A 104,384-nucleotide genomic window follows, 5' to 3' on the forward strand; every position below is an offset into this window, starting at 1 on the left:
CAATAGATTCGTATATCGTTCCTGATTTCGGTGCATGATACGGACTATATTATTGATAGGGTATTGTTTTTTCAAGTGCGGCCTCAAACATTTAGACAAGTTTATTTTTCAATTTTTTTAAATCTTTTAATTTATACAATTTTTTATCGTTTATTCTCTTTCCTTCTCTATCTAAATTTCTTTTTTCTTCGTGTTTTTTTATAGTTTTCTTCCCTTTTTAAATAAATCTATTCGAATTTCACTTTTGTATATCTCGGAAGTGGTAATTAACTCACTTCCCGACAACCAATCTGAAGCTGAGCTGAAACTCGGCCGATAGACTCGTTATCGATGACAAAGCATTCTCAACTTTTGGTGACAACCACGCATGCACTCACGGCCAAATACGCATTTGTTAAAAATTGAATGACATTACAGCGATTAATACATTTTGGTCCTTCTCATCGGGATTTGGCGCAGTTGTTTGACTCCCTTCCCTGGGAAGGAAACTCCAATCCCCAAGGATCTCTTTAGATGGCGCAACTAGGACGAACATTTAAAAAATGAGTTGATTTATTAAAGTTTTTTTACGGGTTGATTTTTTATCCACTGTCTTTATATCCCTTCATTTTTTTTTCTATTTTTTTAATGATAAACTAATGTTTATAAGACAAGGTTGTATGCATAGCATAAAGGATAACAAATAATTAAAGCAATAATTAGTCGCCTGGAATATCAATACAAATTGAAAATATCTCCCGAGTAAAAATAAATGCCGCTAACGAGAACTGAATCCGTACCGTCTGATGTCCGGTCAGGTGCTTGACTTGTCAAATATTATTATTTTTTAATGATAAACCAATGTTTATAACACAAGGTTTTATGATATAATAAGCAGTAATTGTTGACTGAGGTACTAGTACATATTGAATTAATTGGCGGGTTGGAAATAAGCCGACATAACTCAGTGTTTCAGAGCACCTGACCGACATCAAAAGGTGCGGGTTCAATTCTCGTTTGGGGCATTTATTTTTTCTCGGGAGATATTTTCAATTTGTATTGATATTTCAGGCGACTAAATATTGCTTATAATATGTTTATTTCTGTTTTCACTCCCATTTTCTATTTTTTTCTCCTTCCTTCTATTTTATCCTGTTTTCTATGCATTTCTTCTTCCTTCATCTCTGTCCCTGTATTCTCTTCTAGCATAAATATTTATTTTCATAAAACGTCTACATTCCTACCATACGAATTCCCCAATAAGGAATCCAGTATTAATGACTGTGGGCGTGAAACGTTTTGTTACTTATATTACCTTAGCCAAGAAATTTAGTGAAAAAAATGTTATTTTTAATGATAAAAAGGAAAAACAATTGAGTTTTCCCGACTGTTACAAGTTTTTGTTTAAATCTTCAGGAATTAATTTGAACAATAGTTGATATCCCCTGATATACGAACCATTATATTTCATATAACAGTAATACCAAAGTTTAGTCTTCTTAATAAAGAAGTTGTACGTGTACGTGTAATTTGAATAATATTCCAGCTACGCGTGTAATTTAATCAATTTGCAATTTATTTGCACAGAGCAGCGGAAAATCATAAGGTAAGTTATTACAGGCGAAACCATTTATTATCCGGGTAATTTGAAAAGTTTATTTTTATTTGATTAACAATTTAATAATAATATACATATTATTATTATTGAAATTGATTTTAAACCACGATTAAGAGTATCATCGTCGCATGATACACATTTCGGAATGTTTTTTGTGTGAATTTTTAGCAGAAAAACTCAGAAGGGAAGAAAATGAATTCGAAGTGAAGTTAGATCCAGAACTTAGATGTTCCAAGCTGCAGGGTGAAGATTGCCTCAATTGATAGTCAATCTCCGATAAAAAAATGCGCTTGAAAAAAAACACGTTAGCAATAGTAGCAAACGCACAGAAGATGAAATTTAAGAATTTCCACCAGAAAAAGTTCAATCGAGCTCCGGTAGTGAAGATTGATTTCATGGCAGCCAACCACCGATAGAAGAAAGACACAATAAGAAGAAATATTAATTTTTAACAGTTTCTTCTAATTCCAGATATTTACCAATCCTTCAGCAATGGCAGCATACGCCCAGAAGATGATATCGGAGGAAATACACCAAAAGAAGTTAGAACGAGCCGCGATCGTGAAGAAAGCTAGTCTATGCTCTAAGCTGGATGGGCGAGGCAAGAGATTCCTAATCATGTTTTTAGACACCAGCTCGATACATGGACTCAACCATTTCACAAAGAAAGGACGACATCCTGTAGAGATGTAAGTAATGCTAATTATTCGTAATTAATTTCACGAATTTATTCAAGTCCAAGTCCACAATGGAGTGCTGATACCAATACTGGTGTATATCAGTGAGGCAGGGAACTGGCAGAGGATGAAAGTAGCCTGAATGCTGTAGAAATAAGATCTCTATTTCGTATGCGTGGTAAAAATATGGATATCCCATCGTTCTTGGTATTATTCTTCTATGGTTTTATATTGGTAAACTTTTCCTGAATATTCTTTACTTAAATTGGAAAATATTTATGGCCTAATACAATTCTTAAAAGTGACAAATTAATGCAGGCAATAATGTTAAATGGTGTAAAAGGGGGTTGATGATTGGCGACACACGACGGGTCTTCTCCGGGAAGGGGGGGTTGCTCGAGGCTTACATTTTAATTAATCACTAAATCACTTTATAAAAATAATAAACACAAAACTTAACCAAATTGATTGGGATCATAAACTGAACCATTTGAATACTCAACCCGCAAGTGACGTCTTCTACAACATATTGAACAATATTAAAATAAATTATGTACCAACTAAACCGGCAAAAAATTGTAACTATCCACCATGGTATACATCATCTCTTATAAAAATAATTAAAGATAAAAATATATATAATTAAAATTTCAAAATCCACGTGACTACCAAACGTTTTCACTCTTAAGATCTAGACAAAACCGAATCGCACAACAACTCTACATTAATTATATAGGTACACACTGCTGAAAGTAACATGAATGGTAATCCTAAACTCTTCTGGAATCATTTCAATAACATAAAAAAAACACAACCGTCTCTTACAAGGACGATCCACCTAGATGATAAAAAAGCTGAAAATGGCCAAGACATATGTAATATATAAATTAAGAAAGGATTTAGACCAGGAGTATACTGCGTAATTTATCACTCCCCAAATGCCAGTAAAAGTGACTTTATAAATTATTTTGAAAACTGGTGTTCAAATTTTTTAAAAGAAACTGATCTCAATATAATTATTGGAGACTTCAATATAAACATGAAATGCGAAACAGATTTTTATACAAAGAAAATGAAAAGCACCATCAACATTACAGGAATGAAACAGTTGGTCAAAGAATACACTAGGATAACACAATCAACTTGTACACTCATAGAACTTTGTTTTATCAAATGATTGTGAACTAAATGTAAAAATATTAGATACACCTAAAATAACAGATCATAGCATCATTAATATAGTGATGGCAAAAAATAAAAACATCAAAAATATCGAAAAAGTTATTAAAAGAAGAAACCTGAAAAGATACGATAAGAGTAAAATGATTCAAGAATTATTGATTCAAGATTGGAAAGATGTAAATAACTTAGATTTTCACAAAAAAGGTGAAACTATAATAACCAATATGACTGATGCAATAAATAAAATAATGCCTGAACAACGTATAGTAATTAAAACCAATAATCAATGGTATTCCAAAAAACTAAGACAAATGCAATATGAACGAGATACTTATTATAAAATAGCAAAAATTACGAAGGATAACGAACATTGGAATAGATTTAAAACAATTCGAAACAAGTACTCAAAACTTATAAAGGATACAAAAAATGAACATTTCATCAACAAAATTCAACGGGAAAGGGGAGATCCAACGAAAATGTGGAAAACACTTAAGTCAATGATGAAAAATAAATGTGAAGATGTGGAAAAAGATATCATATTCCCAACCGAATTGGCTGGCGAAAACAACATGGCTGATAAGTTTCATAAATATTTTGTGACAAGTATAGAAGAAATTAACAAAAATATTCCAATCATAGAAGAAGAAGAAATTTTCAATTTTGAAGAAAAAAGTTGCGAATTAAAGTTTAAGAAAATAGACGGCCAGAAACTCCAAAGAATACTGTCCAAAATCAAATCAAAGCCCAGCCAAGATGGGATCACTATTCAAATATTAGAACATGCATTACCTGTAATAGGAGAAGAGTTTCTTAGTTTAATAAACGAATCGTTAGAAACAGGGAAGTTTCCTAAATCATGGAAAACGTCTATGGTGATACCGATTCCAAAGATTTCGAACACGAAAAAATGTGAAGACTTTCGACCTGTAAATATGTTACCAAAATATGAGCAAGTGATGGAATACATAATTAAATCTCAACTTGAAGAATACTTGGAAAATAATAGCATCCTTTGTGACGAACAATCTGGATTTAGGAACAATAATTCATTTGAAACAGCGTTAAATTTAGTAATTGATGATTGGAAGGAAGATATAGATAAAAACTTGCAAATTGTTGCGGTGTTTTTAGATTTTCAGAGAGCTTTTGAAACAATAGATAGAAAAAGAGTTATTAAAAAATTAAAAAAATATGGAATAAAAGGGAAAGAACTGGAATGGTTTAAAAACTACTTAAGCAACAGACAACAAACAACAAAGATAAGAAACAATATATCAAATCCGATTGAAAATAAGCTGGGTGTACCGCATGGATCTGTATTGGGTCCGATATTGTTTATACTCTACATAAATGATATGGTAAAAATATTAAAACATTGCAAAATAAGACTGTTTGCAGACGACGCACTAATTTATATTGCAGAAGATAATTATGAGAAAGCAATCAAAAAGATAAATAGTGACTTAGAAACATTGTCAAAATGGCTCAAACTAAATAAATTAAAACTAAATGTAAATAAGACAAAATACATGCATATAGGCAGAACAAATACGCATGAGGAACCAAAGGTTTCTATAAATGGAGAAATCATAAAAAAAGTGGGAGAAATTAAATATCAAGGTGTTATTATAGACTCAAAATTGAACTTCTCAAAAAATGCAGACTATACAATTAAAAAAATTGCAAAAAAATATCATTTCTTGGTAGAATCAGAAACAAAGTAAATAAAGAAACATGCCAGATAATATACAATACAATTATATCACCACACTTTAATTACTGTTCAAGTATTCTTTTTCTCTGCAATAAAGAGAAAATGAAAAAAATGCGAATACTGCAAAATAAAGCAATGCGAATAATACTTAAGCGCAACATATACACACGGATAAGAGACATGTTAAAGGAGCTGAATATTTTGACGGTGAAGCAAACTGTGTATTTGAATGTACTTATTTTTATACATAAAATTAACATAGGGATGATGTCTAAGGAACTGAAAAGAAAAATAAATTACAATAACGAGATACACGGACACGGAACGAGAAATTCTAAGCAAATTAGATTGCCAACAAGAAAAAAAACAAGCACCCAAAAATCTCTGATGTACCAGGCCGTTCAACTCTATAACAAAATCCCGAAGGAAATTGCTGTGATAGAAAATATTAATAAGTTCAAAAATGAATTAAGAAAATAAGTCTATCTCAATTATTCATGTTTCTTTTTTGTGACTTTATTGAAATATTTTAAGAAAGATTATGTTTGCCAAACAATGTACATGTTTATATGTTTATAAAACTATTAGCACACACGAAGATGTGAGCTAACTTAAGATTAATAAATAAATAAATATTTTTATGGAATATTTCCAATCAGTTTACATAAACGACAATAACCTACCTGCATTCCACTTACCAGAAAACACAAATAACAAAAATATAACCATGGTAAAATTCACACGAGAAAGAAGTAAAAGCTCTTGACACAAACACAAGCGCGGAGTGTGATGACATTCCATCATACTTTATAGCTAATTGCGCTGAAACTCGCGAAACCTCTCTCCATTATATATATAATAAATCAATGAACGAAGGCACGGTACCTGAAATATGGAAAAGAGCCTATGTAATACCAAACCACAAAAATCCAGCAGAAATCTTGCCTGAACAGACCATGCAACAATTAGAATAGCGTATTATCCAAGGTGGATATTTTCAATTGCAAACTTATCAAATACAAGAAGTTCATAAAAGAATATTTATCTGATAGTTTTTGAATAATTTTAGGTTAATAGATTATTGTGTTGTCTTAACTATTTGTCTTCTCCACAGAATACTATGGATTTTCATCGTAGCGCTTGCTTTATGGGGTGCTATTTATTTGAGCATCAGCACCTGGGTGCGCTACCAGGACTCACCCACCGTAGTATCCATGGATAGGGATATGTTTGCATGGAATACAACGTTTCCCTGCGTCACAGTTTGCCCACACAACAAGTTGGACATGAAGAAAATCAATAATTATATCATGTAAGTAGTAGGAATGAGAAATTACGTTTAAGGTTTTTTTAAACCTTCGGTTTACCAATTCGGTAAGGAATCAACATTCTCGTACACGGGTCGCTGCGGCGCGGGAGCGGTGTTGCATACTTCCAGTATACAGGTAATCGGTACGTGGTTTCAGTAGCATCACGATGATGCTTATAATGAGGAATAAATAATAAAACAATCTATGAAAAAAAAATAGTTAGTTAAAAAAGAGAAGAGTAAGATACCCAATACTGAGAGATATATGGTGTTGCAGTGAAAGGTGTACAAATGAGAAGGGGTAATTACGGATTTCTGGAAAGAACAGAGTGGTTTAATTGTAATATGTCATCAACACAAACCCTGAGGAAAATAATCTCCCTCAGAGCCTATGTCTTCTTTGGGGATGCTATGTGAAGAGTCTTTTTGATAGGAGGAAGTAGTAAACTTGGTTTTCGAAGAGACCCATGATGTAGGAGGGAAGAAACTTAGAGGCCGGCAAATCGTTCCACAACCGAGCTATAGCACTAAAGAACGAGTCGTAGAAACGATCCGTTCTCATGTCAATCATGTACGTATGTTGGTCGCACGTATGGCGTATTTCCCAACTGTGCACCGGTGCCGAAGGGATCAATAACGCTAGTTCTTATCTTCCATTGTAATACCGGTAGAAAAATGACAGCATACCTACCTGGCGCCTATTGAGTTACGAGCATAAAACATTTTAAGGGATGCGGTGGAACCACACACAACAACTAAATGGAAGATATCTTGGCTTGGAATCATGCTGACTTATAGTAAAGGTTAGGTATTAATACTTGTGGAAGTGGAAAAAGGGTATGGCGCCTCCGGCGCACAATTTTGAATATTTATTTTTATTTGTGTATTTATTTATATTATGTGCACGTTTTCATATTAATAATGTTTCGTGACCAATCTCTTTGATTCTATTATCTATGAAGTAGACAATTATTATTTTTTTTTATTTCAGGAGGATGAGAATCAAAGAGCCCGCGGATCAGGAGCAATTCATTAGTTTTGTAAAATCTCTGGCCATAGCAAATTACTCCAACTTCGAAAATTTAACTTCTTATCCTGGTATTGAGGGGAAAGACTATATGCAACTGTTGGTCAACTTATCCAAAGCTTTTGATCCAGGTAAAACCTTACTGTAGTCAATGTGTTGGCACCTAGCATCGTGTTATCTACACCTTTCCTTTTGATCTCCTTTATGAAATTATTGTTGCCCACCGACCCAACTCCTACCTCTCCTATGCCGACTTAGTTGAACTTTAGTTGAGTTGAAAAAATCGTCCTGTCAACAACGTTTGATTACGGAGCGCCCTTTAGCGACCGTGTCGAAACTAAAAAGCCATCGTGAGCTCGCGCATTGTGGTGAAATTTAGTGATTTGTGTATGAACCAGCGCAAAGGATAGAAAACCGTGGGAGAAAAGAAAAAGGTAAGTCGGCATATCTGAACTTTCCACTCCTATTGCATTCCGCGGTGCGACGGTGCTATTCCGTCCCCAACACAATACAATGTATGTATTTTTTCAATTCTGATTTTAAATTTTTTTAGTACAGTTGTGGGAAAAAATTCGGTTTATGGGAGTCACTCGAATAACCGAAATTGAACTTGATTTAGACTAATTTAGGGCTGTGGAATCCGAATCTGTAAGAATTAGGTGGGGGTCGGCACTATTAACTGAGTTATAGGGTTTTGAAATTTCGTACGCGATACATAGAAACCATGTATTATTTATCGACTATGACTTAAGAAAATCAAATTAATGACTTTTTAATATTTTGACATTTCAGAAGTGCCAACCAAAAAATAAAAAGTGTTACCATATAATAATATATCAATGCATGGAAAATTCAGAAAATTAAATATCATTTGCCAGATTTGTAGTTTATTATTTAAAATCTTGTAAATATTAAATTTATATATATATATATATATAACCTAACCTAACTGTGATTTTCTATAACAAAAAAATGACCCTTTAATAACGCCCACTCGCGTCCCCTTTAGAGTTTTATTCCAGTTTTCAAGTAGTTTGTGGGCTACGCTAGGTTTGTATAGACTGGTTTTTGATTTAATTCTAATACCTTTTTTCCATGTTATTTCCTGTTACAAAAAATTGCCCCTTTAATAACGCCTGCTCGCGTCCCCTTTAGAGTTATATCCCAGTTTTCAAATAGTTTGTGGGCTACGCTAGGTTTGTATAGACTGGTTTGTGATTTAATTCTAATACCTTTTTTCCATGTTATTTCCTGTTACAAAAAATTGCCCCTTTAATAACGCCTGCTCGCGTCCCCTTTAGAGTTATATCCCAGTTTTCAAATAGTTTGTGGGCTACGCTAGGTTTGTATAGACTGGTTTGTGATTTAATTCTAATACCTTTTTCCCATGTTCTTCTGCCTACTTACCTATTACCTACTTACCTTACCTATTTTGTAAAAAAATATTATTAGTATATGGCAACACTTTTCTTTTTTTAGTTGGCACTTCTGAAATGTCAAAATATTAAAAAGTCATTAATTTGATTTTCTTAAGTCATAGTCGATAAATAAAACATGGTTTCTATGTATCGCGTACGAAATTTCAAAACCCTATAACTCAGTTAATAGTGCCGACCCCCACCTAATTCTTACAGATTCGGATTCCCCAGCTCTAAATTAGTCTAAATCAAGTTCAATTTCGGTTATTCGAGTGACTCCCATAAACCGAATTTTACCCCAGTTGTGTAGTGTTGTGTTGATGTAAGCTTCTGTAAACAAAATGTGTAAATATAGAACAAGTGGGGATTTTTGTTTTTGTTTTGTGTAAAAACGTTTAGTTTTATAAGGACAAACTCCCTACCTGCAAGTGCTTTTCAAGTGATAAAATGTTTTCACTGTGGATGCCATCATAAATAGTGCCACTAGATCGATATCTTCCCTACTTTTTGTATGAAATAAATTGGTTCTCTATTTAACCATAGATATGCCAATATGCAGACAGCACAATTCTAATTCGGAGCCTACTTATTAGCATAAAATATTTTTAAATAAAATGTTTTAAATGTCAAAATATTACTTCATGACAGGAAAATGAAAACCTCGGTTAAATGTTTTTAAGTTTTTTCCACGGTTAAGTATTTTTATTTCAGTAAGACAATGCACATAATCAAATCTTTCATTTGTTAACCACATAACAGAAATCTCTAATAAGGGCTTAAAAATGTTGGTAAAGTGTATTAAATTGTTATATTTTGCCTATATAAGAAGTCATCATGAGTACAATTCTCCTGTCTGGAACCCACATTATAATATACATGTACAAGCTGTTGAAAGAATACAAAACAAATTCTTACGTTTTATAAATTTTAAAATGGGTATTCCAGCAATTATGTTGAACGACAATACTCTGTTAGATCATATGAATATGCTCAAATCGTCAGACAGAAGGATTTTCACTGACTTGGTATTTCTATATAAAATTCTAGATTATTTAGTTCATAGTCCGGTATTGCTAGAATTGATAAGCTTCCGGATTCCACTTACCTAACACTAATAGTCAGGATTTATTTCAGTGCAGAAATTCTGGGACTAACTACCATATGTATTCCTATTTGCCAAGAATACTAATGGAGGGAAACAATCATACCAAGTCAGTGGACATCTTCAATTTATCTTTCAACAAATATAAAATGTTGTTAATGAAGCAATTCAGTTATGTACAATTCTTAATATTCATATGTAAAAGCCCAGAAAAAGGGCGTTAATTAATCAATAAATAAATTATATATACACGTCCAATCATTAATGAATAAGGTGGAACGATGGAATTCTACCTAGAATGATATAATCACGATCCAGAACGGCCTCCAGTTTATTCCATAGACTTTCAAGAGTTTTTCAATGGTGGATGAAGTTAGGCAACAATATGACGTCACAATATTCACGGTTCAAATTTTCAATCGGAGTTATACCCCCCTAGATGTGATTGTCATTGACTCGGACAATTAAAAAAGTACTGTTCTACCCAATTGTTTGTTTTATTTAAATTCGATATTCAAAATTTGCCAAACTGATACTTGGAAGAATTCGAAAATTCATAAAAATTGACTTCTCCAATTGTGTTTGAATTTGAGATATTTCCAAAATTTACCCAAATGATAATCCACGGGAGGAATAGTGGAAACATGATAAAGGAAGCCGCTACAATCAGAAGAAGAGGCCAGAGTGCAATATATAGACATTATCGTGAAATTGAACTAAATTTACCAACAAAATGATTATGCTTTAGGTTTGCAGACATGCTGCCTTGTGGCAATCTTTGCGTCACTACTTTTTTGTTATTATTAAAGTAATAAAAAAGAAATAATAAAAAAATAATAAAAAATAAAAATAAAAAAAACATTTTTTATAATAAATGAATAATTCTTCCGTATCCAACCTTTTACAAATCTTTTACCAGTCTTTCAAGAAAACGAAAGACAGAAAATACACCTACCTGTGTCGAATGTTTTCAGACGATGATACGCAGAAAGTGAAGAACTTCTTCTTTGATTTTCACCCAACAATGTTTAATTAATTCATCTAAAATGATTATTACATTTTTCACAGCTGTTTGACTTATTTTAGGTTTAACAATCGGAACATCTGGGGTGAATTTGTTTCTGGAGCCAACAATAACAGAATTGGGATTGTGTTATTCTGTGAACTCGAAGATTGCTGTTTACAGCTCACCGGGGTAAGTAACTAAACTTTACACACTTTACCCTGTACCTACACACTGTTTTACCAATTAGTTTCTTATTTGTCGGTTCAGCGTTGGTATGATAAATCCATCCTAAAGACTAGGTTTTAGCCACACAAACCAAACGCCGTGGTAATAAGACAAGGTTTTTGAGACCTTTACTCGTCTAACCAACAACTCTGGCATATGTCACCTAAATGGTTCGTTACATTTAGTGACGTTGCAGCGGTGCCCGGGTTCATGGGGTGAGGGTTTGTTCAAGACATAATGAAGGATGCGCAGGACCATTTTAAGCCGTGAAGGTAGCCATGGGTACACTGAGTTTGGGGGCGGTTTTCGAAAGCCAAAAACCTGTAGAAATAAGCACCAAAATAATGATTTTATAAATTTATTGAATGAGCTTGAGCAAGACAGTGCTATGCCGCCCAATTGTGATTTGGAGATAATATGCGCATTTAAAAGTTTAAAATATTTACAAAAATTCAAAACACTGCTAGTAGGTATCATTTTTTATTGTGTATTACGCAATTTATGTTCGAAATTTTAGAAAGGTTAAATAAAAATTAATTAAACATTCTTTTAATAAAATAATAACTAGTTAAATATACGTATAGGTACCCCACTCATAAGTTCCAATTCCTAAATAAGGTTAGAGCCTGTCCAACGATGACAACCCCAGCTAGATAAATAAGGGATAAGAGTGAAGAGATTGGAAAAATTTTATAAACCTCAGATAAACACTAAGCGCCTTAGGCAATTTTTTTTTATGATATCTTTTTTTATATACATTAGAATGTTATTTAAACCCCATGGTAGGGATGTCCCTGTGTTATTATAATTGAAGAATGTATGAAATATGAGTCAAGGGAGTGGAATATGAATTAGTACATTCACAAAGACATGGAAAAAGCGCTAATGCCAAAAATATTCTTCTATGGAAAAATATTTTTGCGTGTGAAAAAACAAAGGAACTTCTAAAAAAGTTTTTGCACTTGAGTGATGTACACCTGAGTGCTATTTAACACCAGTGCTTTGGCTACCCCAATCGACATTAGTCGTCAATCGTCAGTCAAATACAAGCAGAAAGCGAAGAATTTACGTTCTATTTGATTTTACACATACTATAGCTATCCCAATCGTCATTCGTCATGAGGGTGGCTATAGCACTTGCAAGGGAGAGTTCGACCTTAAAGGGGGGAGGGGGGTTCGACCCTAGTGGATGTGCAATGGAGAAGGGGGAGGTAAGGTAAATTTTATTTGGAACCTCCTACAAGATCCTCTTTTTTCCTACGCAATACTGAGACCGATAATTTATTTGATTTATTTAGTTACAGGGAACAGAACAGAAGAGATATAGTAGAAGGAAACACAACCTTCTTTGTGCATCCGCTCGACGGGGAGATATTTGCTCAAGTTATCAACTTGTCTACAGGCTACGATGTGAGAAAGCTCCTTTAATTACAACTAATGTTTCCATTTTCTTAAAAAAATCTTTTCATTGAATTAAACATAAGTACTAATTTCAGTTCATGTCCTGTGCGAAATCTGGTTCAATGAACTCAAATTTGCTTTTTAATTTAAATGTCATTTTCAAAATTTGAAAATTTGAATTTGACTGTAAGAAGAATTCATTGTAAGTGATAAAGTAGGTACCTACCCATGACATAATATTTTAATCACGCTATGTTCAAAATTGGAACTGATTTGTAAAGAATTCAAACTATTTCATGTTTCTTATTATTAAGTGCTGGATCAAGGTTCGTAGAAGACGATACATTTTCTATGAACCTTGGTGCTGGATTATAAATTCTGTTTATAAATCACTAATTAAGTAGATACCTTTTTATGTATTTAACAGTGGTACCTACCTCAACTTCATAATGATACCAACCTCATTTTAATAATGGTACCTACCTCATTTTAATAGTGGTACCTACCTAAATTTCATAATGATACCAACCTCATTTTAATAATGGTACCTACCTTATTTCAATAGTGGTACCTACCTCAATTTCATAATGATACCAACCTCATTTTAATAATGGTACCTACCTCATTTTAATAGTGGTACCTACCTCAATTTCATAATGATATCAACCTCATTTTAATAATGGTACCTACCTTATTTTAATAGTGGTACCTACCTCAATTTCATAATGATACCAACCTCATTTTAATAATGGTACCTACCTTATTTTAATATTTTTACCTAGCTCATTTTAATAGTGGAACTTACCTTATTTTAATACTGGTACCTATCTCATTTTGTATTTACATAAAATATATATTTAGGTAGGAGTGTTTCACAGAAATTCAAATGTCACGTTGTCAACGAATGGCCAATCAGCGCCATTTTTGTTTGTAGACATTCGGAAGGTCCCCGTTAACGCAAATTCTAGGTCCATTTCAGCTTTCTATCAAATTTTGATCAGCTGACAAGCATAACAACATGACAGTTGTTTTTAAGTTGATCACAATTAGTTCAACAGCTGAAACAGGCTTAGGCTAGGCTTTTAACGGGGACTTTTCAAATAATGTTAAAAAAACAAATGGCTCTGATTGGCCATTATTTGATGACTGTATTAAATTTGAATTTACGTGAAACACCGCAATGTTTCTAATAAATACTTACACATAAATATATGTATGTATTGTCCTGTTAGAGCATTCCTGGTTAAATGTATTTAATTCAAGTTCTTCAGGATTACTTCAAGTTAATCAAATAACTTACCAACATCATCAATTTGTATCAGGTATTCTTGCATGGACCTCTCGAGACACCGGACATTGCCAGTCAAAGGCATTCATCTGAAGATGGATTCTACATGAAACTCTATGTGACAGCCCTTACCATTTACACGTCTCCAGAAGCTGCTAAGTAAGAAAAAGTACCATTTTATACCATTTATGCATGTCATATTATACTATCTGTACCATTTATACCAGCGTTTACCAACTATACAAACATTGGCCATTTATACAAAACTGATAGTTTGATGTCACGTGTAATAGTAATTACACAGCAGAACTTGTTTATAAAAACAGTTTTTTTTACAAATTAAATAAAAATATGAAATATTACACATCTGTTTTGATTATGGACACTTTAATCCTGTCAGAAACGTTGGCTAAATAAGAAAGTAGCGCAACCCGGCATAATACTCGTAGTCCAAAAATAAATCACTATAGAAAAATTATTATCAAAACTTCTTAAATACTTAAATTTAAAATGGAGTACAAACAATAAAAAAATGATTCCATTTATACCAGCTTTGCCATTTATACCAGATTTTGCCATTTATGCAATAATTATTGATACCATTTACACCAAGGCTGCCCAACCCCAGGCCCGCGGGCCACAATGTGGCCCGCGAACGAATTATAAGTGGCCCGCGTGAACCATTTTCAAAAAACCCGCCAATCCGCCAGTTTGAAAAAGTGTCGCGGGCCCGCGGTAAAACAAACAATGCAGCTTGCGCGCGGTCACCAGTGTTGCCAACGAAGGCGATTTATCGCTATTTAGGCTACTCAGAACGAGACTCAGCGACGAAAAAATCTAACCTGTTGAACTTACTTTTTAAACAAAAATACACCGGTTTTTGATATGCGTCAGAAATGGAGAATCTTGTAGCCACCCCCCCCCCCCCCCCCCATGGAATTCGAAAAATTGTTGTGGGGAATCACATATGATGTTTTTGGGTGCGCGGAATTTCTTCTCAGCGAAGTTCCGTAGTAACAACCCCCCCCCCATGGAAATAGGAACCGTCAGGTATTCAGTGGCCCGCCAGTGATTCAAAATCGTCAATTTCGCCCAACTGTTAAAAAGGTCTTTAACAGTTGAGTTTAACAGCCTTGATTTACACCAACCAAATAAAATAAAATAAAACCAAACATTTGCCACTTGCACCAACATTTGCCATTTATACAATTGATACCATTTACACCAACATTTGCCATTTGCCATTTATCAGCATTTGCAAGTCATTCCAGCATTCGTAATTTATGCCAGCATTTTCCCTCTCTACCAACATTTACCATTCATATCAACATCTGCACTTTTATGTGACACCTCACGAGCGCGCCCGCTCTGTAGAGTGGATAGTGGAAATCTGTAGAGTGGAAAGGCAGGGGAGCTATGTCCGCTACCCGGTTGAGCAGCTTTGTCAGGCGGTTTAAGGTGGGGGCTATAGGAAGGGATATATTAATGCCATTTCTACAATTGATTTCATTTATACAAGAATTTTCCATTTATATCGCAAATCCTATACATCATTTATACCATTTATTCAATTTATACCAACTTTCATGCATTCTTTAACAAATTTGATTTGATACTGATATGCAATCGGTAAAACTGTTCCATTAGATTAATTTTTTGTGTCAAACAGCCATCAAATAATTATCAAAAACATTGTTAACATTATCATTCTTGTCCCATTTGAGGTTAAACGCTTTAAGTGATATTATAGCACTTAGTGGGTTTATCCTGTAATGCAACAAAAAATATTTACTATGCAGACAAAAATTATTTGATATTAAACAGAAACGCTTGTAGATTGTATGTCACGCTGTGAAACATTGTGATAACTACCAATTTAAGATTTATATAGATTAGATTCATAACATGTTCAACTTGTTTACTTGTTAGCCTGTGAAATTATTTGATATCCATAAACTAACTGTGTACAGCAAATTGTATAAATTAATAATAATAATAATAATATTTTATTCCAGGATGTGGGGAGGTTTGTGCAATCCCACACGTCCCATATAGATATACATTTTTTTTTTGTACAATAGATATAATAAGTTATCAAATAAGGAAAACTATGCAGGGTGTGGTCTTGAGTGCGCTTGGGCCCAGCGCTCACTCAGGAGTGGCGCTTGGTGCTGGTAGGCTGCGGTCACCAACGTATTGGCGGAGGCCATTAGCCGCATCCTGGCTCCAGTGACCCGGTGTCTCATCAGGCCGGCAAATCCATTCAGTCCTAGTTCCGTGAACATTGTCGATGCGCTGCTGTATCTTCGGTATTCAAATATTATTCTACAGGCGTCATTATATTGAATTCGGAGTCGTTCCATCGAGCAAGTTCGGTAGTAACACCATGTCTCACACGTATACAGGCCAGTACAGAATGCGTTGAACAGTATTTTTTTAACGGTATTGCTGCATTTGCAAAATCTGCGGGCAATCATGTTAGAAACTATGCTAAGGCTTCTCCTTTGTCGTTCGATATCGCCATCGTCCGATAGGTTTTCATTAATAATGTGCCCCAAGTATTTCACGTTCGAACATGTATTTATTTTTGCCTCGTTAAGGTATACGGGGAGCATATTACTTGTATCTTGACTTTTTCCGTGGTGGAACGCAATCAATTCCGTCTTCTTCGGGTTGTACATCATATTATGCTGTTTTCCATATTCTTCACAAATGTTTAGGAGTAATCTTAATCCCTTGATCGACGGAGCTAGGAGGATCATGTCGTCCGCGTAGCTTATATGATTCATACATATACTGTTAACACGACAGCCCGTTCTGATGTCCAGGCGACTTGACAACTCGTCCTCGTCTTAATGTTTATTGTGGAATAATATTCAAAGGACATGCGATAGAGAGGTAAATCATGGTACATTTTAACATGTCTAAAGAAATTCACCTGATACAATCTTAATTGCAATAAAATTATATGGCGAAATCTAGTTTTGGGATATAAAATTTATTGATGCTTCTTTACATACTGGTACTGCCATTTGTGTCGGCTTTTGTCATTAATTCTGTCCACACCAATTACAAACATGTTTACAGCTCCAATTAACTTGCTTGTTTTTGTAAAATAGTGATGCACAACCTTTTTAACGGTAGTGCCAATTTATCAAAGGTTCACAAACTACAAAAGGGAGAAATTAGTATTAAAATAAATAGTGAATATAAATTATTTTTGTGAATACCTCATAAGAGCCACAAATGCTTGGAGTCATTGCAACCCCAGTAATGGGGTATTTTCATAATTTATGAATACCTTTAAAAATATGTGGAAGATTTCGTGTTTATTTTTCTAATTCTGATCACTGTACTGAAAATTAGTTATTTTAATGTTTTCATTTGAAATCAACTAAAACGACACATTCCGAAACGGTTCCAATTGGCATAGAAAACGCCAATGTCTGGTAAGACGGGTATCATCAATGTCGCCCTGTGTGATCTGTGATGTCAACATCGTCGATTTGCCTCCAAAACGAACATGTCGTTTTGGAGGCAAATCGACAATGGTACATTTTTCATCGTTACCGTCTAGAATAATGTAGAGGCTTTGGTTTAGAAGAAACAAAATTAGTTTAATGTATATGGTTGGCCAACCAGCTAAATATACTAAAGAGTCGAGTGCAATCCATCTCTGAAATACAACATAATGCACCTAATTTTTAGAGCGTAGAAAAACGGTTGAACTCTTTACCGTAGTGAATTATAACTGGTATAGAAAACACCAATGTCACACGGTATGACGTCAACACCGTCGAATTCAAGAATAAAAACGAACATGTCGTTTTGGCGGCAAATCGACAATATCAATAAAGAAAATTTATTCGACAACATAAAAATACCTTCATTATCGTAATTTTTTTAGAAAAGAAAAAACTACCCTATTATTAGAGCACATTTTGAGGCATAATTTGGGAAGATGGGGGTGGAAGGAGTTGTGGGAAGTAGCTATGGTCACTTAACAATGTTAAAGCCATTTCAAGTAACCTTTCTGTTCTAAAAGGTGGTCTTTCATTAAGGCAATATAATGCATCTGTAACATATTCAAATACACAATAAATATAAAAATTAAATGAAATACAATCATTATATACGTTAAACTAAAAAAGTTTTAGATCCGGATCAAATGATCTTAACCTCTCGACCACAGTGTTTAAAACACATTAAGCCTTGGCGGCACGTGAACAATTTCCAAATGAATAAATTCGCGACATGATAAAAAAGGTTGTGCATCACTGATGTAAAAGATGGCAAGTTTAGATAATGAATAATACCAGATTTAGAAGTCTTATTTATGAAACTTTTAATTAAGCCAACTTTCTTCATAAGTTATTGATAAAAATTATAGTTAAAACATAAGTTATTGCGACTGAATGTGTAATAAAGAATTTCGCCGGGTTTCGTTCTGTTAATTTATTTGCTTTATGTAGTTTATTCGGTCAATTATGTTCAGAGTAGTTATAATTATTATATTTCTTATTAGATTTTGGCAGATTCATTCGAATTATTCGTTTCGACTGATGACCACATGAAGTGAATGTATTCGTTTGATTCATTAAGAGATTTCTGATATAAATTCTCGTGTTTTATGAAACTTGAAGATCTTTCATAATTTAAAAGTAACATTTTTCCACCCATCAATTATGCATTATCATTACTTATTTTTAACCCTTACAATACGACCGACTACAATAGCAGAGTAGTAAAATTATGACTACTTTCCGGTCAATGGGTAGAGCTAGGCCTAAGAAGTTTTTAACGTATTTCAATACTGTTCACGGAAATTCCTAAGTAAAACGACATTGTCAATTATTTCAAATATAATTTTCAATGTTATATTTGGATTTGAGGTATTTACAAATTATTTCCCGTATTCTAAGGGTTTTATAATCTTTACAGTTGACTTTCAATTTGGGGCGCGCACAGTGGGCTGAAAATCGCCTTTCATAGACATAGAGACTTGAATTTTCAAGGGTATTTTTTTTGGCTAGAAATGGATTCTGCTGATCATAATATGCTATAAAATTTCGTACGAAGCAATTGCGTGTACAAATGAAGAAGTTATCATTTTTTAAGAAAAATTTGTATGGCTGACATTAAAAATGAGGCTATCTCTGGAATCATAAGGTTGGCCATTCTATCCTTACACACAGATATACTACTATTTATTTATATTTTTTTGACATACTTCGTATTGTGGCGCAACTTGCGATTTTTTTTTTAAATCCTTAAGTTGAAAAAAAAACTTTTTTATGTTTATGATTCATTTTAATAATAAATGCTTTAAATATGAGTATGCTTTGTCTAGTTTACAATATTTTATTTATACTGCAAGCCAAAACACTGTGCACAGTGGGCTGAAAATCGCCTTTCATAGACATAGAGACTTGAATTTTTAAGGGTATTTTTTTGGCTAGAAATGGATTCTGCTGATCATTACTATGCTATAAAATTTCGTACGAAGCAATTGCGTGTACAAATGAAGGAGTTATCATTTTTTTAAGAAAAATTTAAAAGCATAGATCAGCAGAATCCATTTCTAGCCAAAAAAAATACCCTTGAAAATTCATGTCTCTATGTCTATGAAAGGCGATTTTCAGCCCACTGTGGGGCGTGGGTATTGGTATGGCTGCCCTGTTAACCATTCATTGAATAACCAAAACCTCTGCTATGGGTCACCCCAAACGGTTCGCGGTGGCTTAGCAGGGTTACCTGGGTTCTTGGGGTGAGGTTTGTCCAGGTCCAGGTGGCGGATGCGTCTACACACCTCTGCGTGGCGGGCCGAATCGGGAGAGATCAGTTGAGGGAAACCGTTTGACTTTTCCAGCCGGACTCTCAGTACCCAACTGCAGTGCAAGGATGGATTATTGAAGGATTGTGATTATCGCCAATTTAAATGGGTTGTTGGCAGAATGATTCTGTGGTTCTCCAATCCGCAGAATCCAAGGTTGCGTGATTACTCTCGGTGTGTAAAAATGAGAATTCGAATATTTTCAATTTAGTTTTTTTTTTATTTAAACAAAACTCACGTTTCAATAATTTTATGAACAAAACAGATCGCGTACGTTAGAGGAGATTTAGGGGTAAGCCAGCAGCTAGACCACTGGAGAGAGAATGAAATATTTGCCGCGCGAGGTATCGCGCGCAGGTTCACAGTGATACTAGTCTCACATGAATGTGGGTAAAAGTAATGTTGTTATTATTTTCGGGAGATGTAAACTTTCTATAATTTACCCTACAGATTCATACATACGTCACTCCGGAATATACCGACCCCCAGATTCCTACAAACCTTATACAGGATGTATCGGCAAGTACCCGACAAACTTTAACCAGCTATTCCTTAGCACATTTGGAGTAAAAAATGTTATGGGCGCTTTGCTGTCCGGTAACATTTTTTTCCATTAAAAGCAAAAAATAAATAAAAAAAATCCACACTCCGTCACTGTCATTTGCATTGTTTCTCGTGTTCAACAGCTGTTATTAGCAAGTGTGTCAAAAAGTGTCCTCGCTCTTTCGTACACACTAAATAATAATAGATAAAAATGAGACGAATGGTGCCGTGCCATTTCGATTGTAAAAGCGCGCCAACGTAGGTACGTACGTACATTATTCAACGAAACTCGAACAAAATATTGCCAGACGGGTTTTCAAACTTTGACAAAGGATAAAACATTGGTGACATGTGGTGAAAATATGAATAATAAATTTTTTATTAAAAAAAATGTTACCGGACAGCAAAGTGCCCATAAGATTTTTTACTCCAAATATGCTAAGGAATAGCTGGTTAAAGTTTGTCGGGTACGTGCCGATACACCCTGTATATTTCTTCTTTCCAGAACTTCCTTTCCTAAAAAAATGAAAGGAAATTGACATGACTCATGTGTGGAGTTAATGTAATAAATACAAGTGTACAGTAAAAAATTGTAAATTTGTTTTAGACCACTTTAATTTTAATTACACTCTACCGGTTTCGGAGTCACCCATCCTTCCTTCAGGAGAATATTAAAACTGCTTTAAGTTTTAGAAACTACACATTTAAAAATCCATACGCATTCGAAAATCTCCCTAATGTTGCCTCGCTTCGAGTGTGCACTTCCATACACCGTAACTAAAGTTTGAAAAAAAAATGTGAAAGCTTAGAATTAGTTACGGAATATGTCTATCTTGGTGTTACAGTAGATTGCTATTTCAAATGGGACAAACATATTTAAAAAATCTGTAAAAAACTCAGATCAATTGCTGGCAGAATGTACACATTAAATTTTTTCCTATCAATTGAAACACTTAAAATAATTTATATGTCAATGGCAGAATCTATTATAAGATATGGATTAACAATATGGGGAAATACTACTATAACCAATCTGAAACAAGTCCAAGTTGCACAAAACGCAATTGTAAAATTACTAGTCGTCCCTAATATTTTTAAACAGAGACATAATACACCGTTGCTGTTTCAGAGTGCCAAAATTTTACCTGTTAAGGCTATTCTATGGCAAAAAATCATAATTCAGTATATATTTACCCCCCAGCATAAAGAAAAATTAGAACATAAATACAGTACTAGATTCACGCGCAATGACGGGTTAATAGTTCCGAAATTTAATAATAAATACGGACAGAGAACGTTTGAATACAACATACCGAAGATATTTAATTTATTACCTGACACTATAAAGCAATGTAAATCTATGAATAAGGTTAAATATATGGTGAAAAATTAATTATCGGAAAAAAAATATTTACTTTAATATGTATGAAAAATTGTATGAAAAAATTGTTGATTCTGTAGATATAAGATGTAAATTATAACTTATAAAAATGTATATGAAACTAAACTTTAAGCACCTGTTGACAAGCCAATTCAATTGGCTTAGCAGGACTTGTTTGTTGATATGTATTAACTATTTATTCAAAAAATAATAATAAAAATAAAAAAATTTAAAAATAACTTGATTGCGCATGAAATTACATTGTTTTCTAACATTTAATTTGTTTCAGGCTAAGTGTTTTGCAACGAAAGTGTAGATTTCTGAAAGAATCCAACCTTCTTCACAGTCCAGTGTACAGCTACAACCTCTGCAGGATAGACTGCCGCATATCACTTTGTGTAAAACTATGTGGTTGTGTTCCACATTTCTACAGACCGACAGGTACATTTTATACCATTCATTTTAGATAACACATAACTTTATATTACTGGAAATAGAGATGCGACATAAGACTCTAATAGCTGGGGTTTGCTCGACGCTTACATTTTTAATAATTTCTGATGAGCGTATTACTAAAATCAGTAAAATCTCAAATATTTCTAGAGGAATACCTACGGATGTAAGTTATTTATATTTAATGTTAATAAAAACAGGACCTTACCATTAAAATATCTTTTGTAAAATGGTTTGAAAATTATTAGTAAACATGTGAAAATTAAATTAAAATGGGAGTGAGTGCAAGAATTTTTTTAAGTACATATTTACTTGTTTAGTCGAAAATGTATGTAATTATTAATAAATAGAAACACAAAATTGTATCGAAATAAAATTTTCTTAGTTACATTTTACATACCCACTAAACAAAAAATCATTAAGGCGATGCACTACGTAGTAATGGTAAATCATGTGTTTTTGGTTTGAAAATTTGGTCGCCTTGAAATGTTTCAGATGCTTTAATTAAATACTGCGAATAGAACACATCTTGGCCTCTGAAATAATCGAGTATTTTTTAGATTATTCTTTTTATAAGCCCAGAAAAAATAAAGTATAAGCCCTATGAAAACTGCTTTAAAGTTCAAAATCTCCTACTTACGAACCCATTTTCGGTTATGATTGTATTGTATAATGTGGCAAATTAAGTTATTTATAAAATGATCGAAAAACATTTAAATATTTGTGCCTGAACATCCACAAAATAATTTGCGAAATGTCTATAGGAATATGATTAAAAACATTTGACATTCTAGCATCTTCTGTCTTTTACGTTTTCATACAAGTCGTGCAAAAAAGGATTTTTTTTTATGAATGGCTTTTATAGGGTTTTCCAATAAGAGGTGTTATTTTGATATTCAATCGTAAAAGATCAATGATTTCGTTGCTTGTGTGGCACTTAGCGCCGTCTTGTTGAAAGTAAACGTTGTCCAGATCAATACCATCCAATTCCGGCCATAAAAAATCATTAATCATCTCCCGATAGCGCAATCCATTCACCGTAACTGTTGCTTCAGCCTCATTTTCGAAAAAGTAAGGTCCGATGACTCCACCGGACCATAAAATGCACCAAACAGTCACACGTTGAGGATAAAGAGGCTTTTCAACAATAACTCTTGGGTGTTCCGAGCCCCAGATGCGACAATTTTGCTTGTTGACGAAGCCACCGAGGTGGAAATGGGCCTCATCACTCAAGATGATTTGCATTTGATTCACTCAAGTGAATTTTAATAATTTCAATGCGTTGTTGAAGCGTGTATCGTTCCATTTTTATTAATGGCATAGTTTCTACTTATCAAATATCAAAAAATGACAGCTTCAAAAGTAACATCTACCGAAATAGCGGGCTATTCAAAATAACACCTCTTATTGGAAAACCCTGTATTAGGATGATCATCGATGAAGTACACACAATCTCTGCCTTGTAGTATTATATGTAATGAAATTCTTTTTTAAAATTTCAGCTAAAGACAAAGTCTGCAATGTTGAAGGCCTCCATTGTTTGGCGAAACACACAGGTTATTATTTATTAATTCTCTTTCAAAATTAAATCATCGTTTTATTCATAATCTTCTAACCTTCCATAATTTATAATGAAATACTTTCCAGATTACGTCTTGAGTTTGTACGACAAAACTGCAAACAAAAAAGTGTGCGAATGTTTACCGAATTGCGATGATGTCAATTACATTGTGCAGTCAATGGTAAGCATTTTATGTCATATTGGGATGGCGGAATAATAATCAATACCTGTACTTTAATTAAGACGATGTATTATCTCGGAATTTGAATAGTTAATCTGTGTAATTTCACAATTATTATTAATTTATTAAAAATAATAAGCAGGAATCTGGAGAATCTACATTTGGAGTCATTTTTGTGGTAGAATTTTTTTAAATTTAATCTTTTTGTTTTCGAGGAAATCGAGACAGAATTTGGAATTTACTAAAAAAAATGGTTTTTACAGGGTTACTATCAGCTGTTTATTGTCTTTTAAAATGTGCCGAAGTTTGAACCCGGCTCCAAAAGTAGTTTATCCCTTTAGTTGCCGTAAAATGGAAAAAAGTTTTTTAAAAATCTGAATGCTCGATCTTTTTTTTTTTTTTTGGATTCACCAGTTTCTCGCTTTTACTGCGTATTTCCAGACGCCGTGTATAATTGTATTTGTATGTATTACTATTTTCAGTCCATGCAGCACTGGTTTCTGGGAACAAATCTTCAGTGGGGGATGGTGTCCTACCCCAAACTACGCTTTAGAAGAGATATTATATTTGGATTTACAGATGTGTTAGGTAAAAATTTCATATTAACTGTGAAATATCTTTTGATCATAGATATTCAAAATGATAGACTTGCCCTAACAAAAATCTGGATGTCATTTCGATGTGCTGGAGGCAAACTACATGACCATATTTTTGACACCTCCTGGACTCGAGAATGCTTTGAAAAAACTACGACATATGTCATATGTTGATCGCCGAAGAGCGCAAATTGAAATAAACATACCCAGTGCAGAAAAGTAAAGTTCCCTAAAGTAAGGCAACGGTTTGAGGCGCAGTCCATTGTGGAACTTTTCTGAGCAGGACCTGAATGTTCATTTTAAACCGAACCGTCTTCAAATCGGGTTGCATAGTGACGCTAAAAATGAGTGAAATAGGTAAATTATAACACTATGAAAAAGTGTTCAAATAAATAGTAAACAAGCACGAACTGTTTTACCTTTTAACTGTCTTAGTTTACCCGATTTGGGATTTGTAGTTAAATTTTTTCCGCAGCCAGCAATTAGCAGATTTTATTTTCACGGACTAAATAGCTATACAGGGTGTATCGTCACGTACCCGACAAACTTTAACCAGCTATTCCTTAGAATATTTGGAGTAAAAAATCTTATGTGCACTTTGCTGTCCGGTAAGGTTTTTCTTTTATTTATTTATTTATTGACGCCCTATTGGGCTTTTAAGTACATAAAAATTACAAATTTCATTTTTAGCAACAGTATAAAACAAACAATAGAAAATCGAAAAAAAATATAATGATTTCTTACACATTATTTACATTTAAAAAGTGGTAGACTAATTTGGCTTTAAATGAATTAAAGTTTAAATTAAATATGTCAGCGACATCACTTAGTTCATTGCCCAACCTATGTATTCTTTCTAACACAGAATTCGTGGCGAAGTTATTGTTGTAGAATAAAATATTCCGTCTAGTATATTTTGGAGGTATATGTAAAGATAGCAAGTTTATAGTGTCAGGGCAGTCTAACCTTGAATGCACAATTTTATATAATAAAAGAAGATCAAATATTTTTCGCCTTTCAGATAATTTCGATAAGTTAAGTTTACTGCGTAAATTGACATAATTGATTTCAATAATAGGAATACCAATTTTGAAATTAATAAAACGTAAAAATTTATTTTGAATTTTTTCAATTTGTAAACAATGAGAGTTGAAATGAGGACACCAAATGGTTGCATTGTATTCAACCTGACTTCTAACCAGAGACGTGTACAGTAATTTTATAGTTTTTATGTTATTAAAGTCTTTAGCGATTCTGAGAATAAATCCAAGCATTTGTAATCCCTTACTGGTAATGCTATTAATGTGATTCAAGAAGCGTAATTTGGAGTCAAAGATAACTCCAAGGTCATTGAATTCAAAAACTCTTTTTAGATTGGCATTGTTAATTGAGTAGTCGAATAATAAAGGGGTTTTAGATCTATGGAAACTGATCGTTTGGCATTTGTTGATATTAAGATGTAATTTGTTTACGATGCACCATTCATAAAGTTTATTTAAGTTCATTTGTAGAGTTAAACAATCAGAAGAATTACCGATCGATTTAAACATCTTTAGATCATCGGCGAATAGAAGAAAGTGAATATTATCGAAAATTAGTGAAATGTCATTAATAAATAGTAGGAAAAGAATTGGTCCTAGGTGGGAACCTTGGGGGACCCCACTTAAGGCAAAAAAAGTGTAAGAAGTTGTGGAGGTAATTTTTACAGATAATTTTCTGTATGATAAGTAACTTCTAAGCCATTCGAGAAAGTTGCCGCTTATTCCCAAGTGTTCTAATTTTTCCATTAAAATGCGATGAGAAACAGTATCAAAGGCTTTGCTAAAGTCAGTATAAATTGTATCAACTTGAAGACCCTTGGACAGTGCATTAGAAATAAAATTTTCGTAAAGCAATAAGTTAGATGACGTAGATCTGTCTGGCATAAAACCATGTTGAAATGTTGATATAATTGGTTTAATTTGATGCATGATTTTACTTAATATAATCTTTTCTAAAAGTTTAGGTAGTGATGACATAATACATATGGGTCTATAATTTTCAATTTGACATTTATCTCCTTTTTTAAAAATAGGTGTTATAAAGCTACTTTTCCTTTAATAAAAAATTTATCATTCATATTTTCACCACATGTCACCACTGTTTTATCCTTTGTCAAAGTTTGAAAACCCATCTGGCAATATTTTATTCGAATTCCGTTGAATAATGTACGTGTGTACCTATATTGGAGCGCTTTTACAATCACAACGAAATGGCACGGCACCATTCGTCTCATTTTTAACTATTATTATTTAGTGTGTGCAAAAGAGCGAAGACGCTTTTCGACATACTTGCTTATAACAGCTGTTGAACACGAAAAGCAATGCCAATGACAGTGATGGAGTGTGGAAATTTTTATTTTTTTTGTTTTTAATTGAAAAAAAAATGCTACCGGACAGCAAAGTGCCCATAACATTTTTTACTCCAAATGTGCTAAGGAATAGATGGTTAAAGTTTGTCGGGTTAGTGCCGATACACCCTGTATATTACAATACAAATTGACTGAATACTATCGGATTAATTTATTGATAAATAACAGAAAGAGAGACAGTCACACTCCCTCCGCACTCCGCGCAACTTGGTTCGTTCCCCTTTCCCTGATAGGTTAGTCTATCAATTTGGATACCTATGGTCACAAGGTGGTCCAAAACTTCAGACACCAACAGAAATGAAACAGTTTTGGATCATATCTACCATTTTTCCCATCATATACCTACTATCCATTTCCTTACTCAAAAACAGCCTTACCCACATTGGAAAGAAGATGATTTGTTGCACTGTAAATTGCCGCAAGTCAACATTCGTATTCATGTCGTGTAGCAAGAAGGTGTAATCGTTGTGTCCTCGTCGTCTATTCACATGCTTTGTGCTCTGTTTGCAAATATCAAAATCATATTAAAGATTATCTCGTTGTGGAGGAAATTTCACCCTGTGAACAGTGCAAGTTCGTCGAGAGCCCTATTGCCGGTGTTCATGGGAATCCAAGGTAGGTTGTTTCCATCATTCCACCAAACCCAATTGAATGAACTTTATTGTCGTATTATTGTGGATTTGATTTACAGTTCATTTACGTGTAATAGAACACGTTACATGTAGAATAATTATTATTTTTTACAAGCCCCTGAAGTTGTCTGGCCTTTACTCGTTTTTCGAAATCTCATGTATCACCTTCCTCATATTTTGAAGATCAAATGTACAAAATTTCATCAATTTCGAAATAAAACTGTAGATTTGTATGAATATCAAAGTGAGGCCGTCCGTCCGCAACAGCAACTCCTTTATTAAGTAGATTGTTGTCATTATATCCTATACATACACCCACAGTAACAACACGACAAAATAAAATATTCTACAGCAGCACACATAAGCGTAACTACATTGCCCACTCTCCGATACAACGACTTCACACCATGGGAAATCATTACTTGGGTGATGTTGACATATTCAATACCAACTTGGCAAGTTTTGTGGATCATTTAAAACATTTATTTCAACAATACTCCTAAACACATCATGTAAACCTACAAATAGCTGTAATTTTCTGTTTTTGTTTCTTGTGTTTGTATGAATTGTTGCATAGCTTTTATCAAATATAATTTTATTCATATTTTTATGTTTCAAAGTATCTGTCAAATTAAAATTATACTACCAACCATGTAAAAGCCCTCTGGGCGTTAAATAAATAAATAAATAAAAAATTATAGAATCAGCATAACGGGACGATTCAAGTGCAAAAAAAAACTAAATTGCGCTAATTGGCTGTTTGATGACAATGTTACATTTGAAATTCTGCAAAACACCCCAAACCAAATATGTTTTGATTTTAGTTTCAGTTGGAGGCATGGCGGGACTATTTCTGGGCTGCAGTGTGCTGAGTTTCATGGAGATAGTCTACTTCTTTACGCTGAGACTTTTCTGGTACCTGGTTAACTATAAAACCGACAACAAAGTGAAACACAATGACTTGGCAATTGGGAAGCAATAGATTAACGGAATAAAATTCTCATCACACAAAATATTTAGGTTATATGTACAACCGATTCTGCTTAACTGGTACAATGGTTTATCAGGACAGACAGCTATTTAACTCAAGGAACAGAAACCAAATAAAGAAACTAGTGAGATACCATTCTGTTTAATTAGGACAAATTTCCATCTAAGGTGGATGCAAAACGAGTTTTATTTAAGAAAGGTGGGCGCGCGCTGCACTTCTGGAGTTCCGAGTTCATTCGGCACTAATTCGATAGACTTCGCCCACGCCGGCCGTTCGCAATCCACCGATGTTCATCAACATAAAGTTATTCAGTTTGCAGTAGTACACTGAAATAAGAAGTTAGTTTTTTGGTTGCTATTATTATATTATGTAATTGTTTGTTAATGATTTTTTTTTATTTTTACTTACCTATCTTTTCATTTTAATATATCCCAATACTCAAAATATTATTTTCTATGTAAATCTTTTTTTTTTAATTTTCATAATTCAATCATAACATGTAATATGAATACATACTAAAACAATATCATTTACGAAGAAGATTAACAAATCTAAACAAAACATGATTCCTAGTTGTGACTGTTATTTGTTTTATTTCTGTGTCTTGTTCCGTTTTACGTTTCGTTTAAATTTGTCAATATTATCTTCATATTCAATGATATTATTGCATTGTTGGGATAACCTTAAAAAAAATTGTTCCTACTCATAAAAAAGCTCAATAAATATTTTTATTTTACTTTATCGACCTTAAACCTGACTTATTTGGGACAGCCGCTAATTTGGGACAAAATGTGTGGGCCTGATGTTTCCCAATTAAGCAGAATCGACTGTACTTTAAATTGTGCGTTACTTTTCTAAATCATTTACTGCACAAGTAGTGCAAAAATAGTATATTTTTTATTTTCATTAGAAGGTAGATTCAAAAATATATGTCAAATAAAGTATATTATATAAGATGCACAAAATAGCATGCCGTTTCTTCGCATGAAAACAGTAGGCAGAGAAAATGGACTGCCCCACATCTCTGTCTTAACAAATACTTCTTGAATCCTTCACAATCATACATTTTCTATTATTCTGACTTACATGACCCGACTCAAGTCTTTGATGAACTTGATCATGCCATGTCTTCCTCGGGCGTCCCCAATTTCTTCTTCCAATCACTTAAACATCAATCTCCTCACACTCCTTTCTTCGTTCATCTGCTCCACATATCCAAACCATCTAAAAGGACCTTCGTCAATCTTATTCATTGCTTCCATTTTTCTGAATCTTCACATTCGTAACACATGGTTTTACCACACATACACCTCAGGGATCTCAATTCTACAGCATTCAGTCTTATTGAGACGAGGCAAATGAGAAGCAAACAGCAAAATATATAATAACATTAATGATTTGCACTCAAGTTTTTATAATGCCCTAGTACAAGGCTGCCCAACCTTTTTAACAGTTGGGCCAAATTGACGATTTTGAATCACTGGCGGGCCACTGAATACCTGACGGTTCCTATTTCCATGGGGGGGGGGGTTGTTAGAGAATTTCTATAAAACATAATTCCCCACAAAAAAAATTCAAAATGAGTGCTCCCCACAAAATATTTGAAATCCATGGGGGGGGGGGGGGGTTGTTACGGAACTTCGCTGAGAAAAACATCCGCGCAACCAAAAACATAATATGTAATTCCCCACAACAATTTTTCGAATTTCATGGGGGGGGGTGGCTACAAGATTCTATTTCGGACGCAAAAAATATTATATCAAAAACCGGTGTATTTTTGTTTAAAAAGTAAGACACTGGTGACCGCGCGCAAGCTGCATTGTTTGTTTTACCGCGGGCCCGCGACACTTTTTCAAATTTTTGGTTTTTTGAAAATGGTTCACGCGGGCCACTTATAATTCGTTCGCGGGCCACATTGTGGCCCGCGGGCCTGGGGTTGGGCAGCCTTGCCCTAGTAGATAAACGTTTTGCAGTCAATACAACGAAAAATAGAACATTCGATAGAAAAACTACATAAATATATTGAATTGTTTAATTTGAAAACAGTAACAAATAATAAACATGACACAATATTCGTTAACACCTCGATGAAACGATCCATAAATATTTCTAGTCTATACAAAAACAGCACAATACCTATAAAATTAAGGCTTGATGTTAAGACAATTAAACAAACTGTAAACAATTTTAAACTTAAACTCACACACGCATTATAAGTGTATGACACATAATATTATTACAAACAAACATCAACATTTGAATACTTTTTGTGACTAGATAATTATATAGTACTATTTTTTTTAGATGTTTATTCTCTCTATTGGAAAATAATTTGGATAATAATTCAAGTGACTAAAACATTTTTAATAATTATTTTGAAGACAGAAATACCCACTCTAAGGACGGGTTGTTTTTAGAATTCAGCAATTTCAGAGATAATATTCAAATTCTAGTGAAACAACCCGCCCCTGATTAAATAATAACATAACTTGAATAGAACTTTGAAATTTGATGAATTGTTCAAAATCTGTGAAAAAAACCTGTCCAAAAATAACAACAGCCTAGCAAATAGCTATTTTATCAAAAAAAAATTATTGGCAAATGAAGAACTTTTTGAAGAAGTTTTGAATAGAAGCCAGATCTGTTCGGCAACTAAAAGATTAATAAAGTAGTTTAAAGATCACAAGTGCATTTCATTAATATTTACTTCTAACAATTTGTGCAAACGCAATCACACAATTGAATATTAAAAATTACTAAGGTCGGTGATTTTCACGGTCACCGTTAAAAGTCAATTTAACGGCATGTTTTAGCTTTTGAAAAATTTTGATCAACTGAAAAGCACAACATCTACCAACATCACAACTGTCTTTTGTTTTGGTCGTCAGCCGAATACAATCTCGGTATATCAGTCGGTCCGTATCCTTGCTCAAATTTAAGCGGGCTAAATCAGCCGCGCTATGGTAAGCCGCAGAATAGTTTTTCCATTAGTTAACTCCTTTTTGTCGCCGAGATGCTAGCAGTAAAAAATACCAAATATGTCGTTTACATGTGTAATTACGCACTTCTATCTCAATTCACGTAAATTGCCTAATTTTATCAGTATTGACTATTGTATTCATCGAGCGATAAGGGATGTTGGTGTTATATTATTGATAATCGATCTAAAATAGACAAATAGTCTAGTAAGGTTATAAGAGAGATTTTTCAACATCAGGATAGTGTTTTTGGCAGTTTGTTCATCATAATTTCACGAATAGTGCATTGACTCAAATAAAACAAATACTATTTAAAATTAATAACCTCGCATATAGCACGATGCTGATTTACGTGGGGAACCTAATCAAAATCATAAATTAAACCCGCCTATAACATTTGACATTTTGATAGATCTCGGTCTCCCGGTTACAGTTGAGAGCATAGATATACCACTCACGTAGACAGTAATTTGGTTTTGCATAGAAAGAGGAAGTACATTCTCTATTAAAATCATAGACAAACGATAAATGTGTAATATTGATGATACTAGGCTTACGACCTACATTTTCCCCCCGACATTTTAACCAAGCGTAGCTAAAAATCACCTCATATACCGGGACATAGACAGCTGAAACGGACGTAGAATTGGTATTTAACGGGGACCTTCCAACTGTCAAAAAAATAAAAAGGCACCGAATGACCATTTTTTTGACAATATTACATGTGATTTTCTGCAAAACACTCCAATCTCAACCAATATAATTTTATAGTAAAAGTTAAATAAATAGTGAAATTATTATAAGTTGAAGAGATTGGAAAATAAATACTTATGTGAGTTCCAAAGTAAGCAGTGTAAAAATTTTGAGAACATTATACATACGTGGGTTTCACTGTATGTTTACAACAATTAGATTGATAATTTGTGGTAGAAAAAATATGTACAAAATAAAGTTTAAGTAAAGAAAAATGGTAAAAATAATTTATTTTGTGCTTTAATGGCAATTCAATAGAAAGGTAAGTACACAAGATTGTGGCATCACTGGTTGCTGACATCCATCTTTGTAATGCTGAAGTCATTCAATTATTTATAAACTAAAAAATATTACAAAAAAAAATATTACAAAATATATTACATAAACAATATAATTTAAAACATTAAAAAAATAATTATTGATAATACAGGGTTTTCCAATAAGAGGTGTTATTTTGATATTCAATCGTAAAAGATCAATGGTTTCGTTGCTTGTGTGGCACGTAGCGCCGTCTTGTTGAAAGTAAACGTTGTCCAGATCAATACCATCCAATTCCGGCCATAAAAAATCATTAATCATCTCTCGATAGCGCAATCCATTCACCGTAACTGTTGCTCCAGCCTCATTTTCGAAAAAGTAAGGTCCAATGACTCCGCCGGACCATAAACCGCACCAAACAGTCACACGTTGAAGATAGAGAGGCTTTTCTACAATAACTCTTGGGTTTTCCGAGCCCCAGATGCGACAATTTTGCTTGTTGACGAAGCCACCGAGGTGGAAATGGGCCTCATCACTCAAGATGATTTGCATTTGATTCACTCAAGTGAATTTTAATAATTTCAATGCGTTGTTGAAGCGTGTATCGTTCCATTTTTATTAATAGCGTAGTTTCTACTTGTCAAATGTCAAAAAATGACAGCTTCAAAAGTAACATCTACCGAAATAGCGGGTTATTCAAAATAACACCTCTTATTGGAAAACCCTGTATTATGTTTATTTACATTTTAAGACCACGGAATTCGTCTAAATAATTATTTTGGTTTTTCCTTTTCTAGTCCGTAATTAATAAATGAATCAAGAGTATTTTTGTTTAACAGCAGACTCCCACCCTTACCGATCCCAGGAAAATGGCCATAACTCGTCACACATTGTGAGCCTAACCCATGTTTTGTGTAGAATTAATATTTTTTACTATCAATATGACATCTAATTTAAAATGTGTTTTGACCTATCTCGTCCAAAGTTATGTTGACTATAACAGACCACAGCAACTAAATTTTTTTTTTTTGGGAACTTGTTCTGAATTTATTGATGTAGTAAAAATTACATAAATTTTTGTTTATGTATTAAAATATTTTTTTTTATAAATTTATAAAAGAATTTGCAAGATGGCAATGCATACTACTATGTATGTAAAAATAAATATTTTGTTGACTGACATAAATTATGACTGGAAATTCATACCCAGGAACTGGAGATGACAACAAGGAGAAGGACATTTAATTTGTATATTACCTTCTGTAATGTCATCCGATTTCAGAAAAATGCTTGAATGTCGGCGTTGCATGTCATTGACAACGAGTCTATCAGCTGAATTTCAGCTCGATCGGATCTCGGGGATGCCGCTTCCAAAATTTGCATACATTCATTACCGAAAACAAAAGTGAAGTTAGATTTGTCTTTATTTATCAAATAGATTTAGTTAAAAGGGAATTCTGTTGAGAAAAACGCATTTCACATCATTAACTCTTTGCACGCGGCCATATCAACTGTTGTTACGGCAAAAAGTCTATACTCACACGCGGCTGCATCAACAGTTGATACGGAAACTTTGACGGCCGATATTCCAGCGCTCTTTCGTCATAAATGTATTTCTTGCTCACTTTGACATTTGTAGAAATATCACGATGCTGACATCTACAAGAATTTCTCAAAAATAAAATTGTATTTCATAAAAAAAGATCGATAATCAAGTGCGCCTCTTCGCGCCTTTTAGTCCTTTAGTTTACATTTTTGTCAACAGATGGCGTTAGTACTAGTATGTCATTCACAACTTTTCATAACTAAACATGATAAGTGATCATGGTGTCCCACTTGCGTCTATCAATGCAGTGGCCTAAGTACACACACGCCGAGTGAATGGCGGGACCACATTCAAAAGATACGGTACGTCTTTGTATGAAATTTTATGTTTTTGTTTTTATAAACATCTAAGAGTGTTGACCCACGAGGATTTGTTTTCAAATTGTGGAGAATAATCTATTCTGTCTATATAGTCCAATAAATCATGCCAGAATGCTATAATTTGACATTTAATTGCGTGCATAGGTATTTGAAAATATGTACCGCGTACAGGTATAGATAAAACGGAGCAAATTAACGCGTTCAAAAGGTTAAACACCTGGAAGATCTGCTGTGGATCGTATTAAATAATGTTTAAAAGCGATTTAGAATATGTATTGGAGTATATTATATTGTGATCCTAAAAATTTCTGTTTTTAACAACTTTCATGGTTAATTTATTTATTCAAAATAAAACCACATGTGAAAATTCGTGTCACTAATTAGAGGAAAAACATTTTTTTTCATTTATTTATTTAGCGAATAATTGTTCGAGTTAGGCCTACATGTTTAGTAGCTCTTAGGTACTTTAGTTGACTATGCAATCAAGATTATGACTAACATTTAAGGCCGCAAGAATACAAGTCAAAATCAGAGGCTTGTAAAAAAAAAATATATATATATATAATTCATCGCAAAGGGGTAGAGGCAGGAATGGGATGAACACCGTCTCGAGAACCGAATTAATGGATAACCGACACCTGCCACAGGTCACCTCAAGTGGTTTGTAACGTTTAGTGCCACCTCGGGGTGAGGTTTACCTAGGCCTTGGCGGCTGATGCACCTGCACCTACTGCGTAGAGGGCCGGATCAAGAGAGACCGGTTGAAGGAGACCTTTTGACCTCTCCAGCTGAACTCTCTCGACACATCGTCTTGCACCCTCCACCATCCCCAAAAATGTCTTAGGTTCTAAGGGAAATTATTTTCCTCAGAGCCTACTGTGTGGAACTGACGTAAAAAAAAAATAAGAGATGTAGCAACGAAACTCTCTCTTCATAAATTTTATAGAATGAATCACCTAGTGGACAGTCTCTGAATCAAATTCTAGAAGTTTGTGTGTATTTAGTTTCAACAATATTATTTACTTTAAGGGGCCGTTCAAGTATTACGTAAGCAGATTTATTACAATTATTTACCCCCTCTTCCCCCTTGTCACCAAAAGTAAGCAAAGCTCTTCCCCCCCCCCCCCCCCCCCCCTCCCATGCTTACGTAAAAATTAAAGTTAATGTATTCTGTTTTATAAACAATTCAACTTTGGCGAAAGAGGATCAACGGTAACACAAATATTAACTTGCTTTGATTTGCTTACAACACGTCAAATCGTCAATCGTACTGAAACGAAACAATAGATTGATGGAAGAAATTTTGACAAGTGAGTAGCGCGCGGTAATTCCCCCATTCGCTTCTAAGCGAGTACCTAAACGGATTAATTATTTGTGGGAATCCCCGAATATGTATTCGGTTTTCAAACATAGACAATGTGTGGGTTGCCAATGTTTAAAAAAAAAATAATTACTGCTGAGCAGTGCTGACGTAATCACTATCTCGACCCCCCCCCACCCCCCCATGTCCTCAAAAATAAGCAAAGCAAAGACCCCCCTGCCCCCTATAGTGCTTACATAATACTTGAACGGCCCCTAACGACAAATAAAAAATTTAAGTACTCATTGGAATGCTATAATCCCGATACTGAAAATGAAATGCAAAATAAAAATAATAATATATAGTGGTGTAATTACAATGACTAGGTAACTCCGAAATCAGCGTTTTTGAGTTACATGAAAAAATTGCCTAGTTGTAGTAATTTTCCCTCGATATAAACATAAATAAGTAAGTTTATAATAATGCAAAATAAAATAATAAATCTTGAATGAAAATGAGATTCATTGAATTTTGTTGCAGTCGTGTTACGGTTACGGCACGGCCACGGCGCAAAAAATGGATAAAACATACATTTTTTATAACAATAATGCTGCAAATCTTAATAAATAATAGTGTTAAATATGAGACAACCGATGTACATATGAATCCTATAATTTCTATACCCGCTATATCCGATTTTTTGACAAAATGATCTGAGTATGACATCTTGTTCACATTTTTGCGAGCAACAAGAGGAGCCTAAAATTGAGTTTCAAAACCCTCCTTATCATGACCAAAAACCATGTTAAAACTGCGAGTGAGAAACCAAATCCGCTATATCATACAGAAAGTCACTATCAAAACCCGCTATATCGGATTCAACGAATCACAAGCAGTTATTTTGCCAAAATACAATATGGCCGCCGCTCTGACGCCACGCTCGTATGTCAAAATGATCTACGCGTGAGTTTCTAAACCCGCCATGTCGCCTCAGTTGACTTTCAAAATCACGAAGTGAGTATCAAAATCCGCTATATCCATTTTATTTATCGAAATTACTTAATTATTGCTAGACATATATAGAAAAATAAATGCTTTTCGAAATTTTATTACTCCAATTCATTATATAAAAAATTTTAATGCATTTACTTATGTACGCTAGAGATGTGACAGTTTTTTGCGGTTTTCTCCAAATCAATGAAAGTTGATATAGCGGGTATAGAAATTACACGACTCATATGTCTGTTTCCCTAAAAAGAAAAATATAAACATTATCACACATCTCCCTCACACGTATTAAAGATATGTAATGCCGTTGCTGTTGCAGTCGCCGTGCCGTTGCCGTAGGAATTTTAAAAGGGCACAAAATCGAATTCGACAAAACTAAACTCACATTAAAATTTATTAAATTTGGAATTTCACACAAAAAGTTTGCGTATCGAAATATTGACATCGAAAAAATAATAGTCGTAACTATATTTCAGTTATTGAAGTTAATAAGATAGTATAGTTAGTTACGACACTCGCTAACTTGATAACTGCGATAGAGAAATTTATCAATGTCTTAACCCTACCTGTCAAGCCCAGAGGTTTCAATCAAAACCCGATTGGGTAAACATTTTATACTTTCGGAAGATACTCCCAGTATTGCCCTGGTGAAAGACTATGTACCATACAGAATTGAAATTTTGCTTGAAATAGCGTTGGCCTTGTTTGGTTAACAGGTCTGGGTATCTATTCCAGAGTCTCTACCACGAATTACTCGCTACGCGCCATCTACGAACGAAAATCTCTACGACTTTTGTCATAAGTTCTATATTTATACATTCTTGAGTGTCGCACGGTTGAAGAGATGACTGTGTTGGCAACCCTGTGAATATTGTCTATGTTTCTGATGTGTTTGAGGTTTCTATGAAGTTAATTTGAAATGTCAAAAACAAACCGTTGCCGCGTCGTTCTGTCAACGTTTTTTATTTGCTACCGCACTTTTTCTGAAATGAATGGCGGTGGTGGATACATATTGAAATGCCAGAAAAATGGTTAAAACAACTTTGCAGAACTAAACAAATCCGATACCAACTTGAAAAGCGCGCGGGAAACAATCTTTTTTTTTTTGTATAAGGCAATTCACCAGGATGCGATGAGATTTTGACAGTTTTGCCGATCTCTACTGCTTCGACCCACTCGTTGTTTAAGTCGATTGAATTTTGACGTATGGCGTGTAGTATGTACTTTCGGTGAGACTCAAGAATAACAAACTCTACCAGTGTATGTACTTTCGGCGGAAATTGCGAGCGATCGAGACTGGGGAATAGATACCCTGAACCGCCATTTGCTTTTAAACCTTCCTATTTCCTTCAGTCTCACAAATTGGATGTCTTCACCAGTAGTTATTTAGAATCGTATTTGTAGTCTTCCTCCAGTGCGTCCCAGTCCACGTGCTTGAAATACGGGTGTGATTTTATCTCCATTATTCCCGTGGCGCCACTTCCTAGTCTTTCTCGTGGGTCGAAACATAGCAGCTGAAATAAAAACAACAAATTATTAATTAATATTGTGTCGGTAATATGGTAAAATTAGTTTTAGCAAATGATCACAGATGGCATTGCTTGTACAGCAAGCGAAGAATGCCAGGTTCCGAAAAGTTACGAAGGAGATTCCTATACCCTAGCCGATCGTAGGCAGCAGAGCGCAGTGTTTAAACTGTTTCGCCAGAGAAACTCGCTAGAAAGAATGTTAGTCCAGTAAGACAACTTTGTAATTCTTTATTGTAAATAAATAATCTTGTAATCTAGACAAATCGTCTAAAATCATCGAAGTCTACACATTGCAAATGGGAATCTGAGTATTACTAGTAATCGAAAGACATAAATTGAGACCTTATGCTGAAAAACAACACTAACGAAATATTGGACAAATCCATTAAAATTATGTGCTTTGTGTGTTGTAACACACCTGGAATTTTTAATTTATTGATTTAGGAGAAACAACGTTTTTTTTACATTTATTGCACTCAAAACTTATGAATAAATTGATTCAAATCTATAAAACAGTGTTGTTCGATAATTGAAATAACTTAATACTAATAATTTATTTGACTTTCAATGTGTGTGGTATGGTTCCATGATATTTCATCAAAATGAAAATTCAAAATACCTTTAAAACAGAGTGATATAGAGTCATTAAAAGTGATGAAACAAAAACTAGGTTTAATAGTTACCTATGTAACCTATTTGACCTAATTTTTGTTTCATCACTTTTCATGAATTTATATCAATTTTTGGAGGTATGTTGAATTGTCATTTTGATGACATACCCAGTCACCGTGTATTATATGCTCATACTTTTTAACATAATGCTATTTTTCAGCGAAAGGAATTGTTAAACATCCGAAGTTTTAAACCCCTGGAATGTGGTAAAAATATGAGAAACAGATGCGGAAAAAATACTGTAAGGATGATGGAAGTGTAATGAATAAGATTAGGATAAGACACTTAGATGGTTTAGTCACGTAGAGCAGATGAACGAAGAAAAGCGTATGAGGAGATAAATGATGCGGATGTGAATGGTAGACGATTTTGGGGATGTCCGGGGATGATAATGCACGTGAATCAAATACTTGAGCGAGGTCTTCTCTGCCTACCCTTGATGATTAGTTAGAAATGGATTACCTGTGATAGTAGAGACTCGGCGTCTGTAGGTAGGTCCTTGGGCATGTTTAAGATGGTGTGAGAATTGAACCCTGATGGATGAGCCAGAGATAGAGGCTAGAAAGAATACAAATTTTTAATAACTCTTGGTGAGCCAATGCAAAATTTTCGCCGCGCGCTATCTGATTCTATTTTAGTCACAACTTACTTGTATTTTACAAAAGTTTTTTTTAAAATTATACTATCTTACCGGATAAAGTGTTTATTTATTTATAAAAATAGTACATAATCTACCATATATAGTTTCCCCAGAATAGGCAGTTATATTCTGAGAAATGAAGGATATGCTGACATCCAAGTGGTTAATCTCAATATCTACAGTAGCAACATCTTCAAAGCTTATGTTTAAAAATGTGCACCTCATCAGTTTACTGCCAGAAGTCAATATTATAATAATAATAATAATAATAAAATACACAGATTTAGGAAATGAAATAAAAAGAATTTGGCATTCTCAGACTATAAAAATATTACCATTCGTTATTTCGGCTACTGGCATTATACCTAGCTCTCTCATTAAAAATTTAGGCGTATTAGATCTATCAAAAAAATTATATATAAAGATGCAAAAGTCGGTCATTTTGAATACATGTAGGATAACAAAAGATTTTTTAAATATTTATGTTGAGGGATCAGTAGGATTTATAGGCCCTGTTAGAAGTTCTACCGAGCCGAACCCTCTGAAATGAAAATATCTGGAGTCGGTGAATTATTTTCACATTTGATCTCTGGTGAGTTGATGTGTTGTTCTTGTACTGTTTTGTATTTATTTTGCTTATATAATGCACTTACATAATGTTGATTGACTAGATGATCATTTGTGGAAAAGTGAGTGGAAGGGTTAAGTTTTTCCTTTGGGGAAGATTTAACCCGGACAACTAAATCGGAAGTTAAAAAAAAAAAAAAAATAATAATAATAATATAAGTGTTTTATTATCTTTTTTTTTAACAAATAGATATAATGATATCCTCACTGGGATCTCCCGTGCTGAGGATTTCATTTACATTTTTTTTTTTTTATTTTTTTTTATTATTTTAATATACATATTATGTATAATTTAATTATGTATAAGAAAATTAATATTATAAGTCAATGTTGTCATGTTTTATACAGTAAATAAGACATTACTTAGAAGAACACATTGTTTAGCTTAATTGAGCACCCTAATAATCACTAATTTATTTATTTATTTCACATATACGGCACAACATGTGCCATTCACATACTAATTTACAGAGAATAGTATAGCAACATAAGGAATGCAACAATATAAATGTAAGTATAATGGTATAATCAGTAAATAGTAAGTAAGGTTAAAAGTATGAAAAAACAAAGAGATATAAATATAATATAAGTAGCAATCTGTAGTATAGTAATAAGTCAAAGTAAGAAATTATATGTAATAATATACAATAAAGTAGTATAAGGAAGAATGAAGTGCTTATAAAATGTCTAAAAGGCATTAACCTCTCAGACAAAGACTTTTATTTACTGTGTGTTCCTTTGAGAACTGTCAAAACGTGATAATTTTTGTGTTATTTACGAGTTTTGCTAGAGTTTTGCTAAAAGCTTCATAACTCACGTTTTGGGAAACGTAGCCTCATTCTAAAAAATGTTTTGGAAAGATTATGAAATCCACTATCGCATTGTGTTGTTATACGTAAATATTTGCGTTTCTAAATATACATTTTATGAAAACGTCAAAAATATGTAAAAAACGCTTACCATTATTTCAAAGCCGTGAAAAATGTACTTTTTTCTGAGTATCATAAAGAAATAACACTTTATATATTGAAGAAATATAATTTAAAACTATTAGTCACCTCAAAATATTAACCGTCCAAACTAAAATATTTTTAATAAATTATTTAAAAACGCAATAAATTATGAACGAACAAGATGACAGATTCAATCGACTCAGATAATGCACCTCTACATTCCATAGATATTCTTGAATGCAGACGCGTAGCGTTATTCATTATCGATACTCTGTTTTTTAAATCATGGGAATCCGTATACTAGTGATGGAAATAAATCGATTTTTGTAAAATCTCGCGCGTTTACGTGAAAAGACGTACTAATGTCTTGACCTGCTATTATCATATTTACGTCTTTTGACGTTCTAATGTTCCGAGTGGTTAAGAGTTTGTAAAAAATAAAATAAAAGATATTAGAAAGGTATATACTATTAGAAAATGAAAAGAATAAAATATATACTATTATAATATGAAGAGAAACAAAAGTAATAAATTACGTGAATCTACTGGGAGAATCGCGTGTATAATAATAATGTGCGACACTGCTTGACAGTCCGATAAAGTTTTACATAGTACCTATGATGACTATGATATATAATGCACTGATATCAGCTTCTACAAAAGATATTAGAAGAACGAGATGTGCTATGAGCAGTTCATACTGTGTGGAATTGTTTTGCCCAGTGTCGCCGGTTTTGTTCACCAATACTACTGCACACCTTCGCTTACGCTAAGGTATCCGCACTAATACAGAGAACAGATTTCTGTGCGTACACGTCCCGATAGTATTCAAAGTACCCTAATTAGGTAGTACTCCGCCTACGATCCGGCGGCCAACATAGCATATCTCGTTCTTCTAATATCTTTGGCTTCTACCTATCGAGTACTAGTAGTTTTTAATCTGAAGTACATAATCATTATGATGACTAATAATAATTGCTGATTTATATAGCGCCATTTTCGTGAAAGATCACCTCAAAAGCACTGTGAATATTATGGCAAATTAGTTTTACAAATAAATCATAAAGCTGCTCTGATGATTTTAAAAAATCTAAATAACAATGTTATAGAAATGAATATCAATCGTTACTACAAAATCAATAAAATATAAAACGTGTTGAATGAACTTGAAATAACCCTAAAGCTGACAAAACATTTTGGTGACTAGCAGGGAGGTAAAAAATCTTACCATTCATTGCAACATGATGTTTGCAAAAGTGCAGTTTTTTTATTCTATTAATATAAATAAAAAAAAGTTAAAATACCACACGTAAAGGCAGTTGTAATCATTCTATCTATCTATGTAAATAAAAATGTAAATGTTCGTTTGTTCAAAATCTTAAATCTCCAAAAGTTCTTCACCAATTTCTATGAAATTTTGAAACAACGTTGCATTCGAATAAACTTGTGTTTATATATCCTTATATTATGTAAATGTCACCTGTGACAGGTAAAAACAACTTTAAAAAAAAAACAGCGCCATCTGTTGGACGTAAAAGCAACACGCGCCATTGTTTTTCTATCTGCAGACAGACAAACCGGGGTACAGCTAGTAGATGAATAAAAATGCATTCAAAAATCGAATTTTTTAATATTTTAGCTTGGATATAACTGTTTGAAGGTAGCCGAAACTGAAAAAAGTCAATTATTGACACTTAATGACTTTTGGCATTAAGCCGACAATATATTGTCGAGCTCATAACAAGAATGCTTAAAAATTTTAAATATTATGTAACAAACCAAATGGCATTTCGTCTTGTATTTTGACAGTTCAAGTGGGTTTTGCACCGCATGGAGAACTGCGGACACAAATGTTCCGGAAGCCTGTGATATTTGATCATCCCAACAAATCGTTTAACTTCCTTTGCTAAACTCCTTTTGCCAGTGACAATGAGTTTCTCCGGGTTTAAGTTCTTAGGCAAACAGTTGATTGCGGATTGCGGATGCCCAGCTCTTGCAGAACGGATCTATTAAAGCTTACCATTCCAATAATCAACTCGTACAGTATAGCTCCGAAACTCCAGAAGTCTCCGACACGTTGGTTGTAGGCCTCGTCCAGAAGTGGGAATCTCTGCAGTTCTGGGGCCACGCAGCAGTCCCGCTGGAGGCGACCCTCGTGTAGGAGGGGGACCAACGCCGACTGTGTCTCCCGCCCCACCATGTAGGACAGCATCAAGTGGCCGCGCTCCCCCAGTAGCAGGTTGTTCGGATTTAAATTTCTGGAAATAATAATTTTTAAGTCATAAAATTTTGATTTAAGGCGATGCACTGCAAAGCAAAGCAATTATTTAAGCCTTTAAAAAAAGAATGTACCAGGACTATATAAAATGGCTTGAAGCGAAAAATATCCTACTTAAAAGCCTCTTTTCGGATAAGAATCGAACAAGACTTGTGTTTGAACTTAATAAAATAAAACATGTATAGCGAAAAAAAATTTGGAAAATTTAACACAGGCAGCTAGCATCAAGTGGGAATTTAAACTTTATCACCATCTGCATACGGAGTGCGATTCCGAATGTTACATGTACAGCTGCATCGCCTTAAGATAGAATTCATTTGATGGTCGATATGCACAGAAACTTATTTTCGTAGGAAGCAGGGTCAACCGGAAAAAATCATTCTGGATTTCTGAAACATTTCGAATAACTTCGGCAAAACGCTAACTGCGCCGTACACAAAGTGCATTTTTTTGGTTTATCAAGCAAGAGAAAGGTTGGGAGTATCTGGCTTTACAGATGTAACAGATGTAACCTTACGTAATTTAGGTAAATAAAGCTAAAGTCATTATGTACATGTAATTTGTCGACTTCAAATGGTGGTCTTTCACCAGGGCAATAGTGAAAGCATCGTCCTTAGCCGCTTCTGTGCCAAGAGCGAGTTAACTCGCATTCTTGGCCTGCTGTGCACAGCTACACTTCTACCTACTGGCATTTAAAAGGTTAGTGGAATGTTGTCACATTGTGAAATGTTCAAGCGATGACCTTCATGGCAGAAAGGTCATCTTCCTTAGTGGAATGTTGTCACATTGTGAAATGTTCAAGCGATGAACTTCATTGCAGAAAGGTCACTTCCTTAGTGGAATGTTGTCACATTGTGAAATGTTCAAGCGATGACCTTCATGGCAGAAAGGTCATCTTCCTTAGTGGAATGTTGTCACATTGTGAAATGTTCAAGCGATGACCTTCATTACAGAAAGGTCACTTCCTTAGTGGAATGTTGTCACATTGTGAAATGTTCAAGCGATTACCTTCATGGCAGAAAGGTCATCTTCCTTAGTGGAATGTTGTCACATTGCGAAAGGATGACCTTCATTACAGAAAGGTAACATCCTTGGCTTTAAAGCCAGTGTTCTTCGGGTTTGTACACAATAGCCTCTCCAACTTCAATTAATTATGAAAAATACCATTTATAATCAAACTTTCTAAATTTGGTTGTCTGTATTTTGCTTTAGTCCTGCGTGAAATCTGGTTCAATGAACTTTAATTTACTTTAAATGTGTAATTTTCAAAATTTTAACTGATTATGTGAAGAATTTAGACAAGCAATAAAGTAGGTAATATAATATTTTTTTTAAATTTTCAAAATCGGAATTGTCAAGATTTCAGAGTGTCCCATGATCTGAGTATGTAATAATATTTGTGGCACAGTGGTGGTACCTGACATTTCGGTGAGCTAGAGTGGTAAGATTGAAAAATACGACATTATTTATGTTGTTGTAGTTGAAAATATGTCCTTTTTTTTGAAATTTTATTTTTTGTATTAAGATTTTCATTATTCTTTTTTTACTGAAAAATGGAAATTTTGAAAAAAAAAAAAAACATTTTCAGCTACAACAAGTATTTTTCAAACATACCATTCTAGCTCACTGAAAATTCACGGATCGCCACTATTATGGTGTGTGCAATAAATAACATGCCATATTAAAGAAAGCAGAGAAAAAACCAATCCTACCCAGCCAATCGACAAACTCTTACATGTTATGACGTGTTCCCACCTCATCTATTCTAATCTATGAAATAATTGACCATAGAATAGAACCGTTTGAACAGCAGGTTGCTACACAAAAACAAAAAACAAAAAATAGAAATAGAGAAAATGTGTGAACGCCGCAACATGTGACAGATTTTTTCCATTTTCAAATAGTTCATTTAATGTAATAGATTAGGTGGGAAAATAGAAATAGAGTAAATGTGTGAACGCCGCTATACGTGACAGGTCCTTTCCATTTTCAAACAGTTCATTTAATGTAATAGATTAGGTGGGAAAATAGAAATAGAGTAAATGTGTGAACGCCGCTATACGTGACAGGTCCTTTCCATTTTCAAACAGTTCATTTAATGTAATAGATTAGGTGGGAAAATAGAAATAGAGTAAATGTGTGAACGCCGCTATACGTGACAGGTCCTTTCCATTTTCAAACAGTTCATTTAATGTAATAGATTAGGTGGGAAAATAGAAATAGAGTAAATGTGTGAACGCCGCTATACGTGACAGGTCCTTTCTATTTTCAAACAGTTCATTTAATGTAATAGATTAGGTGGGAAAATAGAAATAGAGTAAATGTGTGAACGCCGCTATACGTGACAGGTCCTTTCCATTTTCAAACAGTTCATTTAATGTAATAGATTAGGTGGGAAAATAGAAATAGAGTAAATGTGTGAACACCGCTACACGTGACAGCTCCTTTCCATTTTCAAAGAGTTCATTTAATGTAATAGATTAGGTGGGGAAATAGAGTAAATGTGTGAACGCCGCAACACGTGACAAATTCTTTCCATTTTCAAACAGTTAATTTAATGTAATAGATTAGGTGGGAAAATAAATAAAAGTTTAAAACCTGCAAATAACTCCACACTGATGTAAGTGGTCTATGGCAATCAACAGTTCTGAAGCCCAGTTGCATAATGATTTTGGGGGTAAGGCACTTCTATTGGCTAAAATCTGGAATAATAAAAACAATAGCAAGTTATTAACAAATTATTAACTCCCCAGGGTAATTTGTTCGCTTTTAGGAACGGCTCATATGTTCTCACAGAAATCGTTCTGTCTCCCTTACCGTCATAGTTAGAAATATGAAATAAGCGGTGATAGAAAAACAAAACACCGAGCTTTATATTAAAATATAGAAGTTAACCACAGAATAATTAAAATGTACATCTCTATGAAACCAAAGGTTCCCACCAAAATTTGAGAAATATTTATGAAACTTTGTGAATGTTTAATTAATTATTTTTATATGAAATGATAAAAAATGAGGTACCTAGTAGTAATGTTTACATGTAATACATTTTCCTGATAAAATATGTTTTTTTTATTGTTATCAGTAATTTTAGTTCAGTGTTTAGACGGAATAAACGAAAGGAGAGCCATTTTTAAAACTTTTTTATGTTGGCATTGAAAATTTAATATTTCACGAATTGTATTTTTATTTTGAAGTGTATTTTATCACCTTTCAAAGACAGTTTTTAGTTTCCGGATACATTCAGAAATATCCAATTTACTTGAGGAACAGATATACACACATATTCTTTGACTTTCTGACAGCATTTTAAGAAATATATACATCTGGTCAATATGACCAGAGGCCTGAATGTTTAACAGAGTAACAATTAAGCTTACTAATTTCTGTTGTTGGTGCATGGATAATGTGAAATATTTCTGCATAAATGCGTAACATTATTCAAGTTCAATGAACTCAAGCGATATTTGACATATTATGGCAAGTTTGTAAAAACGTTTGGAGCGATCGCTTGTCATAATTTGCCAAATTTATAGAACTTAAAAATATGAGAAAATCTAGGTGGATTCAATGGCTTTAAATATCAGTAAGCAGATTTATGTTTCCATATTGATATTTTGAGGAATGATATTAATTAAATAATATGGTAAATGTATATATATATATATATATATACGAGGCATATTCTGAAAATAAGTGTACTGTGACCATAACGGATTGTGGTTTTTTTTTTTTTGAGGGTTGGCAACAATGAGTGGTAGAGGTGGATCTCCTGACAGAGCGAGCATCGCAGGAATACGGTAGTATGTAAACTCACGTCGTAGTATCCAGTTGCGTGAAAGATGTGGGCAAGAAATCTCGCCAAGTGCGAAGAAAAATCAGGTCGATAGCGCCCACGAGTTTCTTGAGTGACTTGAATTGAAAAGTGTGAATTTTCTGAGCTGACTGGAGATTTTCAAAGTAACAACAGCATGATGCTGGTCGCACAGGAGCGCTAAACTCTCATAATGTATGTGGGCTTGGCTTGATTCACCATATCGCTCGCCATAATTCCCATGCTATATTCTCATAATATATATGGACTTGGCCTATTTCACCATTTCGCTCGCCATACATTCCCATGCTAGACTCTCATAAAACATGTGGTCTTGGCCTGTTTTAACATATATTATGAGAGTATAGCGCTCATGTGCGACTAGCATAATGAAGACAGGACATAAAAAATAATTTTTTTTTTTTTTTTTTCAACCCCAAGTTGCGATACTAAATATTAAATTTTTTTAATAAAGAAATTGAGAGAAAGAGAAGGGAAAACATTCAATATAAAGGTTAAAAGAGAAAAAAGTATCCTAGTCATTTTAGAACAAAATTAAGAATGAAAATATAAATAATTAGTTTTTAAAACTTGGCTTAATGAAACTTTAAACAAAAAAAAAAACAAAAAAAGGAATCACATTTTCCTAGAGGTAGTGAATACTTTTTGTTTAACCTTTACGTACCTGAAGGTAAAATCACGCATCACCACAAGGGGGGTCACTAGGGTCCCCATACATCGCAGAGCGATCGTGTCTCTTAATATTCCTTTTGCCCTTTCTTTAAAGCTCATATATTAGTTATGATTTTTTTTATACCTACCGTTTTAACCAGACATCGCTTATGTTTGCCCAGCAGTCAAACATATATATATTATAAAAATAATCGAATACATATATAACATAAAAATAACTAATATAATCAGATTTGCATTAATAATAAAAAATATATTTAATATTACACATAATTAATAATTAATATTATTAATAGGAGGATTTCTTCAAACACCACCATACGGTGTACATCAATACTCTTTACGCATATTTTTTTAGAGACGTACACAGTACAACTATACTCTCCTAAAGGTTAAGTAATAGAAACGGATAAAAGAGTTATCGAGATTAACTCAAATTTTTGTAGCTCTTTCCACTAAAGTGGGTTTTTTACATCAGCACTCGAGGCTTGTTTGCGGTGAGGATTTTTTTTAAGTAATAGGGATTGGGGGGGAGAGAGAGTTTAATTTCGTTGGAACAGAATAGATATTATTGAATATCGTATAAATAGTAACAGGAATTTTTTTTTAAATTAAGGATGATTACTGAATATTTTTTCTAGGATTACCTAAATTATAGATGATGTGATGCAAAAAAAACACTTAGATATTGCATAAAACTCTCATTTGGGGGATGTGTATTACCCCCTCTAGTACGGAAGGGTTAATAGAGCATAAGGAACATTAAGGACGGGTTGTTTCACAAAGTTTTAACAATTCATCAAATTTCAAAGCCGATTTTCAAGTTCTTTGAAGGTTCTATTCAAGTTCTATTATTATTTCAGTTTTGTGTAACAACTGGCCAATAATGATATAATAACAGAACTTGAAAAGAACCTTCAAAAACTTGAAAATTAACATTGAAATTTAGTGAATTGTTAAAATTCTGTGAAACGACCCGTCCTTAGTGTTCCTTACACTCTAAGAATAAGGAATGTTTAAATATTAAAACAAAAAGAATAATTATTATTTCCACCCCAAAAGCTATGACTCAAACAATCCCAAGATGTGCAAAAGGTCCTGTGTAAACAATAATATATTATAAAAGTACTTACATTGAAATTAGTACCGTCTTCATCCATAATAATCTGCTCCAACTTCTCTTGCAACCCGTCAAAAGTTCTCTCCACTTCAGAAACCATCAAACCCAACCTGTCTGCTTCAACAGCAACACCCACTTCACTTCTATCACTGACTTTGTCCACTTCACTCGCAACACCACAGTCAACTTCACTGCCGGCACTTTTTTCTTTGAGGTACCGTCCGCTCAAAGCATTGTCCACATTCAATAGAAGTCTTTGGGAGTTTATAACGATTTCAGTAACGGATAAATCTTTGTTTTTATCATTTTGTTCTGAATTTGAACTAGATTGTTTAATATTGTTTGAGTTTTTTTCATTTTGTTCTTCTTTTAAACGGTTTTCTGTAAGATTTTTATTAAATTCTATTCGTTCAACAGTATCACGACACACTTTTGAGTTATCTTTTGATGTTTTTCTAGAATTTTGAATTTCTTCGGCTTCGATAAAGACGTTTTCCAAATTAACCTGTCGCACCGGTGTGTCCGGTATAGATTTCACATAGTTTTTTATGTAATCAAACAATTTTCCACCTGACGCATATTGCAAGACTAGAAATAGTAGGTTTGGTGTTTCAATATAGGCGATTAATTTGACCATGTAGGGGATGTCTATGGGCATTATGGGTAATTTGTTGTCTATGTTTGGTCTCTTGAAGTAATCATCGTCGGAAACTTGATTGCATGTCTTCTGGATAACCTGAAAATAATTAATGAATGTAAGCATTTCCTCAAAATCCTAAAACACATAACTAAGGCTGGGGTGTTTTATAGAAATTCAAATGAAGCATTGTCATCAAATGGCCAATCGACAAAATTTAGTTTTATTTGGCATTTGTAAGGTCCGTTAAACACTGATTCTGGGTCCATTTTAACTTTTGATCAGCAGAAAAGCACAACTGTTACATTTGTTTAAATCTCCAATAACCGCTGGAGCGATAGCTACCCAAATTTAGGTAGGTGATTTTTATAAAATCAAATGAATTATAAATCTTGCCTTTCTACGCTTGAAGACGAGTGTTTCTTTTATTTGCAGTAGTTAGTCTAGCTGTAGTTACCTTCATGGCGTAGCACTGTTGCGTTTCGGAGCATAGCACCAGCATGACCTGGCCGCCGATGATCCCGAGGACCCGGTACTTGGCCAGATCTTCATATGGGCGGCACATGGAGCTGGCGTCGCAGTGACGGACCAGGGTCTTTGGACGGTCCCTCGGCAGGGCTAGCTCGGAGTGAGACATTGAGTCCAGGAGCAACTAGAAAATTATTACATTCATAAGTACAACTAACTAACCATCACACTGTTTCTCCGCAGGGATAGGTAGAGAGGTTGGACCACCACACAACTCTGTCACATCTTGATTCATTTACATTCATACATACTCTTCTGTTATTCTGACTCTTGACATGGCCTGACATTAGTATTTTTGATTCTATTGGCAGTCTTCCTCGGGCGTCCCCACCCTCTTCTACATTCTATATTCTCCTTACACTCCTTTCTTGATTCATCCGCTCTACATGCCCAAACCATCCCCAAGGGCCCGATTCTCAATCTTATTCATTACGGTTATATCAACCATGCATTCTTACCGAATTGCCACCATTTTAAAATGGTCAAAAAGATTTTAGCACACATAGGCCTCAGGGTTCTCATTTCTGCAGCATTCAGTCTACTTTCATACTTCCTCTGCCAGTTCCATGCCCTTACATCAGGGCTGGTATCAGCACCCCATTATGGACTTGTTATATATCGGTAAATATACAGAAAAGACACAGTTAATACCCGCATTTTAAATTAAAAACGCTTTATATCAGTAATAACATTAGAATAGGTTTTTTAGGCAAAGATTAGGCTAGTTTTTAAAAATAAATTATTAAATCCAAACTAAGAACCTATTTTAGGATCATAGGTTTATATTTTGGCTAAAATCAGATAAGAAAGAAAACCTATAAATCGATTGTAATTTTAACGAAATAACTATCAAAATGCATTATTTTCCATTTCCAGAAACTGAAATCCATACTTCTCATTATTATCTAACTGATAAAGAGTGTTTTTAAAATAAAATGTGTGTGTTAAGCGTGTCCCTATTTACTGTATATTTAACAAAGTTACAATGTTAGAATGTGAAATCGATTACGTTGTGCTGCAAAAGTATGTAAATCAAACTAGTAAATAATCAGATTTGAAAGAGAAAAATCATACCTGTACAGAATGTGCACCTGCTGTAATATTTTATGAAAAATGTAATACTAGTTCTCTTTGAAAATTATAGATGGCAGCTCTTCTGTTTGTAGCTCCCATATGGGACGAGCGTGTACGGCAGACATCAGCATATTAATATTATAGATTTGTGTTATTTACCTCACTAGTGGGGTTATTCAAATAGTTGGCATATATCTTCTCTGCGTACGACAGGTATTTATTGGTTTTGTCCTTCACAAATTGCTTTCGAAAGTCATTTGTGTCATCTAAAATCAAAAGAAAAATCTACATTACTTACATTCCAAGCATTCCATGTGTAAACATTGCACAACAATTGAAGTATTTAGGTCATATAAATGAATTGACATAATATATCTGCATATTTCACAAACTAAAATCAATAAAAATCGTTGGTAAAGAATTAGAAGGCAAAACAGTAAAATAGAAATAATTATTTTCTTTTTTCTCTGCGTTTTTCAAAGCAGAAAGAGAAAATATAAATATACACATATTTTAAGTTGAAAAAAAAGTAAGACAAAAATAAATTAGTCCCAAAATATAAACCTTTCAGTACTTTCATCACTTTTGTACAGTTCGCAATGTTTTCTGTGTATTTCAAATGCGCGATATACATCTTTTTTTTTAATTTACCTTAAAAACAAATACTGTTTTAGAAACAAGATAAAATTACCTTTCCGGTGTATGTATTTAAAATAAACATTACTATTTCTAAATAATGAAAATTTAATTTCAAATGTGAAAAATATTGTCAAAAACGCTAGCCACATTTTTACTTAAATTTTTACTCTAATCATGGAAAAATTGAAAGACCTCGATATTTCGCAAACACTTCGTTTTGTTTGGGGAATTTGTAAGAAAAATGTCACCGGTATCAATCGACGAAAATAAACGAAAAAAACTGATAACGTGTTTTCGTAAAAACCACAGCCGCACCATTTCGGCCATACTGGTTGAGAGGTAAAAGTGGAAACTTATGGAAAAAGAAAAAACTCCTGTTAATGACACAAATAATTGTATTATTGACATAAGCTGCCCGGGAAACGTTAAATATTCACAATGTATTTAGCAAATATATTATACATACAAATTAGAAACTAAAATGGAAAAATGTATTTATTTTAGTATAATTTAAGGCTTAAATCTTCGTTTGAATCACAGCTTTCGTAATTCTATTACTAGAATTTGGTAGCCATTGGAGAGGGCCATAAAGATTTAACAAGACCACAAACCCAACCAATTAATCAAACCACAATACTCCTTTAACTTAAACATACATATGGAAGCCACAGAACAAGTTTATTTTTAACCCTCTTCTTGCCGGTGCTGTCAACCGTTTCGACATGTTAATTACAATTATTTCAATATCTCTGTAAATTTACCAATTGTTGTGTGAACAGTAGACCTCGCGTCCAAAGTATGTTAATTTGTCTAATTTTCTTTAATAAATCAAAAACAATATTTCCTCTGAAATCGTAAGATTTGCAGGTAGGAACTAAACACCTACCTACTTAATTATAAACAGTAAATATTTTACGTAACTTATATTTCAAATAAGGAACTATAAAAGTTGTTCAATGAAATGAATAAAAATGATTTTTTCACACTTTCTTCAGGTCGGTAGGTACCATAGTATTGATTATTCCGCTTTGACAGCTCCTCCAGTAGGAACCACGACTATGCTAACTTTGGCAGATAAAAAGGTAGTATCAAACACGGCCACCATCAAGATGTGACAAACAAATTTATAGACAGATGAAATGCAAAATGGTCGAGTCAAATAAACAAAGATTTCATATACTAGGTGTTCCTTGGCTCAAGTTACCAAGCTCCCAGACTATCTACTCATTTACGGCTCCAAAGACTAAGATGGGCCGGACATGTGCACCGAATGCCAAGCACACGTGTACCAAAGAAGGTTCTAACAGGACACCCGGGAGGCAAACGAAAGGCGGGCAGACCTAGGCTGAGATGGGAGGACGATGTCAGGAAAGATGCCAGAGGACTACTCCATGTTGCAGATTGGAAGACAACGGCCGAGGACAGAGGGCGGTGGAGGCTCATGTTAAAGGAGGCCAAGACTCGAAATGGGCTGTAGCGCCATTAAAGAAGAAGAAGAAGGTGTTCCTTGGCAATACATTTATGTATTGGAAAAATTAATTGAAATATATAAAGTACTAGCTGACATGTATCCGGCGTTGTTTAGTTATACTTAGGAGATCGTCGCGGACTTTTTGGTAGGTTTTTTTAAGATATACAATTCCGTACTATTTTTACTATTCCGTATTATTTTGATGTATCTCTTAAGGTTTAGCAAGCGTTGGAGCCAGCGTTGCAATAAGCGCCCGAAAATATTTTTTTTACAAATTTGATTTCAAAACATTGACTTTTTCTAACTAACTAACTAATTAACTAACCATCACACCGTTTCCCCGCAGGGGTAGGCAGAGAGGATGGACCGCCAAACAACTCGGTCTTGGCACACATTCCTTGCCTCATTCACATTCATACATCGTCTCATACATACTGTTCTATTATTCTGACTCTTGACATGGCCCGACTCGAGTATCTGATTCACTTGGTCGTGCCATGTCTTCCTCGGGCGTCCCCGACTTCTGCTACCATTCACATTTGCATCGTATATCCTCCTTACACTCCTTTCTTCGCTCATTCGCTCTACATGCCCAAACCATCTAAGCGTCCCTTTCTTGATCTTACTCATTACGCTTACATCAGCCTTGCACTCTTTGCGGATATTATATATATCGGATATATATCCTCACACGATAAATGTAATATGCGTGTATTATATATATATATATATATAAACATTCCGGAAGAAATTCTCTACATGATAGTGAAACCCTATCGTTTCGTAGTTTAGAAGAACTAAGCGCACAAACAGACAAACGCGGAAAGCAACTTTATTTTATACTATTTAGAAATTTATCGAATGCACCAGATATTTTTTTGTCTAAAAATCAGGAATAAAATTCGTGTGACTGCGTGCATTGATAACTTTCTGAGTGGAGCGGTAGTGAGTGAGAGGGATTTGGGGTTTCACTTACTGTCCCACGATGCATGGTTGTCAGTTGCAACCGGTGGGCCGGAGTGCGTAATGGACATACCATGCATTTTATGCGTGGTCGATATTTTTTCCTCATTTTCAGCACTAATATATAATATTTTACTTATACCCATGTTTCCATATAGTATTAATAATATGATTTACGTAAGTAGTATATTTAAAGTGTTGTACCGATTTTTTTAGCACGGTAAGAGAAAGGTTAAAGAGCCTTACCAAAACTAATCTTGGCAATTAACCGGTGAAACCGATATAGCCACAAACAATGGGAAAGCATTATCCACACTTTAAATTATCATAAAATAAATTAACAATCAAACCTGTTCTGGAAAACATGTTTCCGTAAGTCACGAGCGGAATTTAAACACAACACGAGTTGTTTGTAATTATATTGAATTTATAACTGTATTTTAAAAGTACAACAGTGTAGGTACGTAGCCAAAACTAGGGCATAAAAATGGCCGCACTTACAATTTTATAATTTGTTTTAAGATTCAATATCTTCTGCACTAAAATGTGTTTTATAAAATGTATTTACACACTCACTGCCAGCCTTTACGTGAGAACTGTGAAAGAATGAATGAATTATATAGGATCATTTAACAAAAATCTTTAAAAAATCAAAACAGTTCTCCAACAAAGACAACTTTGTATTCTTCTAGTGCCCTCTCTTACAGGAGGTTGGCCATCTTGCTGGCTAAACTAAGCAGAACTGCACTTGAACCAGTCACAAATGTTTCCAAACTAATTATTTCAAATTCGATACAAAAACAAATCACAAAATATAAATACTTCACGTTAAATGATTATTATTAGAAGTTTTAATTTTGGATCAATCAAAAATCATTGTGCAATTACGGTGTGCATTTTGACACATTATTGAAATCAAGCGAAGCCAATTTTATCACTAAGTTATCCGTGACAGGTGTCGTTATCCACTAATGTTATCTTTGAAGTGTTCATTCTAGGAATCCATCCACTGTACAAACAAAACCTAGATCAGTGAAACACAACCTTTTCAACAGTAGTGCAAATACATTTGTTCAATAATATATATATATGTGTAGATTTAAATAAAATGTTAACTGTTATATAGGATGTCCCAATAAGAGCGCTGGATTTTTTTTTTTAATTTAACATATTATTTATTCGAAAAGTGATGTCAGACGAATGTGAACGATAGCCTCGCAAACTCTAGTTCTTTGCACAATTGTGGTAATAGCACGTTAATCTCCTACATTTCTACAATTCTACAAAGTTTACGAACTGTTTCGGGAAAACTTGTTTGAATTTTAAAATTAATTTAACAATAATAATGCATTGTTCTTTCGTGTATCATACCATATTTCCATATTCACACATGTGAAATTTTTAGAACTGCCGACTTTATTATGAAAAAAAATGGCAATCATTTGAATTCAGTGCTCTTATTGGGACACCTTTACAATGGCATATTTAAGTGGAAAGATAAACTGAGAGAAAAGTTTTTGTGTGTCTGAAGTGAGGTTAATTTTCAATTACTTCGGGTAAAATTGATCAAACATTTGCAAATATCTAAATTCTTTCTTGAACAGATAATCAATACCATTGTCCTTTCTGGGACCTAGGAGTCAAAAGGTCATATGTCGAGATCAATTTTCTTTTAAATCGGTATTTTTACATCACACTTTTACACCCAGGAGTCGCAAATTCAATCATCTTCTAGTTAAGTTTTCCATTACTGCACAAACAACATCAACAAACGGCGTAATGACGAGAATAGGGAGTAATCAAACATTTTCAGGCCGTACGCGGCCCGGTAATTTCAGTTTTATACCTATCTAATTTTTGTTTGACGCCTCAAAAAAAATTTCGGATTTTTTTAAGGCATAGTTAAAATGAAAAATTGACAATGATATTAATGTTAAATTGTGCCGAGGGTTGTGCATCACTGTTCTAGATAATAATTTAACATAGGTAAAGTATATTGCATACTTTGATAAAGAAACCACAAGATTGACCTCGTTGGCGGTAAATATGCGACCGCACAACATTAAATACCGGCATACAGTCATTGTGGGACACACTGAACAGTAAATTCTTAGAAGTGTGTATTATAACGATTTGAAAGAAAACTGGCGTAACCAATTTACATATGAACTATCAACTCCTAGATCCCCGACCAGCTCGTGATATTAATTATCTGCTCTAGAACATATCTCGATACCTATTTGAAAATGTTTTATCAATTTCACTGCAAGAAAGATAAAATTTGACCTTACTTCAGGCATACAGGTGTCTGTGTGAGTATCACAACACACTTCTGTTGATATATCTCTTCAGTGGTGTAACATAATTTACCATTCATTAATAAATATATAAAACGAAAAGTAAATTATGTATTTTTAAGCACAAATCTATTTAAGTAGAAAATTATTGTCCACATCTTTATTTATGTAATTTAAAAATAAGCGTTCAGTTCGTTTCCATCATGAGCTATTAAGCTCCGAAATATTCATAAAAATAAAAAAAAGACGCCATATTATGTGCTCCTTATTTTTCAATAATGCGATGCGAAACACATAAGTGTTTCGCTCGCCGATTCGCGAGTGGCATTTGCACATTCGTCCCCACAAAGCATGTGACCGTTTTCACATTCGCACTCGTGTTTCACCTGGTCACTCACCGACATTTGAAAAAACACGTGTTGATAGAGCAATCGTTGCGAACTGTTGAGTTGGTTTAAATTCACTAGGTTAGGGCATTTTGCACATTTAATTCAAAACTTAACAGACTTAACCTCTCAGACAAAGACTTTTATTTACTGTGTGTTCCTTTGAGAACTGTCAAAACGTGATAATTTTTGTGTTATTTACGTGTTTTGCTAAAAGCTTCATAACTCACGTTTTGGGAAACGTAGCCTCATTCTAAAAAATGTTTTGGAAAGATTATGAAATCCACTATCGCATTGTGTTGTAATACGTAAATATTTGCGTTTCTAAATATACATTTTATGAAAACGTCAAAAATATGTAAAAATCGCTGACCATTATTTCAAAGCCGTGAAAAATGTACTTTTTTCTGAGTATCATAAAGAAATAACACTTTATATATTGAAGAAATATAATTAAAAACTATTAGTCACCTCAAAATATTAACCGTCCAAACTAAAATATTTTTAATAAATTATTTAGAAACGCAATAAATTATGAACGAACAAGATGACAGATCCAATCGGCTTAGATAATGCACCTCTACGTTCCATAGATATTCTTGAATACAGACGCGTAGCGTTATTCATTATCGATACTCTGTTTTTTAAATCATGGCAATCCGTATACTAGTGATGGAAATAAATCGATTTTTGTAAAATCTCGCGCGCTTACGTGAAAAGACGTTCTAATGTCTTGACCGCTATTATCATATTTACGTCTTTTGACGTTCTAATGTTCTGAGTGGTTAACTTGTTTGGGATGAGTCAAAGGCTGGACGAGGTGAAATACAAACTCAGTGGATATACCTTAGTAGCCCGTCCGTGTACAAATTCTTGAATATGTATATGAACGAGTTACATTTTTTGTTCGATTAATATGAATATAAGGTGTCTTGTATTTTTACAATGTCTTGAATATGTATATGAATGGGTTACATTTTTTGTTCGATTAATATGAATGTAACGTGTCTTGTATTTTTACAATGTCTTGAATATGTATATGTATATGAACGGGTTACATTTTTTTCGATTAATATGAATATAACGTGTCTTGTATTTTAATTAAACGTGCAAAATGCCCTAACCTAGTGAATTTAAACCAATGGTTGCCCATCATTACCAGTACTGACAAAATAATAATATATTCACTTCCTTAGATAGGTACATAATGAATTAGAGTGAAATGTTTTTACTATCTGTGAATGTCTTCTGAGGCCACTTGAATATAGGCAGTTGTTTTTTTCTTCAGTTGAATGACCCAGTAATTAAATGGCATACAGAAAAGTAATTACATTAAATTACTAAATTATTTTTTAAGGTTTTTTTTACTAGAATTCTTAAAACTGCATATTACAATTGTCATGGTCAAAAAAACAAAATCATCACTTAGGTGTGTTAAGAGAGTGAAAACGACCGTGCACGTGAAACCTGGGCACGGTAAATTTTCTAAACCTGTCCCACCATAATTTTATTAATAAAGGTAACGATGGCTAACTAGACATTTCCTAAAATCTAAATAACTTCCTTTCAATAACAAAAAAAGTCAACACAAAAAGACCTTCCCAAAAAATTTTTACAGAATGTACATAATTTAATATTTATCGAGAACACTGTTTTAATATCCAATAACCTCTTTAACCCATATTATCCCAAGCATATCTAGACTTGTACGATTTTGATGAAAATTTGGTCTTAGCACCTTATAATGTATGTCATAAAAAATCAATTTAAAAAAAAAAATTATTTCATTTATTTGCTGAGTTTTGAAACCGATCGATTAATCGATCAGTAGGAATATACCTACGTGGGTAGTATTCATAAGAATGTTACTTATTGTGAAATAAAAAGTGTGTATATACCATACTTTATTATTTTTTATAAAAATTATATATTTTAAAACTGTTTGGAATTAATTAAGACATTGTGTATATCTATGAAATGTATTTTGAATGGAAAAAGACAGAACATTTCTGATGTAAAGCGACATTGCACGTTGAACATTTCATAATTTTTTTTTATGACATAATCCACATCGTGTAGATTTAATTTGGTTGACAATGTGATGGGCCTTTTCATCTAGCCTTATAGAGTCTGGAACCCGCTTTATAACAGCCAGTAATGACCTAGGCACCAAAAGTTTCCCAACGGAGGTGTTAGAGGCTTCTTTCATTAGAAAATATGTCGTAACTATATACCTGGTAAATGATAATAGATCATGACAACTGTTGCCCTTTTTCGATGCTGGGGATATTTTATATAATTGAAAGGCATTGTTCACACACGCATTGAGAGGGAACATAAGTATTTGCCAATACCATCTCTTCAGCCTAGTGGAAATTCGGTAGCACCCCACATTTTGATCTAGGCGATCTACGCCGCCCATATATTTATTATAATTTATAAAACACCTGGGTTGATCAACATCCTTTTTTTGTTTGTCACAAAAACGCTTGACCTTTCCTACAGGTTCTACACCACACTGCGTAGACGCAACCGTCACAGTAACTCTAAAATTGTGTTTCCCTTTCTGAATGGCATTTTTTTCAGTTTCTGAACGCAACAGCTCAAATACCTCTTCATCAGAAAACAACTCGAAAAATTGTATTGGTGTTTCAACATCTTCAAGGAAACTGGGTATTGTGGTCACTTGTTCAGGCTTGTCTGGAATATCTATAGCCCTTCAACGTCTAGATACTGGAACACGTTTTTTTTCTGCGGAGGTGGTTTTGCTGATGATGTACTAGGCGTAGGTTGGAGAGTGTGATCGTCCAAGAAACTGTCTTCCACGTCAATACAAGTTTTTGTAGCAACAGTGGCCCTACGTTCAGCTTCTGCTAATAGTTGTTGCCTCGACAAATTCTTTATATGGGTAGATTCCTCGTCACCACCATCTTCGTCACTTTTATCATAATTATCTGGTGGAGTAACATAAATATCAGCCGATAAAATATTTGTGTCATCTTCCAGATGTGAAATACTTTCATTTACTGATAAACTGTAAAATACAACAACAAAAACACTTTAACACAACACTAAAAAAACAACAAAAATATCTAAATAAAACCTTCATATGAATGCATAACATCACACTGGTATATCATCCTACTGATCGAAAAATCGATCACTTTATAAAATACCAATTTTTCTACCCACAATCAATTTTATAATAATTTCAATATATTACAATATTGTGAAAAACATTATTCTAAGTATAAAACTACAAACATAAATAGAATTATATTATAATATACCAAAACTACTTACGTTTTACGACAAGACATATTTTTTAAGAAAAATTGCCTTACAAACAGTTTAAATTGGAATAATAAACGCGGGAATTGTGAAACGTCAAAAATACTGCTTGACAACTAATAGTTTCAGGTGTACCAATATAAAAAAATTAACAACGAATGGGTTCTCAATTTCACATAAAAAAATAAAGTATCAACCGATCAAATAATCGATCACTAGGAAGATATGGGTTAATCAAAACACAGACTACACGCTAACGCATATGAACGGTATCCGTGCAAACGTAAGGATGTTGTAAATCTTTTTTCGGATTTCTTATGTATACAGCGAAGAAACTCCAAATGATAAAATAACCAAATACACATTAAGGACGGATTGTTTACAGAATTTGAACAATTCATCAAATTTCGAAGTTAATTTTCAAGTTCTGTGAAAGTTCTTTTCAAGTTGTTATTATTTGAGTTCGGTGAAGCAACTGGCCCATAATGATATAAAAACAGAACTTTCACAGAACCATTGAAAATGAACTTTGAAATTTGATGAATTGTTAAAATTCCTTGAAACAACTGTCTCTAAGTAAGATCCCACACTTAATAAAATGCCATATCACACAAGAATATTGCAATAAAATATTACTTTCCTTAAACACCGACAAATCCGCAGGCGTAGACAACATTCCACGTGAAAAACTTCTCCACTGCAAAATATCTAAACCACACTACTATTCAACCGTCTCTTGTCATATGGATATTTTACAAACTGTTGAAAATCGAGCTTCATTACACCTTTGTTAAAAAAAGAGAAGATGACACTAATATTTAGTCAGTTCTACCAACGCTTTTTGAATCACTAGTCCTTGAAGAAACCTATCCCTAATCAATAAAATTAATTGACCAAAAACAACACGGTTTTATAAAAGTCAAAAAGCTCAACCGCAAAATTTAAAAACTTCATACATATTACAAGTCAAATAACTGCATATATGTACAGACTTTTCTACGGCTTTTGATAAAGTATTCTATATTCAAAATTATATACCCTATGATTGAGAGTTTGAAACTGGTTTAGTAATTATTTTTCAAATCGCAAACTGTTTGTTAACATAAAATCTTCTTTTCGAAAGATTATTCTGCAAGGCTTACCGCAGGGTAAATACCTTGGCTCGACACAAAGAAAAAACTGATGTAATTCACTGCCAAACACTCACACACACAATTATCTACATATTTTTAATTGTCTAAAAGTGCAACAGCCGGCCGTAGGAGTAGCAGCTTGCCACACCAAACTACATATCAAGAGGTGGGTCAAATCCCAACACTGGAAGGAATGGAAGAAGGCACCCGGAATGAGGCAATCTAAAGTACTCATAAACGGACCGGACCCTAACCGAACCAGGCAACTACTCGATATGGACAGAAACTCACTGAGGGAACTGGTAGGACTATTAACGGGACACTGCCATCTCAGGAGACACATGCAACTGTTGGGAGTGGAAAACACCAACATCTGTAGGAAATGTGAAGGGGAGGAAGAGACTCCAATTCACCTATGGTGCCAATGTCCCGCTCTGCTGGGAATAAGGCTCAGATACCTGGGAAGACACAGTGTGGAACCAGAAGACATCGCCACATATCCAATGACAGCCCTGGTGAACTTCATAAAAGGGACCGGGTTACTGGCAAGGGAATGAGGTAAAATGGGAGATAGTACAATGGGCCTATGGCCTAAGTGCTCGCGGGGAACGGAAGTAAAACGCCTCCGACTTTTAAAAAAACACCTAGACTTTCTGCAGAAAGAAAACTTGAACATTCAATTAATAACCAGTGACGGCTAGCGCTAAGGAGCGTTGGAGTCATGCATTCCTTAAATTTCGGTCAATCTAAAAATTTATTACCAAACAATAATAATACCACCAAAAATCAAAACAAATAACAGTAATAAAAGTAATACTACAAAAATATTAAGTTAAATTAAATTCAACTGGCTCTAATTTTCATTTTTTGTATCACATGTTATAATTAACGCGGTGAGTGTGGATGTTGACCATTGCATTTAAATTTCTCCGAAATATGAGCGGATGCATCGGAACTCTTCGACGGGGCGGAAATACCCGAAGGCACAATACATTTATTTGTCATGCCTAGATGGCACCGCTTTCAAAAAATTGCTAGCATTCTATACCTGGCATAGGGAATAGACTGACAATGTTTTTGGCACACCATCCATTTTTGTGAGTACAAGCCGCAACTGTCAACAACACCGCTTTAAAAAGGTATTATTTTATCGGGGACAGAACCCACCAAAAAGCACGTCCAAGGTACACTGAAATACCGTCATTCTAAAGCGGTATATTATTTTTAACTGACTGCAAAATATACCAAACAACTTTTTAATCAGATTATCATTCAAATAAAGAAAAGATACAGTCTGTCGACAAAGCCTAGAAATTTAATAAAATAAAACTATTTTTTTTTCATACTATGGCAACATAGACATGTGACAACGAGTCACACTGACAATGAGAACAAAAATTATAATACATTCAAATGTGAAGTTATACTCCCGAATGGTACAGTATAATATTGGACAGGAAAAATTTCACAACTCAATTTTTCTTCCTGTTTTCAATATATAAAACACTACATATATAAAACACTAAAAAATATCCAACTCTAAAAAAGTTTATTATAGAATATAACAGGGAAAAAACTTGAAATCAATATACGAAAATAAGGATCGCAATAAACAAAATCAACTAAAAAATGTTTGGTCACAATGAAATTCACTGTAATGTCACAAACCCACAAAATTATTCGTTACTTTCATGTAATAATACTATTATAGCAATGCAGAATTGTGGTGCGAAACCAATGCAAACATATCTAACAAACACGGTAAAAAATTCTGTTTTCGTTCTCAAACTGTAAAAACAGTGTTTACAATCAATGCACATGACTCTACACTAGAATGTGTACATATTTTGAAAACGAGATAGTTTCGTTAAAAATTTGAGGAATCTACAATTTTCTTCAGAACTTTTTTAAAACTATGTCCTTTTTAAGAATAAATTCAAAAGGAGGATTTCTACAAGCCGTAAACGGTGCGGCCATACTCTCATAAAGGTTAAATAAGAGAAAATTAGAAACATTGAGAACTTCTGTTCACAGAACTACTAATTCATTTTGATTGAATATCTAACAAATAGCTTATTTGATTTAAACGTAAATTTTAAAAATACTAAAAAAAACACTTTTAGGTGCAATTATCTTATTTTTGAAAATATTTAATTTCTCCAAAATTTATTAATGGTAATTGATTTTTTATTCCCTTATTTACTATTTGTCGACAGACTGTATACTTCAGTAATACCTATTAATCTGCTACAAAATGAAGCCTCATAAATCACTCAGTAATGGGAAATGTGTCTGAAATTGATACGTTGCATATTCCCTATCGCGTAAGTAGTTAAATTATTGATTAGCACTGAAGAGACTAACCAGTAGAAGTGTGGGAATGTCTGTGTCTATCCTACTTCGGGTGAAATAAATTGAACAAACAATATTCAAATTTCGTAATTCTGTAATCAATTTTCTTAAATAAATTGGTTACATCAGTTTTCTAGCAAACAGTGTAAATCACACTTTCTATTCAGCGTTGATTAGTTACTTGCATCTTCCAGTATCTCTCCAAGCCGATAAGATGTTCGACACTGTGAATAGTGGGAATTCCCACTATTCATCTCCTTACATCATACATATTGATACACTATTGCAGTAGGTACTATTGAATAATATTTTAATTGATATTTGAATATGTTCCTTTCCAAAAACCTAAATTATTGGCGAGGAACACCGTTTAGGTGGGAGACCAAATAGGTTATAAGAGGTTAGGTTAGTCTAGGTTAAATGTAAAGTTTGAGATTGGTTGGAGGTGCAGAGACATGGAAATATTATTGTAATGAAAATAATAAAAAGACCGGTTGGTGGCTGAGTTGACATCGCGTTTGGGTCCCACCAAGGCGTCGTGTGTTCAATTCCTTGGCTGGCTAAGTCTAAGTCCTCCATCACAACACAAGCAACATTTTCCGCTTACTGTGGTGGTAGTAGATTTTCAAATATTGTCAGATTATTCGTAACCCGGGAATGTTTGTCTTTCTTTTCAAAATAATTATTATTTTTATTTCATCTTTTTGATAGATTTATCCAGGCTCGATAACCCATGATGGAAAGACAAGTGACCTAAAAATCACAGACAGAAAAATTTGTGCAAATTTCATGATGATGGAGTTCACCTTTCAAGAGTTTTATAATAATTTGAACAGTCCATATTTTGTGAAGGATATATGTACATAGGTATTATAGAGACAGTACAGAGACGATTCACAAAAATACCAAGTGCTTCGAAAGACTGGCAATATGAATAAAGACTCAAGGAATTAAAATTACCAACATTAACCTCTCAGAAAAGGACTTTTATTTACTTTGTGTTCCTTTGTGAACTGTCAAAATGCGAAAATTTTTGTGTTATTCACGAGTTTTGTTAAAAGCTTCATAACTCACGTTTTGGGAAACGTAGCCTCATTCTAAAAAATGTTTTGGAAAGATTATGAAATTCACTATCGTATTGTTTTGTTATACGTAAATATTTGCGTTTCTAAATATACATTTTCTGAAAACGTCAAAAATATGTAAAAATCGCTGACCATTATTTCAAAGCTGTGAAAAATGTACTATTTTCTGAGTATCATAAAGAAATAACACTTTATATATTGAAGAAATATAATTAAAAACTATTAGTCACCTCAAAATATTAACCGCCCAAACTAAAATATTTTTAATAAATTATTTAAAAACGCAATAAATTATGAACGAACAAGATGACAAGTCCAATCGACTTAGATAATGCACCTCGAAATTCCATAGATATTCTTGAATGCAGACGCGTAGCGTTATTCATTATCGATACTCTGTTTTTTAAATCATGGCAATCCGTATACTAGTGATGGAAATAAATCGATTTTTGTAAAATCTCGCGCGTTTACGTGAAAAGACGTACTAATGTCTTGACCGCTATTATCATATTTACGTCTTTTGACGTTCTAATGTTCCGAGTGGTTAAAAGAAAGGAGAAAAGGGTGTGACTTAATTTAGACTTTTAAAATGTTATATGGACATTGTATTTGCCCTGGTATTCAAGAAATCTTCACCGCCAACATAAATGTAAATCTTCGTGAACACTGAAAAAAAATTAACAAATCACCCAACACACCAATTCTAGGAAACACTTCCTTGCAAATAGAGTAGTGGGAGCATGGAACAAAATCCCACAACATATCATTGATGCTACTAACATCAACAATTTAAATCTCCACTGGATTCTTATTTGGAGAGAAGAAAGAATTAACTTATTTTTAAAATTTAAATCAACTCTCTTACTGTTAAAATTACTGTGAAATTTAGATATGAGTGCACTATCAGCACTGCCTGGTCATTAAATAATAAAAAGAAGCCTTGCATTAGCCTTGGAAATCCAGACAGAAGAAACTTGGAAAAAATTGTGGAGCATGCTTCTACTAAGTCATACTAACAGGTACACCTACCTGGCTTTAAGGCATATTTACCTGTATTTACCTCTTTGTTTCTATTATCTATGGGTAATCACATAAAACAAATTTAAAAATTACTAACCTTGTGCTCCGATCAGCATTTTCTCTATCCCAGCTTTATAGAAATCAAACGCCTTTTGATAGTCCCCTTTGGCTTCATGTCTGGCCCCGAGACTCAGCAAATATCCCGCTTCAAACACGTAACTCTCCTCTTTCAGATCTGACGAAGATCCGAATATACTGTCTATAGATACATTATCCAGTCTACTGCCGGACCGAGCCAAAGACACAGAACTTGCCATATTTAAATCGTCTCTAGCACCGTTGGTTTTATCAAAATTACTGTTAACACCGCTCGCGTTCAATTGCTTAGGATTTAAATCAGTTTTTTTCTCGCATTGCCGTTCTCTTTTACTTGCAGTGCTATCTGCTACATTTTTATCCAAAAAACTAGCAACGCTCTGGGTTAGCGAGACATCTAAATCTGTTTCCACAACGGACACTTTATTTTTTTCTACCGTTTTCGTTGTGTTGTTTAAATTCACAGAATTCGTTAATGAATCTAAAAAGCTTAAACTATCGCCTGAAGAATCAGTGCTTATCTGCGATATGTCCATGTTGGTTTTCGGATCAAACGATATAAGATCCGGTAGATTGATTTTGTTGGGAGTGTTCACGGCGAGTCTGTCTTCTATGTTTGTTTCATCGGAGTGGCTGATTTGTGAGGAGGACATCGGGGCCAGTAATTCCAGAGGTGAGAGTGCTTGGATAGGATCTTGTAGCATCAGTATTTCGGCGACATTTTCAACGGTACCAGTGGATTCTGTGCTGGTCAAAGAACGACCGGCATAGTTGGAAGCTGAATGCCGACTGGAGTTTGAATGGATGGAGTTATTCCTTTGGTGTGAAGTGTCGAGATTGTCCATAGTAGATACTGAAAAAAAAATAATAATTCATAGTAAAGAGATTACTCCAATTAACTGTTGAGAACTTTGTGTTTTGGTTAAACTCGAGGTGGGGTTGAAGAAGAGGCCGCTGAAATAGCACAGGACAGGAACGCCAGGAGGCCCAAAGAAAAGACATATTTCAGTTCCAGTGGGAATAGAGCCCAAAACATTATAATAGCGCCCCGCGTCGAGAAACACCACTTTGGATAGTTAGTTAGATGATTTCACAAGAATATTAAAGCTAAGAGGGCCTATGTCATATTTAGATTATTTGACTTACATAGGTAAGTAAAGTACTCCAAATGTACCTATTTTTAATGACATAAACATCTAAATCAGCCACTTAAGATTTATAAATATGAATATCTAATACATATTCACATCAAAATAATTATAATAGTTTATTCCAGAATGTACTCAGAGGTAGTGCAATGCAATTCATTCCATATTTTTAAATAACCAAAAAGAAATCAGACAAATAATGAGAAAATAAATCCGACAAAATAAAAATACATAGATACATAAAATAAAGAAAACAGAAAACCAAAGAAAAAAACAATAACAAATAAAATTTTAAAAATGTGGAAGAGAAGTGAATAATGTTAAACACAAAAAAGTATGCAAGCAGCCGTTTATGGAGGAAATTTGACCATCTCCCGTCTCCAGAGGGACATCATGGATGTAAGAATGTTTCGATATATTTTAAATCATAAAATTGACGAACAATTCACACGTTTGACATAGGCACTTCTAGCACTAAGCTCATTATTTACAAGCCTTCCAAGTTCCCTAATAATGTAATTATAACTTTATATGTATTTACTTACTCTGTTTTCTACAAGTGGACGATTTTTTCCCCATTTCACAAGAGTCAAGATATCTTTACCGATTAAAGTAGATTCTTAGAAACCTATGTATTTATAATAAATCTAACTATACCTACAGGTACGAAGTATTTTACAACTACCAATAAAGTTTTACATTACATATTTGAGATAGCACAATATTTATAGAAATTTCTTGTTAGCTACCAAGAATGACAAAGCGATTATATTAAATCATGGCATTTCCATGTTTTGCAAAAGAAAAATAATTATCATATTACATAATTCATTCACTTATACACAGAACTAACGAAATACAAAAAACTATCATTTAAAAAAACGTGTGAATCAGATATAAAAACATATTTAATATACTTGCTACTTATTTAAAACTGACAACAGCAGTCAATTTTAAAACAATATTATAATGTAAAGTTTTGCATTTTCTTTTGAATTGATACTAAAATAATTGCTGAGCATTATTTAATACTGCAATACATTCATGAATGTTTGCATTTTAGTAATATATTCCAACTTTATACGTTGTGTTTCTATTTGAATAATAATAAGAACTGTCAGCAAGAAGTAGTTTTGTTATTGTTCAACCAATAATTTTATATATCTACCTACTGTTTTAGGAGGCCTTGTAAACAAATCTACAGATTAACGTGATGGATTTAACTGATAAACTTTTTTTAAAAAATTAAATAGGTACCTATTTCAAATTGCTCAGTTTTTATTATCTTAATCACGCCTATCATCCCAAAAGGAGAGAAGAAGAAAAGTAAAAAGAAAAAAAAAGATAGGATAAAAAGAGAATAAAAGAAGAAGTTTTGTATCTGGTTTATGTTATACAGGGTGTATCGGCACTAACCCGACAAACTTTAACCAGCTATTCCTTAGCACATTTGGAGTAAAAATGTTATGGGCGCTTTGCTGCCCGATAGCATTTTTTTTCAAAAAAACAAAAAAATTTAAAATTTCCACACTACATCACTGTCATTGGCATTGCTTTTCGTGTTCAACAGCTGTTATAAGCAAGTATGTCGAAAAGCGTCTTCGCTCTTTCGCACACACTAAATAATAATAGTTAAAAATGAGACGAATGGTGCCGTGCCATTTCGTTGTGATTGTAAAAGTGCGCCAATATAGGTACACACGTGCATTATTCAACGGAATTCAAATAAAATATTGCCAGATGGGTTTTCAAACTTTGACAAAGGATAAAACAGTGGTGACATGTGGTGAAAATATGAATAGTAAATTTTTAATTAAAAAAAAACGTTAACGGACAGCAAAGTGCATATAAGATTTTTTACTCCAAATATGCTAAGGAATAGCTGGTTAAAGTTTGTCGGGTACGTGCCGATACATCCTGTATATTTATGTTATGTTGTTTTAGGAGAGTAAAAAATGTTTGTCGAAGGACCATGAATGTTAATTGTGTAATTACCACTGCACATGAGACAATAATATGTTGTATGGAAGGACTCACCATTAGGAACAAGGGCACTTGTTTTCTTCCTGTTTATTCTCCTCACAGCAATGGCACTGAACACATAACGGTATTGCACAATATCGGCGCCGATGAAAATGTAATAAGGAAAGCTAGATAAGTTCTCGCGCGGATGCGGTTTTATAGTGAGCTATGCGGTTCGGGTTATTGTAACAGACTGACTACGCAATGTGCACAGAAATGTTCAGGAATCGAAGTAGGTACAACAATATTCTCTCAGTACAGTGGTCGCATGTATGTACATATGTATGCATGAGATGTGTGTATAAATTTATGTATAATGCGTATTGGCACAACCAATATATAATATTATAAAAGTGGAATTATTTTCGGCATATCCATATCAACTTACCGTTTGGGGAATCAACGGTAGAGAAGGAGTCATCTTCGGAACTCTGGTATTCCAGGGGGCCAATCACTTCAACGGGAAGTAGCAGAGAGCTCCTGATGGCTTCGATGTTACTGGGGGAGTTGGTCTGGGCATCTATTCCTGGTTCTGCGTAGGAAGACTACAAAAAATACATGTAATTTATTATTTACTAAATTATATTTTTATCATTTTATAGTTATTCACAGAGGTTTGATTTCTAATGATTTTTAATTGCAATTGCATTTCAATTTACGATATTTTAATTTTGGGATATCTGCAAATTCTTCGTCATTTTCTGGACCTATACTGTTTCATCGTCCATACCTGCATTTTCTCCTGAATAAAAAAGTATTATGAAATTTAAAAAAAAAACTAAAATAAAGTTTACCTGGAAAAACTTTACAAACTCCGTGCTGGTAAACAGCGGAGGGTGCAGCGCTATAAACTCAAGCAGTGCCTGCGTGCACTTCTTCCTATCCTCAATGGTCTCGGCGTCGAATCTCCGGAAGTAGCCCCACTTGGTGTAGCCGGGGCAGCTGCCCTTCAGGTATAGCTCCTGGTGCATCCTCTTCATGTTCCTCTGCAGCTTCTGCAGCTCACTGTAGCGCTTCCACACTGACACCACGGTCACCGCTTCCGGAGATGCCAGTGGAAACAACTGGAAATAATAAAAATATATTAAATAATAATATTTTCAAGCTGATATACCCGCAATCATTCATCACCTCTTTAAATCCAATCTCCATATTCCTTTCAAATCCCAATCCTCAATAATAACCAGGTCTTCATAAGCCACAACCTAAATATGTCACACCCGGTCGGTGGCTGAGTTGACATCGCGTGTGGGTCCTACCCAGGCGTAGTGTGTACAATTCCTCGGCTGGCTAAGTCCTCCATCACAACACAAGCAAACATTTTCCGCTTACTGTGGTGGTAGTTAGAGATTTTCAAATATTGTCAGGTTATTCGTAACCCGGGAATGTTTATCTTTCTTTAAAAAAATATATATATATATTACATTAACATATATCACAAAGGGACAAAGACACGGTACTATTTGCCCAGCGACAATTTTCCTATATTGCTCCCAAGATATTCAATTCACTCAATATGGATTCCAAAAAAATCGGAAACTGAACATCTTTATAGAAAAAAAATTCAGAATTGGCTATTGGTAAAGGGAAGGAACTATTGCAAAGAATGTCTTGTGTCATTAAATGCTCTTTTATTCCATTATATTCATATGTTTCCTTCTTATTTTTATATCTTTTTTCCTCTCACTTATTTCCTTATTTCCTTATATCCTAACATCTTAACATTGTAATCTAAAGAAATATGGCTACCATAATACGGGCATATGCCTAGTATGGTGGCTGTAGAAAACAAAAAACTGTAATCATTTAGATTTTTATGAATAAAGAAACACAAAAAAAAAAATAACTAACACTATTTAATCAAACAAAATGTTTAGGTCTGGATCAAAACAAAAGGTTTAAAATTTTCAAATTTAACCAAACCAATCACAAAGCAATACCATTTACATTACACATCGACATAACAAACAAAAAAAAAGAAAGATATTATAACTATATCGACGGTCCCAAGAAGAATGTCAAATGTGCAAAGTTGTAGTTTTGCAGTAGAGCTGTTTAAAGTTTCGTTTCTACATTGATAATATATTTCGTCAATTAAATAAATAGGGGTTTATGCAAAATATCAAATAACCATAGACATATGAATATTAGTAGACCTGCCCTAATTGATAAAAGCGTATTATTCCCCACTCCCCATACCGGTTCCATTGGAGCCGGCTGGGCTCGCGTATGGCTTCCCGTGAATCTTGAGAATGTGACGTCATCATTCTTGTTCGAACTAGCGTCGAGCTATGGTCGAGGCATTTTATGAAATAACACGGCAAAATAGTGGCTTGTGATATGAAAACTTGTAAAAATAGATGTGAAAAAGAGAATAAACCCAATTGTCGTATTACATTCCATAATATGTAAGCATCATTTTAAGCTTATTCACATCGTATAATATGAATCAGTTGTAGAAACATATACTATCACATCGAGATACATTGGTCGAATGTAGCGATTCTCAAGTGTGCGCATCGTTGTTACTGGGAAGTAAATTATGAACACTTATAAAAGTGTCTTAACTAAATACGTAAACAAAATATTCGACTCTGAAAATAGAAGAAATTTTTTTTGCCGAATTTGGACTTGGCAAATTTGTTCATAACGTGGCGAGTAATTTGCGCTCCCATGTAAAAATGTCTATTCATTCAAAAGCAGATTTTACTTTTAAGAACTAAATGGTGATATTAAAATGCGAGATGCCTATATACTGTCAGATTGATTTATTGACGAATCACAGTCAGCTTTACCCCCTTCGTTCTTCAACAGTTGATTTTACCCCTCACCTTTAATTTCTAGTCTATATATGTATTCTTATGTCTGTGCAAATAACACTATATTTGTTATTCTCAAAAACAGTAAAAGAAACCAAATTTAAAACAGCTCTACTGCAAAACTACAAATTTGCACATACAAAATTGTTCTTCAGGACAGTCAATATACATAGTTATAATATCTCGTTTTTTTATTTATTTATTTTTATTTTTTATTACCTATTCTTTAACCTAATAATATAATTTGCAGCAATACATATATGACACTTTAACTAAAACACGGGAACACCTCAGCATGGGTCTTCCTAGTGAGGTGTTAACGAAATAAATGATGTATAAAGTATATTTATAGTGCCATTTATAGTATAGTATATTTATAGTACCATTTATAGTATAGTATATTTATAGTACCCGTCATTTCTACCATCCTACCTTACACTCCACAATTTAAGTACTATGAAATATTTGTTGCATTATCATTGCATTTAAGGCGATGCACCACGTCATGTAACATTTGGAATTGGGCAGCTAACGATAACATTCCCTATGCAAATAGCTATAAGGTTTAAATTCCCGCATAAAACCCAGTAACCTTTTTTGATTTATACAAGAAAAAAACATTGCCAAAAAGTGTGTTTTATTCTATTTCGGCACAAATATTTAAATGTTTTACGATAATTTTCTAAATAATTTAATTTTCCACATTAAACAATAAAACCAAAACCAGGAACATAAAGAGATTCATGAAGGGGTTCGCAAGTAGGAGATTTTGAACTTTAAAGCAGTTTTTATATGCCTGATATATATTTGTATGTGTTCTATGGTAACCGGATAAATCATCACAATGATAATTCATCACATCTTTAAAAAGTTATATAAAGTCATGGAAAATGATGAAACAAAAACATTATTAACTGGGTTATGTAGGTTAGGTTAGGTTAGGTTAAAAAAAAAAAAAATTTTTATTCGTTTCTAATGACTTTATATCACTTTTTAAAAGTGTGTTGAATTGTCACTGTGTTGAGTTATCATGGAACCGTGTTCTACATGCATTACTTCATAGTGCTTAGCTTCAAATATAAACTGAAATAAATAAATAATGAAGACAAATTAGTAAAAATAAAAAAATGAGATAAAAATAGATTAATTAGTAAAAAAAAAATAAGAGAGAAATGACTCCATATAACAGGAAGTTACCAAAAAACAATATTGAAACACTAATGAAAATTTTCACTGATCTCAGAATTACCCATTTACAATCTGCAAATATTGAACCAGTCCACACAAAACATAATTATATGGAAACAGTGGCGGCTTACTACATTTGAGTGTGTCAAGATTGAAAAAACATTATTGATGTAGTAACTGAAAATAGTTTTTCTTTTTTTTCAAATATTAATGAGCAGAGTATGGATTACAGAAAAGGTATAACAAACTAGCGTTTTGCCCATTGTATCCAACAGAGGTGATTAAATTTTATTACATATTATACCAAATGATATTGATACCAACTTGAATTTATATTTCTTTATTGACTGGGCGTAGAAAAGTCCTGTTTTAACTCGACTTTTTGTAAATTTGTTGGTGTGTTCAGTTTCCTTTTTAGAAAATCTGCTACATTAACTTTATATTCAAGCGAGCGAGCCATACATAAGGCCGAATTACACTTGACGAGTGCTCGGCCGAGTCATTCGCTTTGTTGCTCGGCCAAGCAACTTATTGGAGAGTAGAGGTGATCACCTGTAGAGACATTAGGCGAGTCAGTTCGTTGAGATTACTCTATAGTGCTTTTGCAATGGTTTCGTCACGTATGAAAAATTGTGACATTTTTATAACAACTGACGTCAAACAATTCTAAATTTTGAATTTTATTTCTTTCACTGACTGACTCGGCCGAGTGGAGAACGAGTGAAGCACGATTTGAGTATGCAGGTGGAGGGGGTACTTACTCAACCGAGTCATTGGGCCTTGCTTCTATCCAATGTCTAGCCTGAATCACTCGTCCGCTATCATACTGTATCACATCAGTCGAGCACTCGGCCAAGTGCGCTGTCTCGGCAGGTGTAATTCAGGCATTTGACTAGATGGCTAACTTTGACTGTGGATCAGTAAAAATTCTTTTTTCAAATTTTAAATCGTCTTGTTTATTTGGACTTTCTCACTAGCATTTTTTCAATATTATGATAGATAGAATAGTCATTGTAATAGTGACGTTTCTTAGATTAAATTGAATGTGTAAGTAATTTATTATTATTTCCAAATGTTAATTCATCTTAATATATAAAAATTCAGCCTGCGTTTGTTTGTGCTGGCAAAACTCGACAAGTAGTCGACCAACATCGCTGAAAAATTTGGTTATTATTAGTGCCAGTCAGGGACGCCCCAAGGAATACTTAGGGGGTATTTCACTATCTCTGATTATGTTCTGACTAAGCACTAATCCGCGGATTAGTCATTTTTTCGTTTTCACTATATCTGAATAACGCTAACGCTCGGGTTAAAGTTCGATTTGACTAATCAGTGCTCGAACCTCACGTTAGGCGCTATTCCTCGAATCAAAGATGGCGTCAAAACATTCCGAGTTTGACAGCGGAGAAGTGAGTCGAAATTTGTTGCGAATTTTTGCGAAAAACCGAGGTTTTTGATTTACAGAAGCAGGTGAAAGGGCGGCGATGCGAAGGCCGCGAGTTTTGAGAGCTCGAATGAATTTGAATGCTTGTATGATCCATCCTGAATTATTTTACTGTATTCAAAATAAGAAACAATGTATTAATTCGACACGAATCTATCTAAAATGACCTGATAATCAACATAACATAACCAAAAAAATGCACACTTTGCGGTGTGCGGACTGTGGCGGGAAACTGGATGACGGCGTTGACCACAGATCAATTGGCGTTGACGCTAGCATTCCATATACATTGCGGCAAAACATGACAGGCGTGGCAGTAGATGGGGTAACTGCAAACATTTTGCGATGTTGCCAGACTATTTCGAGTGTTATCTATCCGGAAGCTCGGCAACAATGGTGAAACGGTCGCCGTTGAATAACGAAGTTATTCTGATCTTTAAAGCCAGCCAACGGCTAGCTAGTCAGATATTTAGCCCGACATAGTGAAATACCCCCTTAACGCAATATCTCTGCACCGGAAAGAGATACGGAGTTGAATTAAAGTCAATGGAATGTAGTTTTTTAACAGTAACATTCTGGTATACAGTAGTGAATGGTGGAAAAAGTCGGAGATGCCTGAGAAAGACATTAGCAATAGCAAAGCATCGCAGGGTCCACTAGTTATTTTATGTAAAATTATACTTTAATTAATTTATCTTTATTAATCCCTAATTTATCATAAGTTGTTAGGTAGGACTTACGCCATCTCATACATACTCTTCTCTTATTCTGTCTCTTGACATGACCTGACTCTTGATTAAACTGCTCGTGCCATATCTTACTCGGACGTCCCGACTTCTTCTATCATTAATTTCCGTGACATATATTCTTCTTATACTCCTTTCTCCGTTCATCAGATCTGCAAGCCCAAACCATCTAACCTTAACCGTTACGCTTACATCAGCCTTGCTTTCTTTCCGGATTTCTTCATTTTTAACACGGTCATACAAAGTTTTACCACACACATGCCTCAGAGATCTCATTTCTACAGCATGAAGTCTACTTTCATCCTTCTTCTGCCAGTTGTCTCGATTCCATACATCTTCAGAATTATAATTACCAGTCTGTTGTGGACTGCTAACTTAGATTCTTTTGATAATTATTTACCTAACGGTCTCACTTTTAGGCACAGATTATGGAAATCACACTTCGTTTCAACAATTACTACAAGAAACAACTATTTATATGCACAAAACTGTCGAAAATGTCACTCTATCCTAATAAAATCCAAAATGGCAGCAAAGGTACCGTTTTGTAGGGGAAATTTTTGAACTTTGAAAGAATAAAAATTTAGTTCTAATACATCTATACTGTCTCTCCAAATAGTAAATTTTCGGGATCGCTGGCAAAGCTTAGTACTATTTTTTTTTAAATAAATCTTTTGATTCACCTAAATTTCAATTTTAAAGCTATTATTGTAATTGTCTATCATCGTATACAACGAAAGCGAATTTTCATTTTACATTGAAAATCAGAATGTTAAAATATCCCAAATGCAGATAGTTGCCTTTATTAACCCTAGAGTGGGCGCGCTATGAGCATTTTGCCGCCCTCTGCAAAAAAACGTTGATAATTCTTAAATCTATTGCGCGTAAACTTTGCGCTTTTTATTAGCTGCCCCCACTATCGTTCGCAACCCGATAACCCGTGCCGAAAGATTGGACGCCATCGGTACGCGGGGGGCTGCTTGAGAAGGAGGTTGTTACCATCAAGTGTCGTCCGGCGGCGATTTGCTCACTGCACGCCTACTCACGTAAGTAAAAATTGTGCTCTATATTATTTACGGTTTAATACATTTATTTTCTCAAAATGAAAACTATTCACTCATTATGAAAAAATCAAGTGATACCTAAAACTAAATATAAGAATTAGTTATGAGTATTATAGTAGGTACTTCTAAATAAAGAAACTAATAAGTAGTCGGACACTCTTACTTCACCAATAAATTACAGTATTGCGGGTAGAATGAAAAGGTGAATGTTCTATTACGTATCATTATAAGTCTATAGAAATTGGACAGTCTATTATGCTTAGAGTAAATAAGAGTTGTTTATTTACAAAGTTGAAATGTAGACTATTATGATACTAATATATATTATGATACTTTTATTGTAAAAACTAAAAAAGCCCTTTTATTTCAGTGTATCATACGTGTCCAGAACCATGCCAGAACTTTCAATAAAATTCATATTTAGGTAAATGATTCCAATGAGTTTGTTTTTTTCAATGATGAATATTGCCAGTATAAACAGCCAAATAATTTACAAAGCCAATACTGAACACTCGATGCTATGATGACAGTACTTGAAGGAGATTGCGATTCAATTCAATTCAATTTTGTTTATTCATTTCAAAAAAATTACAAAATTGTTAATTTCAATGTGTTTTTAAAATATTTTTATAATAAGAATTCTTAGATTAATATTAACAGCGTGTATATCAACTATACCAGTGATAATAGAGCTTGCCTTTTAAAGGAAGCAAATCACCGAGCCACTTTCAAGTCTACTCCTTACTAAAGAATTAAATAAAACTATAAGCACCCGGTTATCTCTAAAATTCCTTGCAGTGCGTAGAACAAAGCCCAGAATTCTAAGTGAAGTGCAACATGCTGTCTCAATATGAGCATGAAATGTCACCCTACTATCAAACATGATTCCAAGATCCTTCATTGTAGAGACACGTTTTAAACTTCGGGCGTCCATTGTATACCGGTAATACCAGGTATGACTCGCCCTAGTGAATGACAAAATCAAACATTTAGAGACATTAAACTCAATCCGATTTATTTTACTCCATTCAACAATTCTATCAATGTCTGACTGGAGTTGATTGCAACTGTCTTCTAAAGTTAGTATTTCTAGGAAAAGTTTTAAGTCATTAGCAAAGAGAAGAAACCTAGCATGCAGAATTACTTCTGAAATATCGTTTATAAATATGGAAAAGAGGAGTGGGCCTAAATTACTGCCTTGGGGTACCCCCGATCGTACAAAGAAATGTTTAGATTGGAATAGTCCGTGAGACACAAACTGTTTCCTGTCTGCAAGATAGCTAGCAAAAAAAGGGTAAATTTTGGATAGGGCCTGACACGCTTATTACGAATAATTTTTAGAAAAAAACTTTATATTCGCCTTAATTACAATAAAAGAAAACTTTTTGCATTTCGGGCGGCGGAAAATTATGCATTTTGATTTTCAATTGCGTAAAACCAAAATTCACTCCGCGAATCGATGTGGCGACATTAGGAACGCACTGTTATGTATCACTGATGCATTAACAAGAGCTAAATACGACCGTTGCTATCTTCGTGGGATACCTAGGTTTGTGTAACATGGTTTGTGATACAAAGGAAAGTGCCCCTTAATAACGCCTGCTCGCGTCAAGGCAAGAAAAACATCCCAGTTTTCAACTAGTTTACCGGCTACGCTAGGTTTGTGTAACATGGTTTGTGATACAAATCCATTTGTCTTCCACGAAGTTAGCCATAGTCGTATCTACGCAATGTATCAGGGATACCAACATAACAGTGACGTACCTAATGGCAGCTGATTGCCGCCGCATCGATTCGCGAAGTAAATTTTGGTTAACGCAATTGAAAATTTAAATTCATAATTTTCCGCCGCCCGAAATGCAAAAAGTTTTCTTTTATAGTAATTAAGGCGAATATAAAGTTTTTTTCTAAAAAATATTCGTAATAAGCGTGTCAGGCCCTATCCAAAAATTACCAAAAAAAGTTAGTAGTCTTATGGAGAATCCTATTGTAGCCAGTTTATTGAGTAAAACGTCGCGATGGTCCCGGTTAAGCCATATATGACCGCAAGGTCTTTTGTAGACACTTTAAATATTCCCCTGAGAAACCAAATTGCTCGCTTTGTTCGTATAGAACAAGCATCATCTTCAAAGAAGGAAGGCAAATGAAGTATATTTCCATCAAAGAAAAATAGGAGCATGAAAAAAGGGTGTTGCAGATGCTCAAAATTCCTGTGCAATGACCATTTGCACATACTTATGTGAAGACTTTTTCGCCAAAGCATATCCTGTAGATTTAGAAAATATTTAATGTTTTTATTTTTTTCCATTTTTATAAATATTACAGAAGGATAATGTAGGATAACTTAAAAAAGTAAATTAAAATGTTAAATTTTATAAATACGACTGAAAACCAAAGTTCCTTGAACATAGTTCAATAAATATGTCGATTTGTGTTTTACTTAAATCCTGAGAAAATAAATAAATTAAATTGCACTATTCCTACTTAAAATGGTCCACCAAAACGAGCGGCAAAATGCTCCCCACGCGCCCACTAACGTTTTACGGAAAGGCGCGCCCACTCTAGGGTTAAGGAGAATCAAAAGGTTTTTTTTTTATGTATTAAGAGATCCCTAAAATTACCGTAATTAGTTGTTTTTTGTAGTAAATTCCATAATCTATGCCTATTAAAAGTGCGGCGGTTAGGTAAATATTCACCATAACTAATCTCTCTTGAACATAGTTCCCAAATATACCAACTCATCCCCAATAAATAAATAAAAATTGCACAGCGTTTTCGTAGTCTGTCTTAAATTTAAATGTATTGTTATTTTATCTGCCGGTAAAAACATATTACGTTGCATCATTTAAAACCGATTCACATTGTAAAAGGAAGCCACACATTTATTTCGTTTTCTGGATTATTTCATTGCACTTTAGATAGGTTATCAATCGTGTGGGTAATTAGGATAATACTCACATAAGATGTGATTTTATAAATGGTGAATCCACTCTTATGTTTAGAGGTTGAGTCCGTTGTAAAACGCCGCACCCATTTGTCGTTTGAATCGTGCATTTTCGCTGTTATTTTCCGTCGCCACAGGTAAAATATTACATTTCTTCGAGTTGGATAAAAATATTATTGATTAGCAGAGGCGTTACCAAACCGACGCTCAAAAACGAAATGTTTTATCGCGAATTTTTGTCAACATTTCCATTATCAACTGACGTTTATCTGTTTTCTGTTTGGTTTTAGCCAGTGTTGCCAAAGGATCTTGGCCTAATGTCGCCGTTTTTCAAACATTAAGTAGCCTAATGTAGCCGAATTTCAGATGCAGTTGCCTAAAGTAGCCCGAACGCCAAATTATCAAAATGAGGGGGTTTTCAAAACCCGCGTCGGGGGGGGGGGTCGGGGGGGTCGGGGGGGGGGTAGAATGCTAAATATAATTATTGTTTAGGAAGTCCCCATTTATCTTTTTGGATACATAGTATCATTGTGAGTTGGAAGTGTTAAAAACAACTCTCGACTCTCTGAAAAAATACTGTCGAGGCCTGAAGGGTAAAAGTTCGACGAAGGAATAATATAAAGTGGCTAATACCTCCTCTGAAATCCTGGAATCATGCACAAAACCCGGGATGTAGAAAACATGAATTGGACTTTAATTACTTAAGTATAATTACAAATTATTGATTTGCTTTAGTCTGGAAAACAAAACATTAGTATAAACCATCGTTTTTACTTACTTTTAAATGCTGGTAGTTTTTCCCACTCACCACGATAATGTTTTGCATGTTTACCTTGTTTACCCATTTTTCATAGAAACGAAAAACTAATTAAAGAAAACTATACAAAACACAATAATCGTGCAGGGGAAATTATGCAAAGCGAAAGTGACAATGGCTAAGACAAATAGACGAATTCAGGGCTCAGGGTATTCCCCGAAACGAACGAATCAAATAGGGTGAATCATGTCAATATCAAATTGTACCTACCTACATTATGCACACACACACATTTACATTCGCGTGAAATATATATTTTTTTATTATTTGTGATTTGGCTGATTTAAATAACTTTTCTCTGAAGTAGCCTAATAGGCGACCAGTCGAAGTTTTAGATTTTTTCGTCGCCGATTCTCGTTCTGAGTAGCCTAAATGGCGATAAATCGCTTTTGTTGGCAACACTGGTTTTAGCTCTCGGTGCTGTCAAAATTAAAAATGGCTATAAAATGAGCAAATTTTACTAGCCATACAAAACGGTTTTTTTACCAGTTGAAAAATATCGTGGAATGTTAAAATGAAGAACTAAACTCATAAAAAATAAGTCTTGTAAAATTTAATAAAGAGTAGGTAATTTATCACTTTTTTAATAGTTTGACTAATTTACATAACACATAAAAAGAGTTAATTCCTTCTACATCCGAACACTCTTGATCCAACCAAGGCCTTGCACTGCAGAGGGAATGAATTATACACCATTACTGAGCAAACTGACCTCATATTCTAACCAACCCCTCATACCTTTTTCTTTCATAGAACTTCCTTTCTTTCAAAACACCCTCTACTCAGCATCCTCAAAGATGACGTAGGCCCTGAGGGAAAATATTTTTCCTAAGGCCTCTGTGTGGAATTAATCTAAAAAAAGAGTTACTCCTTGGACCCTCTACAAAATAAAACTGAAATTTTGAGAGAGATGGTGAAATCTAGGTGGATTTTTTGGCTTTAAACCGCAGTAAGCAGTTCATATATCATGTTTCTGTGTTAATTAAATGAAAACCGAACACCTAGAAATCTCCTTGCTCAAGTGGATGGTTATTATCATCAAAAAATTGTTTCAATTAAAGTTCGCTACGGTTTGGAGAACAACCATTATTGGAATTTTCTGTGCAGGATCTTTGGTATATACTTTGACTTCTTACCTTTTCCCTACTCTTACCGATCCAATGGGACAGCGGGTTAGGAACCACTTTTTACCGCAAGTATTTTTCTGTTCTCTTTAATCCTTTTAAAGGCTATCATACATATACCATCTAGGCACTAGATCAGCACGGCCTCATCTCATTTCATTAGCTCGTCTCAAGATGAGACGATGCCATTACGATGCTGATTAGTGTGCCTTGAAATATTTGAGTTTTATACAAAGTATTTTGAAGGGCTCGAGCTGCGGGGGTACGGGGGTGATATGTTTCCGAAAATCTTTAGAGGCCTGGCTATAAAAATTAACAAATTATTCTGTTCCGGGTGAAGTCGGGGAGGAAATTGAAGATGAAAATGTTAAAGTTACGACATTCTTCACTTTCCATTTTCTTCACGCTTGCACGCCGCTCAATGCGGTGTTTTGTTGCGGAGGGGGCGGAAGAGTGTGAACAGGATTCATATTTTTAAAATTCGTTGCCAACAATACAACACGCGAAAACCTAGCACCAAATGAAATAGGGTCATACCTATAGCACGGCCCGCCCACTCAAACGGAAAAGAGTGGAGGCCAGAGATAAATATCGATGCCCGACACTTTCCAAACCACTCTCGCCAGTTCCTCTTCTCGACTCTACCCTATTGCTTCCTGCCTACTCTACGTAGGACCCTGTTTCAATCTGCTACACCCCGAACCATCGCCTCTTACCTCCCTAGGATACCCGAAAGTGGAACTCACAAATTTTATTCATCTTTCCGCCGAGATAGATTTTCTCCTCGCAAAGGTATCTAGCGGCTCTAATCTACAGTCTATGTAAGAGACGTCCATAACATATATATTCAGAAAATATAATGTTGAAGTTATAAAATTAAATCCTTCGTAAGTAGTAAATATAAATAAAGAAAGTCATTTCTGAAGGAACAAAAAGTTCATGATATAGTAAAATTAAAAAATGTTACACTTACATAATGTTAAAGTTTTTAATAATATTATAAGTAGGTAACATTAAGGTTTCATAATTTTAATAAAAAGACATAATACTTAAGTACTTTAAATTTATTGTAATCTACACAAGTAAAAGTGAAAAAAGCAAAACAAAGATGGAGATATGATTTAAGATTTTCACAGCCAAAAGTATTATTATTGTTATTTGGGATATTATGCTGTGTTACACTTCCTTCTCCTTGAGCCAATGTTTCAGACATCCTGCATCTTCCATCATCAGGGCAGATTGTGATGAAAAGTGTTTATTTCTGTGAAGTGGTACCGTGTTGCCCCCGTTAATTCTGTTAACCACTTAATCCCAAATTAATTTAATAAGTTTTTAATCAACCATTACCCAGACATGATCCCTTGCAACCATAACATAGTGTGAGGGGATAAAGGTCCTCCCAGCTCACCTCACAATACTGAAGGACACGCATGTACCAAAAGTTGGAAGCCCACTTATGAAATCCAGAACCTGTTCCGGCGCCAGTCAAATACCATGTTTGAGATTCCCTCACCGGTGTGGGACCCGGTCTTAAGTGGTTAAATTGACACAAGGATAAGTAGAAAAAATATGTCAAGAGGAAAAAGTGTGGTTGTATTAGGAACAATTAATGTCATACAAAGTCGGTTATTCAAAATCAAAAATTGTTTGATGAAGTCCACGATTTAAGTCATATAGTTAGAGTCAAGGACAAGAGGGGAATGCTATCCAGTAGAGTGCATTGACGAAGTATATAATAAATACACAGAACATATATTCACACCAATTGTATATAAATACAATATATCCCATACATCAACGGTGGAGTATTGTTGGGGAAAAGCAAGTCATCATCTCTGAGTCTACTGGAATGGGTTTTGAGCTGGAATTGCAACGAAGAAGGTGAGTCAGGAAACAATTAATATTTTTGAAAACGCAATTTCTTTCCTTCGTTTTCTAAGGAATGGATTAAAATCCAGGATTTTAAGTTTCTTTCTTCCTACAGCCTGGGTCTCTTCAGGATTTAAATGCAGTGAGAGTTAGCTATAAATGGCTGTGAAGGAGTGTAGACTCAAATACAAAGAGTGTATTTTATTAGAGGATCATTTTAAATAATACTCCATATAAAAATCTTTGATATATTTACATGTTGTGAAAAAGTAACACAGTGGAATATAAAATGTACAAAATATTGTCTTCAAAAGTGCATTATTCGATACCCTAGTCTGGCCTATTTCTAATGATTATTTAGCTGTAAACTCTCCAGGGCTAGTCTCCCAGCTGTCATTTTGATCTGCATCACTGTCTTTTTCCATCATTTTCGTCAGTTTCTCGTCTCCCTGATTGATCCTGTCAAAAAACGACTTGAGTAATTTTTTGTTCAACTGGTCTGTTTGCGACAATTCCCTGGGTGGAAGGTCTTTTAGATTGTCGTCCGATGGCGGTTTGTCCTGATTGACTCCATTTCCAACGGGATCTGACATCTTTAAGCGGCTCTTGTTTATCACAACTGCCAAATAGTTAATATGCAGATAGCCCAGCCCAATTTCAAAATGTGTCAACACACCTGCAAACGTCAAAATTGTAAACAAAGCAATTAATGATATTTTCCATGGACATTAGTGATGGATGGGCATAATCGGTATTTATCATATTTAAATAATCCGCTTCTGAAACTTTAGAAGATTTAATCGAATGGCATTTCGAGGGAGAGCCCTAAGTTCAGCTTACCACAATCAAATATATGGTTTATTCAAAGTTCAAAATTTTCCTTATAAAACAATCTTGTGCGTTTGGGGTGGGGGGGGGGGGGGGTAAAACCGACTCTTGCGTAGCAAGCGTGGCAAGATGGGACGACGCTCATACACGAAACGACGCTTTATTCGACCAGCCTCGAGACTCGTCGACTCTTTCCGCCCGGCCTTCAAAACTCAGGGAAGGTATCAAAAGTATCAAGACTTGTGTTCTTTCATTTTCACTTCATTCAATGAAAATAAATGTCAATGTTTCACATTGATTTTTCCAGGCGTCTCGTGACGGCTATTTTTTTTTATGTGTATTGGGGTTGGGAAAAGTTTTGTTTGAATCTGAATATGCACAAATTACAAGAATAACCCATACTAATAACCTATTTTGTGCATGTAAAAAGTTTTTTCTCGTAGTAATTAAGTTGAAACAAAGTGTAATTTCCATAATCTGTGCCTAAAAGTGCGGGCGGCTTAAATAAACAATAATAATAAAAATTAAATAATAATTTTTAAAAGAAATGTTAAGTAGAACAAAAAAAAATAAGAGTAAACAAATAGAGGAAAAATCAAATATATGCAAATTCGGATTTACTGATTTTCATTTTTAAAAATATTTATTTAAGCCATCATTTATTTTTCTCAATGGTTTTGAAAGCAAATTATAAAGTGTGTAGGCACTGTAGTTTAAAGATTTTATTCCATATTTTGTAGTGTGTGTTTGAGGAATGCGGATTTTATTGTTATTTCGAGTATTGTGGTTGTGGATGTCTTGATTGTATGTACTGACTTCTGTATGTGTTCTGTTCCGACTTATGTATTGTAATTTCCTCCTGTCCTAAAATGAGTTTTGTAACTCACCGGGATTGCCCTAGGAAGAAAAAAAAACCAATCGCACCGGCGGTTAGGTAAATATTTACCAAATTTGCAGTCAGTGGTATCACAAGTGTATATTGTATTTTGTGGATACAAAAAGTCTTCCTCTTTCTCATCTCTTCCTCCTCTCCACTTCCTTCAGCCTCACGACATTTTCCCCAAATGGAGATACTATGTTCGACTGGATCTAGACAATGTTGCAAGGAGTTGATTTCTATGAGCGGTGCAGTATTCCAAGTGTAAAAAACTTGTAGCCATAAATAATTTGGAGAAACAAAAAGTAATTTCCCGCGCAATTGTTAACATTTGTTATGACATATGAGAGTGGTTTATTTTAGTGACATATTCAGAAGTGGTTTATTTATGCGAATTGCGAGAGAGAGTGATAAATTTATGAGACGAGGGGACGAAGGATTCTGTGTTTAGCGAATAATATTATAAAAATTTGGATACATTATTGAACTGCTTTGAATTAAGACATTATTTGTATGTAGAGACGTTTCAGAACAGTTCTCTTCGTAAATCTTGCCCGTTACTTTTCCCTTCGCATGTGGGAAATGGTTACGATCCGTTATTTCTAGTTAATTTAACATCTAGTGCACATCTTGACGATAACATGTCACTTTTGGAAGATGTATTCGCCGTCGAGGACAATGATAATAATGATTTAGAACGCGTTATTGACAACAATTCTGCAGGGGGTTCGGACGCAGATTCCAATGATGATAGGAATGATCACAGCGAAGGTAAGCCATTCAGTTTATGGTTTTATTCGATAATAAATATGATTTTATTATGTCTCTGGTAAAATACATAGGACATCATGAAAAAATATGGAGTTAAATGTTTTCAGAATCTATCAATTGTGTGGAAAAACAGCGTTTGGTGAAAAAACATGTTACGAGATATGGGCTGTTACATTTGATTTTACTGTTGTCAGCATACACACATTGAAAGTCAAATAAATTTATATGTAATAATGTATTTCAATTACTAGACAACATGATTTCATAACTTCATTGTTTTTCCATTAAATCAGTTTATTCAGTGTCACTTCACTGCTGAGTTTATCAGGATAATTTTCATTAGTTCTCAGCCAATCTGAACTATTCGGCTTCATAGGAGAAGTTTAAATAATGACAAATATTCCAAGCGTCGTCCACACAGACCATGAGTTTCAAATTGACCTTTTATCATCGATGATCAATCCATCACTGCGTAAATCATATTTGGCCACTTTTCAGGAGAGACAAATAAATGGCCATGATTTTACCCAAACTGGAGGCAATTGAGATGTGCGGTGATACTATTTTCATTGTAAGACTATTATTGCATTACATTGAAAAAATCCTATATAAATTAACTGATGGAGGTTTATTACCGCTGTCAAATGGCATTGCAGGATGACTTACGCAGTGATGTTAATATGCGGTGATGGATTGCCGTCGACATTGAAAATGAGGCCTTATACTGCCATCTAAGGTGGAGATTTCAAAATTTTAATTTTGATAAATGGCCACTGAGTTAAATATATATAATGATATTTTCCTCGTGATTTGAACGACACAGTCAATTAAAACACAATTGAGTTTCTCTGTAAGGAAAGAAACGACATTTAATGTTATTAATTGTTATGTCAATTCCTTAATCACAATCACGATAGCAATTACAAATTATTGAAATTATTCCCATCAATCTGCTTTGTCACAACCTATAGATTATTTTTACTATGTCTTAAACCATAGATTTCGAGTCGACTGTGTAGGTACTGTGGCGCACATCCAGCCAGTGACAGTCCACAACACACACAGCCAAAATGACGAGACAAGCTCGGCATTGCCTTGAATTAAAGAAAATTATATTTTTCTTTACATATATATAAATAGAGTCTACATTCCTTGCAATATCAGTTTGAAATATTGTTCCCGCGCAGGAAGTAGGAAGGCAAGTGTGGCGGCTGTCAAAGTCGCCCGAATCCTTCCGACCTCGAACGAACGAGTCGAAGGTGACCGGCGGCTGCGTGCCGCCGTGCAAATGAACGAGTTTTTAGCATTAATAAGTCAATTTGCACAACTACTGATTATGGTAAAACCCTATTTACCGATGAAAGGTTATACCATTGCCTTCCCTATATTTTCCAGTACGAATTGTAAAATATCTCAGCGTGCATGTCGGCATTTTGAAGTTATTTGAAGACGAGCCCGGCAAGCGCTTGTTGCCTCGACTGATGCCAGTAATATCTCACATCGGATAATGATCTGAAATGCGTGGCCCATACTTCGAACGCTAAAGCCGGGTCTATCTACATACCGCAATGTAAATGACGCATAATTTGAATGCATTTACAGAAAATACAGTGTTGTTTCGACGTCTTCCCACTGGAATAACTCGCATCTTCTGGCATTCTTAACCCTAGAGTGGGCGCGCTATGAGCATTTTGCCGCCCTCTGCAAAAAAACGTTAATAATTCTTAAATCTATTGCGCGTAAACTTTGCGCTGTTTAGTAGCTGCCTCCACTATTATTCGCAACCCGTGTCGAAAGATTGCACGCCCGGTACGCGGGGAGCTGCTTGAGAAGGAGTTTGTTACCATCAAGTGTCGTTCGGCGGCGATTTGCTCACTGTGCGCCTACTCACGTAAGTAAAAATTGTGTTCTGTATTATTTAAGGTTTAATACATTTATTTCCTCAAAATGAAAACTATTCACTCATTATGAAAAAATAAAGTGATACTTAAAACTAAATATAAGAATTAGTTATGAGTATTATAGTAGGTACTTCTAAATAAAGAAACTAATAAGAAGTCGGACACTCTTAGTTCACCAATAAATTACAGTATTGTGGGTAGAATGAAAAGGTGAATGTTCTATTACGTATCATTATAAGTCTATAGAAATTGGACATTCTATTATGCTTATAGTAAATAAGAGTTGTTTATTTACAAAGTTGAAATGTAGACCATATCTTATGATACTTTTATTGGAAAAACTAAAAAAGCCCTTTTATTTCAGTGTCTATTATTCATAGGTGTCCAGAACCGTGCCAGAATTTTTAATAAAATTCATATTTACGTGAATGAGGCCAATGAGGTTGTTTTTTTCAATGATGAATATTGCCGGTATAAATATGTAGCCAAATAATTTACAAAGCCAATACTGAACACTTGATGCTACGCCGACAGTACTTGAAGGAGATTGCGATGGTCCTGGTTAAGCCATATATGACAGCAAGGTGTTCTGTAGACACCTTAAATATTCCTCTCAGAAACTGAATTGCTCGCTTTGTTTTATAGAACAAGCATCATCTTCAATGAAGGAAGGCAAATGCAGTATATGTCCATCAAAGAAAAATAGGTGCACAAAAAAGGGTGTTACAGATACTCAAAATTGCTGTGCAATTAACGTTGCACATACTTTTGTGAAGACTGTTTCGCCAAAGCATATCCTGTAGATATAGAAAATTTTACAATTTTGTTATTTTTTTTCCATTTTTATAAATATTCATCATCACTTTTGGCTCTACAACCCCTGGTGGGTCTTGGCCTCCTCCAGAGTCTTCCTCCACTCATCTCGGTCCCGCGCCAGCTCTCTCCAGTTTCGAAGCTCCAAGGCAGATAAATCTTTGAGGACGTTGTCGCTCCATCTTAACCTTGGCCTTCCCAGGCTCCTTCTCCCTATCGGTCTTGAGCTCAGCAGGGACTTTGGTTCTTGATGCTCGGTCATTCTCTCCACATGACCTAGCCACCGAAGTCTTCCCAGTTTTATGAATTTTGTGACGTTTAGCTCCTTAAACAGAGTATAGAGCTCATTGTTATAACGTCTGCGCCAAAATCCATTTTCTAGAACCGGTCCGAAGATGCGCCACAAAATTTTCCTTTCAAAAACGTCCAGTGCTCGCTCATTCTTCTTAGTTAGAACCCACGTTTCGACTGCGTACGTAAGCACTGGTCTAATTAGTGTTTTGTACACTAATACCTTGGTGGTTCTGGAAAGCAGTCTAGATTTTATATGTTTATAAATATTACAGAAGGATAATGTGGGATAACTTAAAAAAGTAAAATAAAATATTAATTTTTATAAAGTCGACTGAAAACCAATGATCCTTTAACAGAGTTCAATAAATATGTTTATTTGTTATTCTTTATTTGTGTTTTACTTAAATCCTGAGAAAATAAATTAATTATATTGCACTATTCCTACTTAAAATTGTCCACGAAAATTTGTCCGTGGCAAAATGCTCCCCACGCGCCCACTAACGTTTTACAGAAAGACGCGTCCACTCTAGGGTTAATACATAACCAAGCCACCTTTAATTACGACTGTTCTGTGAATAGTTTAGCTGGGGTTCGGTTCGATGCTTTCGATTCGATCTTGGTTTGCCGAGCTGTTATTCAATCCCATTTTGTAACTTTCCTGCCACTCTTAAAAATGTCATTTCGCCAGCTCGCACCCTCTTTTAAAATTAAATTGTTGATGTTTTTAGCTGAAGAAGAAGCACCCAGAAAGGTGGTACCTCCGGGGGAGAAGAAGGTGAAGGTGATCAGGAACCCCCGGGTGGTTCTAAACCCTCGGAGACTCACCGGACCGAGGGGCATTTCCACCATTGAGAAGTTCTTCAACGACTTTAAGTTCGCAGGTGACTTTTTATTTTTTTACTTTATAAAATTCTTGGTATCTTTCAGAGGCAAAGATAGTCATCCATTCATATATCTATGCAGGACCGGCCCTGAGCCAAACGGCGCCTGGCGCGCGAGTAAAATTTTGGCACCCCTTGTCAAAACCAATTTTTATTATTTATTTATTTACTGGACAATTTGTATAGCGCCGCTTTTGTGAGATATCACCTCGGGGGCGCTTTACAGTTGATGCAGGTGTTACAAAAAATATAAATATTAAAAAAATAAACTGAATTTAAGTTAAGTAAAATAAAGTACAGAAACAGGTGACACGAAGATAGAAGATGGAGACTCTGCAGCAAGAATCCCAGGTGGTGAGGAAACTGGTCCAGCTGCTGCAGCGAAAGAGTCCACCGCGTCCAACAACAGTGCCAGCACGAGGTTCGTCATCCGTCCAGGTATGTGTCTGCTGCTAACAAAGCGCTGACACAATATCCTCTCACAGATACCAGACCTTGGCAGCACCGCTGTGACTTTCGACGAAGACAATAGACGAATATATAGCTGATTACTGTAATCAATAATGTTCGGATGATTTGTATGTTATCTAGCACTGTTTTTATGAAAAATAATCTTAAGGGTGATGTGTTAGGTATTATCAGTGCCTTGGCAACTAGGCGCCTGGAGCTGACTGCTCCGATTGCGCCTGCATAGTGCCCTGTATCTATGTATATATTATATTATAATATAAAGAAGAATGTCCTAGTGTAGGTTTGTTGGTTTATACAAATCTATAGTTTTATTCTGAGATTGCTGAAATTTTGCACACTTGATCTTCAAAACTAGAGGAAGGTCACCGTCTACATTAGAACACTGACTGGAGCATTTGGCACACTGCCTTTACCCGCGCTTCCAGTTTGAGGAAATTACATTAATATTCATGAAATGTATGTTTGTTGGCAGGTAAGGGACATGAGAAGGAAAACCTGGACATGGTCATGAAGAGATTGGAGCATTGGGCTCACCGCCTTTACCCGCGCTTCCAGTTTGAGGATTGCATCGATAAGATTGCCACTTTGGGAGCCAAAAAAGAGGTTGATGTAAGTTATCATTTCTTTAAAAAAAAAATTTAAATTGTCCAAAAGTGCGAAGATAGCAGTCCACAATGGAGAGCTGATACCAACTCTTAGGCATGGAACTTGCAGAGGAAAGTTGAAAGTACTGTAACAAATTCGTTTTGTCTCCACAATAAATCTTAGTATATAAAGATTCAGCCTGCGAATGTTTGTGCTCACAAAACTCCAAAAGTAGTCGACGCAATATCTCTTCATCGGAAAGAGATACAGAGTCGAATTAAAGTCAATGTAATGTAGTTTTTTTAACAGTAACAATGATGGAAGAAGTTGGAGACAACTGAGAAAGACATTAGCAATAGCGAAGCATTGGAGGGTCTACTAGTAATGAATATTTATACTTGACTCTTCAGTTGTGTGCTGTACCCACTCTGCCATATCACCAATTTGGGTAGCTTGGGTTCGGACGAGGGGGTTGATTTTAATTGTAAAGATCTATTTAAATGTTTATGTGGATTTTAATACTAAATCTTAATTATACTTGGGTCTACTTATATTTAAATCTTAACTGGTTGTCATATGGAACTCGACTGCAACTTCTTCATCCCCTGCCCAGCATCACATCGCTGGGCGGGGAACGGCTTGGTGTTCCACCACCACTCCTGTCTCGATCTTCTCTTTCTGCCGTCCCGGTCCTCTATCAACTCCTAGGACCCGTGACACTCCCCTGTCCTTCATCCTTCTTATCCTTGCGACCCAAGTCTAGCAACACTTTCATTGTCTTTGGATGCACTTATTAATTAATGTCTCAGTAGACTGTATGCTGTAGAAATCAGCCTTGTATTCTTTCTGGATGTCTACATTTTTAGCATTGTCGTGCATGGTTTTATACTTACCTATCTGCGGTTTACTTATTTTGGTAAGTGGATAAAACAGACAATGATAAAAAATAGGTGAGGTGTGACGTCAGTTATTGTTATATTTCAGTAAGAATTCATAAAGCTCAATGTTCGATGCAGGTGCATATTCGTCGAATCCGCATGAACATGCTGTTGGATGACGCGCCTATAGTGCAACAGGACAGCGACGAGGAGATGGCAGAGTCCCACGGAGGCCCCCAGGCCCCCCAGCTGGACGAGTTCGACCTGCTCCTCGACCAGCAGATAGCCCTGGCCCGCTCCACGCCAGCACACTCCCGGACTGGGCCCTTCGATAGTCCGATGCAACGGGCAGCAAATGATTCGTTCTTTGCAGCTAATACTAGGTATGATTGAATGTCATCATCTTGTCCTTTTCTGAGTAGCCAGATACTACCCAACATTTCTCTTCCCTATCTCCCTCCTCTCACAATTCCCTTCAACATCGCAACATACTCCAATTCGGGATGCCGTAGTCCCACTGGCCCCGGGCAGTTGGAATTGAAGGGTATAAAACACCACTCTCCATAGTGATTGACCAGCAAAATACATGATGGATTGAACATGCCTATGAGTGAGTTTGAGTATGTCGTGTGCCTTTGAGTACGTTGCTTGTGTTAATTTATCTATGTATTTTGCTTGTCAATCGCTACGGAGTGTCGGGTTTTTATTCCTCAATTCTTGTGCGATATTCATATTAAAAAAACTCCTCTCCCTGGCTGGGTACTCGTCGGACATCGCATATCTCCATCCCATTGCTCAAAAATTTGGATCATAAAACATGTCCGCAAGGCATTTCTTGCATTCTTATTTGTTCTATGTTGCAAATATAACCCCGCCTAAATCAGGCGAGAGATTGCAACATTGAGGGAATATAAGGCGCTGCAAAGTAGCGCAATACCTTTGCACAATGATGTCGTTCCTCACCCTGCGTGCCGTCTATGTCCCGAAAACTCTGGATATCCCTCACTCCTGAAAATTGGTGAAAACTTGCTGATGTGAAAAATGCAAATCTCGTACACAACCCACTGAGAGAATCGCTTTATTTAAACAAGCCTCTTCTTCCGTATAAGCAATGTGTAACTTTCAATGAACTCTTTCCAGTTGTTAAACATCAGTTTAGTCTATGTAATGTTTATCAGTTGTGTAAAATTTAAAACTCGTTTGTAAGTAAGACTGTTAAGAGTTTTTAAGTGTGATAAACATGAATTTTACATTACTATTTTGCAGTAATATGGGTGAACTATCTTGGCGACATGTGCTGTGCCCGTGGTTTCAAACAAACAATGCATTATGGCACATCTCTTGTTTCTATTTTATTTCGAAATCAAGTGAAAGTCCAGTCAGTGGCTGATTGGACAAATGGGTTAGGTGTAATTCCTCTTGGTATCCAATTCCTATGGCTAAGTCCCCCATCATTGCGCAAGCGACATCTTCTGCTTTTAATGATGGTAGAAGTTTTTCATATATTGTCAGGTTATTTGCAACCTGGGAATATTTGCCTATCTTTCTAAAATGATATTGTGGATAGGATTTTAAAATTTTATATTTGTAAAAAGCCACCTGCATGTTTGTTGTAATGTGAAATGGTTTAGGAATTGATTTTCCTCCATGTGGAGTTAATATTGAGGGGTAATTATTATTACAACTATGTAAATCGGAAATCAGTTTTCAAACCGTAACTTTATTTCCTCGCCCTTGTATGCTACGACACATTAGGTGTTTGTGAGGAAAGAACTTACAACGATCACGCCATTTCACACAGTTACTGCCAAACATCGGTCTTGGCACACACCCGCTTTATTCATATTCGTACTTCGTCTCCTTTTATTCTGAATCTTGACATGCCCCGATTCAAGCATCTGTGTCATGTCTTCCTCGGCCATCTCCGACTTCTTGTACCATTCACATTTTCATCATATATTCTCCTTATACTTCTTTCTTCGTTCATTTGCTCTACATGTCCAAACTATCTAAGCATCCCTTTCTTAATCTTACTCATCACGCTTATATCAATCTTGCATTCTTCGCGAATCCTTCCTCTGCCAATTCCATGCCTCACTGCCGTACATCTGGGTAGGTACCATCACTCCATTATGGACTGTTAGTTTCGCTTCTTTGGACAATATTTTATCCATATTCAATCCTGCACTAATGGAGTTTCCTGCATTTACCCTTCTTTCAATATCAGTCCTTTCATATCTCGTAAATTTCTCAAATACACAAACTATATAATAATAATAACTATATATAAAAAAATAACTATATTAAAAAAAAATATTACCATTCGTTATTTCGGCTACTGGCATTATACCTAGCTCTCTCATTAAAAATTTAGGCGTATTAGATCTATCAAAAAATTTATATGTATAAAGATGCAAAAGTCGGTCATTTTGAATACATGTACGATAACGAAAGATTTTTTAAATATTTATGTTGAGGGATCAGTAGGATTTATAGGCCTTGTTAGAAGTTCTACCGAGCCGAACCCTCTGATATGAAAATATCTGGAGTCGGTGAATTTTTTTTCCCATTTGATCTCTGGTGAGTTGACGTGTTGTTGTTCTTGTATTGTTTTTATTTATTTTTCTTATATAATGCACTTGCATAGTGTTGATTGACTAGCTGATCATTTGTGGAAAAGTGAGTGGAAGGGTTTAGTTTTTCCTATGGGGAAGATTTAACCCGGACAACAAAATCGGAAGCATAAAAAATAATAATACCTGCTCCAAGTATTCATCATTTACATTGAGAGGAAATAAAGGTATATTTTAATGTATATGCATAATTCGAAAACACTGATTGGGTATACCTAGTTGTAGTCAAGTAAGGAGAAACCTCACTGCCACCTTCCACCATTAATCAATGTTTGGTTTTGATTTCAGCCCTGCACCTTTGCCGAGTGTGATGTCAACACCGGTGAGAGAGAACCTTCAGACCAAAACAAGCAGCCCTCAAATGAACGAGGAGCAGAAAGCTCGGATGCTGAAGAACAGAATGATAGCAGAGGAACGGAGATTGGCACGGATGAAACTGAACATGATAAAAGAAAATGAAGTAGCCTCGGAAAGAATTGAAATCCCAAATGACACAGGGGCAAGCGAAGATAACTCCAAATAGAGAATATTTGGAGCATCAGACAGTGATAGCATTGTATGAGCTGATAAGTGTGTACAAATTAGAGAGGATTTTAGATATTAGAATGTACTTACAGTCTGACAATTGCACTCTCGTGGATTCTTCTAGAGTCTTGTCAACATAATCTACAACATTAAAAATGGAGTTAAAATTTTTCATTACTATGGGAATTCTAGGAGTACGCACTTCATACATAGTTTTTATTTTTATTTCAAGGCGAAGCTCAATGTAAAATAAATATTTTCAATTAATCTTTACTAATAATCGGTTTACACTATCATTTCGCTTTAGAAGAAATCAGAACAAAATTGTCAATTATTTAAAATAAATTATAAATTTGCGTAAAGTAATAATTTATTTTTTTTCATTATAAATGAGTGCGTTCATAAGAAACAATTTAAAAAAAATTTAATTTTATGGCCAAGATTATCTGTGATAGTTTCCCATGATTTACCTTTTTCTTATAACATGACTAAATGAACCCCGCCACGCATTGCTGTGTCTGTGCAGATAGAAAAACAATAGTGCGTGTTGCTTTTACGTCCAACAGATGGCGCTGTTTTTTTTTTTTTTACCTGTCACAGGTGACATCTACATAATATAGGTACATATAAACACAAGCGTATTCGAATGCAACGTTGTGTCAAAATTTGTATGCCTATTACCTATATTCGTGGTAATATAAGGCACACTAAGAATATACACATTTTTAGTTGTATATTTATATTAACATCTAATAAATGGCTTATTTGATAATATGTCTCTTTCTTCTCTCTTCGATGGCGCTACAGCCCATATCGAGCTTTGGCCTCCTGCAACAGTCGCCTCCAACTCCTCCTGTCCTCAGCGGCTGACTTCCAGTTTGTCACCTGGAGAAGCTGTGCTGCATCCCCTCTTACCTCATCTTCCCACCTCAGTCTGGGTCTTCCCACTTTTCTCTTTCCACCTGGGTGACCAGTCAGAATTCTTTTTGGGACACGTGTATCCGGCATTCTCTGTACATGACCAGCCCATCTCAGCCTGAGGAGTCTCATGTGTGCAGAGATGCTAGGGGCCTTATATATATCGTACAATTCTCTATTGTGCCGGATACGCCACTGTTCGTCCTCTTTCACCGGTCCACATATTCTTCTCAGCACCTTTCTTTCAAAAGTATCCAGCATTTCAGCCATCTTTACTGTCAGTGTCAGCGCCTCACATCCATATGCCAATACAGTTCTTACAATGGTCTTATATATGGTTATTTTGGTTTTTCTGTGGACACTACGTGACTTAAACACTGGCACCAAAGAGAAGTATGTTTTGTTGGCTGCTGTGATTCTTCTTCTGATTTCTGCTGGATCCTCATTGTTCTCTGTCAGGCTGGAGCCCAGGTAGGTGAATTGATCGACCACTTCGTATGAGTAGTTGTCTTTAAATAGTGCACTACTTCTTCTTCTGTGCGAAGGGTTCCTGCTCTGTACCATCATTTTTGTTTTGTCAACATTAACTCGCAGTCCTACTTCCCGCGCCGCTATTTCTAAAGGGTCGAAGACCTCCTTAATGGCTGAAATTGATCTTCCGACAATGTTGATGTCATCCGCATATCCGACAACTTGACTGCTCTTGAAACAAATATTGGAGCCAGTGTCTATTAGTGTTTTTCGTATTACATGTTCGAGCACAATGTTGAAGAGAGTGGGAGCCAGACTGTCCCCCTGTTTAAGTCCCTGTGATACTGTAAATTCTTCCGACAATTCTCCGTCTATTTTGACCTGACATCTTGAGTCTGACATTGTGGCTTTTATGAGCCTAACCAATTTAGGTGGAATCTGGAATTGTAGTAGTATGTCATATAGACACTCCCGATCTATGCTATCATATGCTTGCTTGAAATCAATGAATAGTTGGTGTATGTCTATGTCAAATTCCCAGCACTTTGCCAAGATCTGTCTGACGGTGAACAGTTGGTCTGTTGTGGATCTACCGGTGCGGAAGCCTGCCTGATACTCTCCCAGTAGGTTTTCTGCATATTTATCAATTCTTTGTTTCAGTATCATGGTGTAGATTTTATATGCTGTGCATAGGAGTGATATGCCTCTATGATTTTCGCATTTTAATTTATCACCTTTCTTGTGAATTGGGCATATTATGCTTATTTGCCATTCCTCTGGGATTTTTTCCAGTGTCCATATTTTAGTTATTAAATTGAGTAGCAGATTTCTCAGATGCTCATTTCCATATTTGAACAACTCTGCCGGGAGGTTGTCTTTCCCAGGTGATTTGTTGTTTTTAAGTTTCTTTAGTGCAGCATTTATTTCTTGCATTGTTGGTGGATTCGCTGATTCTTCATTACTTGATTCAGTGGGGATGTTGGTAGGGTGACTTCTCAGGTCGCTATTAGGGTTGAGAAGTTTATAGAAGTAGTTTTTCCACACTGTTTTTATTTGTTCCTTATCTGATATAATTGATCCATCAGCGTCTTTGCATAGTGTTGTATTTGGTTTGAAACCCTTCTTGAAGAAGTTTACTCCCCTATATGCTTCTCTAGGATTATTATTGACAAAGTCCTGTTCCATTTTTAGCAGTATATCATTCAAGAATTTGATAATATGTACATTTCAAAAATACAGAAAAAACTTTTTCATGCAATTATCTCGCCAAGTGTGTTTTCTTAGATAATAATACTTCTTCGGGTCTTCTTTGGAAATAGATTTAAGACGATTGACAGTTAAATTAGACCTTCAGATTTTTTGTGTACTGGTTTGTCGATCTTTAGCCTGGAGAATTCACCGTTGACTACATTGTTGAACATCGGACCGGAGTAATCTTTCGCTACTTCACTGAATCAATAAACGCTGTGACCTCACAACCTCTTTCATTCGTCTCCTTACTACACCCCCAAATATTTATACATTATTTTAAGGATATTTGAAAACATTTTATCAAAACAAAAAAAATACTGATGATTCATCTGTAATACCTAAACACTACGGGGTCCATCTGCAAGATTATTGTAATGATGCATCTACGACTCATTTGATTTCATTAGGATTTTTTTATTCATCAGACCCTTATTTCAGTCCTTCACTGCCCCCTTGAAGCCTTTTGCTGCCCCCCATTTGGCCACCACCGCCTCCCTGGATCCAGAGATGTGCTTTATTTCAAATAAATCCATTTCAAATGGAAATGTGAAATGGGTATTTTCCATTTTGCATTTTAAATGCTTTTCTAAAAACTATTTTGCATTTTGCATTTTAAATGCTTTTCTCAATACATTTTCCATTTTAAATGCTTTTTGCAACATTCTTCCTACTATCTCTACTCCCATACTTTCCATTTGTCAAGTTGCTCCCTGGTAGGAGCCCTGGCAATTGAGTGAAACCATTACAAAAAAATACCGATTCAAATACTGAACATGGGGCCATGACGCTGTTATATTAAATGTTAGATAGCAGTTTCTATGTTTTTACGTTGGCAACATTAGTCCTGCGCAAATTATTTGTGGTTTCATAATCTGTAGTCGTGGTGTTTTTGGATTTACCATCATGTATAATGTTTGTTCTACATTGATGTCCATTATTAAATGACAAAATTGTTTAAAAATTCTATAATTATTTTTATTGTTTGACCTGAGAAACCATTTTGCTTTTCAATGCATTTTGAAAATAGGTATTTTGCATTTTGCATTTGAAATGCTTTTCTAAAAACCATTTTGCATTTTCAAATGGAAAAGTTTTGACCCATTTCCCTTTTGCATTTCAAATGGTTTTGGGTACCCATTTTGCACATCTCTGCCTGAATCTCACTGACGCCCCGACGCCTACTTAGGGAACATGCCTGTGTCAGAACACGCTACAACGTGTCAAGCGTGTTTTGGACATGGCCTATACAGATTATACGCTGTAGTGTCACTAGGAAGCTATCCCTAGAGCGGGAGATGGGGTCAGATCAATTGGAGAGCTTCTGCGGAGTATAATTTCTTTGTGTAGGATTTGTCGCCTTTGATATCTTATAGCTGCGTGGCTACGGCAGCTACGATCGCAGCATATCATCATCGTCAAGCCCACACATCAAAGTTAAATAGGTTACGCCCAAAGATATTAGAAGAACGAGATATGCTATGTTGGCCGCCGGACCGTAGGCGGAGTACTACCTAATTAGGGTACTATGAATACTATCGGGACGTGTACGCACAGAAATCTGTTCTATGTATTAGTGCGGATACCTTAGCGTAAGCGAAGGTGTGCAGTAGTATTAGTGAACAAAACCGGCGACACTGGGCAAAACAATTCCACACAGTATGAACTGCTCATAGCACATCTCGTTCTTCTAATATCTTTAGTTACGCCCAAAGCGTATGACATTATAATCGCTGACGTAAATTCTCCTTTCAGGAATTACCATTAATTTCTGAATATCATTTGATATTGATGTGAAAAATATTCACTTAAACTTTTCTAATAATTCCACTTTGTCGTTTTTAATAAAAAAATTTGTATCTTAGGTAGAAACTTCAGCAACAGTGGTTCATGGAACAATGTAACATATAATATATTTTTTATATAAAATATGTATCTATAACTGTTTGTTTCCCCAATAAACTAAAATAAAAACCAGTGTTTTTTTTATGTTTCATCATTTTTTCTTTCAGCTATCTTGGTATTAAACAATCGCAGCGCCCTTCATGTTTATCTAGTTACTTTGACAACCTGTACATATTGGTTAAAATTATGGTCAGTAATCATTTATTTTATACACTAAATTGATTATAATCTAATTAAGGATAAGAGAATAAAACAATTATGGCTGTGAATAATAATATTTTTTATTTCGTAAAACATGGTGTGTTTGTAAGGAAGAATGGGATACAGATTTTTGTTGGTTTTATGTTAACGATATCACTAAGCATACAAATGACATTGAAAAACATTTTTTTAATACATACTTATAGGTAGGTTGTAACTGCAAATATTAAAAACATAGCAAAATAAGAATTTATTGTAGAACAGGTGTAGTTAAAAAAAGAAAATTGTTGTCAGAATCGAAAGTTAAGATATTAATTTTTTTAAATATGCACATTATGTTAAAAGTTTATATGTATTTAAAAACTTTAAACTCGAGCGATGGAGATTTCCAGGTGTTCAATTTTGGATTTGGCCATTTGATTCAATTAATATAATTCATAAAAATCACCTACCCAAATTTGGATAGCCATCGCTCGAGTGGTTTGTACAACACATAGTTCAATTACAACAAAACCATTTTATGAAGAATAATTTTCTGTTTTATGTTTTCAATTAAGGAAAAAGCGACAGATCGGGAGAAAAATCAAAACGGCAGCAGGTCAAATTGTCTAGGTGTTATGATAACTTTTGAAAACATATATTTGAAGAAAACCTTTTGAGAATATTTCACTTTTCCGCAGAGGAAAATGAAATGCATTATTACAGTCAAATGCTACGATGGTCCAGTTCCAATTCAAGTACAAAAAAAAGATCTGCTTATTTCGTATTTAACAGTTGAGGCTGTCATGATTTTTTAAAAGCTCTTTAGCTGCTGAGTACAAGACCACTTAGCATATATTGGCGGTTACAATGCATCGGTCGCCCAACCGATTAGTGTCAGTTTTTCATGTTCAAACATTGGCGGGTAGGCGCTAATGTTGGCCCAACGTGTACTGGCAGCTTAAAAGATAAGCAGATGTTTACTTTGGTTCCATGATAACTCCTAAAAACGACAATTCAACACACCTTTTAAAATTCCACAAATAATGTGTATGTCAAAAATCTTTTAATAAAATGAAGACAACAGCACGGGAAAATCAAGGAATGTCAGTTAAACCCAAATTGAATTAACAATCTAATGTATCTTTCAGTGAGAATTATTTTAGCGACAACCATCCCTGTCAACAACTATGACTGTTTATTTGGTTATTTATGGTAGGCAAGAATCATGAGCGTCCGCCAGCAAATATACAAAAAGCAATACTGATGATAGTGGGAAAAAGCATTAAAAATTAAAGTCAGTGACAAAATACAGACTTTTAAATCCCGTGTCGTCTTCAAATATTTGCTCCACCAGTTTTATTGATTATTTTTAACGCTCTGATGAGCTTTGCCCTGATTGGGCATATTTGAAACTACCATCGATAGATGGGATATTTTAGTCAATACACGTTAAGTTAAAGAACTGTAGCATTTGTCTATCTGGTAATCACTAGATGGGGAACGTACATTTAATATATGGTTTACATTTATTGGTATTATTTTTTTTTTAATAAATGATGTTTACAACCAATTTTTTTCTTTTTTTTTGCTGCATAAGTAATAAGTTGTCATATTTATTTATTTATTCATTATTTAGTTTGTTTGCAACAAACATGAATAATTGTATGCATATACGAATGTACAATTTACATACTTACTTTATATTTAAAACTTTGCTTTATTTACAATATCAGGTGTTATTATTTGGATTTGATGTTAATCTTAGTATTAGTTATGCTATTATCCATGTATTATGTAACAGTTACATACCTAAATTGTCAATTTTCTCTGTAAAAGTCCAATAGGGCGTTAATGAATAATGAATACTACTTAAATTTAATCAGGACAAGAATTTATTTTCTGAACAATGATGTAAAAAAAATCCACATTTAAAACATACAAATGTCACAAAAAATCATTTTATTTTTACATTCTTCATTAAAATAGCCATCGGTTCACAGCAGTAAGCGTTTTAAATATATATGGTACCTTTAACAAACGTAATGAAACAGAGCCAGTAACTTCCAGCATACAATTGTTTCATGCAATAGGTTTAAGATAATTTCGTAATAATATGCATAACTTTGTTGCAAAATAAATGGTATAACTGCATAGTGTTATTATTTTGATGGTTCCTTGAGAGATGGCCTGAACTTGCGATCCCTGAGATTAAGCGATGTTACGAAATGAACTTTCTCAATTAAAACATTCAACCCCGCAATTTTTTTTTTGAAATCAAGTACTTAATATATTTTGCTATGGTAACCCCGTGGTTGTGTTCAACGGGGGCGTTAACCATGACCGGGGGAGGTAGGACAAGGCCGCCGGTCCCCAGGGGTGCGGGAGAGCAGAGGGGCTCTTGGATCCCACCCAGCTTTCGAAAGAACAGGTTGTTATTTCGCTTCTGCCCTTGGAATTCGAGATTTGCTTTGCAAAACAGTTTTGAAAGTGTTTGCCACGAAAAAATTAAGTACTAGTATATTTCGAGTCAGTATTTGCCGTTATCGCCAGCAGGGTACCACTGCTGCCACCCTGAAAGTCAGGGTGGTATACAGTAGTATCGCCCTATGGTATCGTTCCAATTTTATTGTTTGTATCTGTCTCTGCTTTCTTCCAAGAAATTTAACACCATTTTCCATTCTTTTAAACATCCCTAAAGAGATTTAAGCTTTTCCTACTTGAGATTCAAGTGCTGTAATATAGGTCTTCTTGAAGGCATTTTTGTAGTACCATACCTAGATTGTTCTATTTCCAAGAAATCCCTTGTTATATAACATCTTGTTCCCCTTGTCCTATCAACTTCTAGGAGGCGGCTGTTCTCTCTCTATTCAACGAACTGAAGACACGAAACCTGCTTGGGCTAGCCTGGTAGTCGTGAATACTGTATATTTTTATCACACAGTTCGACCCTGTTATATTTAATTTCCTTAAGCGGTTCGCGCCCTTGTGTTTACACGCCACACGTGTTTGGCACGCACCGCCATTTTAGAATCATAACGTCCTTTTCAAAAATAACAAGAGTTTCAACAAATACTTAAATCTTACAACGGATTGCGTTGAAAAATAAAATAAATTTCACATGTTAATAACAACAATTTATAATTTCCTTCATACACTTCTGTGTTTATTTTCGGAGTTTAGATGCGGATTAATTCAAGTAGTCTAATTTAGTAATAGTAGTAAGTTAGGTATGATAAGCGTAATAATAAAGGTACCTACTTGTGCAGTTATATTTGCATAAAATACGTTAGTTACAGATTTTATAGAGGTATTTTGCTTATTTTACATTGTGAAATTGGGTTTCGGTGAAAATAATAACTTCCCAGAAATACGTCTACAGCCGATAGCCTTTTATGATACCTGGAAAAAAGGGCTTGCGCCGCTGACAGTAAAAAAGAAAGCGTCTACCTGCTATCTATTCACGACTTGGTTCTGTCTCACTCGTATGCAAGTTACCATTATTTTAAGTCGGCTAGGTGTTAATTCTGAGGAAGTTGCGAAATGTTTCAATTAACTTTTAACGGGAATGGCGCTGCTATGGTTTCTCTCCTTACTGAGAGAGAGTTTATCCTGGTCCGATCTTAAAAGGCTGCTTCTCAGCAAATTCGAACCGCCAAATTCTAAATGGGAATGTAAACTCGAAGTTTATGTCTCCAAACAAGCGCACGGAAAGGCGGCTAGGGATTTTTTTACTGAGACGCGTCATAAAAACCACATGTTAGAATCGCCTATGTCGGAAGAAGAACTAGTGGAAACTCTCAAGCGTGGCCTCCTTACCCAATATGCTAGTATGTTGACCATGCATAGCCGTAGCTCTATCGAGGATCTAGAAATCGCGTGCACGATATTCGAGAGCTACCAGAAACAAGCATCGCGCCCGCCCCGTGAGGCGAGATCGGGAGCAAATAGTTACCTCAATAGACCACGACAATAGACAGACCACGGAAAAAATAGCTCGGACAGCAGTTACTATTGTGGGAAGACGGGACATTTTCGCAATACTCGCGAACAGTAAAAAAATATGAGGGCAGGCGGTGGCCTCTGTTCCGAAAATAATCGTAATAACGTATGCTCCCATCCGTTGCCGCAGTTAAATTTTCTCCCGCGGGAATATATTTCTCACGACCACCGCCCAGAATACAGAATTCAAAAAACTAATTTCCAGCCACTCAAATAACCCTCTTCCACGGCAAGGTGACGCTGGCCGTGGACGTATTGAGTGGCTAGATGACCCAACATTCTTAGAAGAAACGGCACATCTTATAGAAATTGAAGCCGTAGACGGTCATCCTTACGCGCAGTATACTATAAATAATGTGCCTTTTACGGGATTATTAGACTGGGAGGCAAATGTTAGTTGCCTAGGAGGAAATTCATAAGCATCATTATCTATCTCCGGTGATCACGGCTGATGCAAGTCACCAAGCCGTGTTAGGTGTGTTATCTCTGCCCGTCACCTGCAGTGGACACACCGCTACTATAGATTTTGAACTTTTCCGATGGCGAGCACCCAGTTGCATATTTTTGATTAAAAAGAACTTTTGGCGGTACTGGAGTCGGTTTGTTATTTCCGCGGATACATAGGAGGAAAATTTACTATAATAACGGTCCATTCGAGCTTAAAATGGTTACACTCTCTAGATAACCCTCCTTGGAGACTGGCTTGCTGGGCTTGCAACTCTAACCTCGAAGCGAGACTTGAAGCCATTGAAAACCACGTGGAACAGATGGATAGACTAAACCGATCAAAAAATGTGGAGATTAGAGGAATCCCAGAAACCAACGGAGAAAACCTAAATAATATTATATTCAACATAAAAAAACCATAAACTCAAACGAAGCTACCAATATCGATGCGGCGTACCGCACCACACTAAAAGTCTCCAAAGATAAATGCAGGCCCATCCTAGTAAAATTCAAGTCCAAT

The 104,384-nt window shown here is 34.7% G+C and overlaps 3 protein-coding genes across 3 annotated transcripts; 2 read left to right on the forward strand and 1 right to left on the reverse strand.

Annotated features, from left to right (window-relative positions):
* The first annotated feature begins 2,110 nt into the window (after nucleotides 1–2,110).
* LOC149411894 (pickpocket protein 28-like) lies at nucleotides 2,111–28,730 on the forward strand. The gene is made up of 11 exons (XM_089646357.1): nucleotides 2,111–2,286; nucleotides 6,288–6,485; nucleotides 7,483–7,640; nucleotides 11,116–11,224; nucleotides 12,559–12,670; nucleotides 13,984–14,108; nucleotides 21,996–22,147; nucleotides 23,662–23,715; nucleotides 23,807–23,901; nucleotides 24,384–24,489; nucleotides 28,364–28,730. Exons 1-11 carry the CDS (start codon nucleotides 2,111–2,113, stop codon nucleotides 28,519–28,521), a joined length of 1,443 nt encoding a protein of 480 aa, XP_089502483.1. The 3' UTR covers nucleotides 28,522–28,730.
* A 9,341-nt stretch (nucleotides 28,731–38,071) lies between these two features.
* LOC149411895 (ribosomal protein S6 kinase-like 1) lies at nucleotides 38,072–79,670 on the reverse strand. The gene is made up of 11 exons (XM_089646224.1): nucleotides 79,441–79,670; nucleotides 70,016–70,285; nucleotides 69,610–69,766; nucleotides 66,053–66,904; nucleotides 51,478–51,584; nucleotides 50,174–50,368; nucleotides 49,093–49,815; nucleotides 46,051–46,154; nucleotides 43,195–43,432; nucleotides 39,417–39,512; nucleotides 38,072–38,267 (listed from the first exon to the last, which is right to left on the reverse strand). The coding sequence occupies exons 1-11, from the start codon at nucleotides 79,534–79,536 to the stop codon at nucleotides 38,136–38,138; spliced, it is 2,970 nt and encodes a 989-aa protein (XP_089502350.1). The 5' UTR covers nucleotides 79,537–79,670; the 3' UTR covers nucleotides 38,072–38,135.
* A 5,617-nt stretch (nucleotides 79,671–85,287) lies between these two features.
* LOC149411896 (uncharacterized) lies at nucleotides 85,288–94,691 on the forward strand. Its single transcript, XM_089646321.1, has 5 exons — nucleotides 85,288–85,712; nucleotides 89,449–89,601; nucleotides 90,545–90,681; nucleotides 91,674–91,918; nucleotides 94,457–94,691. Exons 1-5 carry the CDS (start codon nucleotides 85,583–85,585, stop codon nucleotides 94,689–94,691), a joined length of 900 nt encoding a protein of 299 aa, XP_089502447.1. The 5' UTR covers nucleotides 85,288–85,582.
* The last annotated feature ends 9,693 nt before the right edge of the window (nucleotides 94,692–104,384 follow it).

The sequence above is a fragment of the Hesperophylax consimilis genome, chromosome 24 (genome assembly GCF_061612785.1).
Source record: "Hesperophylax consimilis isolate HC1 chromosome 24, BYU_Hcon_1.0, whole genome shotgun sequence".
NCBI lineage: Eukaryota > Metazoa > Arthropoda > Insecta > Trichoptera > Limnephilidae > Hesperophylax > Hesperophylax consimilis.

What these genes read in the sequence shown, in the direction of transcription:
- LOC149411894 (XM_089646357.1), top strand. Translation starts at nt 2,111, where the DNA reads ATGATATCGGAGGAAATACACCAAAAGAAGTTAGAACGAGCCGCGATC. An exon ending in ATCCAAAGCTTTTGATCCAG is followed by an intron (nt 7,641 to 11,115) that starts GTAAAACCTTAC and finishes GACTTATTTTAG; the next exon opens with GTTTAACAATCGGAACATCT. An exon ending in ACTTGTCTACAGGCTACGAT is followed by an intron (nt 12,671 to 13,983) that starts GTGAGAAAGCTC and finishes AATTTGTATCAG; the next exon opens with GTATTCTTGCATGGACCTCT.
- LOC149411895 (XM_089646224.1), bottom strand. Translation starts at nt 79,536, where the DNA reads ATGCACGATTCAAACGACAAATGGGTGCGGCGTTTTACAACGGACTCA. An exon ending in TGAATAACCCCACTAGTGAG is followed by an intron (nt 50,369 to 51,477) that starts GTAAATAACACA and finishes ATAATTTTCTAG; the next exon opens with TTGCTCCTGGACTCAATGTC. An exon ending in AAGACGGTACTAATTTCAAT is followed by an intron (nt 46,155 to 49,092) that starts GTAAGTACTTTT and finishes TTATTATTCCAG; the next exon opens with ATTTTAGCCAATAGAAGTGC.
- LOC149411896 (XM_089646321.1), top strand. Translation starts at nt 85,583, where the DNA reads ATGTCACTTTTGGAAGATGTATTCGCCGTCGAGGACAATGATAATAAT. An exon ending in CAACGACTTTAAGTTCGCAG is followed by an intron (nt 89,602 to 90,544) that starts GTGACTTTTTAT and finishes GTTTGTTGGCAG; the next exon opens with GTAAGGGACATGAGAAGGAA. An exon ending in GAGCCAAAAAAGAGGTTGAT is followed by an intron (nt 90,682 to 91,673) that starts GTAAGTTATCAT and finishes TGTTCGATGCAG; the next exon opens with GTGCATATTCGTCGAATCCG.